Here is a 107,122-nt window from a genome sequence, read left to right on the forward strand (position 1 = left end):
TTCTTTCTTCCTTCCTTCCTTCCTTCCTTCCTTCCTTCCTTCCTTCCTTCCTTTCTTCCTTCCTTCCTTCAATCCTTATCTTCTGTTCTGGAATCAATACTAAGTATTGGCTCCAAGGCAGAAGAGTAGTAAAGGCTAGGCAATTGAGGTTAAGTGACTTGCTAAGAGTCACACAGCTAAGAAATATATGAGGCCAGACTTGAACCCAGGTTCTCCTAACTCCAGTTCTAGCTCTCTATCCACTGTGCCTCCTAGCTGACCCAATACGGTCTTTTTCAAGCTAAATTAGGAATTCCTGGAGTGCAAGGACTGTGTCCTATACTTTTTTGGTATCCTTCAAAGTGCCTAGCACAGTGCTAGAAACATAATAAGCACTCAAAAGTTATGTTTGCCCCTTTGCCTTATATGTCACCATTTCCCTTGATATAATCCAGGAAATGCTATGTTCCTTACTCTGCCCAAGGCACTGTACAAACTAGAGCAGGGAAGGCCCAAAATTCAAGGACTGGGACTTTCTACAAGGCTGGGGACACTTCTTGGTCTTGGATTGACTCCCACATCATCCCATTTCCTTTGTCCTTTGGACTTGAAAGGAAAATCTATGCTCTCTATCCATCATTCCTACCCAGAAAGCCATTCAGGCTGTTCAAACTAGTGACCCATGGCACTGGACAGGGGACACAGAAAACCTAGGCAAAGTCTGGCTCACACTGATATCCCTCTTTTACTGAGTCCTCCCTAAACCTAGACAGGGAAAGCTGGAAAGAAAAGCAGGTGGGGAAACTTGCACTACAAATGTAAGCAGCCCCCAGGATGCCCTCCTGGCAGAGTTGGTGAGCTACATATCCCATTTTAGTGTGCCACATGCCTCATGTAAAAAGAGTTTGAAGAGATGGTATAGTTGACTGGATAGAAGAGAGCAGGATTGGAGGATGTGGTGTATTAAGGTAAAAGGAAAAAGTGAAGAAGACAAAGGGAAATATCATGATAAAAGGACTGTTGTTGTTTAGTCTTGTTTAGTTGTGTCCAACTCTTCTCAATCCCTTATGGAGTTTTCTTAAGAAAAAGACTAGAGTGGTTTACATTTCTTTCTACAGATGAGGAAATAGAGGTAAACATGGTTAAGTGACTTACCCAAGGTCACACAGCTAGAAAGTGTCTGAGGCCAGATTTGAACTCAGGTCTTCCTGACTCCAGGTCTAGCACTCTATCCACTATGCCATCTAGCTGCTCATTTAAAGGGGTTGAGGAAGTCTTCTCCCCTTCAAAGGCAGAAGTGGAGAGTAGAGAAAATGATGCCTAGCACTCACCTGAGAATGTGAGGTCTCTGGTGACTCCTAGGATTGAGAGGCTGGTACCCTCTAGCTGGCAGAGTCCCTGGTCCTTAGAATAGGCTGCCTATCAGTGGGCAGCAAAAAAAAAAAAAAAAAAAAAGAAAAAGAAAAAGAAAAAGGATTAGCACCTCATATACAGTATTCCATAATTCTGAGATGTTTCCCAGGCCTAAGCATGGACTTGACCCTTTCCCCTGAGATGTTGCTAGACCTCATGGGATGGGGCCAGGGATTCTCATCCTATTGGGAATCATTCCTAGTGTGTAAATAGAATTAGCTCGACCCCATTAATAGTCAAAAATCTACTCAACCCAGGTGTGCTAATGATGTCACTCTCACCTCCCTTAGTGGTAACAATAAGTAACAAATCAAGAATAAGGGACTGCCCTTTGGGCAGTCCAAATCAATGTAGAGACTGCCATTTGTCCATTTGAATTAGAGGTGGACCACAGGAAGTGATGAAAGACACGATCTCTTTAAGTAAGGAGTGAACTTCCTGTGGGGGCAGTTGCTGTCTCGAACTGGAAGAAGAAGCATCTCCTGAGACCACAGACAGCTTACACTCTATATTGTCACGTGGGTAAGTTAGGCTGACTTCCTTGGCCTTGCTGGGCCGCTTCCAAACTCTGCCTATCTGGCTGTTGTGCCTTGTGGCTTACAGCTTCATTTATTAAGCTTTATAACCTTCTTCTCTCTCCGTCCAGACCTTTGGCCTGGACTAGCCTCTTCCTTTTTCTCTTTATTCCTACTTTTTACCTACCAGACTGTAAATAAACTTGCCTCAACCCGATGCTGACTTGGGTCTGATTTAATTACGGAATCAACCTGAATTGTTGATTCCTGGCGGCCACACATTTTAATATATATATCTATAAATACATAAATTTTCCTTCTTACACTAGAAACGCCAACACTGGCATGGTGCCATCCACTGTTCCTAAAATGCCAGCAGCTCACAAAGAGCATGAGAAGTCTCTCTGTCAGAAATATATCCAGGAAGGAAGGAGAACTGGGAGGAGAAGCAGCAGAAAATAGGGGATTCACTTGGTTCTACCAAGGTTCAAAGAAAAATGACTGATACAAGGCATGCTGTATCATGAACCCTGAACTGGCTTTGTTTGAACATCTCCACTAAATGGCCACAATTTTTGTTCACAAATTTGTGAACTTCATGTATAATTGCTATCATATTGCTTGCCTTCTCAAAGGGTGAGGGGGGTGGGAAGGAGGGAGAGAATTCAGAACTCAAAAAATTTTAATTTATGTTAAACTTGATTCATATCAAATTACTTAGGGGCAATTGGGTGGCTTAGCAGATAAAACTCCAGGAATGGAGAAGGGAAGTCTTGGGTTCAAATCTATCCTTATATACTTCCTAGCTGTGTGACCCTGGGCAAATCACTTAACCCCAATTGCCTAGCACCTAATGCTCTTCTGTCTTGGAACAGATACTTGGTATCAATTTTTAAGACAAAAAGTAAGGGTTTAACAAAATGAATGTTAAACATGACTAATTGCTTAGGGACAGCCAAGGCAGCACAATGGATAGAGTGGCAGACCTGGAGTCAGGAGAACCTGGGTTCAAATCTGGCCTCAGACCCTTTCTAGATATGTGATCCTGAGAAAGTCACTTAACCCCAATTGACTGGCCCTTGCTCTTCTGTCTTAGAGTTGTTATTAAGAAAGTAAGTAAGGATTTTTTTTTAATTTCTTACCATCTCAGGGAGGTAGGAGGGAGAGAATTTAGAACTCAAATAAAAAAAAATGTTAAAAAATTGTTTTTATATGCAATTCAGGAAAAAATATTAAAATGAATGTTAAAAATAATCTTTTGTAAAATTGTGAACTTGCAAGAGTATCACATTAAGGATATAGGGAGGGCATCGATGAATTCTCAACCTCCGACTTTCCTGATGCCTTTCCTGATCTACCTAGGAGTTAAGAATTCTTTTTTTTTCATGAAATATCGTAGGGACAGCTAGATGGCTCAGTGGATCCAGTGTCAGGGCTGGAGTTAGGAGGTCCTGGGTTCAGATCTAACCACAGATAGATGTTTGACCCTGGACAAGTCACTTAATCCCAGTTGTCTAGCCCTTACAGTTCTTCTGCCTTGGAGCGATACTTAGTATTGATTCTAAAATAGAAGCTACAGGTTTAGAAAAGAAAATGTACATTCTTTGTCTTCAATCACTTGTGGACATGTTGTTTCCTCTCCCTGTAGAATGGAAGTTATTTGAGGACAAGAACTGTTCCATTTTTGTCTTTGAGTCCCCGTGCCTATCCCAGGGCTTGGGACAGAGTCAATACTTAAAATGTTTCTTGAATTAAATGGAAAAATGTGTGTGGAGGGACAAGGGGTGTGTAGAAGCTAGATAGAGGAAGGTCAAATGACTGGGAGGCAGTTGCAGTGTTTGTTCCAAGAATAAGCTGACAATCAACTCTTTTCAAGTAGAACTCCTCCTCATTGCCCTGTATCATCACCACCATTTCTATCTATGTATACATAGTATCTTCCTTCTGACAACAGTTTTTCTGGATTGGTAACTCTATTTCTTCAGTTTCTAGATCCAGTTAGGTAGGGAACTGAATGTAGAGACTATCCTTAATCTTATTATTCATACTTGCTACTTGTATGGTGCTTTACATGCATAATCTAATCTGATCCTCAAAACAACCCCTGGAGGTAGACTTACCTTACGTATAATATACCCAGGGACATTAAATGGCTTGTTCACAATCGCTTAGCAAACAAACGTCAGAGATGAGATTGAACTTCAACTGCCACTTCACAGTTACCATTATATCTCACTGCTTCCCTGTCAGAGGGCTCTGCTGAAGACAGCTTCCCGTTACCCTAGGTGGGCCCTTGAGAATGGGGACCGAGTCTCCCTCTTTGAACATGAGGTTCCCTGGTATTATGAATTGTGGAGTTTTTTTCCCACCCTCCCCCAGAAGAATCAGCTATTCTCTAGGGTAGGGAACCCTCTTCTTCCATGTCCTATCCCCATCATTGACAGCTAGGCGGTGAAGTGGATAGAGTGTATAAGAAATAAAATGGATATAAAAGGATAGATTTAAAAATATTAGGGTTTTAAAAGATTTATTGGTAGCCATTAGAAAAATAAAGCCACGTGCCACGTTAAGAGTCAATTTAAAAGACCCGCCATTACCTTCGTCCCTATGCTGCTTCATCTGGCAAAAGAGTGTGCCAATCCTGGCACTTCCTTTTTATTCTTCTCTCTACGTTATTACGCTTCCTGTCCACGTGATTACACAAAGGGAGGAAGCCAGTTGGCTCTTGGGAAATGTAGTTTGAAAGAGCCCTAAAGTTTAAATCAGGGACCTCAAAATTAGTTCAAGGACTCCCAAATTTCCAATACCACAAGTGCCAGGTGTGGAGTTGGGAAGACTCCTCCTTCCTGAATTTAAATCTGGCCTCAGTTGCTGACTAGTTGGGTGATCCTGGATGAATCTCTAAACCCCATTTGCCTCAGTTTCCTCATCTGTAAAAGAGCTGGAGAAGGAAATGGCAAACCACTCCAGTATCTTTGCCAAGAAAACCCCAAATGGAGTCAGTCACGAACAGTCAGATAGGATTGAAAATACTGAACAGCAACAACAATGATCCCCAGAACCCAATTCTATATAGACTTCAGCACATAGAGGTTGCTCCTTCTAGGCAGAGTGTGACTGATTCCCAGGTCCAAGCCCTGGGAGGAGTCGGGGGGGGGTGGGGGGAAGAGAAGAAATAGGAGCCCTTCTCTACTGGTGTCATCCCGCTCAGGTGACCCTGTTGGGTTCATTGACCATCCATCCCTTCCTGAATTCACTTATCTACCAGCTCCTGCTCCCCAGACAGGATTAGTTGGGACTGGAAAAACCAGGGCTGGTCTTTAGTATCTGGCAAGTGACTGGTCCTGAATAATTATACACAGGGACAACAAAGGAGGGGCAGCTAGGATTTGGTGTGGCAGGGATGAAAGGTGTGGTCTGTATCTTGACAGTAATAATAGCTAACCTTTATGGAGCTCTTTTAAGCTTCACATTAGGTGATCCCCATTTTACAAATAAGGAAATTGAAGCTGAGAGAGACTGACTTGTTTGGTGCTGCAGAGGTGGTATCTGAGGCAGGATTTGAACTCAGAGTTTCCTAAATTTCAAGTCCAGCACACTACTTCCCAGTTCCTTAAAATAAGGCAGATATATTATGCGGAAATTTGTTATTAAAATAAAAAAATCCAGATGAAAACAAAACAAAACAAAAAGACATATTATCCCCCAGGGAGCGGAATTCATTCATTTAACCAATTGACCAAAAACATGTATACAGCGCCAACCAAATGAAGAGTATTGTGCTACAACATATAGAAAGATGATACCTGCCCCTCCGAGAGCTTACAGTCTAGTTGGAAATAAGACATGAATATAAGTGGCCACGATATGTAAGTCCAGAAAACGTCTGTTGTCATCGGCAGGCGTCTCAGGGCTATACTGGGCCTCGGCATCTCTTGTCCAGGATGGATGGCTCCAAGAAGCGGCTATCTCGCAGCCAGGGAGGTGGAGAGTCTCCTGCTCTCCTGGACAATCTCAGTCCCGGAAGGCTGGGGCTAGCTAGCTATGTACTTGTTGCATCTGTGAAGGACCCAGACTGCTTCTCCCATTTGGCCTGTGGAAACTGCTTTTAATTTACAGCCATTATATACTAGGCAGACTGAAGTGAGCAGAATATCCCAAGGCCCAGGGGAGTCTGACTTTCTTCTCCCTGGGTCCTTTGTCTCTGGGACATTGACTGATCTCCCTCATCTGGGATAACAAGGTCTGAGCATCCCAGATGTGCAGGAAGCTGTGAAGCTGGGCTGAGAGAAGGAGACCCAGGCAGTACCCTCCCAGAGACAGGGACAGAGACTGGCTGGTCCTACCGCCATTCTTCCTAGGAAGGGTGGTAGGGAAAAGAACAAGTATTCATTAAGCTCCTACTGTATGTCAGGCACTGTGTTAAGTGCTAATATTATCTCATTTGATCCTGACAACAACCCTGAAAAGCAGGTACTATTATGATATGCATTTTACAGGAAACAAAACCAACATAGGTTAAATGACTTGCCCAGGGTCATATAGCTATCTGAGATTGGATTTGAACTCAGGTCTTCCTTATTCCAGGTTCATTGCTCTACTTATTGTACCATCTACCTACCTGGAGCAGAGTCTGTGGACAACCATCAATCAGCTGATCAATCAGGTAACAATTACCTACTATGTGCCAAACCTTGTGCTAAGTTTGGGGATGCATGTATAATGGATGAAATAATCTCTACTCACAAGGAATTTACATTCTAATGGGGGACATAAAAAAGCAAAGGTAGAATAAATGAAAAGAGAATTAATGAAAAGATACACAAATTAGTTAACCATGAGGCATTTAAGGAGGGATCATAGTTCAAGGCATAAAGGTTTTAGGGAGGTTATTCTTGAGGTGTATCTTTTTCTTTTCTTTTTAAAAAATCTTATTTATTTATTTTAAAAATATTTTTCCATGTTTGCATGATTCCTTTTCTTTCCCTCCCCTGTTTCCTCCCCCCTCCCAGAGTCCACAAGCAATTCCACTGGGTTGTACAAATGTTATCACTTGATATCTATTTCCATATTATTCATTTTTGCAGTACAGCAATTTTTTTAAAGCCTAAACCCCAAATCACATACCCATATATACAAGTGATAAGTGGCTAAGTCATATGTTTTTCTTTTGCATTTCTACTCTCATGGTTCTTTCTCTCAATGTGGATTGCATGCTTTCTTATAAGTCCTTCAGGAGTGTCCTGGATTATTGCGTAATTAGAGTCTGTTACCCTAAAAACTACAATTCCCAGCTCCCCACTCTCCTCACATTACATGCTGATGTAGGGAGGATATAAATTTGGTGTAGCCCAGCCTCTCTCTCTCTTGTCTTCCTGTGGGGGCTTTGGTGGAGCAGGCTTTTTAAATAGGCAAGAAGAACTTACTCACGTAGTCTTAATTTTGTTAAATAATTAGATTTTTTTTACTTCTACTTCCTTTTTATTCCTTCTACTTCAAGTGATTATTAATAAACTTCATAAAATGTAATTCTTGGAATATTAGAAATATCAACTTAAATCTTACATTATTGCATTGATACTTGTAGGAAAGTCCATTACATTGGATAGTTCCACAATGTTTCACTGTCTGTGTACAATGTTCTCTTGATTCTGCTCATTTCACTCTGCATCAGTTCATTGAGGTTCTTCCAGTTCATACAGAATTCCTCCAGATCATCATTCCTTGCAGCACAATAGTATTCCATCATCATCATATGCCACAACTTGTTTAGTCATTCCCCAGTCGAGGGACACCCCCTCATTTTCCAGTTTTTTGCCACCACAAAGAACATGGCTATGAATATTTTTGTACAAATATTTTTCATTATTATCTCTTTGGGGCACAAGCCCAGGAGTGATGTTGCTGGATCAAAGGACATATACTCTTTTAGAGTCCTTTGGGCATAATTCCAAATTGCCCTCCAGAATAGTTGGATCAGTTCACAGCTCCACCAGCAATGCATTAATGTCCCAACTTTGCCACATCCTCTCCAACATTTATTATTTTCCTTTACCGTAATATAGGCCAATCTGCTAGGTTTGAGGTGGTACCTCAGAGTTCTTTAGATTTGCATTTTGGAGGTGTGTCTTGAAGGAACAGAGGGATTCTATAAGGCAATCAGTATATTCCAGGCATGGAATATAAAGTATAAAGTCAAAAAATGGGAAGATGCCAGCTTTATGTCCCAGCAATATGCCCAGATCACACCTAGCTCAGGGAGAGAGTAAAAGTCACAAGCTTAATCCAGCAATACTAAGGTAGCTGTCCCAGAAGGAAGAAGATCTGGAGCCAACCATTGAGGAAGCTGATGCAAGACTCATTTGACCTGTTCATCCTTGGGGCCTGTGAGATCAAGATAGCAGCAACCATTAACTTACACTGATATAGTACTTTGAGGTTTAGAAGGTACTTTCTGCAAATGAGAATAGAATCTTCCTTCCTTGGCATAGAAGAAGATTGGTTATCCTTTTCTTCCCCTCCAAAAAAAGGGCTGGGGACTTGTCCTCTCTCCCTAGGCTTCAAGGAAAGGAGGATCCTTTCCTATTTATAGTATAGGTACATAAGTTACTCACAAGTTCTCCTGTAAGAGCACTTCACAAAACCTTAAAGTGCAATATAAATTATAGTTATTGCTGGTTGTTTGTCCTTCATTTTGAAGAGGACCAATGACATCAAGAGGTGATTTCTTGACTTGAGCATGAATTGGATTTAAGTAAGGCAGAGTTGCACAATTATCATCCTTACTCTCTCTTTCAGAGTCATCCAAGTCCAGTGGCAAGACAAAAGTCAGGACAACTGGTGATGTCTCATGATGCAGCAGATGATCTCGGCATCTTCTATGTCTCTAAGAGATCCACAATGTCTACTTCAGTTGTTTTCATGGCCTGTGGAACAAATTATTCTAATCTATCTATTCCACCTTCACATGTTTGGGGTAGACAATCCCCTAACTCATTGACAGTTTTGAGATCCATCAATTATTCTCAACTTGGTTTAGCTTGTCTGCCAGAGATAGTTTTATAAGGGCATGACCACTGCCCAGCTTTTTGTAGCCACAAGTGAGAGTTGGGTAAAAGGTGGACACCAAAGTAGGATGAGTAGTTGTGAAAAGGGCTTGGCAAGTCTTCTTACCAGAGGTGCTAGTCCTCTTTACACACCCCATACACCTAAAATATTACTATTATCATTAACAATTGAGAATGGCCCACAGCCCTTATGTTTTGTCAGGCAACAGACCATACCTTTCTCTAAAAGTCACTATTACCATGGAAGCCATCCCTGATACAGCAACTCATCCAGACATCTATTTGTTAGCCCCTATTCAGATCCTTCCATTTCTGCTCCTAGACCTGCTACTGATTTCCAAGGTATATAACCACAAAGTCACAATCAGTGTTATCCATTGTGCTGCCCATTTTCCATGGGACCAGCTTCTACAACCAGTTAAAGAGGGCATTGGCCATAGTACCTCTGCCAGAAACAAAATAGGTAAACACAATGGAGTTTAACCCTGGGCTCCGTGCCCAGATTCTCCCTTGTGACATAGGGTTACCAGGTATCAGTGGCATTCCCCACATGCAGAGTCTGGGTAACTCAATCATATAATGTCTCCTAGAGAGGAGAAGAGGGAGGGAGCATTAATGAGTCATACACATTGGCACTCATAGGAGGCATGAGTTCCATATCAATGCCAACTGCCCTATGCCCACACCTACCTCCACCTTCAGTCATCCAAATATTCAATATAATTCTCTGAGTAATCATTCTAGCTCTCTCTCTCTTTTTTTTTTTTTAAACCCTTACCTTCCGTCTTGGAGTCAATACTATGTATTGGCTCCAAGGCAGAAGAGTGGTAAGAGTAGGCAATGGGGGTCAAGTGACTTGCCCAGGGTCACACAGCTGAGAAGTGTCTGAGGTCAGATTTGAACCTAGGACCTCCCGTCTCTAGGTCTGGCTCTCAAACCACTGAGCTACTCAGCTGCCCCCTCTCTTCATTCTTATAGATATTCTCAGCAACCTGGCTATGGAATAGGTTTCTGTCCTCCTGGCCATGGCTCCTGATGGTACTCCATCTTATCCAATGGTTTCTGACCTTTTCTGCAACATAGACCCCTTTTGGTAGCCCAGGGAAGCCAATGGACCCCTTCTCAAATAATGTTTTTGGATCCAGTTCCAGAGCCAAGATGGCAGAGTAGAAACAGGGAAGCTCAAAACTACTATGAGAATCCTTTCCAACCAATCTTAAAATAATGCCGCGAAATGAAGACAGAAGTAAAAGAACCAACAAGGAGACAGAATGAAACAACTTTCAAGAAGAGAAAAACATAAAAGGTATTCAGAGAACATCTGGGGCACTGGAATGTGTGATAATTAGATTAAGTCTACACTGCCCATCTTTAGATTTAATCACCAAAGGTGAGAACATCTCTAATTCTGGGAGGTCCTAACCCACAGTGTGCAAGAGTGGGTGAAGAATCAGAATCAACTGACTGCCCCCTAGGCAGTACTATGAGAAGTTTCTATTGTGATTGGACATGCAAATTAGGAGGGAGGCACAGGAAGTGACACATAAGTGACCCCTTTAAAAAGAAGGAGTTGAGTGAGTGAGAGGCTTCTGGTGAAGAGGGCTGCTGATGAAGGAGTTCTTCTGGTCCATGAAGGAGTGTTGAGACCTTGGTGAGACTAAATATCTTCTTTTGAATTCCACGTGGTGAGTTTAAAGACTGAATCTTCCTGACCTTCTCTTAAGAAATTTCTTGTAAGAGACTCTGTGAATGAATTTTTGCTTCATTCACCTCTGGGCCTCTTACCTACTGAGTTAGATTCTTATTTCCTTATTTCCTCTCTCTCTCTTCTTAATTGTAAATAAATTTCCATAAAAGTCAATTTTGACTTGAGATTATTCTTAATTGAGGATTGATAATAGTTCAATCCTCTGGTGACCATCTTTTAATATATTGAACAAAAACAAAAACAAAAAAAAACCCTTCTTCCCCCTTACAGATGAATGGGGAGCACAGTCAGCAGGAGACTATAGCAAGGAGTGAAGAGTAAACCAAGAACACCCACACTCCCTCACCTCACATCTGCTGTACCAGGTTTTGAACCTGAGCCTAAGCCAACATCTAGACCCTGAGACCCTGCCTGGGCAAATAGAGGTCCAAGCCAAACCCACCCCTTGAAATTCCAAGCAAACCAGCAGTGAAGTCCAGAATTCTAGTCCAGGCAGTCTGTACTGAAGCAGCCTCATTTGTGTGGGCACATCGCTAAATCAGGAGTCCCAGCCTGGGCCTGTGGTGAGGACATAGATCCCAATTTGGGTTAGTTGGTAGACCCAAAGGGGTACAGGAGCTCTGATCCTTTTGCCAAAAACTCAAAACAGAGCCCCAGGACAGGGCAATCTACTGTGTGCCTGACCAGATCAAATCCAGAGTGAGACCAAAAACTTCACCCAAACCTGAGGCAAGAATTTCAGCAATCAGCTATCAAGGGTTAATTGAATCAGCAGTGGGAGGTGATTGTCAGAGCTCCCAGGCCTCAGGCCATCAAAGCATCTTGGAAGAACTGAAACTGGCAGAAACCCAGAAGTAAAGCTAAGGGTAGCATCAAGGAAGGACTGAAGTTTAAGTTGGGGGCAGCTGGGTAGCTCAGTGGATTAAGAGCCAGTCCCAGAGACAGGAGGTCCTAGGTTCAAATCTGGCCTCAGCCACTTCCTAGCTTGGTGACCCTTAAGTCACTTAACCCCCATTGCCTAGCCTTTACCACTCTTCTGCCTTGGAGCCAATACACAGTATTGATTCCAAGATGGAAGGTAAGGGTTTACATTAAAAAAAAAAAAAAAAAGAGTATACTCTTAAGAAGTTAGTAAACTTCTCAGAGGACAGAGCCTACCTATAAAAAGGTTGGAAAACTGAGCAGACAACAATAAAAGCACCTAAATATAGAGAATTTTATGGAGACAAAGAACAAGGTACAGACACAGAAGGCAAAAGTGAAAGCAAAGCAAACACGCAAAGACCAAAAGAAAAATGTGAATTGGACACAAATTTTGTAAGAACTCAAGGACTTAAAAAAACAAGAGAGGCAGAAAAAAAACAGGGAAAAGAAATGAAAGCAATGCAAGAAGAAATGAAAAAGGAGGCTCAAAAGCTGAAGGAGGAAAATCAGGCCTTAAAAATTAGAATTGAGCAACTAGAAGCTAATGATTTCATGAGATATCAAGAAACAATAAAACAAAATCAAAAGAATCAAATAATATTTTTGAATGCATAAAAATAGTCAGTATTACAAAGGAAACCAGTTATATTGTAACATTTTAATTAAGAAAAGTCTATCTTATCTCCCACCTTCCTACCCCATTGAAAAGGAAAGAAAACCAACCACCATGTTAAAGATGGTCATATTCAAGCAAAAGAAATTCTTGCATAGTATATGTCTCTGTTTGTATGCTGAATCCAGAAGGTGGGTAATGTTTTATCATGAGTCCTTTGGAATCATGGCTGGACCTTGCATTAATCAGAATTTCTAAGCCTTTCAAAGTTATTTGTCTTTACAAAGTTGCTGTTATAATATAATTATAAATTATATAATATGATATTCTCCTGGTTGACTCTATTCTGATTAAGCTCTTCCTATCTGTCTGACCATTCCTTCTCAGTCTCCTTTGCTGAATCTTTGACCAGGTCTTGTGTGCTAATGGTGGATGTCCTTAGGGCTTTGTCTTTTTCCTCTCCCCCTTCTCTTTTTTGGCTATACCATTTTTGCTTGGTGATCTGATAAACTTGTATGGATTTGATGATCAACTCTGTGCTGATGGTTCTCAGATCTTATCCAGTCCTAACTTTTTTTCTAACCTCCAGAACCTCATCATCCAAATGTTTTCTGGACATCCTGAACTTGATGTCCCAAAGACATCTTGAGCTCAACATGTCCAACTCTGAAGTCATTATCTTTCTTTTCCAAACCTTCTCCCTTCTGAACTTCCTTATTACAACCTAGGTGTGATGGCTTTAGCTTCTCACTCTCTCTCAACCCCCATATCAAATCTCCTGTCAAGTTTTGACTATTTCACCTTCCTAATATTGTCAGTCTATCAGGGGTTTCAAGCAAAAGACCAAAGCAAGGTAATATAGCAAAGCTTTGATGGAGGAAAGAAGCAAGTGGCAATGGAAAGTCCAATGTCAGTAGAGGTAGCTATGGAGTCCCAGCCAGGTAGGGAAATTAGGAGATCTTATAACATTATGTGGTTTCAAGGGTAATACAACTTGGGTCACCTCCACTGGTTATCTTGGGGGAAGGTGAGCTACTTGGATTAACATCATTGGATGTCCCTGAGAGGAATGGGAAATCTCAGTCTCTGGTGATATAGAAAAGTCCCAAAGTTACAGGATATTAGCAGCTGTTTTTGTTGCTTAGCTGGGGTTTGTTGGTTTCCTGTTGTTTAGCTAAAGTTTCTTAGTTTCAGGGTTTATCAAATACCTTTTGTATATGCCCCCTTCTCTCCTCCACTATTATAAAGACAAACATCTCTGAAAGACAGGAACTCTGATCAAGATACAATGACTTATCACAGTTCCAGAGGCATGATGCTAAGTATCAGGGATACAAATGGCCTACCCCAGAACAAAGCTGGTTACATCAGCCCTTCAGTATATAGTAGGGGTACTTTTAAGGGTTTTTTAGTGTTTCTTCTCTAATGTCACCTACTTGAGACTTCATAAGCTTTATCTTTCCACATTTAGTTGCCAGTAAAAAGTATCCTTGGTCTATTTAACCACCTAACATCAATTAACTTTTACAAATAGGTATTTATTTCAAAAATATAGGAAGAACAAAAGTACAAAGATTTCATCCAACCCCTTGGAAACATACTCATCTATCCTACCTCAGTCTCTGGAGAGAGGAGATTTACTCTTAGACAGTTTCTATACTATATTGGATCCACCAAGTTCATTTCCAAATATGACATAACTGGTAGTAGATGTGAATCCTAATTCAGATACTGCTAGACTGGGGTCGAAAAGTCACTCCAGAAGGTCACTCATTCTTCCCCAAGGTATAACTACTGAGTTGGCTGCAAAACTTGGCATATACTTGGACTCCCAGAGTCCTGGAGGCTCACTCTCCAAACCTTTTCGAACTCACAAGTCAGAAACTCCACATTAATCTGTCCCTGGAAACAGAAAGGAAACAAAGCTGAGATAGTCCTATTTTCATAGGATCACATAGCTCAGAGGGGACATGGTTCAAGGCTTCTTTCTCTCTTATCCAAGAAGTCAAAGAGATTCACCAAGATTCAGTGGTCAAACAGACTGTAGCCCAAGAGAAAATGATGGAGGCCCACAAAGGTCTTTTGGAAGGCAATCTGAGTTATGTCTATGAAGTCAATCAGAAGTCTTCTCCTAATCATTTGATTAGCATATTGGAACCAGTTACAGAGGGTCTATAATGTATTCAAGTTCCTCCAATGTGCTTTTATTATATATTGACTACATATCATCACAACTCTGAATGTATCAGTCTGCGTTATACAAGTACAATTAAAATGGGATAGATCCTATCCTAACAGGAGCAGACAAAGCATACAGGGTAAAATGAGGATTATAATAAAGGGGAGCTAGAAATTTGTGGGGTTGAGGATCGTATTCAGGGGCAAGGGTAATGGTTGGGATGTGGAACAGTCCTGCCAGTGAGTTGATCTGGCAGTGGAGTGAGCACTTCTGGGGGCCCCTCAGAATCATGACGATTCACTATGACCCAACTCTCCTACCAAGTCCACCCAAACAGAAATTTGGATTCCAGTCCAAGTCCCCTGACTCTGGTAAGGAAGTTTTACTTCATTTTGCTGGGGCCCAGACCTCTACGATACTTCCCAGATGACTCTAACATATCCCCATCCCTCCTACTTTCTAGCACCTTTTTATATTGTTTTACCCTGTTATTAAGTAACTACCCTACACCAATCAGATTGGCCAAGATGACAATAAAGTAATTGAAGTTGGAGGAAATGTAGCTCTTCAAATCAGTCCCTTCCCTTTCTGGAAGTTGGCCGTTGACCTCATATTAGTGTTATTTTCTTGACTTTTTCCAGGAATCAAAGTCAAACTTACCAGCTTGGAGTTTGTAGATTCTATTCTCTTCACTTTTTTGAAAACAGGGACCACATTTACCATTCTCCAGTTTTGTGTCACTTATCCCTCCCATCTTCCATGAACTTTCTGATGTCCCTGATGGCGGCTCGACAATCACATCTGCCAGTTCATTTTGGACCTAAGGTGACTTGGATTTGTCAAGGGAAGTCAGATGTTCTCTTACTCACATTGGGCTTGGCTGCCTCTTACATCATTTGTAGTCTGTCACTTCCAGGGTAAAGGTCTTCCTCCTTGGCAAAGAAGGCAGAAACAAAGTTAAGATTTGAACAGCTTTACCTTCTCTTTATTATCATTTATCATCTACTTATGGAAAGCTCAGATCCCAGAGGCAGCCAGCTGGATCAGTAGATAGAGTGCTGGCTTGACTTAGAGTCAAAGAAAATGTTGTTCAACTATTTAAGTTCTGTCTAGTTCTCCATGATCCCGTTTGGAGTTTTCTTGGCAAAAACGCTGGAGTGGTTTGCCATTTCCTTTTCCAGCTCATTTTATAAGTGGGGAAAATGAGGCAAACAGGGTTAAAGGATTTGTCCAGGGCCACACAACTAGGAAGTGTCTGAGACCAGGACCTTTTCGCTTTAGGCATGGCGCTCCATCCACTGAGGCACCTAGCTCCAATATCATTTTTACCAGGCAATTTGCAACCTTAGTCCTATTCCAGGACAGTTAGGGATATGTGAGATATGTGTGTGTGTGTGTGTGTGTGTGTGTGTGTGTGTGTGTATGTGAAGGGAAGGCCTTCCTTCTCTCAAAGGCATGGAAGTAGTGAAGTACCAGATATATTATAGTTCATAGCAGGAACTCATTATATGTGGAGGGAATATAATAATAGTAATAATAACAATAGCAAAAAACACATTTTTAAACCTTTATTTTTGATCTTAGAATCAACAGTAAGTATCAGTTCCAAAGCAGAAAAGCAGTAAAGGCTAGGCAATAGGGGTTAAGTGACTTGCCCAGGGTCACACAGCTAGGAAGTGTCTGATGCCAGATTTGACCCCAGGACCTCCCATCTCCAGACCTGGCTCTCCATCCACTGAGCCACCCCAATAACAACATATGTAGAACTATGTAAGTTTTGAGGATATACTCAACATCTACTTTTATAGATGAGTCTTGGGTCCCCAGAGCTTGGTGATCAAATTGGTGTTCTAGTAGTTGAAAAGCCATCTGTTCAATCTCTTTCTGGTATTTTTCCCTCCTCTGCCCTAATTAAGATTATCACTTAAGAATCAGTTTAGTCATTTAAAGGTCTTTTAGGACTTAGTCTAAGGCCTAGGTTTGATGTTGATTGACAACAGGATTAAGGCTAAAATTGGGGGGTTTGGGTGGAGAGTGGTGGTCTCGACCCATTCCTCACACTCTTCCCAGTTCAATATAATAAACAAAACTGGAACTTATTTAACTGAAGTCAAATCCTAGAGAGCTCTTTAATGGAATGAGGAGGCTTTACATTTCCTTTTTCCAATGCCTTGATCAGTGCCTTGAAGGTTCAGGAAAAAGTTTATAATCAAACCCAGTATTTTACATTCTTCCATATTTCCAAATACTTAGTGGCACAACTTCAACAGATAAGCCACCTTTTTTACAAAGTCCTGATAGGTTATTGCCTGTCCTATTGCTTGCAAAAAAAACCCCAAACCCTAAAGACTGTAAGGAAAGGGAAGAGAAAAATCAAGCATTTCTTTTGGGAGGGAAATCCAGGTCCCCTACATAATCCCTGAGCAAGTGAGGCTCTCCACACAGGGACTGACAACCTGGAGCTGGCTGGAAGTTGCCCTCTCAGCCTCTAGATGAGAAAACAAACTAATTTGACTTGGTTCTTTTTTTTTTTTTTAATTTAAAAAAAATTTTTTTAAACCCTTAACTTCTGTGCATTGGCTCATAGGTAGAAGAATGGTAATGTTGTACAATGGGAGTCAAGTGACTTACCCAGGGTCACACAGTTGAGAAGTGTCTGAGGCCGGATTTGTGACTTGGTTCTTGAGTAGTAATACTGGCCCATCAGCTTCAGGGGACTGAAGTCCTTGCCCCCTCCCTCTCCCATGCAGGGGCCCCTCTACTTTGGACTTAGTGAGTGCTACATTAAAACAATTACCTGATCCAAGGAGACTGAGGTACTTTGCCCTCTCCCTTTCTCAAAGGGAGTAAAGGGGCCTCTCTAGTCTGGAATCATACATACAGGTCAGGTTTAATCATTGACTAACTAAAAAGGAAAAGAATCTTCCTCTCTTAAAAGGAAAACTTAGTCCCTACAAAACTTTTCAACCTATGTGGAGCTCTGTCCACAGAGAACAGGGGCCTTGAATCAACTTCCCATCATTTCCTCACTCTCTAGTAAGAAACTAAACCCTCCTAAATGAAAACTCCTTCGTGATTCCCTTAGCATCTATGGCCATCCCACTGGGGTCTAAACAGTTTCGTTGTTCCTTTTTGGTTTGCCCAGAATTTCTCTAGTGATCACAGTAGCATGTGATTTCCCCTTTAAAGTTTGGACAATTTTCTTCAGGGTCTTTATTATAAAAGGATATCAGAAATTTCCTTCATTGGATCCTTAGCCCTGCAAGGGCACTCCTACTAGAATTCCAAACTCACCAAATAACAGGAGAAAAAAACTAAGGTATCATAGAAAATAAGATTTAATAAGTCATGAAAAAAGTATAAGGCTCTCAAGAAAAGAGATTAATTGATGATGGTTGATTACCTTGGGGCCATATTGGTGAACCTATGGCATATGTGCCATAAGGGGCTGCTCCCTTTCCCCTCTCCACTGCTCCTAAGAACATTTCTCTCATCACCCACCCCTCTGCCCAGCAGCCCAATGGGAGTGCTTCCTCCCTCCCCTATCTGAGGTAAGGGAGCAACTCACTTGCAGCATGAGGGCACAGTTTGGGCACTTGGTCTCTAAAAGATTCACCATCAATGCTCTGGGGTTTCTAGGCCGGCAAGAAATTTTTATATTGTGGATCTATAGTCAAAAGGATCTCAGAAAAATAGTTTGCTCTAATGCCACAAGTGAAATAAGCATTCTCTATCTAATTAAAAGGAAAAAAATATGAATATTTATGAACTATTGTATTATGTTCTGGGCAAATTGCTAGGCATCAGAATTTTAGGGATGGCTGCAAATTCATAATTCTCATGTTCCTCTCAATATCAGTACTTATATATTACTTATAGAATGATAAAATATTAATAGATTGTCCAACCTTTATTTTTTATTGGATAATATATTTTTTTCAATTACATGTAATAACAATTTTTAACTTTTGGTTTTTTTGAAATTTTGAGTACCAAATTCTCTTCCTCCCACCCTGAAGAAAAAAACTGAGATTTTACATGTGTAATCATGTAAAAATTTTCCCCATATTAATCCTTTTGTGGAGAAAACTAGTACCAAAAAAAAAATGAAGAAAAAAGTGAGATATATATAGTAGGCTTTGACTTGGAATCAGACTCCAGTTCTTTCTCTGGAAGCAGATGCCTTTTTTGTTATGGGACCTTTGAATTATCCTGAATTATTGTATTGCTGAGAATAGCTAAGTTTTTCACAGTTGTTCATCATATATTAATTGTTGTTCTGGTATAAAGCATTCTCCTGATTCTGCTTACTTTACTCTGCATCAGTTTGTATAAGTCTTTCTAGATTTTTCTGAAATACTTCTGCTTATCACTTCTTATAGTATTCCATTACAGTCATATACCAAAACTTACTCAATTGATGGGTACTCCTTCACTTTCTAATCTTTGCCACCCCCAAAAGAGCTGCTTTAAATATTTTTGTACATATAGGTCCTTTTACTTTTTGGTTTTTATTTCTTTGGTAATGGTATTGTTGGGTCAAAGAGTATGTACAATTTTATAACCCTTTGGGCATAGACTGTTCTCCATAATGGTGGAATCAGTTCACAATTCCCCCAACGATGCATTTGTGTCTCAATTTTCCTACATCTCTTCCAACATTTTGTCGTGTTGCTTTTCTGTCATAATAGCCAATATTATAGGTATGGGGTGGTATCTCAGAAATTTAATTTACATTTCTCTAATGTTTTCTCACATGACTATAGATAGCTTTAATTACTTTGTCTGAGAACTGCCTGTTCATATCCTTTGACCATTTATCATTTGGAGAATTACTTATATTCTAATACAATTGACCCAGTTTTCTATGAATTTGAGAAATAAAGCCTTTATTAGAGACTTATAAAAATGTTTTTTCACCTTCATAACTGTGTATTTATTACCTTCCATCCTATTTTCTGTCTCCCCTATTTATCCTATTCTTTCTCCTTTTTTTCTGGTCATCTTCAGAAGTGTTTTGCTTCTGACCACCACCTATTCCAATTTGCTCACTTTCTTATCCCTTACCCCTTCTACATTCCTGTAGGATAAGATAGATTTCTAGACCAAATCCAGTGTGTATGTTCTTCCCACTTTGAGCCAATTCCAATAATAATAAGGTTCAAATTCTTTCCTCCCCACCTCTCCCATCTTCCCCTGCACTGTAAAAAAGCCTTTCTTGTGAGATAATTTATTCCATTCTACCTCTCCCTTCTACCTCATTCAATGCATTCCTTTCTCACCCTTTAATTTTATTTTTTTAGATATTAACCCATCATATTCAACTTACAACCTTGCACTCTATATATACTCCTTCTAACTGTGCTAATAACATTCTTTTTTTATTAAATTTTTTTTAACTTTAAATTTTTTTATTAGATACATTTCAATTGGTATTTTCTATGGTTACATGATTCCTGTTCTTTCCCTCCCCTTTTCTTCCCCCCTCCCACAGCCAACAAGCAATTCCACTGGGTTATACATGTATATTATCACTCAATAACTATTTCCATATTATTCATTTTTGTAATAAAGTAATCTTTTAAAAACCAAAACATCAATCCAACACCCATATACACAAGTGATAAATCATGTTTTTCTTCTGCATTTCTATTCCTACAGTTCTTTCTCTTGATGTGGATAGTGTTCTTTCTCATAAGTCCTTCAGGATTGTCCTGGATCATTGTATTGCTAATATTTTTCAGAGTTGTTTGTAGTAACATCTGCATATCTCTAGATATAAACAGTTTAGCCTTATTCAATCTCTTATGATTTCTTTTTCTTGTTTACCTTTTTATGCTTCTTTTGAGTCTTGTATTTGAGAGTCAAACTATCCATTCAAGGTCTGGTCTTTTCATCAGGAATGCTTGTAAGTCCTCTATTTCATTGAATACCCATTTTTTCCCCTCAAGGATTATAAGGTACTCAGTTTTGCTGGGTAAGATGGGTCGTGTAGTTATATCCTAAGCCTCAAAGTCAAGAGGGGATGAACTGTCCAGTTTAGGGGATAATCAGATATCTGGGATATAAAACAGATGCGCATAAGAAGCAAACTGGGTAGTGCTTATTGTAAGTTAAGTTTTGCAAGGATTTTCAAGAAGCCACATCTTTGGGCAGGGTTTCCAGTTGGACACTTGGAATCTTGGGAGATTCCTGATACCATCCTACAGCATGAAACCAATAGTTGGTTGGGCTGTGCCCTATATAAGGGAGAGAGAGACTGGACCCAGGGACTCATTTTGGAGCCAGGGATCCAGGGTGGTTGTGGTCAAACCTTTCTCTCCAAAATGTATTGGCCTAGCCAAGTATCAACCAGCATACCTGAAAGTTAAAGGATTACCACTGAACTTTAGGATCAATTATTAGCATCCATCAAATTATTACAGAAGATTTATCCATCTAAATATCTTCATTCAAGCTGCAATTTAACTCTTCTAGAGGCAGGCAATATCCACCAAAGCAGGCCAAAGAAGGCCAGTGGGCCTTTCTAGCCCAACTCAGCAATCAACATTCTGAAGCTGGTAGATTATATACTTTGAGTTAAACTAAGACTTCATTTAGGGATTCCTAAAATCCTCTTCCCTTCTCTCAGTTCCCCTTGTTGTTTGATTACTTCAAGTAAAATCTTTGTTTATAAAACTCAAACCAGTTACTGACCTTTGTTGGTTGGCCTGGCAACAAGACAGCTTCAAAGGAGTTTTAGGGAATTTGAAGGGATAGAGTGGGATCCAACTTTACTCTCTGAGGTTGAGATTAAGTACCATCGTCAATATTAATAGTCAGATGCGTTATTGATCATCATTGATATTCTAATAATATTGATTTAGTTAACATCAGTTAAACATCAATTGATACCAGGAGGCTAGTCTTCCTGAAGAACCATATTGTCATTGGTTGAAGGGATTCTACAGGAAGTTTAGTTGAATTACCTGACTTCCTGTTTATACCAAAGAAAAGTTTAAAGCTCCTCTACCATTTAGGGTTTTTTGCTTTACTCTTCCTAACAAATTATGTCATTTCCATCAAGTCCCTCAACAATCATAACACTATCTGTACTCATCAAGAATAAAGGGAGAGGGCAGCTGGGTAGCTCAGTGGATTGAGAGCCAGGCCTAGAGACAGGAAGTCCTAGGTTCAAATCTGGCCTCAGAAACACTTCCTGGGCAAGTCACTTGACCCCATTGCCTACCCTTACCACTCTTCTGCGTTGGAGCCAATACACAGTATTGACTCCAAGACAGAAGGTAAGTGTTAAAAAAAAAAAAAAAAAAAAAAAAAAGAATAAAGGGAGAGACCAGAGGAGATATTCCTCACAGCTCAGTTACCTTCACTCAGCACTGTAGGAACCTAAGGGAAAATGAATTCTTTATGTACTCCCTGACCTAGAACACTTTCTGGGGCTTAGGGGCGTCTAGGAGAACCTCATACCTCCATATCAGAAAGAACAGGGCAGCTGGTTAGCTCAGTGGATTGAGAGTCAGGCCTAGAGATGGGAGGTCCTGGGTTCAAATCTGGCCTCAGCCACTTCCCAGCTGTGTGACCCTGGGCAAGTCACTTGATCCCCATTGTCCACCCTTACCACTCTTCTACCTATGAACCAATACACAGAAGTTAAGGGTTTTAAAAATAAAAAAAGAACATTCATTGGTTTAAGACTCTGACAAATTGCATCTAGACATTAGCTCTCTACCACTTAACGACTAGATGGTCATTGGTTGTCAAATCTTATCACCTCTCTCCATTACAATTTTCTCATCTCCTAATTGGGGGAAACCATATATGCTTATCAACTTCTGACAGTTACTGAGGAATCTAAATGATATTATAAATAATTATTGCAGGAACAGATAGGTGACTCAGTGAATTTAGAGCCAGACCTGGAGACAAGAGGTCTTGCCTTCAAATCTGACCTCAGACTCTTCCTTGCTTTGTGACCCTGAGTAAGTCACTTAAGCCTAATTGTCTAACCCTTACCACTATTCTGCCTTGGAACCAATACTAAGTATTGTTTCTAAGACACAAGTAAGGGTTCAAATAATAACAATTATTATTACAAAGGACTATGTAAATGTAAACTATTACTATTGACATTTATAGTAGAGGTTTAGCTATTGTTAACCCATTTCTCTCCTGAGTGGGGATTTGCATCAGGAATCTATAAAATGCTTGTATCTGCACCCATGCTTTTAGGGCGTGACCCCCTTCTCAGGGGAAAGATTAAACCTCGCTTCTGTTCACTTAAATGGTCTCTATTTCTTTAAGCCATATTTTCTCATACAAAGTGATACAGAACAATCATAATGGTGCAAAAATTGTTTTACGATAAGCCTTTCTAATAAAGACCTCATTTCTCAAATACATAGAGAAATGAGTCAAATGTATAAGAACATAATTCATTCCCCACTTAATAAATGGTCAAAGGATATCAACAGACAGTTCTCAGATAAAGTAATTAAAGCTCTCATTAGTCATGCAGAAAATATTCTAAATCAGTATTAATTAGAGAAATGCAAATTAAAGCAATTGGTGGATATCCAAATCTTTGCTCCCCTAAAAAGAGCTGCTTTAAATATTTTTGTTTATATAAATCCTATTCCTTTTTGGTTTTGTTCTAATTAGGACTCCATTTCCCAGAATAACACTTTCATCCTCATGTTTCATCCTTATGTTTTGGAGATAAAGTTTCTGTAACCCACCCTCCCGTGCTCTTCTCCCCCAAAGAGGTAGGGAAAAACTTCTCTTTACTCAGACTTTTACTTTTGTTCTTTTTATTTCCTCTACTTCAAGAGATTATAAATAAATTTTATAAAATATGATACTTGGAGTTATTGGATATTGATTTTAGTCTTACATTTGAAAAACACAGAACCACTAAAGTAGTTAGAAAGAAGTCTTTAATCAGGACAAGGAAGACAAGATGCTCTTATTAGCTACTTCACAGAGTCAAGTGCTAGATACTAAACAGAGTCAAAGCTCTGGGACTCTGGAAACAATGTCTCCAGGAAAAAGCATCTCGAAGGGAGATTTTCTATGGAGCTGAAGAACTTGGGGTCCTATATACCTTCTGGGGAATGAAGGACAGAAAATGCACACTGACTGGTTACAAACACTCCTGGGAAAGAGGCTATACCAAGATACAATGGGAGAAAATTCTAAGACAAAAAAGGTCCTTAAGATTTGATTATATCTGCTAATTCAATCTAAACTGAGATCATTAGGTTTATTGTTCAGTCTAAGACAAGGTCAATCTGAGACTTCCCCTAAGGCAAGTTCCCAAGTGACTGGGGCAAACTTGGGGGTTCCATAAACACAGTTGACATTTCAAAGAAGAAGGTATGGGTCTGAGACAAAAAGAGGGTAGCTCATGAGCTGGGTAAGGGTTTAAAAAACCCCAATAACATATATATACTTGTGTGTATACATACCCATATTTAGTCTACTTAACATCCAGAGACCCCAAGTTTGCTTTTGTCCCAAGAGAATTCTCTCCAGGGAGGCCTCAGACTCACTTCTCTTTCAGATTAAACAATAGACCTTAAAGTAATTGATAATCCCAGTTTAGGTGGGGCTAGCCATCTAAATCAAATATTAAGTACCCTTTTGGTCTTAGAAGTTTCCCCCATAATTCCAAATTACCTTCCAGAATGGTTGGATCAGTTCAAACTTCACCAGCAGTGCATTAATGTCCCAATTTTGCCACATCCCCTCCAACATTCATTACTCTTCCCTGCTATCATTTTAGTCAATCTGCTAGGTGTGAGGTGATACCTCAGAGTTGTTTTGATTTGCATTTCTCTAATTATTAGAGATTTAGAACACTTTCTCAGGTGCTTATTGATAGTTTTGATTTCTTTATCTGAAAATTGCCTATTCATGTCCCTTGCCCATTTGTCAATTGGGGAATGGCTTGATTTTTTATACAATTGATTTAGTTCCTTGTATATTTGAGTAATTAGACCTCTGTCAGAATTTTTTGTTATAAAGATTTTTTTCCAGTTTGTTGTTTCCCTTCTCATTTTGGTTGCATTATTTTTGTTTGTACAAAACTTTTTAATTTAATATAATCAAAATTATTTATTTTACATTTTGTAATTTTTTTCTAACTCTTGCTTGGTTTTAAAATCTTTCCTTTCCCAGAGATCTGACAAGTATACTATTCTGTGTTCATTTAATTTACTTACAGTTTCTTTCTTTATATTCAAGTCTTTCACCCATTCTGAATTTATCTTGGTGTAGGATGTGAGATGTTGATCTAAACCTAATCTCTCCCATATTGTTTTCCAATTTTCCCAGCAGTTTTTGTCAAATAGTGGATTTTTGTCCCAAAAGTTGGGCTCTTTAAGTTTATCATACACTGTTTTGCTGACGTCACTTACCCCAAGTCTATTCCACTGATCCTCCCTTCTGTCTCTTAGCCAGTACCATATTGTTGTGATGACTGCTGCTTCATAGTATAGCTTAATATCTGGTATTGCCCAAAGAGCAATAAAAGAACGCCTGCCCTTTGATCCAGCCATACCATTGCTGGATTTGTATCCCAAAAAGATCATAGATAAACAGACTTGCACAAAATTATTTATAGCTGCTCTCTTTGTGATGGCAAAAAAAACTGGAAAGCATGGGTATGCCCTTCAATTGGGGAATGGCTGAACAAATTGTGGTATATGTTGGTGATGGAATACTATTGTGCTAAAAGGAATAACAAACTGGAGGAGTTCCATGTGAACTGGAAAGACCTCCAGGAATTGATGCAGAGCGAAAGGAGCAGAGCCAGAAGAACACTGTACACAGAGACTGATACACTGTGGTAAAATCGAATGTAATGGACTTCTGTACCAGCAGCTATGCAATGACACAGGACAATTCTGAGGGACTTATGGAAAAGAATGCTACCCACATTCAGAGGAAGAACTAAAGGAGAGGAAACACAGAAGAACAACAACTGCTTGAACACTTGAATTGAAGAGGACATGATTGGGGATGTAGACCTGAAAGGACCACACCCATGTAACTATCAATAATATGTAAATAAGTCTTGATTGATGACACATGTTAAAACCAGTGGAAAAGCAAGCTAGCTTTGGTGGGGGGGGGGGAGTTTGAGGAGATGAAGGGGAAAATAAAAACATGAATCATGTAACCATGGAAATTTTTTTCTAAAAATAAAAAAATTAATAAAATTTAATAAAATTTTAAAAAATCAAAAAAATAAAAAAGAAGTTTCCCCCATTGTATCAGAGATCCATTCCCAAGAAGACCAATACCTGGGCAGGGACTATCCTTTTAGTATCTATTGTAATGATGCCCCAGCCCCTGGCTTTGGTTCCTTTCCCACGTTTGTTTACATCCTTTCAGTGTAGTTGAGACCTCTCTGTAACTGTGGTCATGTCAACCAATCCTACTTCCCTGTCCTCAGTTCCCCAAGAGGTATATAAGTTCCCTAAATTCCATTGTTCTTCTGAGGATGATTTATTACGGCCGTTATCCTCTCAGAAATACTGTTGCCGGAGTGGGAGTGCCAGAGCCCTTGGCTCTGTGTGGTTTTAGGAGCAGGATTCTGTGTGGTGGCCCAATATTGAACGCTAACCCTCTCCTGATTAAAGACTTGGTTCTTCTGACTACTTTGGTAGTTCTGTGTTTTTCCCAAGTTAACAGTATTTATATATCCTCCCTATTCTTTCAAACTTAAAAAGTATCAATAGCACACTTGAACCTCATATGTGGAGTACATACATATGTAAATGGAAGATGGAGGAAGACATTCAGCAGCCTTTCTATTTCTTATCCAGAGTATTTTCTGGTCTACATGGCTTAGGTGCAGTCTGATTTCCCCTACCTTTTCTATCCTGTCACCTTAAAAGCTGATCTCCAAGGAGGCTTGTGAAAAGAACACTGGTTCCAAAGTTAGAGGGAGTTATAATTAATCCCAGAGTTGGGTCAATGTGGAATCTAGAAACCCCCAGACTTGTAGCAATGTAGAATCTGAAAACCCCGCAAGTTCCCTTAGCTAGAAAATAGAAGACCTCAAGGTTGACCCTGTCACATGAGAATTTCTCTTGGAGGAAAAGCCCAATTTCACACATTTAGATTAAGAATAGATCTTAAAGTATTTTAGGTGGAGTTAGCAGTCTTAATCAGGTGTGAAGTGCCCTCCTTTTGTCCTGGTGGTTTCTCCCTTTGTGTCAAGGTCTTTTTGGGGGTAGCCCAGCCCCTGGCTGGATCTTTCTATTTTGTGTCCATTGTAAAGCATTAGCTTCTCCCTGATAATTCTGTCTTGGACTCCTCATTTCCTTTGTAACCATTATAAAGCCAATCAACTGTACTCTCCCATCCTGGGTTCCCCTAAAAGGTATTTAAGTTTCCCAAATTCTTTTATTCCTCAGAGCTGTCAATCTAATGTGGTTGGCACTCCCAGGGGTCCATAGCCAGTATAGCCAAAGTCTCAGGGCTCTGTGGCTGTTGAGCCTCCGACTCTGTGTGGAGGCCTTGAGGAAAAGTACTGAACCTCTCTCCTGATTAAAGACAGTTGTGATGTCATTAAAATTTTTTTAAATCAAATCCTTGTTTTCCATCTTATAATCAATACTGAGTATGGGTTGCAAGGCAGAAGAGTGGTAAGGACTAGGCAGTGAGTGCTAAGTGATTTGCCCAGGGCCACACAGCTAAGAAGTATCTAAGGTCACATTTGAATCCAAAACCTCCCATCTCTAGGCCTGATTCTCTGTTCACTGAGCCCTTTAGCTGCCCTCTTAACTCTTTAAAATTGTATTTTTCTTGACTATATATGAATATAATATATGCAGATATAGAATATATGTAGATATGATATATTTCATATATAAAAATTTTAACCTATTTTGATATATATATATATATATATATTTAAACCCTTACCTTCCTTCTTAGAATCAATACTAGGTGCTGATTTCAAGGCAGAAGAGTGATAAGGGCTAGGCCCTTATCACATAATTGCCCAGGATCACACAGCTAGGAGGTGTCTGAGACCAGACTTTATCTTAACCCTTTTTTAAATCCTTACTTTCTGTCCTAGTGTCAACTCTAAGACAGAAGGTCAAGGACTAGGCAAATAGGGTTATTGTGACTTGTCTAGGGTCACACAGCTAAGATGTATCTGAGGTCAGATTTGAATCCAGGTCTTCCCACCTCCAGGCCTGGCACTCTATTCACTGAGCCACCCCAGCTGCTTCCAATATTGTGATGTTGAGGAAGTCAGGGGCTGTTTCCTCATAGATAAAATGAAAGGACAGGGCTAGATGATCTCTTTCCCACTCTTAAATCCTATGATTCTGCAATCATTTGTTCTAATTGCTGGAGACCCTATTCCATTTTTTCTTAGCCACAGGTGTAGGTCTAAGAAGAAGAAATGAACCACTCTATTGATGAAAGAAAAATTCTTTTTTGGGGGGCTTTCCCCTAATTAATGAGACAAAATTCAAGACAAAGAAATTAAGTTTATTAAAATATGTGAAAGTAGGGGGCAGCTGGGCGGCTCAGTAGATTGAGAGCAGACCAAAGAGACAGGAATCCTGGGTTCAAATCTGGCCTCAGACACTTCCTAGCTCTGTGGCCTTGGGCAAGTCACTTAACCCCCATTGCCTAGCCCTTACCACTCTTCTGCTTTGGAATCAATACACAGTATTGATTGTAAGACAGAAGGTAACGGTTATAAAAAAAATTATATGTCAAGATAGCAACATGTTGATTGGCTGAAAATGAGCCTGGATTTCAGGGTGGGACGGATTTTTATATTAAAACTTTTTTAAAAATGTTATTTCTATTATCATGCAAAACACACTTCCATATTGGTCGTGGCTGTAAGAGCACACTCATATAAAACCAAACCCCAAATTAAAATCATAAATACATTGACGTGAAAGACAATCATTTTTAATCTCCATCCATTCAGCTCCCACAGTTCTTTCTCTGGCATTCTTTGTCATAAGCCCCTCAGAATTGTCCCAGATCAGTGCATTGCAGACAGTAGCAAAGTCTTTCACAGCTGCTCCTCTTATAATATTGCTGTGACTGTCTACAATGTTCTCCTTGAATGGGATAAAATCTGTGACTTTCTCATAAGAATTACTAACTTGTACTTTCCCTTCCTTACAGAACACCCCACCTCCTCTTAATTAAAAAAAAAAAAAAAGGACCCTTGACTTTAAATATTTCAAAGATCATGAAGGGTGGAGTGACTCACAATCCATCAAATCTTGTCATCCAGAACCCTGAATGGCTACAACCCAGTGATTCATTCATCTTTTAAAGATGTCAGAGATAATGACTTCGGACCAGAACAAAAGGGGGAAGGGGGGAGGAGGGGAAGGACATTCTTTGATTGGAGGCCACTTTGTTTAGTGTTAAAATGATACAAAAAGATTGAGTGGGTCACCTGTAGAAGATGGAGGACACAAAAGAGAGTCTTTATAGGGTAAGTTAGCAAGGCAGTGGAATAATGAGAAGGAAGATGCACACTGATGGCTAAAGAGCCATAGGAATACTTGTCTGCTTGTGCTACATGTCTTAAGTCAGACCCTCTTGGGAATTCTTGCCTTCCAGGCAGTTGATTAACATCTGAATAGATGCCAATAGTAGGTAGCTCCCTTTACTTTTCCTTCTTTTTCTTTTCCTTTTTTGTTTAAGACCACTTTATTTTTCAGTCATGTCTGACTCTTTGTGACCCCACTTGGGTTTTTCTTGGCAAAGATACTGGCGTGGTTTGCTATTTTCTTCTCCAGCTAATTTTACAGGTGAGGAAACTGAGGCAAGCAAGGCAAAATTATTTGCCCAGGGTTGCTAACAAGTGCCTGAAGTCATATTTGAACTCAGGTCTTTCTGAGCCCAGGCCTAGTGTTCTATCCATTTTGTGCCACCAGCCCCTATTACTTTTCTATGGTAATCAGACTTTCACCCAAGGTTGATGAATTTTGTGTGCTACTACTGTGATAATGAGATTAAATCTACCTTGCCCTTGTTTAGATTTAATCACCAAAGATATAAACACCACCACTTGATTCACAAGTGGGGAGGTCTGTGACCATATGTGCAAAAGTGGGTGACAAATCAGAATTGACTGACTGTCCCCTGGGCAGACCTAAGCAAAGCATCTGTTGTGATTGGACATCTCAACTAGAAGGAAGGCACAGGAAGTGACATGAAACAAGCACCTTTAAAAGGGAGTGATAACTTCCTATAGCTCTCTTCTTGTTGGTGTCTCGGACTTGGAGGAGTGCTGGCTGAGACCTTGGACTAGGTGAGGCTGCTCTTAATCTCTCCCTTGGAATTACAGGTGGTGAATGTAAAGACTAAATCTTCCTGGATTTCTCTGAAGGAACTCTCCTTTCAAGAGAGGACCAGATGATGGAATACTGTTGTGCTCAAAGGAATAATAAACTGGAGGAATTCCATGCAAACTGGAATGACTTCCAGGAATTGATGCAGAGTGAAAGGAGCAGAGCCAGAAGAACATTATACACAGAGACCAATACACTGTGGTAAAATAGAATGTAATGGACTTCTGTACTAGCAGCAATGCAATGACCCAGGACAATTCTGAGAGATTTATGGAAAAGAACGCTACCCACATTCAGAGGAAGAACTACAGGAGTGGAAACACAGAAGAAAAACAACTGCTTGAACACATGGGTTGATGCAGACATGATTGGGGATGTAGACTTGCAATGACCACACCAATCAATAATATAGAAATGGGTCTTGATAGGTGACACATGTTAAAACCAGTGGAAATGTGTGTCGGCTATGGGGGGACGGGTTAGGGGGGTTGAAGGGAAAGTAAGAACATGGAAAATTTTTCTAAAAAATTAAAAAAATAATTAAAAAAATCAAAAGAGGGCCAGAGACTGAAGCCTTTGCTTAGTTCATCCCTGGGCCTCAGGGACTCTCAGCTCAGCTCTGAGGACTGGTTCAATCTGCCTGGATTGAATCAGGGCTGGAGCAAATTACTCAGTCTGTTAGATTACTTATCCTACCCTATTCTCTCTGATTTTCTTACTTTCTCTCCCTCCTTTTATTTGTAAATAATCTACCACAAAAGTCATCTTGACTTGAGTATTTTTATTGAGGATTGATATTTATTCAATTCCCTGGTGACCATCCCTTTTAATATTCACCTAACCAAAACCCCTTTTTACCCTTTACATTACTTAATTGTGATCCCAGACTTCTGGAGAGGATGTTGATAAAAGGCTGTGGATCTACATGAAGGATGGAGTTTATGTAAGAGCTTTGGAGAAGATATTCCTTCTTTGAGAGAGTCACAAGTGGTTATAGATTTAGAATCAACTACAGAGAGCAGAAAAGAGAAGGAAAGGTTTTAGAAGCTTTGCACATACTGAAACTTCAGACAAGGACCCCCAATTTCTAGCTTTTCTCCCCAGAGTTTGTGAAATTCCTTTTGGGTGAGATCTCTTGCCTGATATCTCATTCCCAGCTGGAGAAGTTTATGTATTTTCTGATGTCTTTTAATCTATAAAACTTCTCATCTCTTTGCTATTTGCTTTAGTGAGTTTACCCACTATTCACTATTTCTGATGTTTTTTTGTGTAATCAGTGCTTGGTGCGAAGTTAAGCACACATATGAGAAAAATATATTGTTCTCTGGAAAAGAATCCCCTGAGGAGCAAAGAGGAAGGGGAGAGACCCTTTGGTCAGAAGGAACATAAGAAAAAGAGTGGCTCATGATGATTTCAAATTTCCAGCAACTTTAAACCCCTACTTAGAAGGCAAAACTTTAAGAGGGTGTAGCTTTGTGTATACAATGATCAGCATACTACCATGTGCTGACATGTCCTTAATTAAAGCTTTTGTTGATTATCTGAGCCCAAAATGAGAAGCTTAACACTCAATATTTTTTGGTTGCATGTCATCTCCCCCATTGGATTTGTAAGTTACTTGAGGGCACAAACAATCTTTTGCCTCTTTTTGTATATTCAGTGCTAAGTATACTATCTGGCATATAGTAGGTTCTTAATAAGCATTTATTAATCAGTTGATTGATTGCTGGATAGTATAAGGGAAAGAATGAAAAATTGAAACTAGAAGACATTTCCCAGTTCTGTTACTTTGAGGTAACTACTGAGTTTTGGGGGAACTCTCTTTTCTCATTTATAAAATGGCAAACTCATAGGGCTGTGGTGAGGGTCAAATAAAGATAACGAATGCGAAAATTTGTTATTTTTATTTCATTGACATTCAGTTGCTTCCCAGAAAACCTCTCTCATGTACTACTGTCAGTTGGAAAACATGTTCATTTGATAATAGAATTAGTGACAGCTGATTTTTCTATATGTCTGTCTGTCTATATCTATCTATCTATCTATCTATCTATCTATCTATCTATCTATCTATCTATCTATCTATCTATCTATTGCTCTAAGGTATACCTCTCTTAAAGGCAGCAAGGTGACTCAATGGATTGAGAGCCAGGCCTAGAGATGGGAGGTCCTGGGTTCAAATCTGACCTCAGATACTTTCTAGCTCTATGACCCTGGGCAAGTCACTTAGCTCCAATTGCCTACTACTTTTCTGCCAAGGAACCAATACACAGTTTTGATTCCAAGATGGAAGGTAAGAGTTAAAAAAAAAAAAGTTTGTCTCACCCCTATAAGCTACTGAGGTCCAAAATTCTACCTACTTCCTCTTTACTCTGAATCTTTCAGGTTCAGGGATAATTTAATCATCTGCCAGGCTTACTCTTTGACCCTATCCCTTTCTATTTTTTTTCCTATCTCAGGAAATAACCAAACCAATATTGTCATTCTACTGGGAAGAGCGTGACAACCTATCACCCTATTTATTACCAGGAGCATCCTGGAACCACTTCCAACTAATGGATGAAAGCCAATTGTTAAAATTTCTAAGTATATAACCCAGGTCTGCAGCGAGGAGAAGAGTGGAGTTGATAAGGACAGAGAGTTTCAGGTCTCAGAGACTCTCCTGGGAAAGTTGACTCTGTAACATATACATATGGTCATCAATGTAGCCTCTATTTGAAGACCTTCATCACCTCCTGAGTAAGCCCATAGCATTCTTGTTGTTGCTCAGTCGTTTTCAGTCTTGCCTGACTCTTCATGACCCCATTTGGAGTTTTCTTGGCAAAGACACTGGAGTGTTTTACTATTTCTGTCTCATCTCTAGATCATTTTAATTTTAATTGTCAGGGGGAGAGTGTCACAGATCTAATATAATGGATAGTTGTTTAATTGCAGAATGGGGGTTTCAAAGGGCACAATGGAAGGGGAAGGTGGAATGGGATAGAGACAGGAGGGATTAGATTATAAGGTCCTAGTTTAAAGGCAGATTTGAATTTAGGAAGATAAGTCTACCTAACTTCAGACCTGATCCTCTAACCACTGCACCACCTAGTTGCCCATACCACTATCTGCCAGTTTTAAATGTTAAGGAAGCTTTTCTGATATCTAGCCTAAATATCAGTGCCATCAATCAGTTAATAAGCGTTTAAGTGCCAGCCACATTCTGGGCACTATGCTAAGTGTCTTGAGGGTAGGAATGAATTAATTTTTGTCTTTGTAACTAAACCCCAGCACCTAGCACAGTGCCTGACATATAGTGGGAGCTTAATACATATGGAGCCCAACAGCACAGTCTAGATCAGGAGCATTCTAGCTCACTTGTAAGGACAAAGTAATCTACTTAAGTGGGTACTGAGTGCCCTCTGGTGAGCACTGGGAGGTACTTAAACCACGGGGGAAAGCCTATGCATTCATAGTCACTATTCTCTGAGGTAGCCACCATTCTATTCCTTACTTATAAGGTGATGGATAGAGGGCTGGCCAAGAGTATAGAACAGTGATGAAGAACCTTTTAGAGGAGGGCCAGGCCATGCTCCCACCCTCCTCCTCCCAATCTCACGTGTCCCTTCCCCCACTACCAAGTGCCAGGCATGTCCTGCCCCCCACCATTATCCCACACAGGGGAGGGAGAAAGTGCTCCCATTGGGCTGTGAAATGATGAAAATCCTCAGCAAGGGTAGACAGGGGAAGGAGAGTGGGCTGAGCACTCCTCTCCCCTCCAGCTCTGCCTCCTGTGAGTCACCCACCTACCCTTTGTGCACTCCCATTGGCTGCTGGGCAGAGGGATGGGGGGTGGGGAAAATGTCATCAAGTGCATGGAGAGGGGGAGGGGAGCAGCTCTGCCCAAATCCAGAAGAGCAAGGGCTAGGGTAGGAATAAATGACTGGCCCATGGTCACACAGCTAGAAAGTGTCTGAAGTCATATTTGTTTGTTTTAATTAATTTTTCCATGATTACATGATTCTTGTTCTCTCCCTCCCCTCTTCCCTGCCCTCTCCTGGAGCTGATAACAATTTCACTGGGTTATACATGCATTATTGCTCAAAACCTATTTCCGTATTGTTCATATTTGTAATAGAGTAATCTTTTAAAACCAAAAACCCCAATCATATATCCATATAACCAAGTGATAAACTATATTTTTTTCTTCTGCTTTTCTACTCCCACAGTTCTTTCTCTGGATGTGGATAGCATTCTTTCTCATAAGTCCCTCAGGATTTTCCTGTATTGCTATTAGTAGCAAAGTCTATCACATTTGATCATACTACAATGTTTCTCACTTTCAGTGTATAATGTTTTCTTGGTTCTGCTCATTTCACTCTGCGTCAGTTCATTGAGGTTCTCCCAATTCATATAGAAATCAAGCAGTTCATCATTCCTTATAGCACAATAGTATTCCATCACCACCACATACCACAATTTGCTTAGCCATTCCCCAATTGAGGGATACCCCTTATTTTCCAATTTTTTGCTGAGGCCATATTTGAACCCAGGATCTCCTATCTCTGGCCCTGGCTCTCTATCCACTGAGCTACCTACTGCCCCAGCACCCATAGTTTCTTCAGCTAAAATAAGGATACTTCCATGACTAAAAATTATAGAAATGACATTTGTCCACAGTTATAAAACATTATAGCATCAGGACTTGAACTCAGAACCTCAGATTTCTACCCTATCATGCACCAATGACTTGGATAAATTATGAGAAACTGGTTCCTAGAAGGTGGCTGGCTACAAGGTGAAATGATTTCGGTCATAGTACCAGGAAGTTTGCTGGATTAAAGGGTGGAGAAGTTGGTTGTCACTCTAAATTGGTGTCAGGAATAACAACTCTGCCCTTTTTTTTTTTGCTCTTTTAAACCCTTACATTTTGTCTTAGAATCTCTACTAAGCATTGGTTCCAAGGCAAAAGAGCAGTAAGTGCTGGACAATTGGGGTTGTCACTAACCCAGGGTTACAGAGCTAAGAAGTACCTGAGGCCACATTTGAATCCAGATCCTCCTGACTCCAGACCTGGCTCTCTATCCACTGAGTCCTCTAGTTGTCCCCTGAACCCATGCTTTCCTGACTGAAGCCCAGCACTCCATCCTTTAGGCCAGGCTGTCCAACAATGATAGATATTTCTGTTTACATGGAATAGCCTTAAGGTCAATGAGCGCTTTCTCCAGGAAAGTCCTAGAACTGAGACTCAGAGGGCTAAGTGAGTAGCCTGTGGTCATGCAGCCTGGCCTTTTCACTATATACCAAGCTTCTTTGGCTCTATCCTGTGCCTTGGCACACATTTTCTTCATGTATATAACACTGTGCCTTGCTTACTATTTTCTTGCTTACATGTGTACACTTCCTAGCTGTGTGACCCTGGGTAAGTCATTTACCCACATTGCCCAGCCCTTACCACTCTTCTGCCATGGAACCAATACACAGTATTTACTCTTAAGAGGGAAGCTAAAGGTCTTAAAAAAACAAACAAACAAAAAAAGATGTCTTGGATGGACCAGGATGCTGTGGATGACCTTGGCTCCTTCAATGTTAAACCAAGCTCTAAGGCTTCCACATCACCTGCTTCTGCTGCCTTCATGGCCATTAGAACAAACCTTCCACCAGGAGGTGTTCACATGCCTGGGGTAGCCACCTCTCTAACTCAGCAATACTTTGGAGGTCTAGCCTGCCTGCTGAGATGGTTGACCGCAATGTGACACTGTGTATGCTTCAGCTTCTTGGAGTCCCAGATGAGAGATGGGTGGCAGGTGGATGAAGGGTTTCAAATATAACAAATCATGAGGGTGTTAAAGATGTATTCAAAAGCTGATTCAAATGAGCAAGGTGCTCATAGGTCAGAACAGAATATCTTTTTTTTTGTACCCCATGCCTTCCATCTTGGAGTCAATAATGTGTACTGGCTCCAAGGCAGAAGAACGGTAAGGGTAGGCAATGGGGGTCAAGTGACTTGCCCAGGGTCACACAGCTGGGAAGTGTCTGAGGTCACATTTGAACCTAGGACCTCCCATCTCTAGGGCTGGCTCTCAATCCACTGAGCTAACTCCCATGATTGATCTATATTGAATCCTTCTATTAGATTGGGGTAACATTTTGTTGGGTTTAAAATTAATTCTCCTACTAATGTCAGAGCTGCAGTTGCAGCCTGGAAGCTCACAGGCAGGCTGAAAAGATCTTTTGAATCTCTAAGGCTTACCCTTACCATCTGAATAAGTTTTGACCAGGGTTCCGGGAAGAGGAAGGTTTAACATGTCAGAAAGGACTTTCCAATAACTTCTTCCTTGCCACCTGGTTGAACAATTATTTTACCACCTGTTTCATTATCTTTGTAATTGGACTTATAATCTTATGGTTAAAACTTTTGGTGCTTCTTTTGTTTGGAGGATACCCTAAAACCACCAGTGATGTGTTAACCATATAATAAAGCGATCAGAGACAAGATCCTTCTCTCTCTCTCTCAGACTTGCCTCCCTGACTGACTTGACACTGGATCTTTCTGCGTCTCTTGTGCCTTATTTTCTCTGTGTCTCCATCCCCTATCTTGAGCCTTTTTCCTGTTTCCCAGGCTTTGACTTCCCTCCTAGGTGATTAGAATCCATGTGGATCTTTGAGGGGGCTGGACCTCTTCAGTGGACACCAAAGAAGGGGAGCAGCTTGGCAAGCCCCCCACACCAGAGGTTATTAGTCTTCCCATAACCTTTATAGCCCTCCCTTTTGATTGCAAGCTCCTTGGAGGCAGAGATCGTGTCCTCCCTGTACTCTCTGTCCCTCCCTAAGGATGGCACCAAGCACCGCCCAGAAGTCTCATTCAGAACTGTTTAGTAGCAATGCCTAACCAGGAAACATCCTGAATCCCTAGCCCAGGAGACAAGTCCCAAGATAGACTCTGACATACATGGGCTGTACTGCATAGGAGCTGGGGGGCTTTGGTGAACCTGACAAAGCAGAGGGAGCTGGCACCAAGCAACAGATTACATATGTATATATACATGTTACACACATATGGGCAAATAGGTAGCAAAGTGGAGAGTTTCAGGCCAGGAGTTAGGAAGCTTCAAGTTCAAATTTGGCCTCAGAGTTACTAGCTGTGTGACCCAGGGCAAGTCATCTATCCCTGTTTGCCTTGGTTTCCTCATCTGTAAAATGAGCTACAGAAGGAAATGGAAAACCACTCCAGTATCTTTGCCAAGAAACCAGCCACCTAAATAAAGGAGTCATGAAGATGGACACAACTGAATGAGTAAACAACATACACATACAACGCCCCCTGTGAAGGAGTACCCATTCATGGCAAGGAAGGCACTGTTTTTTATTTTTAAACCCTTACCTTGAGTCTTAGAATCAATACAACGTATTGGTTCCAAAGTGGAGTGGTAGGGGCAGCTGGGTAGCTCAGTGGAGTGAGAGTCAGGCCTAGAGACAGGAGGTCCTAGGTTGAAACCCGGCCTCAGCCACTCCCAGTTGTGTGACCCTGGGCAAGTCACTTGACCCCCATTGCCCACCCTTACCAATCTTCCACCTATGAGACAATACACCGAAAGTACAAGGGTTTAAAAAAAAAAAAAGCCAAAGTGGAGTGGTAAGGGATAGGCAATGGGAGTAAGTGACTCCCATTAAGGGTCACCCAGCTAGGAAGTGTCTGAGGCTGAATTCGAACCTGGGATTCCCCGTCTCTAAGCCTGGCTCTCAATCTACCAAGTCACCTAGCTGTCCCCAGGCACTGATTTATTGGGGGCATTTTAATTTATTTTATTTTTATGTCATACCTGCGTAACTGTGTAGTTTCCCACCTGTTACTATTTATCTTCAAGGACCAAGATCCATTTCATGAGATAGACCCAGATAATGTTTTTTGCAAACATTATTGTGGTCATTGTATATAATTGTTCTCCTTGCACTGCCTTTGAGAGTTGGCAGAGACCTTGGAATTTAAGGCCCCGACTCCCATATTAGAACAGACAGAAAACTTCACAGGTTCCTAGTTTTGATTATAATGGCACCTCTTTGGGGAAAGGTGGGAATCTTGACTCAGGGAGAGGAAACCACGAGGGCAGACAAAACAGAGAATGTTTCCAGCCACCTTCCAACCTGCCCACTTTCCTGCCAAGGGAAGGAAGTATGAACAGAGACATAGACACCAAGATAATAAACACTCTAGTCCTTTATTCCAAAAAGACCAGGCCACAGTGTTCAGACAGTTTGCTCGGTTTTAAAACAGCTACAAATATAGAGTCTCCCCCCTCAGGGGATTAGGGGAGAAGACCCTACGCCCTCAGTCCTCAGGGGGGGTCCCAGCTCCCTCAGGGACTCAGCTGACAGTACATTTCTAAAAATCCATATTCATTTCAATGCAAAACTACAGGATTTTTAAAAAAGTACTAAATAAATCATTGGGTCAATCCAGCGAAGAGGTAATAAGGTATTTTATTAAAAACTTTTTTCACCCAGAGGCAGTTAAAATTTATAATTTAAAACCCATCCCACTATAAAAGGAGGGAAGGAAGAAAATAAAAACTGTGCAAACATTGACAAAAGGGACCAAGACAGACAAGGAGAGAGGGAAGGGGTCATCTTGTCCATTCTGGGACATCTCTGGATTCCAACCTCACCCCCTACCAAAGGGGGAAGGTGAGGGAAGGTGGTTATTGGAGAGGCTGGAGAAGCAGCAGAGGTGCAGGCCAGGGGGGTTCTCCCGTCCAACTCTGGACGGGACCCATCCAGACCTCCACCAGGATCAGCACCCTCCACGGTGAGATCTTCAGTAGTGTTGTGGCACAGTCTGTGAGGCAGCCTCGGCATCTGCAACCATCACTCTACTGGGAAAATAGGAAGAATAGGTGACTGGGCATCTTCACAGGATCAGAAAAGTTCTCAGAGAGGGGAGCCAGCCAAGGAGGCTTCCAGAAGGATTAGGCAAGGTTTGGGGGTGGAGTGGGGAGGAGGGAGATGGGTGGACAAATGCTCAAGTGTCCAGGGCAGACTGGACTCCCTCAGGGCCTGAGCATTTCTGAAAGTAGTCTTGGCAGGAGAGATGGGGGGTGTGTGTGTGTGTGTGTGTGTGTGTGTGTGTGTGTGTGTGTGTGTGTGTGTGTGTGTGTGTGTGTGTGTGTGGTGAGGGGTGGAGATGGGGTGGGAGGGTGTAGATTTTCACCTGTCCCTCCTTGAGTTTTTATAGGTGGGGTTTTCCATGGGCAAAGCACTTAAGGAGATGGAACAGAGGAATCCCTGTTCTCTAGGACCTTGGGCACTCCCCTCAGTACCGCCCAGAATGCCTGGATGCCTGTCTGGGGTGGGGTCCCTTTTGATTAGTCTCAGGGGTTCCCAGAAAAAGCCTGTATATACTGGAAGTCCATGGTGGCAAAGTCCCTGCCCAGGATCCTCCCAAGTCACCTACCTCCACCATTATTGTGTCTCCGTCCTACAGCAACTTGCTGGGAATACCACTCGCCATAGCTCCTGCAAAGAGAAAACTGTCACTGCCTTGCTGGGACTTTGTGAGGTTGGTTAAGTAGAATTCTATTCAGTTCCATAAACACCTTCACAGAGACCTGAGGAGGTCGTCCAGGACTCTCCTATGTGCAAGGGGACCGGAAACATTATATAAAAATAGCATCCTGTAGAATGCAGGGAGGGAAATATCCCAGGTTCATTGGGACAAACTTCTCCAGCTGGAGGGAGCTGAATCGAATAGCAGAGTGAATGCTGGTTCCATCTTTTTTAATTTTTTGAAGGGGGTAGAGGGTGGGTGAACAAGGGGAAGGCATGGGGGACACACTCACCCTCTGTTACCTTCCAAAGTGCTCTGGATCTCCTTCAGGACTCCTGCAACAAGACAATCAATCCACAAGCATTTAGATAGATCAGGCAATGTGCCAGGTGCTAGAAATACAAAGATAAGGAATGAAACTCCCTAGTTTCGAGAAGACTGTGTTCCAATTGCCAGGGGGGATCAGGGGTGCCGGGAGAGACAATTCCTACTCTGTGGTGTTTTAAAAGTCTCACTGCAGTTAAGCTGTTAAAGCTTAAATATAATAACATACAATTAGAAGGGCCTCTATCAGTATAGAAAGAATCAATGCAAAGTAATGAGCTACAAATTAGCTTGGAAAGGAGACAGGGTGGTTAGGCATGTGGGTAGCGGTGGTTGGGAGGGAGGAAATCGGGAATAGAAAGGGGGATTCAAGCTGTGTTATCAAGGAAGAGAAGGACACTAGGAGGCAGCCACTGCCCATCCTAGAGGTTGGGGGATTTATATTGCTTTATACCCAAATATCTCACATTAGCTAATCTGTGGGATGGGAGTGGGTAGGGGAAGGAGGAGGAAAGTGGGTCTCATGGGACTTTAGGCTCCTTCCTTCTACTGCCAAGGAACTGGGGACTTTGCCTCCAAGGTGCCCGGCTCCCTTTTTCAGATCTCAGGCTCATCCCTGCCTTAGGTTTCTCTCTAAAGAGGAGGTATAATACTCATCTTTCCATTTCTTCTCCAGCTCAGATCCTCCCCAGTTCCCCACTTACTCTCATCATTGAGTAGGGCCCGTTCCATCAACGGTTCCTGACTCCTCCCTGCAAGGAAGAGGAGTCCACAGACCCGTTGAATCCTGACCCTCACACCTCTGGAACTCTTCCCCTCCCCATTGCAAACCTGGCTCCAGGGCAATGCTCTAAAAGGCAGTGGTTTTCAAAGCCTGGACTGGGGATCCCTGTGGGTCCTCAAGACCCTCTCTTAGGGTCAGAGAAATCAAAGGCTACTTTTGTAATGATACTAAGATGTTTGAATGTCTAATATGGCAGGTGGACAAGACTGAGAGTCTGGAGATAGATACTCTCTTAGGAGAGTCCTCAAGAGCTTTGAAGAGTATAAAGCAGTCCTGACCAGGCTTATTATTATTGGAAAATATTAAACAAAATTTAAAAGATACAATAGAATATAAATGTTAATGTCAATGTGAAGTCCACAGGGATCCTTATACATGGTTTAGTTAAAGATTCTTCACAATCAAGAGCCCAGCCCCCTTTACACTCAAAATCTCCCCATGAAGCTTCTGCCCAGGTAGGCTTACTTACCACCTCCATCTCCCAGGCTCTCTGAGTTCCTGCAAGGAGGGACAGTGAGCTTTTCTAAGAGCCAGGAAGCAATTTTCCTTAAGTTAATTTACCCGCCTCCCAATTCCTCTTGCTTCCTGGCCCCTGGGGTGGAGACATTTAAAGACAGGTGAATTCTCCCACCTGCTTGCAGACCCCAGCTTCGCCCACTGAGCCACCCTATTTCTCACCTGGCTTTGCTTGGGGCCTTCTTGATGCCTGACCCATTGCGGGTAGAGCAGTGGTTCTTGGTTTCCAATGAATCCACTAGACACCGAGGCTCAACCAGCCACTTTGTGGAGAGAGAGAACCTCTCAAACTCTGAGGGTGAGATCAGGTAGAAGCCTGTAGAGTTAAATAAAAGGGCAAGGAGACAAGTGTGAGAGGGAAGCTCGTTGTTTCCTCTTTAGTACGCCTCGTGTCCTATCTCCAAATCCACCCTCTGTCCAGGGACCCCCTCCTCTCCTGAGCACTGCGGAGGGCCGTAACCCTCAGATAGGCAGGAAGACTGCTGCCCGCTCTGTCCACCCCAGGCGCCCTCCCCAAAGGACAAGGTAGGGGCCCAGGGCAGGGAAGCGAGGGGAAAGCCTGCCCGGTCTGGGTCTGGGGGCCCCGAGGCCTTTGTACCTTGGCCGTATTTGGTGAAGACACAGGAAGCAATTCCGCTGACGTCCTCCTTGCGGATGCAGCCGTAGCGTACCTGAGGCTTGAGGAAGGGCAGGGAGACTACCTGGATGTCACCCAGATTCGTGAGGACGGTTAGGTGGTGTTCTCCATAGTCCTCCGCCTTGCAGCTGCCAAAGTGGGCCACGCTGACCCGCCGTACCCGGGAGCCCTCCAAGGCAGTCAGCTTCAGTTTCAGCTTCGCACTAACCTTGGGCAGGGTGAACACCTACCAGAGGGATAGGGGAGGGGAGGAACACAAGGCCGTCACTCAGGAAGCTCCCCCTCTGGGCTTTAGACCCCTCCCCTGTGGTCCTCCTCCCCTTATGTGCCAGCTTGCAGCCACGCCCACCATGTCTCCCAGGGCAATGATGGTGAACCTATGGCACGTGTGCCAAAGATGGCAGGCAGAGTGCTCTGCGGGCCGTGCACCGCCCCACCCCCACCCCCAAAGTTTATTAGTAGAAAGGCAGAGGGACCTGGCAGAGCCACTCTCCTCCCCTCCCCCTTCTCCACTGCACCTGATGACATTTTTTCACACCACCCGCCCCTCTGCCCAGCAGCCAATGGGAGCGCTTCCTTCCTCCCCTGTGTGGAGTAAAGGAGGGAGGAGGGGGTGGCCTTCTTCCTCACTCCTCTCTACAGAAGCTTATCACTTCCTTCATAAAAATTAACTCCTTCCCAGAACTGTTCTGTTGTCCCCATTCTCTCCCTTCCTGTGTGATATCACAGCGATATGCTCTCTTCCTTTTAGATACCCAAGGTCACCTCTTACACCCCCCCCACCTAAAATAAGACTCAGATCCATTCCCAGTGCCCCAGTCTGAGCCCACCCTACGAAGAAGGCCTGGTCTCCTTCATGGTCGTTACAGAAGATTTTCAGGCCCTGGTAGCGACCCCTCTGCCCAAGGGGTATGTGCAAAAGGTACAGAGAAAAGCAAAAGAATTAGCAGAGAAGGCTGGTTTCCCTTAGCCTCAAGTTTGGGAAGTGTCCCTACCTTGAACTGCTCCTCGGATACCACAAGGAGCTGGTGGCTGCCCTGCATGTCTGGGCTCTTTGAGAGGTCATGGGCAGCTTCCAGGGGTTCAGGGAGGGGCATGCCTCGGCCATCAAGGACTAGGATGCCTATCACAGGGGCTCGATGCATCAGCTGGATCTCCTTGGCTGTAAGGAGAGAAGGCAGGATGGTGCTGAGGTGGAGGCATGCCCCCTTGGTCAGCTCTAAGGGCTTCCTGTTCTAGGCAACCAGACACGAGTCCACTCTTGCCCCCTACCCCTCAAGGCCAGGCCCTCCCACCCACCACTCACCCTGTTCAGCCCGGACAGGCTCCTCCATTCTCCGTTCTGGAGTAGGTACACGTAAGGAAAAGGCATAGACTGTGCCTCCGTTGGTGCCCACCCACAGGGAAGGGCAGTGGCAAGAATCTGTGAAGGTACAAAGAGCCCTGAACCACCTATCTCCCTAGAAGAGGGGAGATTATTCCAGTGTGTCCACTTTCTAGGTGGCCCAGAAGACCAAAGACCAGCCTAGCCAGGAATGGCAAGTCATCGTGGACCCAAGGGACCACTTCTGTGGGGCTCCCCAACCCCAGCCCAGATAACGTAGGCTCACATCCTCTACCCTAGAAAACAGGGACAACAGAGGGAGATTGGGATTTTAATACCAGTGTGACAAACCCTCTTACATCCATTTTTCACTAGACCCTTACAAAGGACTCTGTGAAATAAGTAGGGTTTTATCTGAATTTTGCAGATGAGAAAACTGAGGCACAGTATTACCCAGGATAAGTATTATCTGAATTTTACAGATGAGGAAAACTAAGGCACAGTATTGCACACTTAATAAGTAGAAGGAATAAGACTCAAAACCAGGTCCTCTGACTCTAGGCATTCTGGACGTGGCAGCAGAAAGGAGGCCAAGGGATAGTCCAGAATTCTCGAGGGCTTGCTAGATGTTGTTGTGGTAGGGCAAGAGCAATGCTGAGCCAGCCAAGGGTGACTCCCCACTCCCCGCCTTCCCCTGTCCCAACTAGACTGAACAGAGTCTACTCACTGTCCCGAAGGTAGGTGTCAGCGAAGTAGAGGGTTCGGACAAAGCCGGTGAATGAGTCTTCCGCTGACCTCGCCTCAATCTTCCTCTGTACAGGGGCCAGCTCCATATTTTGCAACCCTGCTCGATCTGCTCTGGCATTCAACTCTTGCCCCTGGGCCAGAGATAGGATTGGGGATAGGAAGGAGAAGATAAGAATAGTAAGAAAGGGATGAGACAGAGACGGGAGAGGAAAAGTGGGGAGGGTATAAAGCAATGCCACTAATGGGGCAGAGAGGTCAAAGTACAAAAATATAAACAGTAGGGGCAGCTGGATGGCTCCGTGGATTGAGAGCCAGGCCCAGAGATGGAGGTCCTGGGTTCAAATTTGGATTTAGACATTTACTAGTTGTATGACCCTGGGCAAATCACTTAACCCCCATTGCTGCCTTGGAGCCAATACACAATATACATGGGCGGGGGTGGGGGGGGGAGAGAGAGAATATATATATATATAAAAAATATTATATATTTATAAATGTAATATAAGACAACATGCTATGAAAAACAATAAAACAGACATTTTTAGACCTCTGTGAGATGCTACAAAAGGAAGGGGAAATGATACAAAGAAAAGACAACTCTGAAAGATGTCCAGACTTGGGCTAATGCAACTCAATAATAAATAAATCATGAGTCCAAAAGACTGAAGATGGATCACCCCATCCAAGGTGATAGGCCTGAAAACTCGTTGTTGGTCATGGCCAACATGGGAATTTATTTTGCTGAATCATGGAGATTTGTACTAAGGGTTTTTTAAAAATTATTTGGAGATGGAGGGGAATGGGAAAGAGTATGACATATGCTCTTACCAGGATCAAGACTTTAGAAGGAAGCTATCCTAAACCAAAGTCAACTAAGTAGCTTCTTCTGGGCCTGAGATCAATTCTCAAAGCAGAAGACACCAAAGGACGTAGGAGGCAAACCATTTTTTTGCTCTTCACCACAAGGCAGCCGGGGAACCCAGGAGAGGGGAAAGAGGAAAAGCCCATTCTAATGCTGGCGACTTTGGGCTCTCTGCTTCCTGGGAGCCATCTTGGGCTAAGAAGACGGAAGAGATGAACGTCTTCTCCCTTTCAGGGCTTACCTCTCCTGAGGGGCCAGCCATGCGCCGCTTGCGACCGGAAGCCCTGCTCCGGCTGATTCTTCGGAATGACTGTCGCAAGGATTTCTTCAGAGACTTTACTCGGGAAAGGGGGCCCTCCATGGCCAGCTGGTCACTGGGATGCAGTGTACATCTACAAAGGGCCAGGCAGAAGGGGTCAGAAGTCCTCAAGGGGAGGCCCGGACACCTACCCACCCGCTCATGACATCACCTCCCAGTCAGGAGATTGAAAGGGAGGAAAGACAACATATATACTGATTTCTCCCTCCCTTTTAGGGGTTTAAGTATCCCATCTGGAAATGAGAAGGAATTAATGAGGTGACAAACTATGGGTGAGGGACTTCTCCATGGAATGTCACCTCTTTTTACCTCTTCCTATTGGCATCCCTTTTTTAAAAAAAAAAAAAAAAACAAAACCCTTACTTTCTGTCTTAGAATCAACATTGTGTGCCAGTTCCAAGGCAGAAGAGTAATAAGAGCTAGGAAATGGGCGTTAAGTGACTTGCCCAGGGTCACACGGCTAGGAAGTGTCTGAGGCCCAATTTGAACCCAGGCTCTCCCAATTCCAGGCATGGTACTTATCCAGCTGCTCCCAGGGATTATTTTTTAAATCTGTATTTTGTGCCTTCATAAGTGTTGTCTAGCAGCGACTGTCCTCTGCCCGAGTCATCCCCCAGATCCTTCCATGTCTCCCCACTTCTCCCCATGGGTGGTGCCACTCACTTGACCAAAACTTGTCTCTTCTGTTGGTGATCGAAGAGCCCAAAGCCATGACTTGTGCCAAAGGCCACCAGCTTCCACTCGGAGTGCAGGGCTAGGGAGGTGACTACTGCCGGCGGCTGGCACTGCACTAGGATGAAAGGCTGGAAGCCAGGCTCAAAGCAGATGGACCCCTCTCGAGCCCGAAGCCTCTCGTGTCCCTTCCACCGATAGCCTTCTTGGTCTTGCAGCAGGTTAGCTTCCACATGGTCCACCACCTGCTCTGCATCCTCATCGTTCAACTCTAACACGAGCACCTGGCAGGGAGGGCAGAGGGCCCAAGCTCTTAGCTGCCCAAGAGCAGGAGGGCCCCCGGGGCCAGGCATACATGCTCCTTGAGCTGTGGCAGATGGACAAGAGGCTGGACAGCCAGGACCATTGATTAGCGGGAGTGGGGAACCCAGCCTGGCCTCTTACCTGCCCCGCAGTCCCTGCCACTGCCAAGTAACCGCTGTATTTGCAAAGGAAGATTTTCTGAATGCCCAGGCGTGGGTCATCACTATAGGGATCGAAGGAGCCAACCTGACCGTGTCAGAAGGAAAAAATGAGACCTTCCAAGTCAGCCCCGAAAGCACTGGTTTTCTCAAAGCCCAACGGAGCACCTGCCGGTCTCACCTTCCTTAGCGGGGGCCATTCGTCCTCCCCCAGCGCATTGAGGTTGTCGTTGGGGTCAGTGTCGGTGAGGAACACGCGCACCGTGCTCAGCTTGTAGAGCAGGCGGAGGCAGACGCCCGACGCATCCCAGAACCTGACGGTGCCATCCTCGTGCCTGCGGGCAGAGTACGGAAGCAGTGAGGAAAAGGGGAAGAGCGGGCAAGCTTAGGTATGCACACGGGCACGATGGAGCCCGGGGCAGGGTGCACGTCTCGGTTCTTCTGGGGAAATAAAGAGTGCCACCAGCTTATAAACTGGGGGTGCAGGGGGGCATGACGCTGTGTGCCCCCCTTTGTATGTTTGAGGGACACAGGTTATCACGGTCGCTTTACCCAGTGAGCAGCAGATCCCTCTGAGGCGGATCCGGGGCCAAACTGGTTCCTCCATCAATGGGCCACCCCTGAAAAAGAAATGACCGGACCTCAAAAGCCTAGTCCATAAAGTCTGGAAATAACAGAGGGGTAAGGCCAGTTTTGAGATGGTGTAATGTCGCTGAGGTTATTTTTACTGCTAGCCAAACACATGAGGTGGTAGGGAAAGGAAGGACCACTGAACCCAAGGCTCCCCCAGGCTGTCAATGTACCATGGCGGAGAAGTGAGAATTCTGCTTATTCCCAACTGCAATGATTCTCTCCCACAGCTTGAGGGAGATGCTGGAGACGTGGTGGGAGCAGGTGATGGCAGAACAGTGCAGGGATGCTAGGTAAGGGGCTTGGATGGCTGGCCAGCCGGCTGTCTTCAAGTCAATCACCACCAATTCCTCTTCTGCCAATACCACCATGGCATAAGGTTCATCAAAGTCTAGGGAGAAAGAACAGGACCAGACTCAGCAGCTTCAGGCTCCTCCGGACTCTGCCAGAGCACCCACTATTTGTCTGAGCCCACTAGGAGGCAGCACCTTCTCCCCAAGCCTGGGCTACCATTCCAGGCTCCAGATTAGAGTCTAGCAACATTCCCCAGACAGTGGAGCACATCCATGGCTACCCAAACCCAAACTCCTTGAACATGCAACCTGGAATCTGTTGCTGCAAAGCAAGTGCTCTTTATGTAGGATAAGTCCTAGGAGAAGGAAAATGAGATCACTGGGATGCTGTCCCCCTCCACTTCTACTTCAGGCTCTATCTACAGGGAAAGAACCATGGAATTCCCACCCTCCAAAGCCTAGATCTTTAAAAGAGGAACTCATTTTCATCTAGCTTCTTAAAATCAATATATATTTAAAATTTTTTATTTTATTGTCATGCAAAACACACTTCCATATTGGCCACTGTTGTAAGAGCATTCATGACCAAAACCCTAAAATAAAACCAAAGCTACACGGATGTGAAAAACAACTTCCAACAATTCTTTCTCTGGAGGTGGAGAGCCTTCCCCATCATAAATCCTTCAGGATTATCCCAGGTCATTGCACTGCTGAGAGTAGCCAGGTTTTCACAGATAATCATCATCCAATATCACTATTAGTACAATGTTCTCCCAGCTCAGTTCCTACAGATCTTTACAGCTTTTTCTGAAACGATCCTGCTTATCATTTCTTATAGCACAATAAGTATTCCATCACCAACATATACCACAATTTGTTCAGCCATTCCCCATTGGACAGACAGATTCCCCTCAATTTCTAATTCTTCACCTTGACAAAAAACTCTATAAATATTTTTATACAAGTTGGCCCTTTCCCCCTTTTTAATATCTCTTTGGGATACAGACTCAGGAGTATTTCTTTATTTTTATTTTTTAAACAACTCAAATCTCTCCTTCAAAGACTTCCTGAGAAGGGACTGGCCACTTCCTAGGAGAGTCCAGTTTCAGCTTTTCTGGATGAACCCACACTCACTGACCTTTCCTTTACACACTCAGATTTGGGAACCCTTCCCAGAAGACCCACCACTTGGCTATGTATGTGGGAAGTGGGGATAAGCTCCCAGGACAGGTGACAGGAAAGGAGCAGGCCCACCTTCAAAGCCTCCACTGGTTATAAATAGCTTGTTGGGTTCAATCACTGCTGGGTCCACCCTTTAGGACAGGGTTATCCCATGGCTGAATCAAACAAAACCCTTGTTCTCTTATTCCTATGGCACTGGAATACCAAAGTATTCCACCCCCTCACCAAGAGAGTCCCTCCTCATTTTGTCAAACCTAGGCAAAACCCCAAAGTACCCAAGTCCTTTCATAGGAATTTTGTATTTAGAAGAGTCTCTGATTTTATTAAAACTTAAAACGAATTTCTAGGAATGTTAACTCCATTGAATAACAGCTCCAAGCCACATTGATTAAATCCTGCTGAGCTGCCCAAAGCAGTAAAAGAATTTGCTTACAGTCAAAAAAGCTAATAGCTAGCAACATTTATAGAGTGCTTTTTAAAACTCTTTACTCATGTTATCCCAAAAGATCCTCCAAACAATCTTGTGAGGGTAGGTGCTATTATCCCCATTTTATAAGTGAGGAAACTGAGGTCAAGGTTATATGACTTGCTCAGGGTCACGTAACTAGTGTTGTCCAGACATTTATTAGCTATGTGACCCTGGGCAAGTCACTTAACCCTGGTTACTTCAGTTTCCCCATCTATAAAATGACCAGGAGAAAGAAATGCCAGATCACCCTAGTATCTTTGCCAAGAAAAGCCCAAATGGGGTCACTAAGAGTCAGACATGATCAAAAAACAACTTTAAAAAAAGGTTCATTGATTGATACTTAATGTATTAATTGGCATAAGTGTCACATATTTTTTTTTTTAGTGATAATACATGTATAATCCCAGTGGATATCTTGGATGACAAGTATAATCAACTCTGAGAGGGGGAAGGGAAGGAAGGAGAAAGCCAATACGAATCATATAACTTTGGAAAACTTATGTGTAAATTTGTTATTAGAATAAAATAAAGATAAAAAAAATTTTTTTAAAAGATGTTTTCTAAGAGAATTGTGGGAGTTCCCTAACTGAGAGGGGTTGGTAGTGGTACCCTCAGTTGTTCACTTTCAGCAAGCTGTAGGTTCTGTACAACATGCAGCTTATATTATCTTCTTTTAACTAAATTAACAAAATAATGATAACAACCCTTAAATAGCACTTTAAGGTTCGAAAAGTGCTACACATAACATGTTATCTTACTGGATCCCCACAACAACCTTGTGAGGTAGATGCTTATTATTATTTCCACTTTACAGGCTCAAATAGCTAGTAAAAGTTTAAGGTAGAATTTGAACTCAGATGCTCATGACTTCTAGTCTTCCCTCTTCACTGTGCTCCCTAGTTGCCTAAAGGACAAGATTCTTGGCAAAGAAACCACAGATTGAAATTAACAGCGATACATATTTTACTATTAAGTTGTTTCAGTCATGTCTGACTCTTCATGACCTCATTTGGGGTTTTCTTGGCAAAGATTCTGGAATTGGTTGTTATTTCCTTCTCCAGATCATTTTATGGATGAGGAAACTGAGGCAGAATTGAGTGACTTGTTTAGGGTCACACAGTAAGTGTCTGAAGGACAAATTTGAACACAGGCCGATGAGACTTCCTAACTTCAGGCCCAGCAGTCTTTCCACTGTGTCAAACCAGCTGCCCAATATATGGGGACGAGCCAAGAAGAAAACAACAAGAACTAATGCTTTTCCTAATTAGTAAAAAAAAAAAAAACAACCCACCATAATCTAATTAGACCAGACAAGGTAGTAAAAAAAAAAGGAAATGGTCAAGAAGATTATATGAAATGAGAACATTATATCTTCTGTCATTAATTATGAACTTTGCTCTAAGTATACATTGTACCTTGAGATATTAATGATAGCATGAAATCACTGCAATTAACAAGATAGTTAAAAACTTAAACTTTTGCTGTTTGAAAATGATGGATGTCACCTACACAAATATTCAAATCTGCATCCACACTAGGCACCAGAATTTACTAATCTTTCTAGAAATTTCCAAGTGAAGAGTTTCAAGAGTTTAAATTCATTGATTAAAATTTTAGTGAAAGCAAAGGTTTTTCATACAGTTAAAACTATTAAAATTTATTTCATCTTTACCTCATCCTTTTAAATTCCTACCTTTGACATCTATTTTACGAGCATATGCTCTTTATAATATACATATGTAGAGTAGCACATGTATATGATTTATAGCTAAACACGTATATTTGGGATGCTCAATATTTTAACCATACACATGACTAAAAAGGTCTAGAGAGGGGGCAGCTGGGTAGCTCAGTGGACTGAGAGTCAGGCCTAGAGACGGGAGGTCCTAGGTTCAAATCCGACCTCAGACACTTCCCAGCTGTGTGACTCTGGGCGAGTCACTTGACCCCCATTGCCCACCCTTATCACTCTTCCGCTGAGGAGCCAATACACAAAAGTTAAGGGTCTAAAAAAAAAAAATTAAAAAAAAAATAGATAGAAGCCTGGATTTGAAAGTCAGATGACCTGGGTTCACATCTCATCTTGGATGCAAGGTACCTATTTGTGTGGCCTGAGATATATCGACTTTGCAGGCTTCAGTTTCCTTTTCAATAAAAAGAAAGGGTTGGACTAGATGATTTACAATGTCCTTCCAGGTCTGGACCTATGATTTCTTGGATTGGGATTATTAGCCTCATTCTCAATCAAATCCAAAGCAAGAAAAAAAGGAAAGGTTTAAGAATTTGGAGGCAGCAGGGTGGGGTCAGGGAGAATCTCTTTCAAAAACTACAGAGGAGGGGGGAGATGGGTGGATCAGTGGATTGAGTCAGGGCCAGAGGTCCTGGGTTCAAATTTGACCTCAGACACTTCCTAAACTGTGTGACCCTGGGCAAGTCACTTAATCCCCATTGTCTAGCCCTTACCATTCTTCTGCCTTGGAACCAATACACACTACTGATTCCAAGAGGAAGGTAAGGGTTTAAAACAAACAAACGAACAAAAAAAACTACAGAGGATTAAATTTGTAGGTTGACAAGAAAACAGAGAAGGGTCTCACCAATTAATTTGATTGTATTCTGAGAGGCATTGAACAACTTTATGATCCTATGTATTAAAGAATTAATTATGAAAAAACAAATTTGTTTTACTTATATGTATATGCATAGCTAAAATTTATTTCCTTTCAAATTGAACAGAAGACATGGGGGAGGTTTACTGAGAGCCAAGGGATAGGAAAACCAAAAAAGGTTGTGAACCCATGGACTAGAGCCCAGTGATAGTGGGCAATGACTTTCACATAATAGGACACAAAAATGATCATATGATAGGATTGTGGGTACTGAGTTCAGTAATAGATATCATAGTGGGAATACAGAAGGTTGTACCCATCTATTATTATTATTTCTTTATTTGAAAAAAAGAAAATTTATAAAAATAGCAAAAAGATACCTATTAGGGAACAGCTAAACAAAATGTAATAGAATATTATTGTGCTATGAGAATTGATGAAATGGAGTGTTTCAAAGGAAACTGGGAAGATTTCTATGGCCTGATGCAGAGGGAAGTGAGCAGAATTGGGAGGACAATTTATGCCTTAATAACATGTAAAAAAAACAAGTGTGAAAGACTTTAAGAACTCCAATTACTACAATGATAAAGGAGTCCAGGCTGCTGAAGAGGTAGCACCCCACCGGCCTCCTGTTAGAGGTAATGGATCTAAAATTTAAAATAAGACTAATACAATTGGGGGCAGCTGGGTAGCTCAGTGGATTGAGAGTCAGGCCTAGAGATGGGAGGTCCTAGGTTCAAATCCGACCTCAGACACTTCCCAGTCGTGTGACCCTGGGGGCAAGTCACTTGACCCCCATTGCCCACCCTTACCACTCTTCCACCTATGAGCCAATACACAGAAGTTAAGGGTTTTAAAAAAAAAAACCAATATAACGTTGACACGGATGACCTACATCATTATGTCAGTCACCTAAAGGCAGGAACCAGGTCTTACTTGTTTTTTTTTTTACCTCTAAAGCTTAGCACAGAAGGTGACACAATGTACTTATCTGGTTTGTTGTTGAATTCAGTGATTTACTAGCATCATGCCAAAATTGAGTCAGAGATGCAGGCTTAGAACCACTGGATTACATCCTTAACAGGACAGCATGGGGAACAGTAACCCAGGTATCTCAGGCTTTCCAGAGGAAAACTTGGAAGGAAAACTTAAGGGCTGAGTCTTAACAAAAGACAGCAAAGGACCTAGCAGGCTCAGTGAGGAGAAGAGAACACAAGAGTCCACATGCCTGTGTCCTGGGACTGCCCTACCCTTTCTTCTCCAGCTCATAAGGTCTCAAGGCCTCATTAAAACAAATTAGTAAGAGGAACTCCTACTCTCTCTTTCTCCCTCCAGGTTTCAATATCAGCCCCCCTTTGATCTCACCCAAATTAGAAGACTGATTCACCCTTGTGCTATTCAATTCAGACTGTGCCCAGCTTTCGCAATGGAAGACAGGGCTAGGGGTGGGAGGAAGACAGGCCCCCGAAAGCCAAACACACTACCCCCACCACCTTATTTGTCTTTACACACAATTTGGTCAAATAGCTTTTGACTGAAAGCAAAAATTATAACACGTAGGAGAGAATGAATCAGTCAGAGGACCTGGATATCAATTCTATCTCCATATAACCTTGGGTAAGTCACTTAACTTTCCCAGTTCTGAATTTCTTCAACAATAAAAAATATACATATAAAATGAAAGACTAAATGACCTGGAAGGTCCCTACCAGGTCTGATCCTCAGTCAGTGGGAGGGTATGGGCTTGGCTTAAACCAAATGGTGGACTCACCACAGAGCTGTTTCTTCCCAACAGCCCCATGAGTGAGGCAGATATCTAATTATTTTACAGATAAGGAAGCCACAGTTTTGTGATGTGGTCAGAGGAAGCTCCAAATCACCACCGCCAATCTTCTGACCTCTATTCTAGCAAGGTTAAGTAGGGATGAAGGAAAGCCGAGGAATCCAGGTTTGTCCCAAGTTTGGGAGGGAATGCCCAGTGCTTGGGTTTTTTGTCTACTTCCTCTCGATTCAAATACACACATTAAGGATGACTACGACACAAAGAGGGAGTCTTGAAACCACTGGGTAAGATCTGGGTTCAAGTCTTATTGTCCAGTCTTGCCTGACCCCCTCTGGGGTTTTTTCTTGGCAAAAATACTTCTCCAGCTCATTTTACAGATTGAGGAAATGGAGGCAAACAGGATGAAGCGAATTCCCCGGCTAATAAGGTCAGATTTGAACCCAAGAAGATGAGTCTCCCAGACTCCAGGACCAGAACTCTATCCATGGCACCACCTAGCTGGTGACAAATATTGGCTTTATGACCCTGGACAAATCATGTAGCTTCTCAAATGCTATCGGTGGTGTCAAACTTAAATAGAAATGAGGGCCACTAAACCATCTAGAAGGATCCCTGAAGGTCTATCTTGACTTAACTTGTACTGCTGGAAGGGAGCTTCCTATAGTAATGGAATCTCAGGTCCAGTCCCAAGCTCTATTAGAGACAGCTAGGCGGATAAAGCGCTGGCCCTGGAATCAGGAACACCTGAGTTTAAATCAAGACTTTTTCTGGCTGTGTAACTCTGGGCAAGTCACTTAACCTCTGCCTGTTTCTTCAGCTGTGAAAAGAGGATAATGATAGCATCTCTCTCCAAAGATTGCTGTGAAGATTAAATGAGATCATGTTTGTGCTCAATAAATGCTTGTTTCCTTCCTTCCTAACCTATCCTAACTAAAAGGAAGCCTCTTTTCTCTCCATGTACTGCCCTGCCCCACATAGGAGAAAAGACACCCAGAAAGACCACCAGCCTACCAGAGTCAGTCTCTGTGAGGACAGTAAAGTCAATGACTCGAGAGGTAAAGTCAAATGCTGTCTCTTGGTTTCCATGAATCACGGAGATGCTGTGCCGGTCTCCATAGCTGGCGCGAGGCATGCCGCCCTGGAAAATGACGTAGGGCAGCCTGGAGTGGGGAAGAAACCAGAAGACAGAATGAACCAGCTCAGTCTCTCTAAGGTTTGGGCTCTGCCAGAAAGAAGTGGAGCGTGCATCCAGGGCAGGGAGAGATAGAAGCATCCCATCACACTTTTTCTGGAGAGGGTCCCTGAAGAAAGTGGGTCATCTATTGATGGCCCATGATACAATTTGTCTCCCTTGTTGGGAGAGAGATCCCTAGCTGGTGCCGGTAACAAGGACACAGTACTATATGCTCCTGTTTAATATTATTATTATTGTATATGGAAATAGGTCTTGACCAATGACACATGTAAAACCCAGTGGAATTGCTCATTGGCTATGGGAGGGAGGTGGGAGGAGAGGGAAAGAACATGAATTATGTAACCATAGAAAAATACTCCAAATCAATTAATTAAATAAAAAATTTCAGGCTGAAAAAAAAACACTTTAAAAGGCCCAATTAACTAATTAATTAATTCAGAATATTTTCTGAATTTATGTTCTTTCCCTCCCCTCCTCCCACCCCACTCCTGTTTAAGTAGGAATGGAGACCTGGGTTTTGTCTCGTTCATTCCCTTAATTCATCCTCACCCTTTCTCTCTGAACGTGCTACTTTCCAGAATAAAAAATCCTAGGGTTGAAAGGATGCTGGGAATGGGATTCCCAATTTATTGATATTGGATGCGTATGTGTGTGTAAAGAGAATTAAAGGTTTATAAATGACTCAATCCTTCACGAGGATTTAGAGGCTCTTATAGCATCTTCCTTTCCTCTTCCCAATACCCATTCCTGGCCTAGGGACCCAATTGCTCTGGCTCAAGGTGGATGACAGGCTGGAAATCATCGCTGATGTGTCTTCACCAAGCAGAAAGGTGTGTAATTGTTTAGGGAATACAGGCCATCTCCCACAAGTTGGGGAAAGGGAATGAGGAGTGGGTGTTAGAAGGAGGAGAAACCCAGAAACATACCCTTTCCTGGTCGTCAGCCAAAAGATTTTAGAAATAGCTTTGCAAGGATAAGGACCTGGGGTAAAAAGGAGAAATGGAATAGGTTAGAGTACACTTCACCAAGGATAGATTCATGTGTCTACTGATGCATTGAGGAGACCAAGGATGCCCAGGAGGCCTACTGACCGTAAGGCACTCGGCTTTGCAAGGGCTCAGGATGCTGGGCTTCATTGGACACTTTCCACTGACAGTAGCTTCCATCATAATGGCAGCTGACAATGATACCCCCATCTCGCTGCCAACACACATTCTCCAATTGCTAGAGAAAGAGAGAGGCGGGGAGGACATCAAATGAGTAGGCAGTTTTCCCCATCACCTAAAAACCCACTGTCCACTTTAAAGATATTTATAGAGGGTTGCTGGGGGGCTGGGTGGACTGAGAGCCAGGCCTAGACACGGAGGTCCTGGGTGCAAATCTGGCCTCAGACATTTCCTAGCTGTGTGATCCTGGGCAAGTCACTTAACCCCCATGGCCTAGCCCATACCACTCTTCTGCTTTGGAGCCATTATATCTATTATTTGAATTCTAATGGAATTCCATTATTAATTCTAAATGGAAGGTAAGGGTTAAAAAAAAAATTTATAAATATCAATATAGATCTATCAGTATAACTCTAAATTCTAATTCTAAATGGAAATATTTCTAAATCCTAAAATGGAGGGTAAGGGTTTAAAAAAGATTCATAAATCTTTCAGTATAATTCTAAATTCTAATTCTAAATGGAAATATTTCTAAATTCTAAAATGGAAGGTAAGGGTTTAAAAAAGATTTATAAATATCAATATAGATCTATCAGTATAATTCTAAATTCTAATTCTAAATGGAAATATTTCTAAATCCTAAAATGGAGGGTAAGGGTTTAAAAAAGATTCATAAATCTCAATATAGATATAATAAACATCAGTATAAATACAGTACCATAGCCCAAAAAAGAGTCAGGAGGACTTGGGTTTGATTCCTAGCTCTGAGGCCTTATAGGCAAGTCATTTTCCCTCTCTGAACCTCAGTTTCCCCATCTGTAAAATTAGGGGACTGAACTAGATGATGTAAAGAGTCCTTTCAGCTCCAAACTTTAGGAATCAATATGGGCTCCTCTAGAGTGACCAGAACACAGTTCTTAGGGATAGCTATTGGGTCTATCCCCAGTCTCAGGCACAAGCCACAGCCCCTGGGCATACCACCTACCTGGCTGCTCAGGAAGTGGTGGAGGACGCGGCTGTTTTGAAGGTCCCAGACAACAATAAGACCCCTACTATAGCCAATCAGGATCTGGGAAGGGTCCTGGGGGTGTTCTTGGAGGGCTTCTACCATCTCGAATGCTCGCCAGTGCTGTGTATCCTTAGGCAACCTGGACACAGGGAATTGACCCACTGAGAGAGGTACCTAGAATATTCAAGACTATATGGCGAGGGAGCGGGGAGGGAGAAGGGCCAGCGCTGATGCCAGATGGGCAGCTCAGTCAGACCCTCCGTCACCAAGGGGGATTTGTTCTCTTCCCTTTAGGTGCTGTTGATGCAACATAAGAATATCCCTGGAAGCAGGGAAAGGATTCCCTATTACCCTACAAATGCCAAAGGCACAGTGGATGCTTGTAAATCTATAGATAAAACTGTTCTTGTACGTAGGACAATCTGTATCTCCCATTCCCCAGCCCGGAGGCCAGGCTGTTTTCAAAGGAGGCGATGTTCTCCTGTGCCCCAACAGGGTGGTAGAGCCATGCCCCAGAAGCTGGAGGGGATGGAGCTGTGCTTTGGGGCTGGTCCGAAAGCCAGATAAAGGAAAGGCATGCGGTGTCACTGGAGAAGAAGTTCAAATCTAAACCCATCCCAAATGACTCATGTTTCTTCAGGAAAGGGGAAAGTCTCCATCTCTTTCCCCCTTCCCCCGGTTGTAGGAAAGATCTTGACTGAAATTGATATCCAACTTGCCCAGTCTCAAGACTGTTCACTGAACGAGCTTTATCCCTTATATACATATAATCATCCTTCCTTTTCTCCCCAACTTACTCTGGCTTCCTGCTCCCTTCAAGTGATACCATGCTTGCACATGACCACCCACTCACTCAGCAGATAAGCTGGCCTCAGCCTCATTCTGAGAAGGTCTGCCAAGATTCAGGTTGGCTCACCATTGCAAGACAGCCTCGGTGCTGATGGTTTTGTCCTCTAGTATCTGGAATGAGGGCAGCTTCTCCACAAACACATTGCCACTTTCAGTGCCCAGATATAGCAGCTCTTGGGAGGAATGAGGAAGAATCACCGTGATTTGGGTGGCACTGGGGGCAGCCCTGCAAATGGAAAAAACTCACAATTGTGGTTCAAGGACTGAAATGCTGGATTGGATCAGAAAGTATGGGTGGGAAGGTCTAGGGAAGGGAGGAAGGGCAAGTCATCTCTGTCTACTCAAAAGCAGTCAGGCATCTCTCCTAAACTCCCTCTATCCCCTGAGCGTGCCATGCTTTGGAAAACAAAAACATCGCTGAGATGATTAAACAGTCCTTTGGTCAGGAACATAAACATATCACTTACTTGCTGCTGCAAAACCAGACAGATGGTTCTGAACTCTGAAACCTCAATGCTTTTTATACCATGTTAGAAAAACACAGCAGATACCGTCTTCTTTTTTCTTTAATTATTATTATTATTTTTTAAACCCTTTCCTTCTGTCTTGGCAGAAGAGTGGTAAGGGCTAGGCAATGGGTGTTAAGTGACTTGCTCAGGGTCACACAGCTGGGAAGTGTCTGAGGCCAGATTTAAACCTAGGACCTTATCTCTAGGCCTGGCTCTCAATCCACTGAGCTACCCAGCTGCTCCCCAGAAGATACCTTCTGATACCCTCAATGTGCACCAGCCATCCACTTGACTTAGGCAGCTCCAGTTCTTGCTGTTCCCCTAAGCTGGCCCAAGGTACAAACTGATGCCACACTCTGGACTCATCCAAAGGTGAACCGAGCTCCCTTCTGGCATCAGGGGCAGGAGACAAGGGAGGAAGAATTTGGCCTGGGCGTCAGGAATCTAGAGAGGGGTAAAGAAAGGGCCTGGGCCCTGGGACTTACCCTGGAGGCCCCCGAAGCGTGGAGAATTTCTCTTCATGCAGTTCAGAGACTCCATCTCTCTGATTTAGGCTCCAGAGGTGCAGGCTATTATCATCCAGTAAGGTTATCAACTGGCACTGAGGGGAGGAGGGGATGGATGTTGGTGATGAGATGGGAATAGAGTACCCTGCTTAAGTTAGTTCCTAGGGGTACGGAGGAATGGAGGGCAAGAAGGGGGAATTTTTTGGTGTATCAAGTTAATGACAGGGCTTTCAATCTTCAGCTAGTAAAAGGAGGTGGTACCACTTATGTCTAAGGGTAGTACCACTCCCAATACTTTATATCATCATACTATTTTCCTCCTTTCTTTCAGTAGCAACAAAAAGGGGTGGAGGAGGAAAGAGGGAAAGATCCTTGCTGGGAGTGGATCTCTCTGAATTCCTTCTAGGTACTAAATATCAGTTGGAAAGAGGAGAAGTGGGGCTGGCAATCTTTGAGGCAGTCTTGGTTTGGCTTTCCAAATCCTACCCAATCTGTCCCCCGACCTCCAGAGCTATAGGACAAAGAGGAGTTGTCTCCAGTGATGCCACCGTAACCCACCCTACTTCTCCCCACTGTTATCACATTCTTAGTTCATATGTGACATCCTCACCTGGCCAGGCAGGAAGTGGATTTGCACCACAGCATTGTTCTCCCGGTGGAGACCCATGAACTCCACGCCGGGAGCACCATAGCTGGAAGCTGGTTTAGGAACAAGTTTAAAAGGAGAATCCCCAATCCATTCACCCAAATTCTAGGAAAGCTGATGAGAGGAGCTCGCTCCCTCCCTGCACCACCATTCCATGTCTAGATGACGGCATCAGGAAAGTGGATAACTGCACATCTCTCTAGTTCAGAGACCATTTCCCCAATGGCAGTGGGTCATTTTATAAAGCATGGGGTTGATTCCTGGGTCACGGTGTCAGTCTCAGACAGTTACCTTGTTCTGGGTTTGAGGGAGGCCAGTTTTGCTTCTCTCTCCCATACCCAGAATAGACAAGGGCTTGAAGAAATGCCTGCTGTTGCTGGTCAAAGGCCCTTGGACCCTAAAGGTCCAAACGACCTAACATTCAAATGGAACATATTTAAGGGAGTGTTAAGAAACCCATGCCACCCCCACCCTAGCAGCTGCTTCCAGGCCAGGTCTGATGTATTTTTGGTTGGTAACCAGGATATGACCAGCCTTCTCAGGACTGGGTTTGTAGTGATTAACCTGGCAGAAATACAGGGCTGATTCATTCTGCACCAGGCAGGGCCCCATGTCCTCCCAACTGTACCCACCCCTCCCACTCAAACTTAACAGGACTTGTCCTGTCCTGTCCTGGCCCCATCTCCCTTCCCCCAACCCAGGGCCCAGTTAAGATCAAATCTCATCTCCAAGCTGGAGGAAGTAAAATCCTCCCGGCATCTAGTCTAGGTATGTGCCTTGGCTGTTTGATATGTCATGGTTCAGGCCTGGAGATGCCATATTTAACTGGAGAGCCCCTAAAGAACTCTTGCCCAGCCTTAGGTCATCACTAGTCCAGTGGCCTTTGGGGAAGGATTAGATTAGAGATCACTTCTAAGGATTTGATCTGAGACCATTTCTGAAATGAACCAGAAAGCATCGGGGAGTGGGACCCCAATATAATTAAGTCTGGCCACTAAATCAATCTTGGGGGTTCTTAGAATGGCCACACTAGGTCCACCTTTTCCCAGGAGCCTGTGGATAATAACCAAAAGGTAATAACCTCTGATTATATGAACCTATTTGTGCTCTATTAAAAGAGAAACCAACATGAGATTATCTGAGGACCAGTTAATCAACGAACATTAATCAATAGCTGGGTAGCTCTGTGGATTGAAAACCAGGTCTAGAGACAGAAGGTCCTATGTGCAAACTTGGCCTCAGACATTTCCTAGCTGGGTGGCACTGGGCAAGTCCCTTAACCTCCATTGCCTAGCCCTTATTGCTCTTCTAAGAGGTAAGAGTTTAAAAAAAATCAAATGTGTCCTGCAGTGTGTTAAATGCTAGGGATACAAAGACAATCCTTGCCCATAAGGAGCTTATATTCTGAGAGGTAAAATCTAACAGCTTCACTACAAATATATGATTTGATAGATTTAGAGGTAAAGAAATGGGTACCTTGCCCCAAGAACAACCCTCTAACCAAGACTGGCTCAACTCTCCTAGACCTTGGACACTCGATTGCCAAAATGAGCCACAGATGCTGTGCCAGCAGCCAAGGCCAGTTTTCCAGGAGCCTGGTAAAAATATAGGTTGAAGTCAATTCATAGTATAGTGGATAGTATACTGGACTTGGAAGTCAGAAGATCTGAGTTCAAATCCAGCCTCAGACACTTAATATGGCCATTGGCAAGTCACTTAACCTCTGTTGCCTCGAGTTTCCTCCTCTAGAATGGCCTCTAAGGTCCCTTCTAAGCTCCAAATTTATGATCCTACTCATCCTATTTCCATACCACTTACTCTCCACACCACCTCCCTACAATCAGAGCTAGCTTACCCAAAAGAAGGCCTGGGAAGTGACTTCAAGGGCTATGTGATCCATTGGAGGATGGGAAGACAGGCTTGACTCCAACACAATCCCATCAAAATGAATCCCGACATTCCCCCTGCCACCCAGGCCAACCGCTGTTTGAGCACCTGCTCTTTCCCTTTCTGAGCCCCAGAACTGATCACTACCCATGGCAGCTCTACAGATGCCATTTATCACCCCCTGCCCAGGAAATCCCTTTGTGGCTCCAGCACCTTTGCCTTTATGATCTCCTTTCCATTTTGGATAGGGCAAGGACTGTGATCTGAATTGCAGACAACCAGACATTGTCTCCTTCCCACCCCATCTCCAAACTCATTAATTCTGTGAATGGCATCCTAATCCATTTAGGCACACAGGTTTTTGCAAACTCTACTCCACTTGCCAAATCATGTCCATTTTATCTCCATCTCTCTCCCATCTGTCTCTCCCTCATCGCTTCTCCTACTTTGGTCTTCCCGTCTTCAATGAATCCTCCTAAGTGATTTTTCTTGAAACATGAGTTCCCTTAACTCAATAAATTCCAGTAGCTCTTTACATTGATTCTAGGATCAAATATTTTATAATTAAAAATAGCTTTTGGAGTAAGTTTTAAAATGGACCTAATCATTAGCACATGCATGTCAATCCTAAATAATTACCCAGAATCCTTGGGAATGTGGGAATACATGAGAAGGTAACCCCATCTTGCCCAGCTGAGAACATCAGGAGATCGTGTCCTTCAGTACTCCTCCCAATAAGGTCACCAGACCGATGAAGAGGGCAACTTAGGATTCTCAGGGAACCAGTCAGATCTCCTTAATCTAAACTATTGATGTTTGGCTTTCTTTGGGAAGAGGACTAATGACTTCACAGGGTGATGGCTTGACTCATGCATGAATTGGATTGGATGGAAGTGAGGCAGGATTGTGCAAAGGGTCAGTCTCACTCTCTTCCAATCACTGAAGTCCTGTGGCAGGACAAAAGTCAGGATGATGGCTGGGATGCTGTGGATGACCTTGGTGTCTCCCACGTCTGACTAAGCTCTACAAGCTCCACAGAGCCTGCTTCAGCCACCTTCACGGCTTTGGAACAAATTATTCTCCTATGTCCATTCCACCTAAGGAAGTCTTCACACGCTTGAGGTTGTCAGTTAACCTCAACTCTCTGGGCCTGGCTCTCCATCCACTAAGCCACCAAAGATACTCTTGATGTCTCTATGCCATGGAATCATGGAAAAAGTCCTGGAGAACAGAGGTGTCCAACGCTCATGAGGCCTTTCCACACCAACCAGATTTAAAATATTTAACAAAATAAATAAGAATGCAATATAAAATAGACAATATCAATTTGCAACTTTATAAGTCCATATTCAGCCCTTTGGGGAATCTGTACCCAACTGATTTTGGCACGGTTACAGCAGAAAACATCAGACATGCCGAGAGGATGCTTCGAAGGGGCTAGGCCTCTCAGTACTGAACTCCTGGAGCCACGCGGCTTCATCTTTCACCCGGCCACTTTCTAATGCCGCAGTAGTGTCAGCTTCCAACCAAGCCAAGGGAGCATGGCTGGGAGTCGAAGCTCAGGCCTACCCATCCTACTCTGGAGTACTATAAACAAATCCTAAGGAAAGGGCAAGTGGCTCAGAACCCAGGAACCCCCTCCCCAGGGCACCATTCTCCTAAAAGCGGGATGTCCCCTAATAATGAGCAAGCTCCTTCCAGAGAGGGGGGTTGCCTGGAGATGCTGTATTTGCATCACTAGCAGTGCTTTGCACTTAGTAAGAACTTGCTTTTTCATTTATTCATTCATTCACTCATCTATATGGAGAGCTCCCAGAAGGCTTCTCAGCTTCAGAAAATTGGGGCCCCTGTCTCCTCTCCCCCCACCCATTCCAGGGTACCACTCATCTGAAGAACCCTACCTTATCCCTCAGTAGGGCAAATAATTAAAGCCTCCTAGAAATAAGATAAAATGAACTCAAGTTTAAAGTGCTGAGTCTAAGTAAGACGATTTATAAAATTCTACTCTAAAATAGTCTATAAAAATCTACTTCCCCAGTGGGTGGTTTCTTCCCCAAACCCAACCTTACCACCCTAAGAGGGCAGGACAGTCAGTAGCTTTTGCATTTGTCTCCCCAGGGCCCAATCAGGATGGAAACAAAGGGCTTTTCATCCATTCCAAGAATCAGGTTGGGGCAGGGGTGGAGAGCTATGGATTCAGGGTCAAATTGGTGCTCAGGGCTTCAAGGAATCTTGAAGACAAAAGGCTCAGCTTCCAGGGAAAGATCCTTTCATTCCCTAGGGGCTCAGTACCTCTTTTCTCAGGTAAGGCGCCCTTATTCCCACCTCTAGGCCATTGGAAAAGGTAGGCTTTGGGAGGAGAAAAGAAGTGTTCGAGAGCTCTGTCCTTCCTCAGAGTACCTTTGGGGGATCCTTTTTGGGGAAAGGGGGCCAGGGCGTGAAAAGGATACAGCTTGATGGCTCCAGATCGGGTCCCAATAGCCATGATTCGGAGGTAGGGACTGTAGCCCAGGGCACTGGGCTGGTGGGGAAAGCCATGCTCCACAGTCTGAAAAAGAGAAGAGAACCCCACCACCCCCAGTTAAATTTGTACTTAATTTATTAATTTTACACACACACACACACACACACACACACACACACACAGAGTTAATACTATCAATACTTAATACTAGGAGCAGCTAGGTGGTTCAGTGGATAAAGAGCCAGGAGGTCCTAGGTTCAAATCTGACCTCAGACATTTCCTAGTTGTGTGACCCTGGACAAGTCACTTAACCCCCATTGCCTAGCCCTTACCACTCTTCTGCCTTGGAACCACAGTATTGATTCTAAGAAGGAAGGAGAGGGTCTCAAACAAACAAACAAAAGGTCCAATTTAGGAGGTAGCACCTGAGAGCTAGGTTTTCCTAGAAGCCCAAGGCGAAGATAGGGGCAAAGGTAAATGCCTCACAGAGATTTTATTTTATTATAGAGCAGGGGTTCTTCTTTTATGTCATGAACCCCTTTGGAATTTTTAAAAATTAACCCTCCCCCCCAATTCCTGGACTCCATGGGCTAAGAACTCCTGCTCTAGAAGCAAGAGGGAATGGATAATTCTTGTATAAAGTAAACCAATTATATTGAAAGGGTTATCAAAATATTGATGTAAAAAACCCAAACAAACATGCTCCTGGACTCCAAGGGCTAAGAACTCCTGTTCCAGAACCAACAGAGAACCGCACGGGACTGACAGGATCAGACAGGGTGGCGATTTGCCAGCTATGTATTAGATGGGTAGGAGAGAGAAGAGGCAGGCAGGAACTGCCCATGTGCCCGGCTCCACCTGGGCCCTCAGCTTCCCCATATAGTCGGCTTACTTTTCACATGGTAGATCCAAGTTCCACATTGAATTCTACAGAGAAGTAGGGCTAGCGAGAACTGAGAATTTTTAAAAATGAAATCAGGCTTCTTGGGGCAGCCAGGTGGCTCAGGGACTGAGAGCCAAGCATAAAGATGGGAGGCCTCAGGTTCAAATCTGACCTCAGACACTTCCCAGCTGTGTGACCCTGGGCAAGTCACTTGACCCCCATTGCCTACCCTTACCATTCTTCTGCCTTGGAACCAATACACAGTATGGATTCCAAGACAGAAGGTAAGAGCTTAGAAACAAACAAACAAATAAATAAATAAGTCTGAGAAATGGTCACCACCCAGCTCTAAAGTCTATAGCCTTACTACAGAGCAGACCACAGGCCTATTACTAAGCAGAGTAGAGAGAGTGACCACTGTAGGCAATAAACAGGGTGACTTGGGGCAAGTCAACAAAGCATTGATTAAACTCTTACAGGGTATGGAAGATATAAAGGAATGCAAAGGATAGTTGGGTGACCCTGGGTAAGTCACAACCCCCATTGCCTAGTCCTTATTGCTCTTCTGCCTTGGAACCAATACATAGTATTGATTCTAAGACAGTAGGTAAGACAGAAGAAAAATGTTCAAGACTGGTTTTACATGTAATTCGAGAAAATAAAATTCAATACCTTAAACCAAATGCCCAAAGTCTACATATACCCAAACTCTCCCCAGTCGTGTCTGATTTCAGTAGTGGGAGAAGTTGCCAGGTTATTATCAACTCGGGCAAGTTTCGGTTTAGTTTTTCTGCCTTAGAAAGTGACAAGTGAAGGGAGATGGGGAGACAATATGGATAATTTTGGAAAACTTATGTGAAAATTTGTTATTTCATGTAATTGGTAAAAACAAACCAAATAAATTACCAAAAAAAAAAAAAAAAAGAGAAAGTGGCAAGCTAAGGGAGGAAGGGGGATTATCTGGATCACATAATTTTGGAAAACTCATTTCATGTCAAAACAAATTACAAAAAAGAAAGGAAGAAAAGAAGGAGAGAGAGAAACAAACAGAAATAAAGGAATAAAGAAAAGAAAGAAAAGAAAGGAAGAAAAGGAGAGAAAGAGAGAGAAAGAAATAAAGGAAGAAAGAAAGAAAGAAGCTGTGAGGCAGCTGGGTGGCTCAGTAGAGAGCCAGGCCTTGAGGCAGGAGGTCCTGGGTTCAAAGCTGGCCTCAGACACATCCCAGCTGTGTGACTCTGGGCAAAAGTCACTTAACCCCCAACGGCCTAGCCCTTGCTGCTCTTCTGTCTTAGAACTGATTCTTAGTATTAATTCTAAGATAGAAGGTAAGAATTTTTTTTAAAGGAAAAAGAAAAGAAAATGACAAGCTCTAAGGTGGTTTTGTGGGAGAAGCTTCTTAGTCCAGGAATAGAAAAAGAATTCTCCATAAAAGTCCACTTAGAGGTACCAGCTGGGAGGTCCAATAGTGGGGACCTAACTGTAGGTGACCATAAGAACAAAACAAATGTGGAAGAGAGGGGAAAGAGGTGAAGAAGGAAAGAGAGGCCATTCACCCCTTCCTCAACTCCAGTTATTTAAAAAATTCAAAGCCTGAAAAAGCCCTGATTAGATAGTTTAAGGAATGTAAACATCCTCCCCCTTCCCACCCAGAGTACTCAAAGGGAGGGCGCCAGTCGTGGGGAGGGCGCCAAGTCTACAAACTTCAATCAGCACCGAATTATCAGATCTCCTACTATTCCACAGAATAGTAGAGGACAGGGACAGCAGCAGAAGCAGGAGACAAGCAACTAGAAACTAGAATGGCCACACCAGGAAGGTCCAGGTTTGGGGAAATGAGAAAGAATGTCCCTTCTGACCCAGAGACTGCTTGCATTTCCCAGAACAGTCGCAGAAAGCACTCCAGATCTGCTGAGGACCTTGGATTCCTGGTCCTGAAGTGATTCTGAATATTTTTTCTTTCGTAAAAAAAGTGGCCGAGGTAGATAACCTTTGTTCAGTCAATTTCAGTCATACCTAAGATCCATTTGGGGTTTTCTTGGCAAAGACACTAGAGTGGTTTGTCATTTCATTTTCCAGCTCATTTTACACATGAGGAAACTGAGGCAAACAGGGTTGAGTGACTTAAGAGGGTCACACAGCTAGGAAGAGTCTAAGACCAATTTTGAACTCAGGGAGACGAGTCTTCCTGACTCCAGGCCTGGCACTCTATCTATTGCATCACCTACTTGCCCAGATAACATTTAAGGCCTCTAAATTCTAGGATTCTCAATTCCCCGTAAGACTTTAATAGAGGAGTCTATACCATCAGCGCTGGTGGCATAATAATATTTTTCATATATTATATATAAACTATGTTATACAAATGTAATATGTGTGTATATTTTTTCTTTTTTTAAAAATTCTTTTAAAAATATTTTAAAACCCCAATTGTGAAGCTTTCTCTATTGTCAAGTCTTAACTTTGGTAATAACTAGCTATGCAATTTATGAACAAGTACTAACCTAAGTTGTATGACTCTGAGTAAGTCACTTGATTCTGTCTGCCTCAGTTTTCTCATCTGGCAAATGAGTCGGAAAAAGAAATGGTGAATCATTCCATTATCTCTACCAAGAAAATCCCAAAAGGGGCCAGAAAAACTGTAAACAACTGAAAAAACTGAACCTAATTTTTCCAAGCCTAAATTTCCTCAGTTGTAAAAAAAATAATAATAAGTGTATTCTTTAAGTCTTTTATAATGTTCTATTATATTTTAAGTTATTTATAGTGTGACTTATTGAACCAAAAGGATTCCTGTTGCAATCTAAGTCGGTCATTAGAGCACTAGGTTGAGAAAAAGAACTAATATCCAGGCCCAACCTGGCTACTTATTTATCATCTGATCTTAGAAATCTTACTTTTCCAGTTTCTCCATTTGTAAAATGGGAAAGGAGTTTAGGTGGGCAAAACACAAAAGGATTGTCTAAGGGCTTTCTAAACCTGAGGCATCTCTGTGGCACAGTTAAGAATTCCTGACCTGGAGGCAGAAGGACCCGAGTTTAAATAGAGCCTTAGACACTTATTAGTTGTGGGATCCTGAGCATAAACAAATAAATAAATGAATTAAAATAAATAAATTTAAATTTGCCAATGGGACAGCTAAGTAGCACAGCGGAGAGAACACCAGGCCTGGAGTCTGGAAGGCCAGGGTTCAACTGGCTTCAAGTAATTCCTAGCTGTGAGACCCTGGGCAAGTCATTTAATCCCCATTGCTAGCCCTTACCATTCTTTTGCCTAGAACTAATACACAGAGCTGATTCCAAAGATGATAAGGGTTAAAAAAAAAAACAAAACACACACACACACACACACACACACACACACACACACACATACACACAACGAAAACTGATACTAAGACAGAAGTTGAGTTTTAAAAAGTTTGCTTTTTCATTCATTTAAGTAGAGATCTAATGCTCTGGTTCCAAACTGGGGCAAATCTGGCTGAAATAGAAAGGTTTGGTTTGGAGCTTCATAATAATCACTTCTATGAAAGGTAGAAGTGGACTGGAGACTTGGGTCAAGGGACCTGAGAAGATTTTGGAACTGGGAGGACAGAATAAAGATTGGTTGTAGAGAAGGGGAACTGAGTCAGGTTCTGAGTTTTTGAGTTTATAGAGGGTGAAGGAGAATCTGGAAGTCCACAGACAATGGCCAACAAGCATTTGGACAGGAAGGGAAGGGAATGAGCATTTATACAAAGCCTAACTATATACCAGGCAACATGTTAAGTGCTTTTTATAAATGTTATCTACCAAATATTTAAAGAACAGTTAATTCCAATGCTATCTAAACTATTTGGGGGGAAAAAAGGTAAAGGAGTCCAACCAAATTCTTTTGATGACAAAAAATAAATTTGTTTTTTTAACTCCTTACTATGTGTCTTAGAAACTCTTAAGACAGAAGGACAAGGGTTAGGATGGAGTTAAGTGATTGGCCCTGGATCACAGAGTTTTGTATCTGAGGCTAGATTTGAACACCATTCCTCTTGATGCAAGGCTTGGTGCTTTAATTTTTTAAAGGTATTTTATTTTTACCAAATATAAGTAATAACAATTTTCCACATAAGTTTTCTGAAGTTATGTGATCCAAATTGTCTCCTTCCCTTCTTCCCTTCCCAGAGATGCTAAGCAATTTGATCTGGGTCATACATGTATTATCATGCAAAACACATTTCTATATTTGTCATTTTTATAAAAGGATAAATGTATAAAGCCAAAATACAAATAAACTAAAGCGGAAAATAGTATGCATTCCAACTCCAACAACTGCGGATAGTATTCTTATCATAAGTCTTTCAGAATTGTCCTGGATCACTGTGTTGCTGAGAGTTGCTAAGTCTTTCAAAGTTGATCATTATACAGTATTGCAGTTACTGTGTACAATGTTCTCCAAGTTCTACTTATTTTACTCTGCATCAGTCCATGTAGGTCTTTCCAGCCCTTTCTGAAATCATCCTGTACATCATTCCTTACAGCAAAATAGTATTCCACCATCATCATATACCACAATTTGTTCAGTCATTTCCCAGTGGATGGACATTCCTACAATTCTTTGTCACCACAAAAAGAGTAGCTACAAAATTTTTTTACAAGTAGGCCCTTTCCTCATTAAAAAAAAAAAATCTCTTGGGGTTTCAGACCCAGTAGTCATATTACTAGATTACGGGGTATCCCCTTTGGGCATAGTTCCAAATTGTCCTCCAGAATGGCTGGATCAATTCACAATTCTACCAACAATGTACCAGTGTCCCAATTTTGTCACACCCCTTGCAAAATTTATCATTTTACTGTCATATTGGCCAATCTGATAGACATGAGATGTTTTTATTTGTTTTTATTTCTCAAATTAGGAGTAATTTAGGGCATTTTCTCATATGATTATTGATAGCTTTGATTCTAAAAACTACTTGCTCATATCCTTTGACCACTTGTTAGTTAGGGAAATAGACCTGGTGCTTTATCCACACTGAGCCACCTAGCTCCTCCTACAAATAGAGTTTGTTTTTTTAACCCTTAGAGGGCAGAGCTAGGTGGCTAAGTGGCTTGAGAGCCAGGCCTAGAGATGGGAAATCTTGGGTTCAAGTCTTGCCTCAAGACACTTCCTAGCTATGTGACCCTGGGCAAGTCACTTAACCCCCTTATTCTTCTGCCTTAGAACTGATATTTAGTATTGATTCTAGGGAGGTAAGGATTTTAAAAACAACAACAACAACAACAACAACAACAAAATCCTCTACCTTCTTACTATCAGTTTTAAGAAGAGCAGCAAAGGCTAGGTAATTGGAATTAAATGACTTGCCCAGGGTCACATAGCTAAGAAATGTCTGAGGTCAGATTTGGACCCAGGTCTTCCCAACTTCAGACCTGGTGCTCTATCTACTGAGCGAGCCACTTACAAATATAGTTTTCTCTTATTTGTTTGTTTTAAACCTTTACCTTCTGTTTTAGAATTGATTCTAAGGCAAAAGAATGGTAAGGGCTAGACTTAGGTTAAGTAACTTGCCTAGGATCATGCAGCTAATAAAAATCTGAGGCCACATTGGAACCCAAATTCATATGTGGTGCTCTATCCATTGAACCACTTGGCCACCTCCTACAAATATTGTTTTCTTGTGTGTGTATTTTTAAAGCCCTTACCTTCTGTCTTCGAATCAATTTTAAGGCAGAAGAGTGGTAACGACTACGCAAAGGGGTTAAGTGACTTGTCCAGGATCACACAGCTAGGAAGTACCTCTGGTCAGATTTGAGTCTAGAACCTCCCATCTGGCTCTCAATCCACTTTGCCATCTAGCTGCTCCCCTTCCATTATAATCTAAGCTCCTTGGGGGGGGGGGAGGAGGCATGTACAGAGGGCAGTCTAATTTTTGTATGTATTTGAACTCCCAACCAGTTAAAAAGTACACTATCTAATCTAAATAAACATCGATAACAATAGGCTCCTCTAGGGTGGAGGTAATAGCGGTAGGGTTCAAATAACAAGTTATCTTTTTGACCTTGGACATGATACTTTCCTTTTTCGAGATTCAAAGGGGGAGGGGGACTAGACTAGATGATTCCAAAAGTCCCTTCCAACTCTTGGGGAATATAATCATTTTTCTCAATATACCCAAAGCTGACAATATCCCTCTCCTTCCTAGAACTTTGGGTGCTAATATATGTTCTTGGGAGGCTTGTCAGAAAATCATTTGGTCATTGTAACCACCTTGAGGCCATCTGAATTAGAAATTAGATTTGCTGCTAACTTGCCTGTAGTAGGATTGGGAGACTGGGGACTCTTGTGAATTACAAATCCATGACAACCTGCCTCAGTACCACAAGCTCCTCCTGGAGGCACTCTCTCTGGAGGAGGCATCAGGGATGGCAGCAGCAGGTTGGGCTGCCAATCTCTTCCTAAAACGGTGACAATGAAGACAATAGCCCTCTGAATGAAGAAGCAAGGCACCCAGGGACATGATGTCCAATTGGGCTGCATTAAGAGCAAGCAGTGGGAGCAGCTGGGTAGCTCAGTGGAGTGAGAGTCAGGCCTAGAGACAGGAGGTCCTAGGTTCAAACCCGGCCTCAGCCACTTCCCAGCTGTGTGACCCTGGGCAAGTCACTTGACCCCCATTGCCCACCCTTACCAATCTTCCATCTATAAGACAATACACCGAAGTACAAGGGTTTAAAAAAAAAAAAGAGCAAGCAGTGGCTGCAAGAGAGCCAGAGCAAGAAAATCAGGACAGCTGTGAAACCAAGGAAGCAGTAGAAGTAGAGAATATACAGGGCTTGTAGGGGGATGATGGTTGTTTAGCATGGTTATAGAAGGGTGATAATCAGAAAGCACTAAAAAAAAAACAAAAAACAAACAAACAAAAAAAAAAACCAACCTTACCTTCTGTCTTAGAATCAATACTATGTACTGGTTCCAAGGCAGAAGAGCAGTAAGGGCTAGGCAATGGGGGTTAAGTGACTTGCCCAGGGTCACACAGCTAGGAAGAGTCTGAGGACAGATTTGAACCCAGGACCTCTCATCTCTAGGCCTGGCTCTCAATCCACTGAGCCACCTAGCTGCCCCCTGAGAATGCAATTTAAAAAAAAGTCTTACCTTCTATTTTAGAATTAATGTTTTGCATGATAATACATATATAATCCAGATCAAATTGCTTATCATTACTAGGAGGGGAGAGGGAAGAAGATAGTTTGCATCTTTAACTTGAGAAAACATGTGGACAATTATTACATGTAATTGGGTAAATAAAATACATTAAAAAACAAAACAACAAAATGGGGTCACAAAGAGTCAGACACAACCAAAATAATTGAAAATTCCAAAAGAATGACTCCCCCTAACCAGAGTGAATAGGAAAATATGGAAAAAGATATAGAAAATGAAGGTAGAAAATCACCAAGGGGGACAGATTTCAGTGTTGTGATCAGCTCTATATGTGATTTCTCATAGTTTCAGGTTTGTAAAGGGGAAAAAGAGAGGACTATGACAGAACTTCTTGTCCAAAACAGATTTCATCCCTTTATATAGGCTGTGAGTCAATGATCTGAGCTTTCAAGAATTGTTTCTATCATGCTGGCTAAATGAAGCTGTTAAGTTCTAGTTCAGAATATAGCTTCTCTAGATCTCTACCAGATGAAATCAAATGTATGGCACACCACGAGAATTTAATAAATACTGGTTGGCTAACTGTTGACTAATAAAAGCAAGGTATGATTGGTGCCTGTATACATCTGGGAAATAGAAATTATTAATGCAGGCAGAATAATAATTGTTTAAAAATGTAACATATGGATTTACAATGATGGGCTCACTCAGCCTAGACATCAGATGCAAGATATATTGATGAAAGACCAGGAGGTCCCACCAATGGAAGATTGAACACTAGCCTCCCTCACTTGTTCTTTTGTTTTCAGGGTATTTCAGTCTATAACTGTAATATAAAATGTTGAATAAGATTTTAAAAATTAATAGGGCATATTCAGTCACATTTTCACCCCAAAATAAAAACATTTCACTTACATTTTTTCTACTTTTGTACATGCTTTATAGGATACACATTAGAATAGTCCATGCTTGTTATTAAGTAATTTTTTAGTCACCTCCAACTCTTTGTGACCCCCATTTGGGGTTTTCTTTGCTAAGAGATATTGGAGTAGTTTTACATTTCCTTTTACAGATGAAAAAAACAGAGGCCAATAGGGTTAAGTGACCTACCCAGGGTCACTCAGCTAGTAAATATCTGAGGCCAGATTTGAATTTAGGAAGGTGCCTTTCTGATTCCAAGGCCAGTACTCTATCCACTGTGCCACCTACCTGTCCCTTGTATTATAAGTTTATAGTTTATGAATACCTATATTTAGGAGTGCAACAGTATATGCTCAAAAATCACTCATAGAGGCACCCAGGTGGTACAGTAAATAGGGTATTGGGCCTACAGTCAGGAAGACTGGAGTTCGAATCCAGCCTTAGTCACATTATAGCTGTGTGACCCTAGGCAAGTCACTTCACCTACTTCCTCAACTGTAAAATGGGAATAATAGTGAGGATCAAACAAGGTGTTTGTAAAGTACTTAACAGAGTGCCTGGCACAGAGTTGGCATTATATAAATGCTAGCAACGATAATGATGAGATGAGGTGGGCAGAATGCTGGACTTGGAGTCAAGAAGATTGGAGTTCAAATCCTGCTTCAGATATTTACCCTGTCCCACTTACTAACAGCCAAATGCCATCCTCTCTTACTTCCAAGTAGCTGTATGGGCCATTTTCTATGCTTTGAATTCACTCTTTCTCTGTTCACCTTGAAATCCAGCCCAGCTCATGAGCTACCTCCCCGACCCCCCAAATCCTTACCTTCTGTTTTAGAATCAAAACTATGTATTGGTTCCAAGGCAGAAAGCAGTAAAGGCTGGGCAATGGGTGTTAAGTGACTTGTCGAGGGTCACACAGTTAGATAGTCTCCTTTTCTATGTTATTAGTTTGATTTATTTTGTACCAATAAGAAAAAAAGTCCCTGAAAACAACAAAATATTGATAGCAGGAGTTTGTGTTAAAGCAAAGAATTGTAAACAAAGTAGGAGCCTATCCACTAGGGAATGGCTAAACAGAGTACTATATGAGAATCATATTTATAAGAAATTATGTATGTGATGAAATCAGAGAAACATGGAGAGATCTACAAGGAATGTTCCAGAGTGAAGTAAGCAGAGTCAAAAAGATACACAATAATTACAACAATGTAAATGGAAAGAACCACGAGCTGAATGGAGCAATATTATAAAGAGTCAATAAGTCCTCCCTAAATAAAGAGATATGACAGGATACTCTTAATCCACCCCTTCATGGAGCGGAGAGGCCCAGGTGTTATAGACTGCATAGGTTTTTAGACTTCTTCAATCAATTGAGCGTGGGTTTTTTTTACTTCTTTTTCTTTTTATCTTTAAAAAATTTGTTATGTAATTGACTTTGCTACTAAAAGCAATGCAATGGATCCAGGACAATTCTGAGGGACTTATGAAAAAGAATGCTCTCCACCACCAGAGAAATAACTGTTGGAGTAGGAATGCAGAAGAAAATGTATGACTTATAATTTGTTTATCTGGGTATATGATTTGGGATTTTGGTTTTATAAGATTATTCTATTATGAAAATGAATAATATGGAAATAGGATTTGAGTGATAATATATGTATAGCCCAGAAAAAAATACTATTTGTTATATAGGATGGGAAAGGAGGGGTAACTGGAGAAGATCAGGACAATGTAAAAAAGCAACACATCAATAAAAACTTATTAAAAAAAAAAAAGTTTGTTGTGGCTCGGTGGTGGCTCAATGACTAGAGAGCCAGATCTAGAGATGGGAGGTCCCGGGGTCAAATGTGGCTTCAGACACTTCCTAGCTTTGCCACCCTGAACTACATGTAAACAAACCTTAACATGACTGCATCTATAATTCCCACAATTCCTCAACACTTTGGGGTAAGGTTAAGGTTTGGCCGAATCCCTCTATTTACCTATATCTATATCTATAATCCCTCTATTATATCTATAAACTATTTGTCCTAGACCCAGTCAGAGAGAGGTTGGAGAGGGAGACAAAGGTGTCACCATGACCAGAGGAATGGGAAAGGCTGAGACCCCAGAATATTGTCCTGGTATGATGGATAGAACACTGGCTGTAGAGAAAGCACAATTAGATTGGAATCTAACTCCCTTCTAACTTTAAATTCTATTTTAAGTCACTTCTAAGTGAGGGGAAGAGAGGGATAGTTTATATAGATCTAGTATGCTAGAGTCTGTCAAATAATTACCATTTTAAAGCAACTATGTACCTTTTCCTGTATGAAATCAAAAGTATAAGACCCCAGAAAAAAATACCTGGGGGGATAAATGTCATGAAGAGTCATCCAAGTATCACTAAGGACCTGGGACAGAAGCACAGGGGTCAAGGGCTTCAGGGAGAGCAAGTCCAGAGTTCCATGGCCCTTTTTGTGTCGCTCCCTCTATGGCTCAAGGTCTCTGCCTATTGGACTTTGAGGCTAACCTACAAATTTAACACAAGCCAGTGAAGAAGTGGGATGGATATCCGAGCAGCTTCATTCATCCTGACTCTCGCTGCTCCAACACAATTCCAGATCTCAGGTATCCAGCCTGGCTACAACTAGGATGGATACGGTTGCCTGAGAGTATCCAGGCTGGGATGACATTGCTGTCCGATTGCAGCCGTGGCTCAGTCCTCTGATTTCCTAACACTCTCTATTAAAGCGCCCATTGTTCTCTCTTCCTTCTGCCTTCCCTGAAAGTTACCTGCGCCAAGTCACAGGATGGGGGTTGTTCTCAGCTGCCGGGAGAAGTCAATGTTGCCTGCTCTCAGCAGAAGCAGCTCTTCCATGAAAAATGACCAGCTGATTGGGGGAAGTAGGAGATGGTATATTGAAGAAAGGATAAACTCAAGAGTACAGCGCTCCAATTTCATGGCCAGAAAGGGCTCCCCATCCTGCGACTTGGCACAGGTAACCTTCTGGGGAGGCAGAGGGAAGAGAGAACAATGGACTCTTTTATTAGGGAGTTAGGAAACCAGAGATCCGTAATAGAAGCCAGGCTGACAATGTCACCTCCTCTCTAGAGAAAGTGTTATTTCAGCCTCCAGAATCCATTTCAGCTTACCAGGAACCCAAAGATGTCCCGGTCCTTTTAAAATGGCTCAGCTTCCAAACCTGCACCCATGCCTTTGAGGGGATGGAGAATTAGAAAGAGCTTGTGCCTTCCGGCAGAGGGGATGACCTCTGGAGTCAGATAAGGGTCCTGTCCTGGCCTCATCACTTATTTGCTAGCCCTGTGACCATAGGACAGTTACTTTCTGTGCCTAAGATTTCTCATTTATAAGACAAAAGGTTAACTAATAAAAAAACATTAAGATAAGGTAATAATAACAGTAATAACAATTACTGATATTTACATAGGGTCTTATACAAGGTTATTGCATTTGATCCTTGCAAAAATCTTGTGAGTTAAATGCTATCATCATTGTCTCCATTAAAAAAACAAAACAAAACCCCAAAACCTTACTTTTTTGAACTAAATCACCTAGCTGTCCCAATTTATCTCCACTTTACAGATGAGGAAACTGAAGCAGCCAGTTTAGGTGGCTCTGTTCACTGATCCATTATCTCCATTTTACAGATGAGGAACCTGAGGCAGCCAGGTTAGTTGACTGTTCACTGATCCATTATCTCCATTTTACAGATGAGGAAAACTGAGGCAGCCAGCTTAGGTGACTGCCCAGGGATAACAGCTAGGAAGTAGCTGAGGCTTCCAGCGTCCAAGTCCTGCGCTCTATCCTTTGGGGCACCCAGATGCCTCTGCAGAGTGGGGAAAAGTTTTAAAGGACAGAAGAGTTTGAACTTTGTTCTAGGAGGTATTGGGGGATTAATGAAGTTTCTGAGCATGGGAGGGTGTGGCCAATCCCGTGAATTTCGGATCCTCCATTTGCCAGCCTTGGAGGAGATGCGTGGAGAAGAGGCTGGAGACAGGCAGACCAATTAATCTATCCTCGGTGCCAATGCTCACAATACCTCCCAGGGTGTGTGTTCTGTCACGATGACGTACTGTATAAAATATGAGTAGCTATTGCTATTATGATCTGAGAGCTTCTTTTCAAAGGTTGGAAGGGAATAGCAAGCAGGAGCCTGAAACTCTGCCCAGGGCCGGCCTCCTGGGGATGAGCCTGGTTTGGAGAGCCCAACTTTTCTCTCTCTGGTCCTGGGTGTGGTCAGATCAGGTTCCAAGCTGGCAGCAATTCCTCCTTTCTCCTGTTGGCTCCTCCCACTCATGAGGTAAGACAGGCCCCTCAGGAAGAAACTGATGAGGAAACTAATGCAGAAACCGAAGCCCCTGTTAGCCCGAACGGGCCCATTTTGTTCAGGGTTTTTTGTCCCAAAGCCAAAGAAACACAAAAACTTAGCCACCAACTGCTCAGGAACAGAGCAGGTCCCTTCTCTGGCAACCCAGAGCTGTATGCTGAGCTGGTTCACCTGTCATCTTATCAGCCCCAACCAGTCCAGACATGCTTTCCAGTTTCACCAAGGGAGCTAGTGAGAGGTATGGGACAGAGAATTCAGGGAGGCAGTTTTTCTGACTTTAGAGGATGACCCAAAACAAATTCCTCTCTGATATTCACTGCTCACCCCCTCACCCCAACTTCTCTTTATTTTAAACCTTTGCCTTCTTTCTTAGAACGAATATCCAATTTGTCAAGTTAACACTAACTTGGCAACATATGATATATATATATATAAACACCCTTCACCTTCTGTCTTTTTTTTTTTTTTTTTTTAACCCTTGTACTTCAGTGTATTGTCTCATAGGTGGAAGATTGGTAAGGGTGGGCAAAATGGGGGTCAAGTGACTTGCCCAGGGTCACACAGCTGGGAAGTGGCTGAGGCCGGGTTTGAACCTAGGACCTCCTGTCTCTAGGCCTGACTCTCACTCCACTGAGCTACCTAGCTGCCCTCACCTTCTGTCTTTGAATCAATATTAAGGAGCCTGAAACTTTTCTAAAGTTTGGACTTAAAACTTTTTTTCTTAGACTCAATATCCAGTTTATCAAGTTAACACCGATTTGGCAACACGACTTTTCTATAGTTTTTTGGTTTTTTTTAACCCTTACCTTCCATTTTTGAATCAATATCAAGAAGCCTGAAACACAGGACTTTTCTAAAGGTTATTTATTTATTTTTATTTTTTAGAGCCCTTACCATCTGTCTTGGAGTCAATACTGTGTATTGGTTCCAAGGTAGAAGAGTGCCAAGGGCTAGACAATTAGGATTAAGTGACTCATCTAGGGTCACACAGCTAGAAAGTGTCTGAGGCCAGGACTTTCTGTCTCTAGACCTAGTTCTCTATATCTCCTGAGCCACCTAGCTACCACTCCTCACTTTATTTTTAAAGAGGATGATGTAAATAAATCAAATAACCCAGGAAATAAGGGTGAAAGAAGCAACAAAGGACAAATACTAGTAGGTGCTTAATAAATGCTTTTTGCCTGAGTGACTGTGACTCTTTTTTAGACTAAAGATATAGAAAGATAAAAACTTGAATATTAAGCACCAAATTCCAATTTATAATGGATAGTTAAGGTAGGGAATTTTCAGGGAGGGGGGTTGGGTCAGACTTCCAACAGCAGTAATGATAATGTCATACATTTGTTTTTGTTTTTATTAAGTGCTTTCACATATTCTATTACTTGATTTCCAGTAACACTGCAAGGTAGGTAGGGCAGTTATCATACTCATTTATGAGCTGAGAACACTGAGGCATTTGAAGGTTAAGGGATTTGTCCAGTCACAGTTACCATCTCTGAATTCAATGCTTGTAACAAAATCAAATCTTCATTACTGACCCAATAAATCTGGGCACAGAAGGAAAGTCACTATTATTACTGTTATCTCTCCCTGGGTAGTGTGGGAACAGTGGACAGGGCAACAGGAGATCGAGGTTCAAATCTCAATTCTGAAAATAACTATCCATGTAAAGCTACTTAATTTTCAGTTTTTCTGTTTTGAAAAATGAGGATAATTGAGGCAGCTAGGTGGCTCAGTGGCTAGAATGCAAGGCTTGGATTTAGAGGACCTGGGTTCAAATCTGGCCTCAACCACTTCTTACCTATGTGACCCAAGACAATTTCTCCCAATTGCCTAGCCCTTACCCTTCTGTCCTAGAGCTGTTAGTAGGACAGAAGACAAAACAAATTAAAAAAAAAAAAAAAAAAAAAAAAACCAGGATACTTGAACAACTTACTGCCCAGGGTCCTTCTAAGGAAATTATCTTATTTAGCCTTACAGTGTTAGAGAAATGTTGGGGGACCCCCAAAAGACATTTAGGACTATATGGACCAATTAGGTACAGACAGATTATAATTTGCACAACTGTAAAGAGCATCCTATATCGATGAAATCACAGGTCCATTGGAATATCATCATAACCAATAATTAGGGGAGTTATTGCCTTATGGGAAGAATGGGGAGAGATGCACCGAGAAGGGCAAATTTGATTCATTAGAGTTAAGATGGTAGACAATTTTATAATTCTAGAAGGCAAGGATGAAGAGAGTACTGCTTAACCTATAAAATGCCCAGCATATGACTACATGCAGATAAGTATTTCACAAAAGTTTTTTGATGACATGAGGAAACTAGTTAGAAGCTTGCCAACTCTCCAAATTAAAAAAAAAAAAAAATGGGAGCACTGAACTTGGAATTAGATGACCTGACCCCCTAACTCGTGTTACCTCAAGGAAATTGCACATTTCTTTGAGCCTTCATTTCTTCATCTGTAAAACAAAATAATTCTAGATATCCTGCCCATCTCATAAAGCTTTGGGGAGGATCGATGGGATAACGGCCATGAAAATACTGTAAAGTATATATGGGGATAAGGAAATGAAAGTTATTATTATGGGATGGGGGAGGGGAGCCTAAACTTGGGATTTATTTCTTTGGCAGAGGGAACTCCTGTGTGGGGGAGGAAATTCCTTCCATCAAAGCACATTAGCAGCATTCCTATAAATACCTATCACCTAGAGCCCGGAAGGTGGAAGGTTGAGTGATTTGCTAAGGGTTGGTCACGTAGCTAGTTATCTGTCAAAAGTGAAGCCCAGGGTCTTGAAGCTAGAAAATGTCTGAGGCCATATTTGAACTTGGGATCTCCCTTCTCCAAGCCTGGCTCTCTATCCACTGAGCCACCTTGCTGCCCTCTCTCTATTGGCTTTTTTTTTTTTTTTAAACCCTTACCTTCTGCCTTTGAACTAATTGGTTCCAAGGCAGAAGAGAGGTATGGGCCAGGTGATGGGAGTTAAGTGACTTGCCCAAGGTCACACACCTAGGAAGTATCTGAGATCAGATTTGAACCCAGGACCTCTCATCTCCAGGCTTTATCTCTTTATCCACTGAGCCACCTGGCCCCCAACAAATATTTACTAAAGCATCTGTCATGGATAGATTATGTGCCAAGTATTATGCTGCATGCTAGGGACAGGAAGAACAACCAAAGCCAATCCCTGCCCTTGGAGGAGCTCACGGCTTAATAATAATCTAGTAATAATGGGGGACCAGAGACAGGGCAGGAGCAGTCCGTATCTGGGTTACCTCTCTACCAAGAGAAATCCCCAGGGTCTCGGGAGAGATAGGAAAGGTTCTTTACCACACCTGACTGCTTCCAGAGCATCCCACCTCAGTCCCCATGGAGGCTGGGGATGGGAACCTCCCTAGTTACAGAGCTCAGCCAGCAGGTCTATTCTGGGTGCTTGCTTGGGGCTAGAATGTCCCATTCTTCTACCAAGCCCGTTTGGCTGGTTTCTGTGTTTGGTTTCTCTTCTCTTTCCTGGGAGACAGGTTAGAGCTTCTTACCAGGGCAATTAAGGTTCCCCGTCACAAACTGTACAATGTGCCAATAAGTGCTTATTAAATTCCTACTTATTATATTCCAAGACAAGAGTCCTGGTCCTCAAGGAGTTTTCTTTCTATCTTATCAGATGCAAGCTCTCCTTAGCACCAGGCAGGACCCACCCTTCCTGCAGTCTTTGTTATCATTATTTTTTAATCCAGTCCCTTCTTGGAATCAATATTGTGTATCCACTGAAGGCTGAAAAGCAGTAAAGGCCAGGCAATAGGGGTTAAGTGACTTGTCCAAGGTCACACAGCTAGGAAGCACCTGAGGCCAGATTTGAACCTAGGACTTTCCATCTCTAGGCCTGGCTCTCCATCCACTGAGCCACCCAGCTGCCCCTCTTTTTATTTTTTAAACCCCTTACTTTGGAAGTATTCCAAGGGAGAAGAGTGGTTAGCACTAGGCAATGGGGGTTAAAAATGACTCTACCCAGGTGGTCCTGACTCTAGGCCTGACACTCTATCCACTGAGCCACCAGGCTTGGCCCATCTTCCTGGCAGGTTTGCTGCAGTAATGAAGGAAGGCCCTGTTTTCTCAATAAAACTATCCTCTTCCATCTCCAGCAGCACTTGGGTATTGCATTTCAATTTAAAGTGCCTAACCTGGAGTCAGGAAAAGTCTTGAGTTCAAATCAGACCTGTTAACTAGCTCTGTGATTCTGGGCAAGTCACTTCTCCCTGTGTGTTACAGTTTCCTCATCTGTCAAATCAGCTAGAGAAGGAAATGGCAAATCACTATGATGAGGAAGCCCCCAAAAGAATGAGACAAGACTGAAAAGTCTGAACCAAGCAAGGAAGAGGAGGGAAGCTTGAGGGTAAAGGCCTATAGGCAATGGGTAGGGCTTTATTAGTGCAAGAGGCCTCAGAGATCATTAATAGGGCAGACTCAGTTTAGTCCAGAGGCTGCCCTATTAATAAACATTTATTAAGTATCTACAATGTGCCAGGCACTATGCTAACTATACCCCACCCTCCAGGATACAAGCCATTTGCCAAAGTGAGACGGGGATTATTTGACTGAGTACTGACACACTTAACAGTGTTATCATATGAACTTATGTGGAAATTTGATATTACGTGTAATTGGTAAAAAATAAAAGTAAAAAACAAAAGCAATGCTATCATGAATTTATGTGGAAATTTGTTACTGTTAAGATTAAAAATGATAAAGACTGATAAAATAAGAGAAATTAATATTTTAATAGCCATGGTCTTGTTGGTAAAATATATATGACCACGCCTGACTAACTTTTAAATTTACTGCTGGTGCCCATCCTCTTTCTCTCGTACGCCAGCCAGCCACTCAGGAAACCAAAGAGGCCTTTCTCTAGGCCCTCCTCTGAATTTAAGCTGCCCTATGCGTGGGGACGTTTGACGTCCCCACTCCCAAAAATCGGAAACCAGAAACCCATTGGAATCACGGGAAATGTAGTCTCACAGTCCCCACGTGTCCATAGGAAATTTGTAACATACTTTTAAATGGCATCTCCCCAATTCCAAACATACATTACTAAATATAATTGGAAAAAATAAAACTAAAACAATGCCATCATGAACTTACATGGAAATTTGTTATCACATGTAACTGGTAAAAAACAAAACCAACACTATCGCATAAAAAATGTTAGGTTTTTGAATAGTTTTATTTATTATGGGCACATGCATGGTAAACTCTAGAATTTATTTCCTTTCATATTGAAAAGCATGATAGGGTGGTGGCTGGGTAGCTCAGTGGAAAGAGAGCCAGGCCTGGAGATGGGAGGTCCTGGGTTCAAATCCGGCCTCAGACACTTCCTAGTTGGGTGACCCTGGGCACGTCACTTAAGCCCCATTGCTAGGCCTTATTGTTCTTCTGCCTTGGTTCTAAGGCAGAAGGTAAGGGATTAAAAAATAAAAAAGTATGGAGACCAAAATAGTTTGCCCCCGTGTCCTCTAATGGTAAAACTGCCCACCTTAAGTCACAGTTAGGAAAAATAGTTAATATTTGAATCTGGATCTCCAAATCTTTCTTTTACACTATATGGTACCTCTCCAGGATAAACAGGTTGTTCTTGTTCAGTTGTGTCTGACTGTGACCCCATTTGGGGTTTTCTTGGCAAAGATACCCCCTGGGATACAGATGAATCCCCCTAGGATACGAGTCACTTGCCAAAGTGAAATGGGGACTACTTGACTGTGTTCTGACACACATTTGACATGAAAAAATGTTAGTATTTTTGCCAAGAAAAACCCCAAAATGGGGTCACAAAGAGTCAGCTAGAGCTGAAACTAAACAACAAAAAACAGCCATGATATTGGAGTGATTTGCCATTTCATTCTTCAGTTCATTTTACAGATTAGAAAATGAAGGAAAACTGGGTTAAGTGACTTACCTAAGGTTACACAGCTAGTATCTGAGGCAGATTTTGAATTCAGGTCCTCCTGACTTCAGGCCTGGCACTCTACCCACTGTGCCACCTAGCTACCCTAGGACAAACAGGTACGGAAGGGCTTTGCCTAAGTATAGAAATGTGCTTTTCTCCACTCCGATTCACTGGAAAGTTAAGACATCATCTCATGATATAATTGGTCCTCTTAAAAATTAATAATAATAACAAGGGGCAGCTGGGCAGCTCAGTAAATCGAGAGCCAGGCCTAGAGATAGGAGTTCCTGGGTTCAAATCTGAACTTAGATACTTCCTAGCTATGTGAGCCTGGGCAAGTCACTTAACCCCAATTACCTAGCTCTTAATACTCTTCTTTGGAACTGATACTTAGTATCAATTCCAAGACAGGACGTAGATTTTTTTTTTAAAGATAAAAGTATAGTTTTTTTCTGAGAAATCATGAGAATTGCCTCCTGAATTCCTTTAAAATTTTAGGGGGTGGGGGGCGCAAGTCACTTAACCCCCATTGCCTAGCCCTGTCGGCTCTTCTGCCTTAGAACCAGTACACAGTATTGATTCTAAGATGGAAGGTAAAGGTTAAAAAAAACAAAAAACAAAGGAAGAACAATCTAGATAAATAATCTAAATAGCTTTCACTTAAACAAGGAATCCTCCACATCTAAAAAGTTTCTCTCTTCCCCTACTTATATTAAATGTAAAGAACGCAGTTATAGGTTCAATTCCTCAAAAAACAAACAAACCTCAGGGAATTTTCTCTTTGAAAACTCCCAGTTACAAAAAGAGCCAGTAACCTAAAAATCCAAGGGCCAGCCTCAGGTTTCCTTATCAGTAAAAATGGAGATAATTTGCCTCACAAAAGTCATAGTGAGGCTCAAATTAAATAAAGGGCTTTGTAAATCTTGGCACAGACAGGCTACTCCAACCTAGGCTGCAGTTAAAGAGGCTTTACAAGTGACTTCCATAGGGGACCTAAAGAGGGATGGGTAAGTGGACAAGAATTATTTCCCCACTCTCATTCTGAAACAGGAATTCATGGCCAGTGAGTCTGTGAATAGCTTTTAGGGGGATTGGACTTTCATGAGAAAAAAAACATTTTTGTTTTTATTTTCACTACCTTTTAAGTGAAATGTAGCACATCCTCCAGTAATCTAGGAAAGTGGACAACAAAACAAAACAATGAGAAGGGGTTCATCAGTTTCACCAGACTAGATTGCCAAAGTGGTCCATAATACAAAATATGGTTAAGATTTGGCCTAAAAAGGTGACTCCATGAATAGAGTTGGAGTTGAGAGGACCTGGATTAAAATATGATTTCAGACACTTTTTAGTTGTGTGACTCTGGGCAAGCCACTTAACCCCTTTTTCAGCCCTTCTATTTTGGAGTTGTTACTATGAAAGTACAGGTTAAATTTAAAAACAAACAAACAAACAAAAAAAACTAGCTCAAATTAACCAAATAAGGCCCTCAAAGGAATCTTCCTTTCTCCCCAAGGGGATTTAAATCATAAAGCTACAAACAAAACCCTTTTCCCCCAGGAGTGTAGATATATTTTATTTTTAAAAGAAATTATAAATATTTACACATAGGAATGTTCTTTTTCAAAGAAGTCCCCAAATAATTTAACATTATTCATTTCTTAGGAACTATTCTTCCAACATCAGCAACCTTGCACTCATTATACATATTCACAATTCTTCTTTCATTTATTTTTTAAATCCCAGGGCTCTCATACCCTCCTTCTGAGCTTCAACTAGATATCCACAGTTAAGATATCATAACGCTATCCTGAAAGGTCAGGGGTGTCCACATATATGGATTTGTACCAAAAAGAATGAAGCCAACCTGGGGGATTGGACACATCCCAGGGTCCCCAATAGCTGCACTTCATCTACTTGCAACAACAAAGTAGTTTACAGGAGGAAGCTCCCTGAAAAGCCCAGAGCTTAGATCAAAGTGGGAGAGACCGGGCTAATTATGCCACAGCATCTCCCAAATTGTGGGGTGCCCACTTCTGCTTATAAACTACCTCTCCTTCTTATTTATAGGGAGAGAACTCTCCCCACACAACAGCTTGGGGGAAGGGGCCTCTAGGATCCTGATTCCAGATCTAAAGTTATAAAAAGACTTTGGCTGCAGGGGAAACTGAGGATAGGGGAACATATCATAGCCAAGAATTGTCCATTCTTCCTTTAGGAGAAAAAAGAGTAACTAAGGAAGCATTCTCTCGATGGACAGGTACAGATCTACTCATAAACCTTTTGAATTTTCTTATAGGCTAGTTTTTGGAGGATTGGGGAGAAAGCAATAGAATGAAAGCAGCAGGATCCTGAGCTGGCACCAGGGAATATTCCTGCCCCCCCACCCCCCAATAAGTGATCTCACCCATCTGCCCAAAACAACACTCACAGGGCACATTTCAAGCAATATTGACTTGAGGAATGACCTCCAGATTTGAAGAATAAAAAAGGAAAGTCTACCTCTAAGACAAAGAGACTTTCTACCCAACAAGCATTCTCCAGAATCTGTTTCCACATCCCAACCACTCCCCTCCCTTTTCCTTTCCCTCTCCATCCCACACACTCACCTTGTTAAACTTAAAGAGATCTTGTTTCAGTCGCTCCCGGGCCTGGTCATGTCCAGATCTCAAGAACCTTCTCATTTCTCCTTGGCTCCTGGCTGCCCCACCAACGACCTAGAGAGACCCCAAAATTCCAGATTTGAAGTGGGGCAAAATATTTCTGATCATGGATAAAAAGTCAGGCCAATGGCCCCCTGGGGATTCTCAGAGGGTACCCCAGAGCCCACAACAGCGACACAGTCACGATTGTTTCAGCAGGGTTGAATGGCCACAGGTTCTTTCCTTTACTTTCCAGAGTGAATGAATAGCCCAGAGAATTCCAGCCTCACCCTCAGCTAACCCATATAACAACTCCTCCCCTCCTCGGTCCTGTCTGCCGGTTGTGGTCCCTTCAGGATAACAAGCCTGGGAAAACAACTGAGAAATACGCACAGATGCCACCTGTTTCAGATCTGGAGCTCAGCTACCAATGCTGCGTTACTTAGATAACTAATTTATCTGGTAAATAGGAAAATTTGGGGAGGAAGGGGAGGGTCATTTAACTCGACTTTATAGGTACAATTCTGCTCAGCAAGATGGCCCAGTACTGCCTGAAAGTTAATTGTTAACTTGTTTTCTGAAAAAACACAAGGCTTTAGTTTCATAGAAAGGGAGACTACCTAGGTTTCTCACAAGAGACAGATGGGAGTGACGATTCAATAGCTTCCTTTAATTTTTTTTTCTTTAACTGGAAACTCAATGATCAGGAAACTAAAATACTTCCAGATATAAAGAATAGGGAAAATTGTATAAGAAACTAAATTTGTTATGTAAAATGGATTTTAAAACCCCAACAAATACACATTAAGTTCAACAAACTAGTAAGGACAATGCTTTGTGACCCATTTTTTAAATTCTGACCATTAAAAAGTTTTTATTTGATCTTTTTTTCTGTCTATCATAATATACACTAATAACCTTCTCTTCTCCATTCATCTTCTTAACCTCCTCTCCACCTTATTCTCAACAGAAACCCTTCCTTGAAAGAAATATATATGTGTATATGAGAATCTTAACCTGAAGTTTCTCATATACATATATATATAAAACAGTAAAATGAAAGTTTCTAGAAAAACCCATCCCTTGCACACATTTTTCAAAGATCTAAAAAAACCAGAAGACCCCAGTGCTGAAAGGGGAGGTCCTAGGTAGGATGCTACAGAAAGGTTGGAAGACCCTAGCACCTTGACAGTGGGACCCCAGAGCCTGCCAGTGTTCTGAGAACAAGGGAAGGAAAAGCCCAGCAGCAGAATCACAGGAAATCAGGGACTGGGATATATTCAAGAGTACAAAAGAGATCAAACCATAGGCTAGGCACCAAGTCCCAAATCAAGAACTGAGGCTACAGATATGTGGGAAAACAGAAAAGAAACACCTGGCGTAAGTAAACACAAAAGAGAGCAACTCCACAACTATAAACAGTCTCAGAAAAACAAAAATATCTTGGACAAAGGCTAGAAAAGCAGCTAAAAGAAATGAAAAAGAAAGAAAGAAAGAAAGAAATTATGAGTGAGGGCTCCGGAAGAATTAGGAGAATAGATTTTTTAATTTTTAAAAAATATTTTCTTCCCCTCCCCTCTTCCCACCCCCCTTCCCAGAGCTGACAAGCAATTCCACTAGATTATACAAATGTTATCACTTGATACCTATTTCCATATTATTCATTTTTGCTAGAGCAAACTGAAGATAAAAAAAAAACTTACAAGTATCTCACACCTTGAAATTTATAATAGATCAAACATAACTATGACTCTATTAGACAAAAAACACTATCAAAATCAATAGACTTAAAAAAAAGAAGAAAATGACTATCAAAAGCAAGCAACTACCTAGAAATCAGGTCAGGAAAAGAGAATTTAAGAATCAGATGTCTTGAAAACCAAAACAAAAAACCAAAAAAAACAACAACCCACAAAAACCCTAAATACTATATTTCAAGAAAATGGACCAGATCTATTAGAAGTAGAGGCAAAGTGAATATAGGAATGATCCTTTTGAAATAAACTTCAAATTAAGAACATGACATTAAGGAATGTCATAACATACAAGTGCTTCCAAGTCAAAGGAGATATACTGCAAGCAACTAGGGGGACAAAATTCAAATAGCCAGGAAAACCAGTCAAGATCATATAAGACAGCATCAACAACTATAGAGGAGAGAAAAAATTGAAGCATTATATTACAAAAGGAGAGAAAACTGTGGAATAAGATATTCTAAAAGGCAAAGGACAAAAGGCTTGGTTTTGCAACTAAGCTCAACTTATCCTACAGAAAGAAAAAAATAGACACTTAAAAGAACAAAACAAAAACTCCTAGGATGGGAATGAGGTACCTGGTGGACTTAAAAATAAATAAAAATAAAAATAAACTAATATTCAATAAACAGGCTCAATCTTATATAAATCAGTTGGAAAAAATAGGGAAAAGGATCCTTTCAAACTTTTTCTATGAGACAAATATGGTCCTAATACCTAAGACAGAGAGAGTAAAAATAGAGAAAGAAAATTAGAGACCAACACTTCTGGTGACAATGACTTTTTTTGGGTAGCAAAAACACAAACAAAAACTGTCAACAAAGGGGATGCCCATCAGATGGGGAATGGTTGGGCCAATTAAGGTGTGTGAATGTAATAGGATATGATCATGACAGAAGAAATTATATAAAGTATGGATTCAGAACAATCAGGGAAGACTTGCATAAAAAATTTATGGAACCAGGGAACAATTTATACAATGATAATAATATTATTAAAGAAAGCAAGTTTAGCCATTGCATTGAACAATTCTAAAATCTTTCAATCAAAACCCTATAAGATTGATGGTAGAATCGTGCATTAAATCTCTTGGTAAAGGGTGATTGACTAGAGGTACAGAAAGAGAGAAACGTTTTTTAAATACAGACTACACTTATTTGTCTGCCTCAGTTTCTTCATTTGTAGAAGTGGGAATATTTTATATCATTGACTTTCCAGGGTTGTTGTAAATGAGGCATTTGTAAAGCACTTTGCAAACCTCAAAGCGTTATGTAAAGGTTATTATTGTGTAATAATTATATATGCAATATATAATTATAATAGTCTTTGAATAGTGAAAGCTTAGTTGGTTGTTTATTAAATTCACAAGAAAAAAATATGAATAGTCCAGCAAATCAAGGCAGTGGAGTCAACAGAGATACATGTCTGATTCTGCATCTCTAGTTCTGTGCCAAGATGTGGGAGGTGTGTTTGTTTCATCATCAGCCTTTTGAAGTCCTGACTTTGGTCAGAGTTCTGAGCTAAGTTCTGAGCTATTTGAGAATCCTCATCCCTTTACTATTGGGGTCATTGAAGAAATTGGCTTTCTCTCAACTTACTTCACTCTGCATCCATTCACGGAAATATTTATTTCTCTTTGAAAATTCATTGCTTATTGTGCAGAAAAATCCATTACAATTGTAGGTCACATAATTTCTTCAGTGATTCTTCCAGTGGCTTTGTTCTTGTCCACCCCCTTCCCTGTCTCTCTAGACCAGTGATAGGCAAACTTTTTAAAGAGGGGGCCAAAGAAAAGGAAATGCTCATCTGTCAGTCTGTTTCTAAGGCAACTCTTTAGAAGTTTCATTGTATTCAACAGATTAGGAATAATGTAACACTGCTGGATAGAACATTTCAGGGGCCCGTGGGCCGTAATTTGCCCATCACTGCTCTAGACAAAACAGAAAAGGGCCAGTTGCTCAGAAATGAGAAAGGGGAAGAGAAGGGAAATACTGGCAATGCTTGGAATAGCCAACCCCTCAGGGAATAGTTATTTCTAAATTCAGTGAAGGATGTCCCCAAAAATTTCACAAAACCAGTGAACAGTGAAGGGAGAAAGGCCAGATCTCTCCAGCCAACCAACATCTCTAGTAACAAAAAGAGAAAACAGGTTACCCTCGCCCTCAAATTGTGATTTTTAGAGTAGGATATCCTGGGGTAAAGCAAACTTTACAGGGAGGTGACCCAGGGGACCTTAATTCCATTGCTGGACGTGCTGGAAACTTCTACAATTGCTGGACAGGTAGTGGGTCCCGGGGAGAGAAAGCATGGGGTGATCCACTATAGATGTACAGTATAGTAGGAAGACCATCTGGCTTGGAACCAGTAGAAATGGGGGTTCCAGTTCTCCCATTAGCTAGCTACATGCTCTTGGGAAAATCACTAACTCTGGGCAGAAAGGGCTTGAACTAGCTGATCTTCCGCTCTAACATTCTGGGATTCAAAGGAAAATGAAAACATTCCAATTCAGTGCTTGTGACCCATGATTGGAACCCTGGGTGCTTCTCCAACTGTGTCTGTTCTTCCCCCCCCCCCACCTTCCCCTGGCCCCAAAGCAACTTTCTAAAATTAGCTCTTTAAGATTAGACTTGGCAGAGCTGGAATCCTGGGCGGGCTTCTTCTATCCATTAGCTAGCACTTCTGGGAGGCGGCAGCCCAATGCTTAGTGGACATGTGTTTAGGAAATGGGAACTCATTTTCCTATTAGTCTGAATGAAACAGCAGAAAATTGGAAGCAACTGGAGACAGTGAAAAAGTGGGCCTGGTTTTTTTTTAAAGGATGGGGCAGCTGGGTGTCTCAGTGGATGGAGAGCCAGGCCTAGAGATGGGAGGTCCTGGGTTCAAATCTGGCCTCAGACACTTCCTAACTGTGGGACCCTGGCCAAGTCCCTTAACCCCCATTGCCTATCTCTTACCAGTCTTCTGCCTTGGAACCAATACATAGTATTGATTCTAAGAGAGAAGGTAAGAGTTTTTTAAAAAATCAACACTGAAGGGGTTAGATGGCTCAGTGGATAGAAAGCCAGACGTGGAGATGGGAAGTCATGGGTTTGAATAAGGTGTGTGACCCTGGGCAAGTAACTCCCATTGCCTAGCCCTTTACTGCTCTTCTGTCTTGGAGCCAATACACAGCATTGATTCTAAGAGGGAAGGTAAGGGTTGTAATAAAAAAAAGAAAGAAAGAAAACTAGGAATTTTGAACTCTTTTGATAGTCTGGTGAAGTCTATGAACCTCTTCTCAGAATTTTTTTTTAAATGCAGAAAACTGGATTATAAAAGAAACCAATTATATTAAAACACAGGCATTGCAATATTTTATTTATCAAAATTATTTATTATTATTAAAACTATTAAAAACTTCTGTCTTAGAATTGATATTCCAAGTATTGGTTCCAAAGGAGAAGAGCAGTAAGGGCTAGGCAATGGGGATTAAGTGACTTCCAAGGTTACTAGCTAGGAAATGTCAGAGACCACATTTGAATCCAGGACTTCCTGTTTCCAAGCCTGGCTTTCTATCCACAGAATCACCCAGCTACCTCTTGAAATACTTTTAAAAGGTAAGAATCTCTGGACTAGATGATCTCTGAGGTCTCCCCACCAGCAGAACCTATGAAATATGAACTCCACCACTCAAGAAAAACAAAATTCTTATCATATGAAGTATTCCAAAACCTAATATAACTGGGGGGGGTGGGGGGGGGAGGAGAGATGGCAGCATTAACTATTGTTTTTGGATTTTCTGTGCCATTCTGCTTCTTCCATCATAATTATGGGCATCTAAACCTTAGCCAGAATATAGCCTTCTCAATGTTTGATTTAGCTTTGGCAGCAAGCTTTTAAAACCCAAATGCAAAGAGCAAGAAACCATTCAAAGAAAACTGGAAAGCAAAATGAACACCAGCTTATGTTTGCACAGAGTATCGCATGGGGAACATTTAGTAAGTGGTAAAAACACTTCCCCTTCTTTCTGGATTGTAAATACTGTCATATTGAATATTACTCGCTAGGGGCCTGCTGGGGAGTAGGCTGGCTTAGAGTCCTAAGGTCAGTTCCCAATTTCAGATGGGCTGGACGCCAAAAGTCCATTTGTTAGTTGGTTATTTGGAACCATAGAAACCATGTTACACACTGGCTGAGGTCTCAGGCCTACTAAGGTCTCCAAAATCTCCTCAATCCATAATATCCTACTCCAATGTCACAAAAAGGTGGAAGGAAGCTGGTTTTCTAAGGATGGGCCAAGTGGAATGTATATAAACTCCAGCAGGTCCTGCATCAAACTTCAAGCTTCCACTTTGAGCCTACGTGACAGACTTAGGACCTCCAGCCTAGCTAAGTTTCATCATGAAATGAAAAAAAACTTTTTTGGCAATGGCAACTCAAAGACTGTCCCCTTAGGTACAATGGAGCTTTAAACTGATTTTGTGAAGGAGAACACTGATGTGAATGAAATTATTAATCTTCTGAACTGTGGGAAGTAGTTGGAGGGGAAGAAAATTAGTTGAAATACTATTAATACTAGTCTGAAGTCCCAATAGGACTCTGAACTTCTTTGGATGCTAAAGGAGGAGAGGAATAGGATGCTAATGGAAAAGATAAGAGCAATAGAGTAGGTAGAAATACTCTAGTATCCTAGAGGAGGTTTGGGAGTGTCTTGTGGGGAAGAAGGTTCTAATGCTTCTCAAAAGAGAGCTAAAGTTTAATAAAGGAAGGCTTCAGGAAATGACCCCAAATGACCATGCCACTACTGTCCAAGATAGATTGTCCAGAAAAAATCTGAAACTCACACCAGATCAAATAATGATCAAGAAATCCAAGGGGCAACTGGGTGGCTCAGTGGATTGAAAGCCAGGCCTAGAGAATGGGAGGTCCTGGGTTCAAATCTGACCTCAGGCACTTCCCAGCTGTTTGACCCAGAGCAAAGATTGCCTTGTATAATGCTGCCTAGTCTACTGAACAAAATATGCCCTTGAGATACCTTCAGAGTGTAAATGGTACAACAGCAAATAAACAGACTTGCATAAAAAAAAGGGGGGGGGGGGGTGGAAAAAATTAGGACACTAATACAGTGTTGGTGGTACTGTGAACTGATACAACCATTCTGGAGAGCAATATGAAACCAGGTTCAAAGGACCACAAAACTATGTATATTCTTTAACGCAGCAATACTACAATTGGGTCTACATCCCAAAGAGATAAGGGAAAAGGACTTACTTGTTCCAAAATATTTTTAGCAGCTCTTTTTGTAGTGGCAAAGAATTGGAAACTGAGGGGTTGTCCATCATTTGGGGAATGGATGAAGCAGTTGTGGTATATGGTTGTAATGAAATATAATTACACCCTAATGAACAGGATGAGTTCAGAAAAACCTGGAAACTTATATGAAGTGATGAAAAGTAAAATGAGCAGGAGAACAATGTACACAGTAATAGAAATATTATATGAATATCAACTGTGAAGGACTACACCATTCTCAGCAAAGCAAATCTTTAAGAAACCACAATGGACTCATGATGAAAATCTATAGCCAAAGAAGGAACTATGGGAGTCTGAGTACAGAAAAAAGCATGCCATCTACTAAATTTCCCTTATGAGTTTTCTATTGTATATATGATACATGTCTTCTATCATGACACAAGCAAGATATGTATAATATGTATAATAAGAAAATATGGGTATAACCTGATATCAGACTATTGCTGGAAGGGAAGACAGAGGAATAAAATCTGAATTTTAAAAGGTCAAAAAACAATTGTCAAAAATTGTTTCTATAAGTAACTAAAAAAATTTGGGAGGAAAAAAAAAAAAGAATTATGGGGGCAGCCAGGTGGCTTAGTGAATTGAGAGGACAGGTGAGGTCCTGGGTTCAAATCTAACCTCAGATACTTACTGGCTTTGTGATCCTAGGCAAGCCACTTAACTCCCATTGCCTAGCCCTTTCCATTCTTCTGCTTTGGAACTAATATACAGCATTGATCTTAAGATGAAATTTAAGCCAATACACAGTATTGACTCCAAGACGGAAGGTAAGGGTTTAAAAAAAAAGAAAAGAAAAAAAGGGAATTATTGTAGCTCTAGAGATTCTCCCAAAGAAGGATTAAGTAGCTTGGTAATATTGGTAAATAGACCCTAGGACTAAGGAAATTCCTAACATCTGTTTATGCTGTGATCTGAGACTTGCTTCACTGGCTTCCCTAAGCATATCTAGAAAAGTTGGTCTAAGACTCTGCCAGCCCCATATCCCAGCCAGCAACGACCTTCGGAGTGCTTTAATCACATGCATCAACTTCATCTTGATTGGGTGACTTATAAAAGCTTTCCTTCCCGATTCTGTTTTGTTTCAAGGCGTATGAAAGTTATGTTTTTATCTCCCAAGCACACACTCCACAAAAGCAGTGGGTCCTGGAGCTAGATGATCCTGGGTAAAACCAACTCAGAAGTATAAACTCTCTTATGGGTCATTAACAGAGCAACTTTGCACTCAAAGGCATTGGCAGGGGTAGGGGCTAAAGTTCTGGCGGATTAATAAACTGCTTACCATCCTGGCAAGGGATCAGGCCCACTCTGAATCTATCCCAGCTCGGGTGGTGGTCAGTGTTTCTCCATGAATGAATAAAACCAGCCACGTCAGGAGTTTCCAAAACAAACAGCATGCCAGGCAGCAGAGACGGGTCCCCTCCATGCTGCTATCAGCAGCCTTCCAGGGAACAGAAAATGGTTCTCTGTCCATCAAAGCCTTTCTCCTTTCTGGAGCCTGGGAAAGAATGTGTGTCTGTGCATTTGTTGACCTGCAGCTGTAAATCAAGCCTGCACACTTTAAAGAACCCTTGGAAAGCAAGGCTCTTCCCTGAACGCCTGAACCCTGGAGGAGGCAAGTCTGGCCCCATTTCAGGGACTGGAAGGAATGCTCAGCAGTGAAGGATGCCCTCCTTCCTTCTGGGTCAAGATGTCAACTGCAGGTTTTAATGGAAAAATGGCCAAGTCTCAATTTAGGATCAAAGAATTGTTGATTTAGAGCTGAGGAGTAGGGAGAGGCAGTCGCTTAATTTCTGAGGGCTCCAGACAATGCTTTCACACAATAAAATAGAATTATTAGGAGGTAAGGGAAGGTTCCCCACTTAGGAGTTCTCTGTAATAAAGAAAACCAGTCCTTTATCCTATTCCATAGTAGAAGGAATTTAGTTCCACTACCTCATTTTATATATGAGGATATGGAGGCCACCCTTGACTACTTCAAGTTCACACAGGTAGTAGGTAGAAGAGCTGGTATTTAAACCCCAAGTCCTCCAGCTTCACATCCAAAACTTTCCTCTTCAACACTGTTGTTCAGTTATTTTAGTCGTGTTCAACTCTTCCTGACCCCATTTGGGATTTTCTTGGCAAAGATACTAGAGTAGTTTGCCATCTCCTTCTCTAGTTCATTTTACAAATGAGGAAACTGAGGCAAACAGGGTTGAGTGATTTGCCCAGGGGCACACAGCTAGTGTGTGTATATGAGGCTGGATTCAGACTAGGGTCTTCCTGATTCTAGACCTGGTACTCTATCCATTGGGCTGCCTAGTTGCCTTCTTCTTCAAGATATTGCCTTCCATTTAAAAGACTCAGGAGATTCCCAGGTAGTTCATTTGATTGGAAATTCCCTGGATTTAGTAAACAAATACAAAGCTTGAGAAAAGAAACCCTGAGGCTCTTGGGATAGGAAAGAGGGAGAGACTCATAGCTCTCCCCGAAATTTCTGCCTTTTCAGACAAGCACAGATTATTTATTTCCACATTCCAGTGAGGAAGGAGATTCCATGGAGGAAGAAATCATTTTTTTTTTCTTCTTTGTATCCTTAGTATAGTCCCTCTAAACATGCTAGTCATGGGGCTGCTAGAAAGCACAGTAGATAGAGCACCTGGAGGGCCAGGGTTCAGCTGGTTTCAAACATTTCCTAGCTGTGAGACCCTGGGCAAGTCACTTAACCCGTACTGCAGATAGCCCTTACCACTCTTCTGCCTTGGAAATGAGAAGATTCTCAGATAGAAGAGAAGGGTTAAAAAAAAAATTCCCAGCAGGGGAAAATAACTTAATCATACAAAAATATTTTTAGTAGGTCTTTTTGTAGCAGCAAAAAGTTGGAAACTAATCCATCAATTGAGGAATGGTTGAACAATTTGTGACATGGTTGTAAGGGAATATTATTGTGCTGTAAGAAATGACAAGCAGGATGAATTCGGAAAAATCAAGAAAGAATTATTTGAATTGATGCAAAATGAAGTGCGCAGAACTAGAAGAACAATGTATACAGTAACAGAAATATTGTATGATGACCATTATCAGCAAAACAAAGCTCTAAGATAGTCTCAAGGGACTAATAATAAAATGTTATCCACAGCAAAAGAAGGAACTGCTACAATCTGATTACAGGTCAAAGCACACCATATTTTGCTTTATTTCCTTCATGATGTTTTTATTGTGTGTAATATGTGCTTTCTGTCATGGCATGGGGAATATGGAAATATTTATTACATGAAAGCACTAATATAACCTATTTCAGACTATTTACTGCCTTGGGTAAGAGTGAAGGGAAGGAGAGAATATGAATTGTAGAATCTGTCAGAAAATCATGTCAAAAATTGTTTCTACATGTAATTGAAAAAAATTCAAAGCTGAAAAAAAAGCTCCTCATTTCCCAATAGATAAGTGGTCAAAGGATATGAATAGATAGTTTAAAAACCAGGCCAGCACTCAATAACCTTACAGGGAAAAAAATCCCTCCCAAATGATTAATAAAAGAAATGGAAAATAAAACAGCTTAGAGATTCCACCTCACAATCATCAGACTTATAAAGATGACACAAAAGGAAAATGACACCCGTTGGAGGGGCTGTGGAAAGACAGGCTTTTGTGGAACTGTTTGTGGTCCAATTATTTTCAAAATCAACTTGGAGGGGGCAACTGGGTGGCTCGGTAGATTGAGAGTCAATCCTAGAGAAGGGAGGTCCTGGGTTCAAATCAGGCCTCAAACACTTCCTAGCTATGTGACCCTGGGCAAGTCACTTAATCCTCATTGCCTAGCCCTGATTGATCTTCTGCCTTGAAACTAATGCGCAGTAAGGATTTAAAAAAAAAAAAAAAAAAAGGTAATTTGGAAATCTTTCTCCCAAATCACTAAACTGAACATATTTTGACCCCAAAATACCAACGGATCAAAAATACAGGATAAAGACTCACATACTCATAGCAGCACTTCTGGCTATGTCAAAGAACTGGAAACAGTGGATACTCACCAATTGGGGACTGAGTAAAAAAACTAGGGTGTATGAATGCAATGGATTATTATCACTCCATATTAAATCATTTTAATTTAAAATTCTCTAAAAGAAATTTAGAGAAACCTAGGCATCATTTCAGAATTGAGATTAATGTAATGACCAGTCATAAACTCCAGAAGACAGATGATATATTTTTCAGTCTGATTTGTTTCGGCAACTACACATGACTTACTTATTTGGAGGAGGGACTATGACAAAAGAGGAAAAGTAGGAGATAAGAACATAAATGAAATATTTTTAAAATATACAAGATAGCAGGAGGCCTTTGATGAAGGGATCCAGATAAGCAAGGAAAAGTTGGTATTACTTCACTGAATTTAATATGAGATTTATAGTTTCACATGTAATCCTCATTTTTCCTTATTGGTATATGGAAATCAGGTATGTTGATGTTTGTCAAGTTTATAATTTAAAAAAAAAAAAAAAAGAAAGCAAGCAAGCATTAAAAAAAAAGATGCTTGCTAATTGATGACAGCTGCAACTATGCCCCAGGAATACTGGTGGGGGAAGGGCAGGGAATCAATCAACAGGCTTTTAATAAGCTTTTAGTAGAAGCCAGATAGGCACTAAGGCATAGAAGAAAAAAATAAAAACACAAAACACCAATCCCTGCATTCACATTCTAAAGGGAAGGATTAGATTAAAGGTGGGCTGGGGAACTGGAGGAGGAGCCCAAGAATCCAGTAGAATATGCAAAAGCTCAAAATGCCATTTTGTTCCCTAGGTTCTAACCAATCTGGAAAGAGTCCTTATCTTACACTTAATTGTGTTTTGTGCTTTACAAAGCCATCCACAATTTGAAATACTGGGCAAGTACCGTCAAGGAAGAAAGAAGTTCCAAGAGATTAAATTCATAGCAAGTCACTTAATGCTAGCCAAGGGTTGTCTAGCCCTTCCCACTTTTCTATCTTAGAACCAATATACAGTATTGGTTCTAAGACAGAAGATAAAGGTTTAAAACAAAAAAAAAAAAAAAACAAAAAAACATCTATACACACCTCTATATAGTGCCTCCCAAGTTTGTCCCAAAGATGGGAACTGGTAGAGCAGGGCAGGAAGGCCTTGAGTCACCTTCTAGTGAGCTCCCAAAATTCAGCTTTGTAAATGCCCCACAGGAGAATGTTACCCTGAGAGCTGGTGGTTTGTTCTATATTCTCTGTGAAGTGATTGATTTCCCCAGCCAAAAGGAACTGTTTTAGTACTTGATACACTTCAGCCTCCCCACCAGAGGGACTACTATGATCAGGTCTTGAAGATGGAAAATTTTCTGAATCATATTATATAAAGAATTTGTATTCTTCAGAGAGTGAGGCCAGACCTGAGCTGCTCCCAAGACATAGAGATGACTGCTCCAATACACTGCCTACTCACCCCAGCCAGGTTTGCCCTCAGCTTCCTAAACATATCAGCAGCTCCAACCACACCTTCCTTTCTAGTATCAATCAGATCAAATGGAAATTAGCCAGGCCCCCAAAATCCAGTCAACTGGGCTTCTAAATCCTCTTTTAGCCTTATCAATAATCTCCCGGCCCAATTCTCTCCTCCCTCCCTCCCTCTACCTCCTTATCTATTTCCTTTTCTCTCTCTCTCCCCTTTTCTTCCTTATCTACTTCCTTTTCTCTCTTCCTTCTCTTACCCTTTCTCTCTCCCCCTTTCCTTCCTTATCTACTTCCTTTTCTCTCTTCCTCCTCTCCTTCCTTATCGGACTTCCTTTTCTCTCTCCCCCTTTCCCTCCTCATCTATTTCCTTTTCTCCCTCTCTCCCCTCCCCAATAACCCTTCTCTTCCTCTTGGAATCCATACTAAGTATTGGTTCCAAGGCAGAAGAGTGGTAAGGGCTAGACAATTAGGGTTAAGTGGCTTGCCCAGGGTCACACAGCTAGGAAGTGTCTAAGGCCACATTTGACTTCCTTGTTTCTAGGCCTGACTCTCCATCCACTGAGCCACCGGGCTGCCTCCCACCCCTCTCATTGGGTCTCTCATACAAACAACTGACACCCATCCTCTTATTTTTGTTTTCCGTGCTTCAGCTTACACTCCCTCTGGTCTTACAAGACTTGAGTACCTACTATGGGTCTGGCACTGGGAGTGGGGGAGAGATGAAGAAGACTGAGTTTAGGGGATGAAGTGGGTTCTTGCCATGAGAGAAATGCTTTAACTGGAGGAAGCAGAAAGGAGTGTAGAGGGTGGGAGAAGATGAGGAAAGCTCCAAAGAAGCAGCAGGCAAGGGAGACCCTGGAGAAGGCTGGATAGAGTTAACAGAGAATAGGAGGGGAGGGCATTCTAAATTGAAAGAACAATAAAAGCAAAGGCTCAGGAGGTGGAAAAGCAACAGTGTATTCAGGAAAATTTGTATTCCACTTTTTTCTGGAACATAAGCAGCATGGAGAATTGTTTTTCTGCTAACGTTCTTGTTTTTGAGATAGTTAAGAAATTGACTTCTAACTTATCAATAACCCCATGGAAAAAAAGCACACAACTAACTACTTTTTGTTTGGTGATTGCTGTTCACTCCTTTCAGTCTGTTTAATTCTTTGGGGTTTTTACTTGGAAAATTACCAGAGGCTTGCCATTTCCTTCTTCAGATCATTTTATAGATGAGAAAACTGAGACAAAAAGGGTTAAGCGACTTGCCCAGGTTCACATAGCCACTAAGTGTCTTGAGTCCAGATCTAATGGAATATCAATTAATTGGGGAATGGCTGAACAAATTATGACTTATGAACAAAGCATTGTTGTAAGAAATGGTGAAGAAAATGGATGTAAAGAAACAGGACAACTGTCTGTAAAATGAGCAGAACCAGGAGAACAATCTGTACAACAGCATCATGGGAAAGGCAACTTTGAAAGACTTTTTCCTCTGGACCATGTCGCCAGAGGATCCAAGAAGAAATCTGCTTCCCGCCCCTTGACAGAATTAGGTGATAAGACAGATTTTTGGGGACAAGGCCAATGAGGGAATTGGTTTTGTTCAGTGATGCATAGGAGTTACAAGGCTTTTTGTCACTTTCCTTTGGAGGGGGAGAAAGGGAAGGTAGTTTTTTGTTAATAAAAAAAAAAAACAGAATGAAAAGGACTTGGGTTCACATTTTGGGTTCTTCTTGTGTGAAGCTGGATAAATTGCTTAACTGAAGGAGCTGGACTAGGTAATATCCAAGGTTCCTTTTATGATCTAAAATCTAATGAGAGAAGCCAGAAAAAGGTAATTTTGGACTAAAGCATGGAGAGTTTAGATTTTCCTGGGTATGTCATGGGAAACCAATGAAGGCTGTTTTTTTTTGTTTGTTTGTTTGTTTGTTTTTTTAAGTAGGTATATTATGGTATATACAGATTCAGTGGAGAGAGTGCTAGAAGTCCCCAGGTTCAAATCTGGCCTCAGGCACTTACTTGAGTAAATCATTTTACTTTTATTTGCCTTAATCCAATCCACTAGAGAAGAAAATGGCAAACCTTTCTAATATCTTTACCAAGAAAATCCCAGAGATAGCATTTGGGTGAATTGGGTGGCTAAGGGGATAGAGTGCTGGGCCTGGAGTCAAGAAGATGGCAGCTCAAACCTGGTGGCAGATACTTGCTAGCTGTGTGACCCTGGGCAAGTCACTTAACTCTGCTTCCATTTCCTCATTTGTAAAATGAGCTGGATAAGGAAATGGCAAACTCCATAATTATATACTCCAGTACCTTTGCCTAGAGAATCCCATAATTGGGCACAAAGAGTGAATGACAACAAAGTTATGGTCAGAGTTCTGCACTGGGAAGATGAACTTGGATTTACAGGATAGAATAGAACAGAGGTTCTTAATCTGGAGTCTGTGAAATCTTTCTTATTTGATCATTGTATTCCAACATAATTGGTCTCCTTTGTAATTCTATATTTTAGGAATTGAAAAATGACTCTGAAAAGGGGGCGGTCCAGGGGCTCTATGGTTCTGTCCAAAGAGTCCATAACCCAAAGCAGGCCAAGAAAATCCAGGATTGAGGAAATCATGCTTCCAGGAAAGCCAATTAGTTTGCTGTAAAGTTTTTAAAGAGGGATCTGTGATTTTATCAGGGTGGGGAGCTTCAGTAGAGGAACTTTCTCTACCAACACTTGAGGCCCTTTTTTCTGTGCCTTTTAAAGTCAGAGTTGCCTGAAGGCATTGAGAAGACTAAATGCCTTTTCTAGGATTCCACAGTCTAAGGGCTAGAAGAATTCAAGTGAAAAGTCCTAAAGGAAGATGTGGGAAGAAGGAAACAAAGCTGAGAATGGGGATAATTTGCTTATAGGTGGTGGAGTAAGGTAGAAGCTGGGAGTCAAAAGCATCTCTGAGATTCCAAGCTTGGATAAATGGGTCAATAAAAAGAACTGTTCCATAATGAAATTAACTTCCAAAATAAACAGGGAGCTCCCTCTCACCAGAGGAATCCAAGCAGAAGTTGGATGGTTTACCTGGCAGAGATGTTGTAGAAAGAAATCCTATTCTGATAGGAGGTTGGATTATGTGACCTGAAGTCCCCTTCATGTTCTCCTGTAATGGTTCTCATTTGTTTTAAAACATATTTTTATTATCTTTTGTTTTTATGTTGTCTCCTGCATCCCTTCTTCTTTCCAAGAGATGTCTTATAATTAGCCTTCCTTAATCCCTCTTGATTTCCCAGCTTTCCCTCTCTAAATTATTTTCTATTTGTACTGTATATACCTTGCTTTGTATATATCGTTTGTCTATCATCTTCCCCATTAGATTGTAAGTAAGCTCCCTGAGCCTTGGCCTCTTTTTGTATCCCCAAAGCTTGGGACAATGCCTAAAGTTCAATTTACTTCAGTTCAATAAATAAAGAATTAAAAAGATGTAGGAGAGAAAAATTCAGCAAAACTAATGAATACATTTAAAAAAACTTAAGACATTACTGGCAATTTTACCCATAGGTCTCCAGTCTCTGCAAAGGAGGAAGGAGGGAAGAGATGTCCTCCCACAGCTCATTTTTTGGGGGCGACCTTGGTTATAATCTTGCAATGTTTAGCTTCAGCTGTTTTCTGGGATTATTCTTTCCATTTATATTGTAGTCATGACATATATTGTTTTCCTGTCTCTACTTCATTTTCAATCATTCATTTAAGTCGTTTCATGCTTCTCTGAATTCAAGTTCTTTAATTCTTACTGCAGAGTAGTATTACTAAGTATGATTTTTAAAAAATGTTAATGTACCATGAAACGCCTCTAAGAAGCCCTTCCTGATGAATTGCTCTTTTACCCATCATCCCCTACTACTTGTGGTCATGCTGCTTTATCAATGTTTGTTTTCACTTATATTGTGTTCTGAAACCCCAGTTAGATGATAAGCTTATTGATCTTCCTGAATTTCCTCTTTCCTCTCTCTATCCCTAAACTCTTGTCCTTTAACACATACACACATATGGGCAAAAATAAGACAAGACTACCAAATTCCTCTTAATTAAGCAATTTTTCCCCGTTCAACAATTTCCCTTCTTATCCTAGGAGTATTAATTCTGTCTGTAGAGAAGCTTTTCAGTTTCAAGTAATCAAAGTTATCTATTTTATCTGCCATGCTGCTTTCTGGTTTTCCCATAATGTTTTTTGTTTTCAACACGGGGTTATTGAGTTCTATTGTTTTTGTTCCATTGATCTATTTTCAAGTAGTACCATATGGTTCTGATTGCTGCTTTTTTACTATAGTTGAGATCTGGACCTGCTATTTATTCTCCTTTCCATAATTTCCCTTGATATTCTAGAAATTTTTTTATTCCAAAATGAATTTTGTTATTACTTTATCAAATTCTATAAAGTATCCCCTTGGTAATTTGACTGGAATAGCATTAAAAGTATTAAATTATTTTTGCAATATTGTCACCTTTATTATATTGCACCAGCCTAGCCATGAGTACTGACTATTCCTCCAGTTATTTAAGTTGTTCTTTATTTCTTTAAGAAGTACTTTCTAACTGAATTTAATACAAGCCTTTTGTGCTTTGGTCATTTCCCAGCTATTTTGTAGTTATTTGGAATGAGATTTCCCTTTGTACTATTTTATTCCTTGTGTTTTGCTATAATTACAGGGAATTGCTGTTGATTGATCTATTTGTTGCTTTTTACCTTGCTAAAGCTATTGTCTCAATTAGTATCCTGGCTCATTCCCTCATTTTCCCAAGTAAACCATCATATCATCAGCAAACAGAAAGTTTTATCTCCCCTTTACTTATCTTTACTCCATTCATTTCTTTCTCTAGTCTTTTCTCCACCTGCTAGCACTTCCAGGACTATTGTGAGAAGAGACACCCTCCTTTCTTCACTCCTGTATTTACTGGAAAAGGTTCTGTGTATAATATGTTCTGATTATCTTATTCTCTTTCTTTTGGTTTTGCTGTGATTTCACCTTGCTCATTTATTATTTTACTCATTTGACTTTCTTCCTTTTGTCAAGATCTCAAGTGTATGATGCTTTTGGTTTTAGAAAAATGCTTTTGATTTTTTTAAAAAAGTCCTTTTTGCCTATACTTTATAATGTTTTTAGCATAAAAGAAAGTTGTTCTTTATCAAAGGCTTTTTCTGCATCTATTAAGGCAATCATTTTGGCTTTTAATATAACTGGTTATATTGATTAATTTCCTAATTTTGAAACACTCTTGCATCCCTAGTATAACTTTCATTTGGCCATAATGATTTCTTGGATAAATGAATGCTTTAGTCCATTAGGATTTTATTTAAAAATTTTAACTCAATATTCATTAGTGATATTGGCCTAGAGGTTTTTTTCTCCCCCCCCCCCCCCCCGTTTTATTTTTCCTTTGTTAAGGTATTAGGACCATATATTTCTCATTTCTGGTAGGATGCTTTCATTACTGATATTTGAGAATAATTTGTCAAGTATGAGTACTAATTATTCTTTAAAAGTTTGATAAAATTCTCCTGTGAATCCCTTAGGGCAGCAGTTCTTTACTTTTGTATTTCCTTTGTAGCTAGATTATTTCCTCTTCCAAGATTAGGTTATTTGAGATTTCTACCTGGTCTTCTATAGTTTAATTATTTTACATATTTGAAAGTATTCTCCTATACTGTTTGTGTTATCCATTTTGTTGGCATATATGTTCTGATTATTCTTTTTGTTTCTTCTGGTTTTGCTGAGATTTCACCTTGCTCATTTACTATTTTACTGATTTGACTGACTCTCTCCTTTTGGTAAGACCTCTTGCTACCATAACAGTGAATTCCTCCTTAATTCAAGGTAAGCAATCAGAGGGAAAGGTTATTAGCAAAAGGAACAGAAGCTTGAAGGAGAGAAAGGAATAAGCATTTATATAGCACCTATTATGTGACAGATTGGGAAAAGGGAAGAGAATTATCTATAAAGGTGAATCTCTGACCTATTTATCTAGCATCCCTGACTTCTCCCATTTGAGTCCATCTCCTCTCGGCTATATGACCATGTATGTCACTTGTCTACTCAAACTCCAATAGTTCCCTTTTATCTCTAAGATCAAAGTATAAAATCTTTTATAGGACTTTTTAAGCCCTTCACAATCTGGTCCCTTTTTACTTTCTGGTATTCTTTTACTATAATCTCTTTCCTAAATTCTACAGTCTAGAACTGGAGCTCAGAAGAGGACCAAATATGTAGACTATCTGTAGAGATGATCATTAATCCCATGGGAGCTAATGACATCACCAAGAGAAAGTATACAGGGAGAAGAGAAGGTCCAGGAGGGTAAAACCCATAGAAAGAGAAGGATATGGCAGACCCACAAGGAGTCTATGGAAGAATGGTCAGACTGATAGGAGAACCAGGAGCATTCCCAAAACTCTGGACAGAGAGAGCTGTTAGTTTCATAAGCTGCAGAGAAATCAAGAAGGATGAGAAGTGAGAAAAAGGCAGTTTTAAGAAATCATTGGTAATCTTGGAGAAAGGTTTGAGTTGAACAGTGGGAAGAGAAGCCAGAGAACAAGGGGTAGAACAAGCTAGTAGAAGGTGGAAAAATGGAGGCTACTACTTGTGAATGAGTATCTCTTGCCTGGACAGGATATACATGGTTAGATGGGGATATAGATTCTAAAACAATCACTCTAATGCAAATAATAATATGGAAATAGGTCTTGATCAATGACACATGTAAAATCCAATGGAATTGCTCACTGGCTAAGGGAGGGGGTTGGGAGGAGGGGAGGGAAAGAACATGAAGCATGTAACCACATGAAAACACCCCAAATTAATTAAGCTAAAATAATAATAATAAAACCTCAAAAGGAGGCAATATATATATATAAACTCCTTGAGGGTGAGGATCATTTCTTTAATTTGTATACTCAGCACTTAAATGTTTAGTGACATCCTATTTTTGTACTAATCGGTACATTCTAAGACAGAAGATAAGGATTTTTTTTAACTTTATTTTATTTTAATAACAAATTTCCACATAAGTTTTCCAAAGTTACGTGATTCATATTGCCTCCAGAAGGGAGGGGTTTTTAAAAAAAGAAAATCTTCACCATTCTAGGTTCAAACACCTGATAAGTCTCTTCTGCTTTCCTTCCTTCCTTCCTTCCTTCCTTCCTTCCTTCCTTCCTTCCTTCCTTCCTTCCTATTCATACTAAGAAGGAAGTATCTGAGGTGAGTTCTGAACTCAGGAACCCCCAGTCTCTAGACCTGGCTCTCAAGCCACCACACCCCAACTTGTGGGTTGAATCTGGAATAGAAAAGATTCATCTCATCTCAGGTTTGGCCCTTTTTCCTCCTGAAAAAGGAGTAGAGATCACCTGCCATTCTCGCTGGCTTGCTTCCTGTGTCCAACCCCACTTCCTCCCAGGGAGTTCTGGCTCCCTATCTGAGCTGTTCCTTGATCCTTTAAAAGACAGGGGTCGGCAACGTATGGCTCTTTTGAGGGCCAGATATGGCTCTTTCTGCAGGAGCCATAAAGTCAGTTTTTTTTCAGGCACTGTCACAGGAGCTTGCACTGTGAGCACTGTACGGCTCTCACGAAATTACATTTTAAAAAATGTGGTGCTTATGGCTCTCACGGCCAAAAAGGTTGCTTTAAGAGCATGGGATCATGGTTTTTAAGATAAAATGCATTCTCCTCTGTTAGGTATTTAAAGCCCATTATACTCTAGCTTATCTTTCCAGCTTTATTACATATCACTCCTTTCTACAAACTCTACAGACCAAGGAGCCTACTCACTGTTCCCCAAAGACATCATTCTTTCTACTCCTGTGCCTTTTGCCCATGGTGTCCCCACGTACCAGGAATGTTCTTGGAGCTCTTCTGCTTTGAAGAATCCTTTCCTGCTTCCCCTCCATTAACTATATTTGGTTTGTATAAATGTAAATCTGGCATTTTCCTTCCCTGTCAATATTTCTTTGTCCCTCCCAAGAGAATATAGTAGTTCCCTAAGCGCCTGTCTCACCTCTGTACTTTTCTACCTCTATGATTGCCAAAGTTCTTCTGAAATAGAGTAGGCTTTTGATAAACAAAAATAACACTTTTAATGACTGATGGGTGGGATGAATGACAGAAGTTTTTATCTTCCACGCTGGTACCATTTAGGGATATTTGATTCAAATTGCTAACAAGTGGCCAAGGAGTACTGACCACTGTTTCAGAGGTCACAGTGAAAACAGGATTTGGATGAGCAATTCTGGGAGAGGCTGGGGAGGAGGGCTCTAGACAGCCTAGTACACTGGGGAAGTGCTGGATTTAGAGTCAGAAGACCTGGGTTCAAATCCTAGCTGAACTACTCACTGCCTATGGGACCTTGTTTGAGTCACTCCATAATTGTAAGTTTTAGTTTATTTCATCTCTAAAAAGGGGGAAAGGGGGCCAGGTTTGGAGGACAGCTAGGTAGCACAGTAGAGAGCCAGGCCTGGATTTGGGAGGACCTGGGTTCAAATCTGACCTCAGACACTTTCTATCTTGTGATCCTGGGCAAGCCACTTAACCCCAATTGTCTAGCTCTTGCTCTGCTGTTTTGGAAGTGATACTCAGTCTGGATTTTAAGACCGAAGGTGAGGGTTTAAAAAGATGGGAGGAGGAGGGATTGAATTGGGTCTTCCCTGAGGTATTGCCAGCTCTGAAGCCATGATCTCATGATCAAAGAACAGCCCAGATCCGAGCCCTGGGAGGAGGTGGGGTTGGCCACAGGAAGCAAGCCAGGGGCAGGTGATCTCTACTCCTTTTTCAGGAGGAAAAAGGGCCAAACCTGAGATGAGGTGAATCTTTTCTATACCAAATTCAACCAACATGTTATTTTCAGCAAGCAGCAAGAGGATACGTGCCGATTTCATAGTCCCTGGGCTTGTTGAATGAATGAGCTTTCTAAAAGGCATTTCACTGATGATTAAACCCCAGCATCTAAGGCGATGATTTAGGAAGTTGTTCTCTCCCCTCTAACATCCTGTGAGGCTCTGGCGTGCGTGTGTGTGTGTGTGTGTGTGTGTGTGTGTGTGTGTGTGTGTGTGAGTGTGTGTGTGAGAGAGAGAGAGAGAGACACAGAGAGAGGAGAGACAGAGAGACAGAATGACATAGAAAGACAGACAAAAAGAATGAGAGTAAGACAGACAGAGAATAAGACTGAGTGACACAAAGACAGACAGAAAGACACAGAAAGATAGAGAATAACGGTGAGACACAGGCAGAGAGTGAAAGTGACATAGAAAGACACAGACAGAAAGACAAAGAGAGAAAATGAGGGTGAGACAGAGAGTGAGAGTGACACAGAAGGACAGACATTTAAAGAGAGAGAATGAGGGTGAGACAGAAAGACACAGAAGACAGAGAGAATGAGAATGAATGTGACATAGGAAGACAGACAGACAGAGAGAATGAGAGTGACACAGATTGAGAGTGACACAGAAAGACACAGACATTTAAAGAGAAAGAATGAGGGTGAGACAGACAGAGAATGAGAATGAATGTAACATAGGAAGACAGACAGACAGACAGGGAATGAGGGTGAGACAGAGTGAGAATGACACAGACAGACACAGACATTTAAAGAGAAAGAATGAGGGTGAGACAGACAGAGAATGAGAATGAATGTAACATAGGAAGACAGACAG

At 41.7% G+C, this 107,122-nt stretch overlaps 2 protein-coding genes and 1 long non-coding RNA gene across 3 annotated transcripts in view; all 3 read right to left on the minus strand.

The window, feature by feature from the left end:
• MYO15B (myosin XVB) overlaps positions 1-2,254 on the minus strand; it is a 37,153-nt gene extending 34,899 nt beyond the window's left edge. Inside the window, exon 1 of the mRNA XM_044675148.1 lies at positions 2,232-2,254. Within this exon, the coding sequence (XP_044531083.1) occupies positions 2,232-2,254 (23 nt within the window). The remainder of the gene's footprint in view (positions 1-2,231) is intronic.
• An 11,482-nt stretch (positions 2,255-13,736) lies between these two features.
• LOC123247758 lies at positions 13,737-15,323 on the minus strand. The gene is made up of 2 exons (XR_006506159.1): positions 15,059-15,323; positions 13,737-14,121 (listed from the first exon to the last, which is right to left on the minus strand). It is a non-coding gene; the product is annotated as an uncharacterized LOC123247758 (long non-coding RNA).
• A 22,599-nt stretch (positions 15,324-37,922) lies between these two features.
• Positions 37,923-85,012, minus strand: LLGL2 (LLGL scribble cell polarity complex component 2). Its single transcript, XM_044672877.1, has 25 exons — positions 84,938-85,012; positions 63,101-63,198; positions 58,728-58,809; positions 58,097-58,212; positions 57,170-57,328; positions 56,230-56,392; positions 55,170-55,302; positions 55,005-55,059; positions 53,895-54,043; positions 46,721-46,938; positions 46,470-46,537; positions 46,099-46,252; positions 45,901-46,005; positions 45,448-45,740; positions 44,707-44,857; positions 43,584-43,734; positions 42,839-42,955; positions 42,528-42,694; positions 41,494-41,758; positions 41,058-41,211; positions 40,849-40,877; positions 40,300-40,347; positions 39,564-39,606; positions 39,179-39,240; positions 37,923-38,600 (listed from the first exon to the last, which is right to left on the minus strand). Exons 1-25 carry the CDS (start codon positions 85,010-85,012, stop codon positions 38,593-38,595), a joined length of 3,063 nt encoding a protein of 1,020 aa, XP_044528812.1. The 3' UTR covers positions 37,923-38,592.
• Between the last annotated feature and the right edge of the window lie 22,110 nt (positions 85,013-107,122).

The sequence above is a fragment of the Gracilinanus agilis genome, chromosome 4 (genome assembly GCF_016433145.1).
Source record: "Gracilinanus agilis isolate LMUSP501 chromosome 4, AgileGrace, whole genome shotgun sequence".
NCBI classification, from domain to species: Eukaryota; Metazoa; Chordata; class Mammalia; order Didelphimorphia; family Didelphidae; genus Gracilinanus; species Gracilinanus agilis.

Excerpts from the sequence above, each read along its gene's own strand:
- LLGL2 (XM_044672877.1), bottom strand. The coding sequence starts at position 85,012 with ATGAGAAGGTTCTTGAGATCTGGACATGACCAGGCCCGGGAGCGACTG. Across the intron at positions 55,060-55,169 it reads GCAAAGCCGAGTGCCTTACG|GTCCTTATCCTTGCAAAGCT; the intron begins GTCAGTAGGCCT and ends TTTTTACCCCAG. Across the intron at positions 42,695-42,838 it reads GCCTGTCCGGGCTGAACAGG|CCAAGGAGATCCAGCTGATG; the intron begins GTGAGTGGTGGG and ends CTCTCCTTACAG.